General features: G+C 36.5%; 7 protein-coding genes and 1 non-coding gene across 10 annotated transcripts; 6 read left to right on the forward strand and 2 right to left on the reverse strand.

The window, feature by feature from the left end:
* The first annotated feature begins 694 nt into the window (after positions 1-694).
* LOC116718607 (ras-specific guanine nucleotide-releasing factor 1-like) lies at positions 695-29,507 on the forward strand. Its single transcript, XM_032560734.1, has 27 exons — positions 695-1,290; positions 6,045-6,151; positions 8,145-8,292; positions 9,523-9,615; positions 10,905-11,158; positions 11,262-11,341; positions 11,887-12,080; positions 12,610-12,719; positions 13,366-13,484; positions 13,710-13,870; positions 14,120-14,183; positions 14,655-14,797; positions 15,105-15,187; positions 16,093-16,341; positions 18,735-19,108; positions 19,311-19,427; positions 21,346-21,516; positions 22,790-22,896; positions 23,001-23,113; positions 23,492-23,552; positions 23,669-23,775; positions 23,927-24,011; positions 24,707-24,904; positions 25,238-25,317; positions 25,425-25,542; positions 25,652-25,720; positions 26,571-29,507. Exons 1-27 carry the CDS (start codon positions 1,015-1,017, stop codon positions 26,661-26,663), a joined length of 3,774 nt encoding a protein of 1,257 aa, XP_032416625.1. The 5' UTR covers positions 695-1,014; the 3' UTR covers positions 26,664-29,507.
* Positions 29,508-32,364: 2,857 nt separating this feature from the next.
* On the forward strand, positions 32,365-38,842 carry wdr76 (WD repeat domain 76). Its single transcript, XM_032560738.1, has 15 exons — positions 32,365-32,683; positions 32,773-32,889; positions 32,960-33,028; positions 33,140-33,229; positions 33,824-33,879; positions 34,169-34,286; positions 34,382-34,483; positions 34,707-34,744; positions 34,866-35,019; positions 36,072-36,230; positions 36,376-36,491; positions 36,617-36,715; positions 36,816-36,968; positions 37,697-37,750; positions 37,849-38,842. Exons 1-15 carry the CDS (start codon positions 32,645-32,647, stop codon positions 38,114-38,116), a joined length of 1,632 nt encoding a protein of 543 aa, XP_032416629.1. The 5' UTR covers positions 32,365-32,644; the 3' UTR covers positions 38,117-38,842.
* Positions 38,843-39,386: 544 nt separating this feature from the next.
* Positions 39,387-99,028, reverse strand: frmd5b (FERM domain containing 5b). The gene is made up of 14 exons (XM_032560737.1): positions 97,852-99,028; positions 58,509-58,613; positions 56,889-56,931; positions 56,656-56,734; positions 53,611-53,708; positions 52,111-52,234; positions 50,806-50,893; positions 50,580-50,668; positions 50,342-50,405; positions 50,097-50,188; positions 49,411-49,485; positions 49,218-49,286; positions 49,011-49,117; positions 39,387-43,908 (listed from the first exon to the last, which is right to left on the reverse strand). The coding sequence occupies exons 1-14, from the start codon at positions 97,951-97,953 to the stop codon at positions 43,319-43,321; spliced, it is 1,725 nt and encodes a 574-aa protein (XP_032416628.1). The 5' UTR covers positions 97,954-99,028; the 3' UTR covers positions 39,387-43,318.
* Positions 99,029-99,866: 838 nt separating this feature from the next.
* trnah-gug (transfer RNA histidin (anticodon GUG)) lies at positions 99,867-99,938 on the reverse strand. The gene has a single exon. It is a non-coding gene; the product is annotated as a tRNA-His (tRNA).
* A 297-nt stretch (positions 99,939-100,235) lies between these two features.
* Positions 100,236-103,957, forward strand: cry5 (cryptochrome circadian regulator 5). Of its 2 annotated transcripts, XM_032561633.1 has the most exons (12): positions 100,261-100,360; positions 100,671-100,695; positions 100,790-101,012; positions 101,118-101,312; positions 101,407-101,525; positions 101,628-101,782; positions 102,103-102,243; positions 102,324-102,491; positions 102,587-102,727; positions 102,888-103,039; positions 103,122-103,342; positions 103,450-103,957. In XM_032561633.1, exons 3-12 carry the CDS (start codon positions 100,801-100,803, stop codon positions 103,509-103,511), a joined length of 1,566 nt encoding a protein of 521 aa, XP_032417524.1. In that variant the 5' UTR covers positions 100,261-100,360; positions 100,671-100,695; positions 100,790-100,800; the 3' UTR covers positions 103,512-103,957. The 2 variants fall into 2 exon arrangements, with proteins under 2 accessions (XP_032417523.1, XP_032417524.1); XM_032561632.1 differs by lacking the exon at positions 100,671-100,695 and having other exon boundaries at positions 100,236-100,360.
* Positions 103,958-107,572: 3,615 nt separating this feature from the next.
* alpk3b (alpha-kinase 3b) lies at positions 107,573-120,799 on the forward strand. 2 transcript variants are annotated; one of them, XM_032561521.1, is made up of 15 exons: positions 107,573-107,663; positions 108,102-108,214; positions 108,472-108,702; positions 109,740-109,861; positions 109,995-110,112; positions 110,723-111,956; positions 113,676-115,668; positions 117,046-117,193; positions 117,294-117,421; positions 117,513-117,548; positions 117,637-117,911; positions 118,129-118,217; positions 118,325-118,542; positions 119,709-119,757; positions 119,875-120,799. In XM_032561521.1, exons 3-15 carry the CDS (start codon positions 108,575-108,577, stop codon positions 120,194-120,196), a joined length of 4,860 nt encoding a protein of 1,619 aa, XP_032417412.1. In that variant the 5' UTR covers positions 107,573-107,663; positions 108,102-108,214; positions 108,472-108,574; the 3' UTR covers positions 120,197-120,799. The 2 variants fall into 2 exon arrangements, with proteins under 2 accessions (XP_032417412.1, XP_032417413.1); XM_032561522.1 differs by lacking the exon at positions 107,573-107,663 and adding an exon at positions 107,864-107,927.
* Positions 120,800-130,169: 9,370 nt separating this feature from the next.
* sec11a (SEC11 homolog A, signal peptidase complex subunit) lies at positions 130,170-136,913 on the forward strand. The gene is made up of 6 exons (XM_032561273.1): positions 130,170-130,386; positions 130,824-130,933; positions 133,264-133,413; positions 133,572-133,691; positions 136,094-136,151; positions 136,261-136,913. The coding sequence occupies exons 1-6, from the start codon at positions 130,336-130,338 to the stop codon at positions 136,309-136,311; spliced, it is 540 nt and encodes a 179-aa protein (XP_032417164.1). The 5' UTR covers positions 130,170-130,335; the 3' UTR covers positions 136,312-136,913.
* Positions 136,914-139,083: 2,170 nt separating this feature from the next.
* On the forward strand, positions 139,084-139,882 carry nmbb (neuromedin Bb). The gene is made up of 3 exons (XM_032561274.1): positions 139,084-139,340; positions 139,513-139,691; positions 139,798-139,882. Exons 1-3 carry the CDS (start codon positions 139,184-139,186, stop codon positions 139,831-139,833), a joined length of 372 nt encoding a protein of 123 aa, XP_032417165.1. The 5' UTR covers positions 139,084-139,183; the 3' UTR covers positions 139,834-139,882.
* The last annotated feature ends 4,297 nt before the right edge of the window (positions 139,883-144,179 follow it).

Below are 144,179 nucleotides of genomic sequence, written 5' to 3' on the forward strand. Positions count from 1 at the left end.
TTAATAAAAAAATACTTTAAAAGCTATGAAAATGTTAGACAGTAAGTCATAGTGAACCACTGTTTTATTTGAATTTAAAAAATAAACTAACATGTATGTCATATACTAATGCAAAGCAAGCAAATCATACTCATTTTTTATGTATAAATATATAAAATGTGACATAGATTTGTACTCAGCCCCCACGTTTTACTGAACTTGCAGCTAGAAGTGTTTTAGGGCTTGTTTTTACCAGCCTTGCACATTTAGAAATTTAAATTGTAGCTCGAACTCTGTCAGCTTGGATGGAGAATGAAGGTCACTTAAGTTTTGCCACTTAGTCTTGATTAGAGTTCAGCTTGGACTTTGACTGCAAGACCATTTTATAATCATAGCCTCTTCAAGCAGAGCAATGGATCATTGCAAGTGAAACGAATGCTCTTGCAAGACACTGTGCAACCAAAAAAGAAAAAAAAAGCTCCACTAAGTTTTCTGGCGATTCAGTACATCAGTTTTTGCTTTCTGATTTGCATTTCTATATTTTTGCAATGCTCTAAAAACTAATCAATCTTAATCAAGAGAAAAATATTACGGTGGGGCCAAAAATCTGTGCATCTAATTTCTGTCCAAGGTGCTGAAATCTGCTGCCCCGGGCACGGATCACATGACTGCGCTTCCTCCTGCCTTCTGAGGGCAGGATGCTAAGTGTGTGCGCGCGCGCTCTCGTGCACGCGGGCAGCTCAGTGGCTCATCATGAGCGCTCGGCAGGGCTGCGCTGACACGGCGTCGGGTCCTCCGTAGTATGCCCGCAGCGTGGAGAGCTTCGAGCGGTTTGGATGCGCCTCTGTGACCCTGAGCGCGCATCAGTTTCTCTCTTGTTCCCCCTTCAGCGCCACAGTTTTTGGGAAAAGGAGCAATGAGTGGAACTCGGGAGTGGGCTGAAGGTGCCCACAAAGTCTGACTGTGCTTCGGAGGTGCAGAGTCTGAAGAAAGATGTAAGAATCCGCAGGCGAGCCTCACGGATTCCCAGCCAAAATGCAGAAAGGGATGAGACTCAATGATGGCCACATCACCTATTTGGCCCTTTTGGCGAAAAAGGACGGGACGAGGCGAGGCTTCTTGAGTAAGAAAAGCTCAGACAACACAAAATGGCACTCGAAATGGTTCGCCCTGTTGCAGAATATGATGTTTTATTTCGAGAGCGAGTCCAGCTCACGTCCCTCCGGACTGTACCTGTTGGAGGGATGCGTCTGTGACCGGGCTCCGTCACCGAAACCGTCTCTGTCAGCGAAGGAATGCTTAGAGAAGCAGGTAGGAGACTGATCGGAGAAATGAGAGTTTGGGTGGGTTTGTTTTGCTACCTTTAAACTTTTTTTCTTTCAGATAATTTCAGCAATTCCACCGACTAACCCGCAAACACCGTTGTATTTATTATTATACAAACAGTATCACGCAAGCAATTGCAATTTTGGCTCACTTGACGTGGGTCTACGTAATTGCGTCATCCAGACAGATTGTTTGTGTCAATTCTGCACTAAAACAATCTGTCCAAGCAGCAATTTGTTTAAACTTAGCAGCGATGACGCAAACCTCCAAGTTGAATGTCAATTTCAGTTGCATAGTCATCTTTTGCATAACTTGGGTCTTTAAAGCATTCCTAAAAAAATCTTCAGGGAAATCATCTGTTATTGGAAAAGAAAACTTAAGTTGAGTCCAAACTTTGCAGGGCTTAGGGACGAGAACTGCTCCTTTTGCCTGGCGTTTTGACGTATTGATCTAACTCTTCGTCTTGATATTAATAGCATCCTACCTTGGCAACTGTGTCTCCCCGCTTTATAGCGGCGGTCCATTTGATAGCTGCCTCATTATCATGAGGTGCTAACGACAGCACGGGACGACAGACTAACCATGTCGCATTAGGCTCCCTGTTTGCGTCTCAACATGCCCACTTTCAGTTGTCTTTCTTCGAATTTCTTTTTTTTGTTTTGGAAACAAGTTTCGAAAACATTTTTGTTCAATTCAATGGCATCTGACTGTTGATGGAGGAATTAGACACTGGCAACCAATAGAAAAGTGACAAACCTGCTACGAGCTACGTCAGCGGTCACCTGAAACCCAGCTGCGGTCTCTTTAGCTTTCATGTAAAACAGAAGATAAAGACATTAAATTATTTTTTTTTCCCATTTTCATGTTGTTCGAGGGAATAAGTGATATTTTTCCCATTGCAATGATATATTTTTGCTAACCAGATGTACAGTATGTGCGTGCTTATAATTAGCTTAGTCAGTCTGTATTTTTTTTTACATTTCTTACAGAAAACGAGGGCAATACAAAGTGCTTTACTTGAGATAAAAAGAAGACAATGAAAAAAATTTAAAAAAAGAAAACTAATGCACTAAAGAAGGCATTACTTTGTATTTAAATTTAAGTACAAATTTACAGAAATGTGTACTTAAAACTGAAAGACTAAGAAATATATTTGTAGGTGTATTCATGGACAAGAGATAGTTTTGGTGTTCTGTCTGCTCCACTTTCACATCAGCTTCAAGGTTTTCAGGTCTTCTCCACATTTCTTTGAAATGATACCTGTTCAAAAAAAAAAAACTTCCTTGCAATCATTGCTTTGTAGTCAGTCAAAACCTAAAAACAGCAAACTGACTCAAACTGTTTTAGTAAAACAAAGATGGCGGTGTTAAGCAGCCTATTAAAGTTTGCTTTTGTTCTGATTCTCTTGGGGTTGAGGATTAGGTTCATTTTTGTGGAATATTGTGCTCAAAATTTAAATATACATAGGTTTTTACTGGCATTTGCCAATCCTACAATCACTCTATTCTTTACATAAAAAGCTGTGAAAATCCAGATCATTAATAAAAAAAAACACCTCTCCTTAATTGAGCTCAAAATATTGCATATTAATTTGAGAATATATTTCAGCAACTATGCAAAATCATTTCTAGTGCTTGTTTATAGGAGGATTACTGGTAACTGATGAGTTAAAATAACACACTTTGACATTTAAAGGAGCTACAAGTAGAGACAAAATTGCTTCATATGTCTGTGTGTCAAAAGTGATGGCTTAGGGGTATTTGTACAAGTTTCATGTAATGATCCAGATGAGCAGTCAGAAGTTGCTACTAAAGAAATATTAGTAGTATTTTGAGATTATAAATATCTGCAGATAAGCACACGTTAGCTGTTTGTTGAATATTATTTTTGGCCAAGCCTAGCCTGTTGTCATGCATGAAATATGTACCGAGTGACATCTATGACAACAACAGTTCATGCAGCCTGCTGCAGTGAATTAATTTCAGCATTAGATTAACTGATTTGGAAAGCCTTCAGTTAGCATTACGTAGTTCAGCTGGTGTTTCATTGTATGTTATGTTAGGAATAAATGTACTTGTTTTTGTTTTTGGGGTTTTTTTCCGTCATGTTTTCATATTTACCCAAATCCGTACATCTATGACAAATCATCTGATCTTGAAGTCTCTCTGTATATGTACCAGGGTCAATCTATGAAGCCCATCGGTTCCATGGAACAGGTGAAACAAGGACACAAAAAGACTAATCGATATTCCATGTGTGTTTGAGGATACAGATTCCCTTTTCCTTTTCCACCTCTCTGATAAAAACAGAGGGTGACAGCCGAGTCGGTGAGCAGACTGCAGAGGTCATTGGAGGGGAAGCTACTGTACCCCTCCTGACATTAAACCTGTTAAAGATTAAAGCAGGTTTCACTTTTTTTTTTTTTTTTGTAGTGAGCCTTGTATTGTGGGGGTGTGTGTGTGTGTAAGCTGCAGGAGGGATAGCCGGGAGGGTTGCTGGATGTTATCTGTGTGTGTCAGGGAGAGGGACAATGCAGCGGATAGATGCCAAGCCAACTGCCACTTCGCAGGGCTACGCTGCTTTTTATAGCCCAGCACTCCTTATAAAAGGCAAAATGATCTCTCCCTCCCTCCCTTCCAACCCGTCTGTCTCTGCGTTCTCATTGTATTCTTTGGAGTGTTCTACTTTGTCAATGTTCTTATTCCTCATTTAGAAGGCGAGCTACGTTTAAGCCCACAGTTACCATGGCAACCCGTATTTGCATCTGAAAAAGTGCATTTGAAGGGGGCCAACGAAATGTGCAACAATATTCCTTAGCATTGTGCTCCATTAGTGAGCACAGAAAACACTGGCGTATGAAAAATAAGATTCAGGTCACCTTAGTTGCTCAAGTGGTGGGTTATGTTTTTTTTAAACCTAATGAAATGTGTTTACTTTAGATCTTAATGATTATCTTTTTTATTATTTATCCCCACTCTCTACAGTCTAATGAACAAACAATCATTTAAATTTTACTTTGACACTTTTCAGCAAAGAATATGCTCCGAGTTAGAAGTGCTGCTGGTGTTTGTGCCTTGTGAACAAGAATGGCTTTGCGCAAACAAACAAAACAAGCACAATTTATTTCAAAATAGTACAAAAAATAAACAGATATCAGTATTCCAACATGTTTTTCTTTCTTTCTTAGTAAATTCAAACTTTCTATGGGCATTTTCAATAAATACTTCCTTCTTACAACGTTGTCTCATTTTATCACAACAAACAATAATTTAGTGATGTATAGTTAAATTTATCCGCCTAAAAGGTTTGACGCACCAGCTCACAGGAGGCGAGATGGGAAGCACATTATTGATGAGGGCCTGTTCTGCTGCTCATCAGGAAATATGGAACATTACTCCCCTTCACCAATGAGTGCTCTCTCACATTTTAAAGGGAAAGAAAAAAAAACCCAAATCCAATATATTGGATTTGTGGGGGTCTGTTTACAATGCATCACTGTTATATAATTTGACACTTTTTGACTACAGATAGCCTATTTCTAATATTTGTGCTATGACCACCACTTTATCCCATGAGCCTTTTAGAAAACAGTTCAACATAATGTACATTAAAAATAATTGCTGTAACTGAACCTATACAGTTGCAAATTGCAGAGAAGGAGAGTGAGTGTTTATGTCACTGGCAAATCAATAGAACAAACAAAACTAAATGGCTAAAGCCTGGAGGCTGTTAATTCAGAGGTGAGGCTACACAAACAGTACACATATTTTATTGTGAACCTCCTGTGACCTTTTCTACCTTCTGCTCATTCACACACACACCCCCACACACACACCCCCACACACACACACACACACCCACGCCCACACACGCACACACACACCCACAGATGCAGGCAAAGTTGGTTGTCAGTGCTAAAAATTTGTATAAAGTCTTAAAAGAAATTCAGATTTTAAATGCACATTTATTTTATTTTTTTAACTCCAATGGTTAGTTTGAACAACTTTATTTGAAATAAAATGTTAGGGCTTGATAATTTTTAACAAAAGCAGTTGCTGCCCACTTGTTGTTACCCATAACAATCTCTTTGAAACAAATTGGACTGTAGCGTTTTGTTAATTTATGCTTTGTCTTTTAAAATTGGTCAGTATTTTAGGAGCTGTTATTTTATAATCAATGTCTTTCTGATTCCCTGAGGTACAAAAACATCACATAGGCCTAAAGCTTTACTGAACCGAGGCTAGGTGCAAATTGCAAAGGAGATACAAAACATTTAAATAGAATCATGGCATCATCATGTCTCCATAACAACTATTTTATGCGATTTACAGGCCAAACAGTTGTTTCAGAGGCATGTCAGAAAAACAGACACTTTTCTGCCTTACCATCACAAATGTAAATGTGGGAAATTCATTAAATGCTTCAAGAATTTTTCTTGTTTCTCAAAGAGCCTGAGAACATTTTTGGATCACATGAAATTATTAAACCAAGCGTAAAGTTTTATTCAACATCTCATTGTGTCTGAGAGAATTCTGAAAATGAGTCAACATCATTTTAGCAGAATAATTATCCAAACAAATCAGTGAGACAATAATGGAAATGACTTTAAAAACAGAATCAAACCTGTTTGATGTGGGTGTTTTACCCACTTAAATAAATGTATCCATCTTGAAGGTTGACTTTTTTTTCACTTTTGCTAGCTAACTTTTTAGCTTTCTGCCATCCTTTGTATTTTCCAGTTCTACTTCACCGTCACTTTCAGTCATGAGAACCAGAAGCCTTTGGAGTTGCGCACAGAAGATGTCAAAGACTGCGACGAATGGGTGGCTGCCATCACACAAGCCAGGTAAGTTACACACATTACAATCCACCTGAATCAACAACTTTGAATAAATTACAACAAAACTGAACTCATATGTCGGTGTGTGAAGCTGTGGTCCATCACTATTTAGACTCAAAACCGATTGCCAGGAACCTTTCAAGTTCTCACATGTCCAGTTTGGACAAGTTTGCCAGGTAGAAAACCTTTTCACAAACAACTTATGGAATGACTTAAACTTAAAAGATTCTGTACCTGCTATAGATAAGTACAAGTGATGGATGTAAACAGTAACCAAATTAAATTGACTACCTTATGCCCTTGTTCTGTAAATCCTAAACCTAAAGTATATTTACAAATGAACTTGTCCTCTATTTCTCCTCATTTTGGTTTACAATTTAATTTTTTTATTAGGAATCCTGTGGTGTGTGTCAGGTAAACATTAGTTCAGCTGAACTGTGTATATGTTATGAGCATTGTGCTGAAGGAGGAATACTATTGATGAAGCAATATAATGAGAGAAACAGCTTTGATGGGAATTAGGAACAGCGGTGTAATGAAAGCAGTCCTCAAATGTTGACAGGTAGCATTTGCTGACCAAAAGGTCAATGGATTGAACTCAGTCAAGATTATATTGATTAGTGGTCAGTCGATGCAGCAGCAGTGACTGTAAAGGGGCAAGCTGACCTGTAGTAATATAGTAAACAACAGGGAGAGGAACAAGCGTTTAGTGTAAAAATCTATATCTATATAATTATTGCTTCGGTGTATTCTTTAAAAAATTAGTAACTAATTCTGTGAAAATGATTAACAAATTTATGAAGATATAAATGAGTTTTCCCAAATGCAACATCTTCATTTTTCTTTCACATGAAATATTGCATGTAATATATCCTTTTTTTCATTCAAATCAATCTTCCAAAAACTGTGTGCTGGAAGTGATCAAAGCTCTTTAGAAGATTAATCTGAATGTGCTGATAACAATTAATGTATTGGCTAATATAAAATTTTTATGTCTGGAAACAATAAGGGAAAAATAGTTTAGGACAAATATACTACTTTATAATGAAAAAAACCCAAAAACTTTTCAGTCAGATTTTTTGCCAAATTATTTCTCACTAAATTGTTAAATGAGATACATCTTAACATTAATCTAATTAATATATCTTAGTGCTGTGTTTGACACATCTCAGAACATACTATATACTACCTATAGCTCGGGTTATGGAGTACCTCCACATATGCCACCAAAGGTTTGCTGATGCTCTCAACATGACTAAAGTCCCTTAAGGTCAAAAAATAAATAGCATTAAAATATGTAATATTTTAAATTGAAATTCTACCACTAGTTAAGTGTGTTTTCCAGGGACATCAACATGTGGTCAGAAAGAAACTGGGATGGAACCAATCAGCTACTCTTCTCACTGAGTCACAGTCACTCCCAAAAGTGTAAACAATGCATCAAAATTTCATCCCAGCTTAATACAGAGATGACAAAAGTTTGTGGTGTTGTTCTATGCAGGTTTCAACTTGAGTAGTTCATTCACTTACCTTCACTTGAATTTGGGTTTTATTTATGTAGCACTTTTAAAACATGAATGCCACTCACCCAATAAGACACAAAAGTAAACCAGAGTGAAATCAGAGTAAAAATATACTACTAAAATCAATTCCAAATCTGTGATATACAAAAACATTAGGTTCTTTAAATCAGGACTGGAAATGTCACTGTTTACAGCCTCGTACTCGTAAACAACAAATGTTTGTGATGTTGTTCTCTTTTTTTGAAATGTTTCTATTATTTTTGATATGTTTCTTGATGTTGAATGTTATTGTAATGTTATTCCGTAATTTTCCTGTTAATTACTTTGAATCATCTTGTCTTTAATTTGTGCTTTGCAAATAAACTTGTCTTGCCTTCTGACCACATGTTTGCTTTTGTCTTCAGGAGTATTTAAAAATCCAGCGCAAAATGCATTAATGTGGTGCTCACCATGGCTGGATGTGTGTGCTTTTACAGTTACAGAAATCTGGCCACAGAGCATGAGACCCTCATGCAGAAGTATCTTCATCTGCTCCAGATAGTGGAAACAGAGAAAACTGTAGCCAAGCAACTTCGACAACAGATAGAGGACGGGGAAATAGAGATAGAAAGGCTAAAATCTGAGGTAAGCTGCCTCCTAATTTCATTTGTCAAACCTATGCTTGTGTATGTCTGTTTTTGTTTAATTGCATGGTACACAGTGGGCAGAGTGAGAGTAACAATGCGACTAAAAGTAATGAGGCAGAGAGCACAAAGTGTTCACAGGACAAAGGTCCTGACACAGATTTCAAACCATAGTGTTATGAATTCATGATGAGTGGTAGCTCGCAGTGCCCCCTAGAGACTCTATTATACTGTTGAATGTTTTGTATCCTCATTATTCAGCCTAAACTAGATCAAATGTGCCTCTCTTTAAAGTGCTAATGGGGGTTTCAATTGAATCCAGCGTTTTCAATATGCATGAGTCAGCTTTTGTTGTTCATGATACTACAGGGTGCACTACAAAATAAAAATCTCCTTTCTCCCTTTTCATGGCCACAGTCTTCACCAGTAATGGATGTTGTTTATTATGAGTTCTTTATCAAAAGTTTTCATATTCATATTCTGAGTGCTGAAAGAATGAATGTAGCAAGCCTGAATAACGTATGGCAAATGCTGTATTAATTCATTGTTTGCATTCCTTAGGCCTCTAAATTAAATAATAAACCAAAACAAAGTTAATCAAAGTTCAGTCCAGCACAAAAAATGAAAGAATCTTCCCAAATAGTTAGAACATTTTGTATGATTGAAATAAAAACTCACATTTATTGAAAAAAAATAAAATAAAATAAAACGTGCCTGGAAATATTTTATTATTTTGGAATAAATTGTTGTATTAAAACTTTCATTTAATAATTTCTCCTGGCTTTGCTTTTTGACATTCTTAATTTTTTTTTCAGATTATCAAAAGAAATGCAATATCAGACAAATAAAACCTGAATAATAAAAATGTAAATGGTAAAGGGCTTGTTCTTGCTTTGCACTCTATCAAGTCCTGAGGACTTCAGGGCAGTCATTCACCCATTCACACTCATTCATTCATTCTGAGGATCTTAAAAGTTCCAGTTCAACAAAGAAAGCAGTCAGAAGAAATATGTAAAGGCAAAACTACAAAGCAATGTAATTGAGGTTTAGCTTTTTAAATGAAGTCAAGAGGTGCCTGCTGATTTTAAAAAGTTCATTCAGTTGAAGTATTTTTTAAAAAAAGTGTCTTACCCACATTTATATTAATCATGTCAGAAATGTGGAACAAGGCATAAAACACAGAGTTCTTTCCAACCTTTTTAAATGAGTTAATGTCTCCCTTAATTTTTAGATTTCTGGGATTCTGAGGGATAATGAGAAGATCCAGTCAAATCCGGAGGTGCCCCCCAGCGAGGATGACACAGAGATCAAGAAGATCAAGAAGGTAACATGCAGTTGCACCAGTTATACATTTTTTTAAGGCTGAAGAAGATTCATAATTAGTCAGATGGAAAAAATTAGGTAAATTCATACAGACAGGGAAGGAAAAAGATCATCAGTTTAGGCAAATGTGAGTTTTTAAAATTTTCTTGAACTAACAACATTTCCTCCATATTGTACATGCCTAACCTTATTTTAACCAGTGGAGAGAGTTAGACAGTGTGCCAGAAACACTGTAGCTAATACATTAGTAAATGTGTTTTAATTGAAAATAGGCAAATTGAATAACTAGTTGAACATCAAGCAGATGTAAAGCAATGAACTTAAAATCTTTATTATTTTCTAGATGTTTGTGGTTTCAGGTAAGTCTCAAACTTAATATAATGCTACACAATTCTCAATTAACACAGCCAGTGCACATAGAAAAATGATGTTGAAATAGTAAATTTTTAAATACCTATTCACATTTTTACTTTAGTTATAAGTTGAATTAGATTGTATATGTTGCAGCACTTCTGAGGTATATTCTTTAAATCATAATATATACTGTATATACACTGCCTGGCCAAAAAAAACGTCGCCACCAAAAAATGGTCACACTCTCTAATATTTTGCTGGACCGCCTTTAGCTTTGATTACAGCCAGCATTCGCTGTGGCATTGTTTCAATAAGCTTCTGCAGTGTCACAAGATTTATTTCCATCCAGTGTTGCATTAATCTTTCACCAAGATCTTGTATTGATGATGGGAGAGTCTGACCACTGCACAAAGCCTTCTCCAGCACATCCCAAAGATTCTCAATGGGATTAAGGTCTGGACTCTGTGGTGGCCAATCCATGTGTGAAAAAGATGTCTCATGCTCCCTGAACCACTCTTTCACAATGTGAGCCCAATGAATCCTGGCAGTGTCATCTTGGAATATGCCCGTTCCATTTGGGAAGACAAAATCCATTGATGGAATAACCTGGTCATTCAGTATATTCAGGTAGTCAGCTGACCTCATTCTTTGGGCACACAATGTTGCTGAACCTAGACCTGACCAACTGCAGCAACCCCAGATCATAGCACTGCCCCCACAGGCTTGTACAGTAGGCACTAGGCATGATAGGTGCATCACTTCACCTGCCTCTCTTCTTACCCTGATGCGCCCATCATATATATATATATATATATATATATATATATATATATATATATATATATATATATATATATATATATACATATATCATGCTATATCATGTATTTGAAGTTGCATGCCAATCAACCCTTATGCAATACTTTTTCCCCACAGGTGCAAAGTTTCTTGCGAGGTTGGATTTGCCGCAGGAAGTGGAAAACCATCATCCAGGACTACATCCGTTCCCCCCACGCTGAAAGCATGCGGAAGAGAAACCAGGTGGTGTTCAGCATGCTGGAGGCAGAAGCCGAGTACGTCCAGCAGCTCCACATCTTGGTCAACAACTTCCTGCGGCCGCTTCGCATGGCAGCCAGCTCCAAGAAACCCCCCATCACCCACGATGATGTCAGCAGCATCTTCCTCAACAGGTTGCTCTTAATTCTCTTTTAGTTATTTCTTTACCAAGAGAAAGAGAAATTAAAAGTGGTTTACTTAATAAGCATTTACCTGTTTGCCTGCATGTTTTCTTAGTGAGACCATCATGTTCCTCCACCAGATATTCTACCAGGGCTTGAAGGCCAGGATCGCCAGCTGGCCAACACTGGTACTGGGTAAGACACTCAGAGACTCTATGAATCTTTACCTCTATATGGAAAACTAAAAACTAGAAAGAACTGTTTCCACAAAGTGTCCCCGTGGTACGAAGCTGCCTGAGTTGCGGTTCTCTGTTGCTCTTAAAAAGCTTCTAAGCTGCTACTGTAAGTGTTTTTCCTCTTGGTTGCAGTTGCATCATAGTCTTTCCATATTCAATTTCACTGAAGAGTCTTCAGTGAAATTTTCAAAGCTTAGGATATTGTATACTCATCCTAATCCTGCTGTTAATTTTCTGCAACTTTATCTTTGAACTATCTCCTTTGTTCCTAAGTTTTCATAGTGCTCTCTTAGTTAGAGAGCATATTCATATTGAGGATAAATTAAACACAGGAAGAAGTTACTTCTAAGGTAACTTCTGAAGGCAACTGGTTGCACTGGTCTTTATTTATGGGTATCAGAGTGAAGGGAACTAGATAAATAGTGCATGTGTGTGAGATGTGGCAAAAACGTGTTAAAGTTCTATAAATCTTTGGAACTTCTGTTTCCATGTTTTCATTTTCAGCTGACCTGTTTGACATCCTGCTGCCCATGCTGAACATCTATCAAGAGTTTGTGAGGAACCATCAGTACAGTTTGCAGATCCTGGCCCACTGCAAGCAGAACAGAGACTTTGATAAGCTGCTGAAGCAGTATGAGTCCAAGCCTGACTGTGAGGAAAGGACGCTGGAGACATTCCTCACTTACCCGATGTTCCAGGTAAAATTCACAAATTGCAGCATGAGGGGAAAAACGTAAAAGAAAAAAAAAAATCCACACAATTTTAAAAAGACTTCAATTCAATATTAGTGGTAAATTAGGTTAATTTTGAAATTAAACACCCATTGTGTACCTGTTGAAAGACACAAAAATGCAGATTAAGAATTTTTCTTATATTTTGTGCTGTCTATCACAGTTCAAGCAACCAACAGAGCAGTGTTAAAAAAAGCCACATCTTTCCTTCTTAGTCTGTGACTGTATGACAATATGCTAAAAATAAGTGAATAGATGTTTTGTACCAATTCAGCTGACAGCTTCTCCAATTAACTGGCATTAGAGGAGGTTTTCATAGTTCATCACAAGCACATCAATCATTCTGAGATATACTTTTGTATACACTTGATGGCTGCTTACTTTATTTAAAACTGCTTAAACTGAGTCATTGGTACTTGAACTAATAGAATGTTTAAATTCAAGGAACATGCTAAAAGTCAGACTAAACTGAAACATATTTCCTTCGTCTTTTCAGATCCCTCGCTACATCTTGACATTGCATGAGTTACTGGCTCATACTCCTCATGAGCATGTGGAAAGAAACAGTTTAGACTATGCCAAGTCAAAACTGGAAGAATTGTCAAGGTAGAGTTATTTGTTGTCCATCTTCTTTTCAAAGCTTTCAAAGCTCAAATAATAACTGACTCCAGGTGACTCCAGATTCATTGAGACAATTCAAAGATGTACAGAGTGTAGACTAGGTGCCTGTTTTTTCAGTATAGTTATATCTCGCTAAGTCATATTTTTTATGTACTGAGATGCAACTGGTTTGGAGGCCATGCCAACTGTGTCACTAAGGAGGTCCAAGTTACTTAACAAAACTCTTTAATGGAGTTTTTGTCACAATCCCTTCAAAGCTGCAACAACCTACTGTTGCTTGTGTATTTTTTTCATCTCACTTTTTTCTTCCACTGAATGTTCAGCAGTCTGAACTTAAATAAACAATAGCCTGTGAACAACAATATTCTCTAGCAATAACTTTTTGTGGCTAAGCCTCTTTGTGAAGGGTGACAATGAATCTGCTGGACAACTGTCAAGTCAGTTGTTGTTCAAGCCACAATATAGACATCTTATTACAATTAGCATAAATCAATTCCTGTAAAATACCACTCTTTGTGTAATCAATATAATATATGGTGTGAATTTCATTTCTTTTATTTAATTTCTGAAATAAATTAGATTTGAATATTGTAATTCAATGAGATGCATGAGTATTTGTTGTTCCTTTTAGAATCATGCATGATGAGGTGAGTGAAACAGAGAACATCAGGAAGAACCTGGCCATCGAGCGCATGATTGTCGAGGGTTGTGAAGTGTTGCTTGACACCAGCCAAACATTTGTGAGACAAGGTGAGGGACGTTTGATTGCTAGCTTGAAGCACTGGTTCTGATTAATAAATAAATAATCTAAAATAGGAAACATACATACTGCACACAACAACTTGAAACACAGAAAAAACTATTTCTGTGTTTGCTAAATCAAATAATAATGAATGAATCATATATAATGTAGAAAAGGTTAGAATATTTGCATGTTAACGTTGCATAACTTGATGTGTGTGTATGTTTGGACAGGTTCTCTAATTCAGGTGCCAATGAGTGAAAAAGGGAAAATCACAAGAGGCCGCCTGGGTTCTCTGTCTCTGAAGAAGGAAGGAGAGAGACAGTGTTTCCTTTTCTCCAAACATCTCATCATTTGTACCCGAGGATCAGGAGGAAAACTTCACATCACAAAGGTAAAACATGGTTTGCACTTATTAAGGTCTAAAACTAAAGAAACAAAATACAGATTGTTAACTAAGTAAGTCTGGCATTGATTTAAAACAAATTTGAAGGTTATAAAGTGGCTTCCATGTGTTTAGAGCACATAGTACAGACCAAAATCTGTTAATGCTGTCAATAAAATTACTTCTGTACTAATCTTCAGAAAGGGTTTAAAAAAGTATGAAAAAACTTTTACCTGTGACCTGTCAATCCTGTCATAGAATGGAGTGGTGTCTCTCATAGACTCTACCCTAATGGAGGAACCCGAGGGGACAGACGATGAGTGTAAGTTACTATTTCTGGTTTATCCAATCTTATTTTTTTAACAAGGTAATTACAATGAACATACATGGCAAAAACACAGATGCTATAATTTCAGTAAAATCTGTAAATGTTTGGGGCTGCAATGTGACAAAATATTTAAGTTTATTTCTGCAAGAGTTTGCATGCCTATAGTAGAATTGTGCTTATTGCATGCAGCTTTATTCTACATAATGAAAGCTGAGGGTGCATAAGAAACAAACTATTTTGTGAATTTTAGTAGTAGGATATCATGTTCGTCACAACACTTCAGGAGGTTTTTCAAATGTATTGTTCTCTAGCCAAATTCTAATAGAACAAGTGAGTCATAAAGAGTACAGTCAATAATTATCCATTGTTAGGACACTATTAGTTTTCAGATTAAACCTTTTGCAGCAATAGTTGCCATTGCAAGGCTTCTAACATTTTTTGACCTGGTGGTTTGTTGAACTGCAGCCAAAGGGGAGCGAAGTGGCCAGGATGCAGAGCATCTAGACTTTAAAGTTATGGTGGAGCCCAAGGAAGGCCAACCTTACACTGTCATCCTTGTAGCGTCATCACGACAGGAGAAGTCAGCATGGACAAGTGACATAAGTCAGGTAAGTTTCTCCTCAAGGTGCATAAATATTAATCAAACTGGGGGGCTAAACAAGGAGAGAGAAAAGTTTGCCTATTCGTGGGCATGTTTAATCAGCATCATCAAAACTCTTTGTTTATGGAGATTTGAAAGTCAAACACAAGGATGCAATCAGGGAAACAAAGTCCATCATAAATCAAGGACTCTTTTGCATCATTGGTCAAGAGGAACCAAAGAGACCTGCAGCATCAAAAAGTTTCTGTATTTCTGTCCCTCCTGCATCTTCATATTGACAGACTGCAATTTTCTGTTTACTTTCTGTCTTGCAGTGCATCGACAACATCCGCTGCAACGGTTTAATGATGAACGCCTTTGAGGAAAACAGTAAAGTCACAGTGCCACAAATGATTAAGTAAGAGTTGTGCATAATAATGCATACATAAGGTACAAACACAAAGTCAAAGACTGACATTAGGGTTAGATATAAAATTACCAATGCACAAAGAATTTGTTAACTAGGAGTACAAAAACTAATTTGAATCAACAGTTGTAAATCACCATATTTTGAAAATATTCATGTATCTGTTATTTTATGTTTAATATCGTTGAACTTTTCTTGGTCAAAAAAACAAATATGACATAAAACTTGATTGTTTCCCAGTTGAACTTTCTAGTTTTCAAGAGCATACATATATAAATATACAGCAAGTACAATGTTTTTAATTTTTTAAGAGTTTATAATTTTTCAATTAAGAGAATTAGCTGGTTCACTTAGGTTTTTCACCAAAGCAATTATATTTTCTCTACGGCTATAAAAGACCTTGATGATTAAGGTGAATTTCATTCGACATCAGTTAAGACCTAGGTGTGCTTGTCTTGACTATTACAAATTCATCCTATGCTGTCCAATTTTAACTTAAAGCCCTAAAGTCAAGCATTAAATCAAATAAGCATACAACAAGAAAATTAAGCTAAATAAAGCATCTGTGATGTAAAAGATATAATTTGCATTTTCCAAATGCCTTGGATGATTAAGGATGTACTTTTAACCAATTAAAATCTTGTTAATTTCTGGTAGAATAAACAGGTAAAAGATATGTTTTTTTCTAAAACTTTGTAGAAAATGCAGTCTGCTTTTACATTGTATACAGCAGTGAAGTCTCTCTCTCCTTTTGGGGAAATAAACATCTATGAATAAAAATAGAAAATTCCTACATGAATCTAGAAGTTCTCCCAAAAATTGGGTAGCATTAATACAGGGAACGCAAGCCAAGAGAGTAACATTTCCACCCTCTAATAATATCTAATACTCTATAGGTCAGATACCAGCTTGTACTGTGATGATGTCGACATTCGCTTCAGCAAGATGATGAACTCATGCAAGGTACTGCAGATCCGCTACGCCAGTGTGGAGCGCCTGTTGGAGAGGCTGATCGACTTACGCTTTCTCTCCATTGACTTCCTCAATACCTTCCTTCACTCATACCGCGTCTTCACCAGTGCGGACATAGTCCTGGACAAGCTCATCACCATCTACAAGAAACCAATCAGTGCCATCCCTGCACGGTATGCAAGATTACTCCAAAGTACATTTTAGTTACTGGCAAAGATTCTATTATATTTGCCAGATAGTAGAATCTCAGTTCTGTGTGTTCACTGCTCAGTTTTAAAGGTACTTAATACATAAAAATGGGGAGGCATTGCAAAAGAGTGAGTTTGCATTGGTTGTGGGCTTCAGGGAACATCAGTGTCTCTGGTGGCCATTTTATAAACAATTTTTAGCAGGTGGTGACACACAGGAAGTGCAGCTTACACTGTTACTTCACAGAGATTTCTGGGTTGAATCTTTGCTTGGACTTTGAACAGTTTGTTCTGTTGAATTTTCCAGTGATTAATTGTGTGTTTTTCTGTGTTCCTCAGTGTATGCAGAGTCCACAATACACTAAAATATATTGTAGTGATTATTTGTGTTTCATGTAGAAACACTGGTGTGATACTGGTGTTCTTCCATCTTCTAGTAATGTGTATCAATACTTGTTTGGTAGAGGAATGCCCAATTGCACCTTTTATAAAAAGTTTGTAACTGACTTTTAGTGCAGCCTCTTAACAATTTTACATCTTTTAAACAGATTAAAGATTAAATAGATCTATTGAAGACTATTTCCACTTTCCTCACCCAGCCTACTTTAAGACTTGTTTTTTTTTTATATCTAAGAATCTAGATTTGGTAAATACTTCAAATCCTTTGGAAAAGCAAACTTGCCTGATTTGACAAAACAAAAACTGTACTTTTGAATTAAAATAGAACAATTTCATGTTTTCTCCTCAGACTAGTAAAATTTATCCTGGGATTATTTGAGTGAAAGCTACAAGATCAGGGTAATTTATAAAAAGTTTCACAAGGGGTGGCACGTTAAACTGGACGGCAGCAATAAGGAAGGCATAGCCACAGTCAGACCCCACACTACCCCCTACTGTACATCATTATTAACTTCACAAGATGAATTTCTATTTATCTTATAATCAGGGCAAATAAATCAGACTCAAACTTCACTGTGCAGTTTTGCATTGTTTGGATTTTTGCATCAGCTTTATACACATCACCTTTTATTTGGTTGAACTTAGATAAAGTGTACACTTTGGCTACATTGAACTCTTACTTGGTTTATCGCTGCTATTGTTCAACACCGTTTGAGATTCCCTTACTTTTCCACCTGAGGATGCAGTAGCGGTGCTGTAATGCTGCAGTGAAGAGGTGGGACTTCCCCAGTGACTGAATTAGCCTTTGCTCTCACATGGACTGTCTGTGAGAAACCTCATCATGCTACCATGCCCAGTCCGGCTGAGGAGGGACTGAGGAGGAGGCAGTGAGAGGTCACAGCAGCACACCTTCTCTCCGCCATCACAGTTAATTGGATCCTGTGTCTTCCCATCTCTTCCCTCTTCTTTCTCCCATTCCTCGTCTTACCCTTTGCTGTTCTCTTGCTTTTATTTTTCTTTCCGTGAGTCTGACCATCCCTCTCACTGCAGCGCTGTCACCATGGCAACCTTCTACTCTGCTGCAGGACCCCACCCTCTCCCCCTCTCTCCTGTCTTCCCCATCATCTGCAACAGCTACATGGTATTAAATATTGATGTTGGTGTTTTGCACCCTGCTCTCTTCTTCTCCTCCTTCTTCCTTTTTGTCATATTCCCCCTCTTGTTTTCTGGTCAAAAGCATGCAATCTTTGCCTCTTTTTGCACTCTTTTACAGTCTTGACTTTTTAGTTCTATTTCAACTTCTTTTCAGTTCACCTCTCTCTCACCCTTCCTCTACCCCAGTCGGTCTCATCATTTCAAATGCTTTCTCCTCTAAAAAGTGTTTCTTAAATTTCGACACGGAGACACGCTATGACTGCAGCTAGCATCATACAGGGCTGGAGACTTCCCATTCGCCCACTCGCAGCCAGCAACCTGCGCTGTGGTGGAATCCATATCAACTATGTTGCTCCTCTCTGGTGCCCTCCCTCTCTGTATTGCTGTTTTCAGCCTTGCTTGTCTTGTGTTATTACTGAAGCCCAGTCTCTTCCTCTCTCTTTTCCTCTTTGTTTATTTGGCTCCCCTTTCTCTCCGCTTCTCTATCCCCATGTCTCTATGGGCCTCCCCTGGGCTGGTTGCTGTTGGCAGCACCCGTGCCTCCCACACTGTCACTTGACATGCTATTTATAGGCCTTCAAGGGGGTGGCTCTCAGAGCAAGGAGGATGCTGTCTTAAACAAAGAAGCTTAAATAAAAGAGGCAGGAGCTCCCAAGGAGCCTTGCGGTTCCTTGGCTTCTTCTGACACCCAGTGCCACCCCATTATAGCCATTGTTGTTTCACTCTCTTATTGAGATCATCTTGTATTCAAACCGAAGTTAAAAATCTAACAATTTCCCCTTTGTCTTTGGTCACCTGTCTCTGTCTCTCCCCATTTCCTGCAGCTCGTTGGAGCTCTTCTTTGCCAGCAGCCAGAACAACAAACTCCTTTACGGTGAGCCACCCACGTCGCCACGTGCCAGCCGCAAGTTCTCCTCGCCGCCTCCTCTTTCCATCACGAAGAATTCCTCTCCGAACCGCCGACGCAAACTTTCACTCAACATCCCCATCATCACTGGGGGCAAGGCCCTGGACCTTGCAGCACTCAGCTGCTCTCCCAACGGCTATGCAAGCATGCACACAACCATGTCTCCCTTCAGCAAGACCACACTTGACATTAACAAGCTCTACGTGTCCAGCACAATGGCCAGCAAAATCCCTGATGAGGGAGAGTCCAAATCTGAGGGCAAAGCTGAAGAGTCCGCCCCTGGCAAGCAAGGTCAGAATTGCTACCGGATTCATGTTTTGAATGTAGTTTCCCATTGGGCTGCTTAAGTTCAGGGAGGATTGTTTTTCAGTAAATATCAACAGAGTTGTTCAAGGTCATTTTAGTTGTGATTTTATTGTGTTATTTTATTTTCCTCTCTTCACATTTTGTGCTCTTCCTTTTATTTGTACTCCCCTTTGAATTCTGGATCCAGATCGGTCTGTCAGAGAGGAATGTGATGAAGAGCAGAGTCAGAGTGATGAGGCAGAATCAGAAATGTCTCCTCCCAAGTCACCGTCAACACCCAAGAATGTCAAGTCAAAAAACTCAGGTACAGCACAGCTCATCACCATTAAGCTGTTCATATTCTTCAGCTTGCTTGACTTTGAAGTCAACCAGTTCAAAAACCAGTTGAGCAGTTTAAAAAGGAGAAAAAAAAATTGATTTCCAGAAATAATGGAGCTGGGAAATTGCTGACGCTTAGGGATGAGTACGAGTGGCATGCTGCGTTTTACAGTGGTCCTTGTTGACACATGTCTTAAACAACATTCAAGGACATCAGATTAGATTAACTGGGTAGTAAATGCAAATAATGAATGGGTATTTGAAAAAAAAAACACCCCAAAAAACAGTTGGGATTATACCGAAAGGCAACTGAACTACAAATTTCTTGATAGTTTGATAATTACATGCATCTCAACAGAAATTCTTAAATATTTTACAAATAAAAACCTAAACAAACACTGTTGCTTGCAAAACAATCTTTCACTGCAATTGTAGCTGCAACACTGAGATTTGTATATGTATAGAAAATTATTCTTTAGAAGATACCTAAATGTCAGTCAGATTGGAAATATTGCCACAATTTCTCAATTTTATTTAAGTGTGGGCTTTGACTGGACCATTCTAACACACAAATAGGCTTTGATTTACTGTAGAAATACACCAATGTCTCAAGTTCTCTGTAGGCGCTAATAGATTTTCTTCCAGGCTAGCCCTAGCTCAGTCTGTCTTCCAATTAACTTCTCCTGAATAGAATAGCATCCCCACAGCATGATGATGCCACCACCCTGTTTCGCCATGGGATTAGTGTTAAATTGTTCTCTCATTTGATCAGAGCATTTTCTTCCACATGTTTGCAGTATCTCCTGCATGGCTTTTGGCAAACTTTAAATGATACTTGAGTACAAGACTAGAACAGTCTGTTGACGGGAACAGTTTGTCCCGTCTACAGATTGTTACATCTGAGCTGCTGTGGGCCTTTGCTTATCCTCCTGAGTTACCTTGGCCCTTTTTTATGCTTCTTTGGTGAATGCTCATATTTCCCAACTTGATTTTTCTTCCACTTCATCTATCACATAAAAGCAAAAAAAAAACAAAAACATGTTTAAGATTGAGATTGTAATGACATAAAATTTGAAAATGTTCAAGGATATACCAGCTTCCGCAAGATAATTTAACTGCAATGTACAACATTAAAGAGCTGATTTTTTCAAAATCGGACAAAACAAAAGTCGAATCAGATGCAGTTAATGCTTCAAGTTTCAGGGCCTGATTTGATGCACAGTGTAAAGGTCTGATTTTAATGTCATCTAATGCGACAAGACTAAAAAGGCAACACCACTTTTTCTAGCTTCTCAAAGTAAATAAAGATAGCATCAGCAAACTTAGAACAAACTTCTTTTTGTTTTGGAGAAAGAGAAAGACAGGTACAGCCAAATAAGGTCTTGATAAAAACCACCCACGGCATCCTGGCCCTCCCCATGTCATATAGCGAGGGAGCATCCACCCCGTAGGTAGTCAAGCACAATCCATCCCCAGTGTGTTCTCTTCCCACGTTGCTGGATATAAGGGAAGCCAGTGCCTTGTGTGAGTAGGTGGAAGGAAACCTTGTACCTTAGCAACGATGTGCGTGTTCTTCTATACCGCCCCCGGCTGAACGGAGGAAGGCAGAGGGGGGAAGAAGTGAGTAATGGAGGGAGGCAGAGAGGCAGGCACAGTGGAGCATTCACCGTCATTGCCGTGAGATGCAGGACACACTGTTCTACATCGGTTTCAGCTCTTGGTTGCCCTCCAACGGTCAATAGTTTGATTATACAGCCTAATGCTAAGATAGACAAATTAAAGGGGCTAATGTGGAAAAAATTCTCTCCTTAGAGAAAATCTTCTTTGGTGTAGTATATATATATTTTTTGTGTGTGTTTTTTCAATAAATTAAATGTTTGCAATTTTAATGTTCCCATATTTAGAGTTTTCCCTGTTTTCCTTCAACAATGGCATGGTGGTGTCATCTTGCCGGGAGCTTGAGAATAACCGCAGTGCCCTATCCGCTGCCTCGGCCTTTGCCATTGCCACAGCTGGTGCCAATGAAGGAACGCCGACCAAGGAAAAGTACCGCCGTATGTCCCTCGCCAGCACAGGTCAGTAACATACTGTAATTGACTGGCAGAGCTGCTTCTACAACACTGTCTGAAGCATTTGAATACTGAAAATGAACAACCATTGTTTGGTTATAGAACCAGTATCCAAATTATGCATTTTTTTTATTCAGTGACAGTTTGACAGTTTGCCTGTCACACACTTTTTGCAGTTTCGACTTACAGTAATTCCATGTATTTTCTACGGTAATAAAATGTTTTGGATATTACTGTCAGCAACTGTTGATACTTCACCATTTTTTACCGTAAATTTAAGGAGTTTTTTTACAGTGCAAGAACAAAACCCCCTCTTCTTAAATTTAACAAGAAGTACTTTGGGCAGTCCCACTGGAGAAAAGTTGTATGGTGAAACAAGACAAAGATTTTTTAAACACTAAAAATATTGTATCGACTCTCAGGGATGGTGATGGTGGTATGATTGTTGGGTCTTTCTTGTTGTCATGGCAAGTGGTGGATTGCAAAAAGACAGATGAGAGAATAACTTCAACTTCCCCACAAACCAACAACTGCATGGTTGAAACTTGAACATAAGTGGCATCAAAGTAGTGATGCCACTTAATGGAAAAAATAATGGAAAAACAGATATTGAGCAATAATGCACAATAAATGTACTAATTTTACAGAGATGAATACTTTGGTAGAATTATTCCAACAATGTGTAGAATAGCATATCAAAACCTGCTAAAAGACATTTGACCAAATTTAAAAGGGACATATCCTTATATTTGAGCTTGTATATATAATTTTAACCTGTCTGGAAAAGGCTGAGTCCAGTATATCAAAATTTTCCAGCTACTTCTGCTTTTATTTAGAAATAAAACACTACTTTAGAAAATAAATGAGACCCTAAAGTGAATTTTGACACTAAGGTTTATGTTGTGGGGGAATATGTGAATATCAACATCTGAGCACAACAAGGAAATTAATTAAATAAAAACTGCTGGATTGTTTTGTAAACATTTCAAATCTTTATTTATTTCCAACTATGTTACTAATAGGGAAACATTTTCATCTGTTGCATGGTTGTTTTTATTTTCAATTTCTGTGACATTTAAGGTGAATAAATTTATCTGGCTTTATTACATTCTTACATTTTGGGAGGTTCAAAAAGTTTGAACTTAAACAATGTTTATATTGCTTGTCCTATGTTTAAGCAGCAGTTTTTTAGCTGCAGCAGAAGCAAATTAGTGAGGCATTACTGCAGGAGCAGGCTATTTAAGAAAAAGAAATCCAACTGTATTAACCCGGATTCCAGGTTTTCCTACAGATCAGAGGAACGGAGACAAAGAGTTTGTTATTCGCAGAGCTGCTACAAATAGAGTCCTGAATGTGCTGCGTCACTGGGTGTCCAAACACTCACAGGTGAACTTTGACTCCTTTCTTTTCTGTTTTTTTTCTTCTGTTTTTGAAGCAGTACAATAAGACCTGTGTAATAACACTGTGGTCATTCTTGTGTGTTTCCTCAGGACTTTGAGCTGAACACAGAGCTGAAGATGCGGGTTATTGGCTTCCTGGAGGAGGTGATGCATGACCCAGAGCTCCTGACACAGGAAAGAAAAGCAGCTGCCAACATTATCAGGTTGGTTTTCCTTTCTTCATTGCACGATCAGCTACATAGTCGTATGTGACGCACTTCTGTGAAAGAATGGTGTAGAAAAGAAAATTTTTGAAAGAACATAGAAAGCTTTGTTCACATAATGAATAGCCTAATTGGAAATCATGAGTAAAATGTTCCTGGACAGTAACAGCAAAGACACAGAGAGCAGAAAAAAGGTAAACCCCATTCTGAAAAAAGGACAGTGTTAACAAACTAGTGGGGTAGAATCAGTCTTGTTGTTGTGGTGTGACTAAATCTTTTAACATGCAGGAATGCTGAGTAGCTCTTAAGTTGTTGTTTAAAAACTAAACCCTCTATGAAGAAATCGCTGAAACAGGCGTCACTTCTATTTGCATTCAGGACTCTCACTCAGGAGGATCCTGGAGACAGCCAGGCCAGCATTGAGGAGATCACCCAGATGGTAGGCATGAGAAAACTCTTTGAATCTGCCAGACTGTTACTGCTTTAGGATTAATAATGACTTGGTTGTTTGTGTGTGTGTGTGCATGTATGGGGTGTGTGTGTGTGTGTGTTTAGGCTATGGAAGAAAGTAAGACTGAACCATTTGAGAACCATTCTGCCTTGGAGATTGCTGAGCAACTGACAATGCTGGACCACCTGGTCTTTAAAGTTATCCCTTATGAGTGAGTAGCCTACATGCAAACCTTTGAATAGAAACAAGACAAGAACTACTTTTAGTAAAGGGAGATTGAAGAACGCACAGAGTTCACTTGATGCTGAATGAATATTGTGCTTAAATATTATTTTGTGACATATCTATTTCTTTTTCTATAGGGAGTTCTTTGGACAAGGCTGGATGAAGAACGACAAAAATGAGAGAACACCATACATAATGAAAACAACCAAGCATTTTAATGATGTATGTGATAACATCCTTCTTATAGATTTATAAGTGATCTTATTAAATTAGAATATTGTTAAAATATGTATTTATACTAGTAATTTGATTACAAACAATGTAATTATATTATTTAGATTCTGCCACCTACTGCCATGGTTTTAACAAAGCCAAGGTTACTTTAATAGTGGCCTTAGGTTTACCTGCAGTTTTGCATATAGTTTATTTTGTCATTCTCTTAGCAATAATCCCTAAATTCTCTACGGGTTTAGGGCAGGTGAGTTCGCTGGTCATGCAAGCACAATAATACCTTGGTTATTAAAGTAGGCATTAGCACTTTTGGTTGTGTAAGCGGTGCCATGTACTGCTTGAATCTGAAATCAGGCTCTCCAGAAGGCTTGCCAGCAGATTGAGGCAAATATTTCTCTAAAATCTGAACATCAAGTAACTCAGATTCTGTGCCTCTCTGCAGTTTCTTCAGACTCACATTTAGATTTCCATTGACTCTGGCCACAGTCTACAACCTTGTGTGTCTTTTCTTTCACAATCCTGTCTAGGCTGTGTTATCACTGCTAGTCACTGTGGCTTGTGCATTTGTGTTATATACTATTTACAATATTAAATTTTTCACAGACATTGAATTTGGTCATTTCATTACCCATTAACCACAATCAAAAGTATTACGACATGTGTATGTGTGTGTGTTTCTTTTTTAGATCAGTAACAGGATCGCCTCAGAAATCCTTCACTGGGATGATGTCAACATGAGGGTGGCAGTGATAGAGAAGTGGGTGGCTGTGGCGGACATTTGCCGCTGCCTTCACAACTACAACGCCGTTTTGGAGATCACATCCTCGCTCAACCGGAGCTCCATCTTCCGCCTCAAGAGGACGTGGCTAAAAGTGTCTAAGCAGGTACTGTATGTGTGTCTGTTCAGACTCTTTTGCCTTTTCTTAGTTTTTTGGACATGTTCTGATTCATAACTGATTGTTTTCAGGTGTGCTTGCTAACTTTGGCATATGAATTATTCAAACTGAAAAATATTCCTCAACTCAGGGGACAAATTAATTTAGTTTTGATAAAATAGCAGAAAACTTGGCAAGAAAAAAACTTCCAGAAAGAAAACAGATATAGATATACAGATATAGATATGGTATATTAAAAATCATCTCATAAAGTAACATTAAAAATATGAGTTCAAGGAGATTTTACAAGCGGTAACAAGTTAGCTGTGATATTCTTTCTAGACAAAAACTGTGATTGACAAGCTGCAGAAGCTGGTGTCGTCAGAGGGCCGCTTCAAAAACCTAAGGGAGGCTTTGAAAAAGTAAGTATTTGTCTGTTTTCATCACTTTGTAGAACAATTTGTTTTTTGGGGGGTTTTTTGTTTTATTTTACATCTGTTTCTTTCTGTGACCTGCACACTCTTTTCAGCTGTGACCCTCCATGTGTTCCTTACCTGGGAATGTACCTGACTGACTTGGCCTTCATTGAAGAGGGAACACCAAACTACACAGAGGACAACCTCGTCAACTTCTCCAAGATGAGAATGGTAGACAAAATTGTCATATCACAATTGAGGCAGAGCCCTTTAATTTTTACTATAACCGTTTGCTATAAAACGGTTGAATATGACGCGAAACTGTTCCATGTGCCTCCAGATTTCCCACATCATCAGAGAGATCCGACAATTTCAGCAAACTGCTTACAAGATAGATTTTCAGCCTAAGGTGAGAAAACTGATGGCTGTAAGTAAAACATTAAACATAAAAATTATCATTAACATTAAACAAATATTCACCTGATTGACAGTTTAACAGGTCAAGAAGATACTATCAAAATAAATGTGGAGAAAATATGACAAATTATTTCACAACTAAAGTCAAAATGTCAAACTAAAATAGAAGTAATATCCTAAAAAGACAAAATGCTAATGCTTGGGCCAGTGGGTTGGTTTAATACTCAGTGTTTTTTTCTCACCATTGCAACTTCTTCCTTTGCTTACTTTTTTTTGTCTTATCTGTAAACACATTTTGATCTTGATATTTTGACTTAATTCTTAAAAAATGTTTTCAAATATAGTTTTACCTTTTAAACTAAGTTTTAAGTTTACATTTTAACTATTTCTTTAAAAATATATTTGTTCTCTAAAATGGTAATTTTTTCTCCACATATTAATCTTCTTTCTCCTCATCCTTTGACTTTAATCTCAATATGGGACATTAACAAGATTCCAAATTACACAAATGACTCTACTAATACGTTATATAGTTCAATGTACGTTCATTTCTTCACAAGAAAATTTCAAAGAAATGTCTACTTATAAGCATTTGTCATGATAAACATGCAGGTATGCTTTATTTGTCTTCCTAAAGGACTCCTGACACAGATAAGAAAAAGCTAGCCTTTTAATTGAGTTTTAGTTTGTTTGACCTTCTGATGCAACTGTCCAAACAGTTGCAAAGAAAAGTGCTTTCTCAACCACAATTATTCTTTCATCAAATGTCCATTCCAAAGGAAGATCCTAAAAGTTAAAAAAAATTCCTTTCAGTGTACTATGCATGTGCTTTTTTGCTGCAGGTGGCAAAGTACTTGCTGGACAACAGCACAGTGATGGATGAGGAGAGCCTGTATGAAGCATCTCTGAGAATTGAGCCCAAAACTTCATCATGAAGAGAAATTATACTATGATCAGATAGAGACTGCAGAGAAGGTTTCAACGTGTACATTTATCATTATTTGTATTAGACACAATAGGCTGTGCCCTCCTTGTATTTGCTTCCTAATGAATTCTGTGTATTATTGTTATTAGAGATTGAATAGAAGCCCACAGAGGTTTTATTTCTATAGTTATAAAGTATTTATATGTTCTATATCGTCTTAAATGCTAATTTATGACCTGTTTATTTTGCACTAGAGAGCAGATAGAAAGGAGTGTTTACAGACTTGATATTTTAGTATATCTAAATGGGCAACTGGAGTGTAACACAAATTTCTCATTCATGAGAAAACGGCACTTTGTAGGAAGTCAAGAGTCTGCGGGAATTAGACTTCATGAAAGTTCCTGTTACAAAATTATTCAACTTGTCAAAAATCACACAAATGTGATTTTCAAATGACTGTACAATCACAGATTGTACGTGGATTTTTAAGATAGCAGTCTACGTTGAACGTGACTCCGCAAGTAACAACAAAGTAGCAAACTTAGAGGTTACTTTCCCAGAACTTAAAGATTCATTTTCCAAACTTAATAAAGACTTTGTTGGAACTTTGATCAAACGTCATACTGACGTTCCTAAAATTGAGCAGGTGCTTTCTGGGACCTTACTACTTACTAAGCCTGAGCTCAAATGTCACTTTCTGGAAAATACAAGAGGCTTTCCTGGAACTTTGAAGTTACTTCCCTGCAACCTGCTAAGTACTTCTCCTGAAAATACTAGCTACTTTCTCAGAACTTGGCAGTTACTGTCCTTCAGCTTCTTAGAAATTAGAGGCTACTTCCCAGAAATAAGTTTCATATAACGTAGTAGTTACATTCCTGGGACTTACCAGGCACTTTTAATAGGTTTTTATGGAAATTTCTCCAAAGTTACCACATACTTTCTGGACGATAACTCAATAGCAATATATATCGTGATAAACACATGATTAATATCAATAGGTAGTACGTCCAATTCAGTGTTCACTAATTTCACTGCACAGCATTCTGGGGTATAGGCGGAGGAAAGGTTTTAACTGCTTAACATCTCACTTCCAGCTAAGCAAGTTGAGTGGCATCAACTAACACATTCACTCTTTGGTCACCTAGTAGCAACTCACTCACCTTTTGGTTACCTAGCAACTACCTGTTTAATAACTTGTGCAGCAGCAGTTTAAGGTTTCACCAATGTTTAAAACTGCTTAAAAATAACAAAAGTCAGTGGGGAGTAAAAATTATGAATAAAATACAAAAGGTTATGCCACCAGTTAGGGAGTATTTCACATACTTAAAGCAATAACAAAAAAAACCCTTATCAATAATTATCAATATTTACTGATGTGAAACCCTCATATTGTGATACATTTTTCAGCCATATTGTCCAGCCCTACTTTCTGGACATAGACAGGACTTTCCAAATTTTAAATTTTACCTTCCAGAACATACTAGGTACCTTACTGGAGGTTTTTTGGAACTTACTAATTACTTTCCTTTTAGTTTCAAGGTGCTTTCTTGGAACCTTCTTGGAACTTACTGGAACAAAATTCTGGGTACTGTCCAAAAGCTATCAGGTAAATTTTGAGATTTAGACAGTTTTCTTTCTGAAACTTACAAGATTTCTTCCTGGAATGTTCATGGAAATTCCAAATTACTGGATTTTGCCACTTACTTCTTGAAACTTTGGTTACTTTACAAAAGTTCTAGAAAGTTTCTGGTAAGCCTAGGAAAATAATGTTTAGGTACTGGGAAAGGGTTTCTGAGTTCTAGGAAAGTATGTGATGTATTATGTAGTATTAAAACTACTAATGCATGACTGTTACTTTATATTAATTTTGAAATGTTCTAAAGCTGTTGTTTTCAGCTGATTAGAGGGAAAAGTGGGACTAAGGTAGTAGCAAAGGTTGAATCACAATCTGTTTTATGTAACCACTGGCTAATTAACATGTAAAAAAAGATTGCAGAGAAACAGAAAGTTTCTTTATAGTTTTGGATTTTTTTTTTTAATGCTTTGCTTACTTTATTCCCCTGGTGGGCAGCGTCATGTATATACACTATAAGCACCAGGCAATGTATGTAGCAAATGTAACAGATTTTGAGCCACTTACAGAAGTTAAAATTCTCAGCGTCAATATTCAGACACAGAAAGTACAGTCTTTCAGGTAAAATCCTCTTTTGTTAGTGCATTATGATTTTGCCTTAATCATGAAATGGATTATATTCCACAAAAGTATTTAAACTTCTTTGTTCTACAATTTGCCAATAACATAAACTGACTGCATACAGTATAATGTACAGATGGTCTGATGCATTTCCTAACATGCAATGTGTTCAAAGACACATCCCTAGAAATGTGTTATCCTTATGATTGTTAAATGCTATAATTACTCTCCTGTCTACGCCACTGTGAAACAAATGTTTAAGGCAACATTAGTGTACTACATTCTATTCCAACGTGTTAGCAGGAGCTACACAGTAGTATTATTGTGCTTCTTGAAATATTTATATGTATTTTTTACAGGCTTTATATAGAGAGACACCTAAAGCTTAAGTGGCAGGCATGTACCACTTTTATGTTTTCAGATCAAATCTATATATATACAGAATGGTATGTGTACTGTATTTAAACCCTACCTTTGCACCCTTCAATCCGTATCCTCCAACAGGAACACCAGATGTTTGCAGTGAGCAATACACAGTGACATGAGAATTATCTTTCAGTCTATTTCAACAGCTTGAGTAGTATTTCCAGTTTTGTATAAAAGTGTACTCTTTCCTGATTACCTCTTGTTAATAAATCTGTTTTTTCTCAGGGGGCGAAATGTCTCTGGGCTTCTGTTTGTGCTTTTAAGTTTGACCTCGACATTTGAACTGAACAATAATGCTTTGCTTTAGCACACTCAATAGGGAAGTTTGAAAATAGAGTCTATATACTGGAAGCTGGTTTGAGTTTGCATCAGGGTTATTTATCTACAATTAACATAGTTAAAGACACAATTTATTATATTTAAAAATTACTGCAGCAGGGAAATGTGCATACAAAAGTGTTTATTCTACAAACTTTTTATTGTGGCTTTAACAATTTGTCATTTTACACCCATAAACTGTAATGTTTATTGGTATAACATGCAATAGCAGATATAACTAACTTTCTGTCACACAATTAAAAAGCATTAAAAAGAGTATACTAGATGCAAAATTGATCATTCTTTGATAAGTCGACACTTCAGAGGATTTTTAAAATCATGTTTAGTAAACATGGTTTATGGAATGTAAGTTAATTTTGGCAGAGAAAAATCACTGATAAATGCTTACTCAACTGTACCATTGCTAGCTAATTAAGACTGCATTAAGAAATTTAAAAGGACACTGAAACAACAGTATCTCACAGCTGAACAGAACAAACAAAACTGACAGCGAGATTTAGGCCAAGTCTTCTTCACCCTCCTCATCATATTCTCCCTCCTCAGCAGTGAAATCCTGTTGCTGCTGGTCAGACTCCTGATCATTCATTCTCCACTTCAGTGAACTCCATCTCATCCACACCCTCACCAGCGTACCATCGGATGAAAGCTTTGTGCCTGAACATAGCACTGAACGTCTCAGAGACATGCTTGAACAGCTCTTGGAAAACCACACTGTTGCCAATAAACGTGGCAGCCATCTTGAGCACAAAAAGAGGAATGCCACGACTTCAGTCTTGACATTGTCTGGGATTCAAACAAGCAACACAGTCGCTTTAGTTGCTGTTGTCTTTCTCAGTGCCATTCAACACCACCTTCTAAAAGCCCGCTGAACAGTGCACTCACCTCGAAGTTTGGGATGAACTTTGACAGGTTCTGCACCATACTGAAGAACCTTATCAGTGATGCTTTATCCTGTGGGTTTTGGCATTTCTGCAATAGCTATGACCTTTTCTTTGTCTAGCTTTGGGCTTTCTGTGCTGAGAGTGACCAAAATATCGAATTTCAGCTATTCCAATCTTGAATTTGTCTTTGTTAAGCTTGAGGTTGATGCTTCTTATCATAGGAGCGGTTTCATTCTTTTGCCTGTTGTTTTCTGTCTTTTTCTCATTCCAAAATATTGTCCATGATGTTCACAATTCCTTTGAGTTCCTTAAGTCTTTGAGTAATGCATTCTGAAAAAAGTAGTTACTAATGAGATTCCAAAAGGCAATGTTTTGAGTCTGCACTGACCAGTGTTAAATGTGCACAATTCAGAAATCTCTTCATAGTTGAATTTGCCAAAATCCATGGTTTAGCTCGAATACTGAAAAGCTCTTTGAATTTTGCATCGTTGCAAAGATGTCTTTCACTGCTCAAAGTGGGAGGTCTTACCTTTATGTCTTTCAAAGGGAATTGACAGAAATCTCTTTGTTTTTGTCTTTTGTAATGTTACCATACTGTTAGTTCAGTCAGGCTTATTTGTTTTTTAACAGCAAGTGCCTCCATTCTTTACTAGTCAGCTTTGATGTTTTTCTTAATGTCAAATGCTTTCATGGGTGAATGCACTACTGGAGTAACTGGGAGATCAACCTGAATGTGATGTCTTCCCGGTACACAGCCTAATTCCAAAAACACATCTACCTATTCTTGCAGGACATTTGTTTCTCCTTTAAAGTCTACTTTGAATATTCTCTCTATCAGTCCATAAGTATATATGAATTTCCTCCCAATATAGCAGGTAGGTTGGCTTCTATCATCTGAAACGCCAACCCGTGTACTTTGCTGTTGTAGTGACATTTCAACTTTACAATGTGCAATAGCACCATCTTGTGACAAGAACATGTCAGAAACCTAAAGCTAGATAATCTTTTGTTTCTTTTATCAAAATTGTACCAGCCAGAACATTGCAGTCTGTCCTAGTGTGAAGTCTGAAGATTAAACATATTGGGGAAACATACAGGAAGATGTGAAAAAACATAACAGGTGAGATAGCAGATTCCTCTTTACAGTAATGGTCAGTGCAGACAGGTTTTGGAGTGCAGGAGGCACTTCTGAATACCTTTTTTTGATTCGATGGTGGCACTTGTCATATTTTATGATTTAGTAGACTGAAGAAGCAGCCAATCCACAGGTGAGAGGAAAGAGTTAGATAAGCTAATCAGGAAGACTATCTCTGTCATATGATGCTGCCCTGATCTATTGCAGGTGGTGGAAGACTGAAGAGCTCTCGATAAATTACTGAATGTCTTCCACTTCATCCATAAATTTGTTACAGAACGGAGAACTCCATCAGATAGCTTTCAGCATGTTTTTGTTTTTATTCGCTTAATGTAAATAGTCTGTTGTTTTGCACTTTTATGGTACTAATGACTTTGTATGCAGTTTTCTAAATAACTGCACAATATTATTTTTATTGTATATTTGTCCTAACTGCATTTTCTTATTCTTCTTTTGTTTCACTGTTTTGTGAATATGGACGCTCCCACTGACGTTATATTAACTTGCTGCTGTGACACTTGAATTTCCCCACCGTGGGACAATAAAGGATATTCCCATTCCATGCAATCTAATAGTTCCAGAACAAAAAGAACAGAAAAAAGAACAGAAGTAATAAAACGCCCTTTTATTACTTCCTTTTATTACTTTATTTCTGTAGATGTGTGTTATTATAATATTTTTCGAGTTATTTGATGTGAACTACAGTAGATTTCAGAATATAGTGGGGGTTTCTTTTTAGCTTGCTTGCTCTGATTCCTACTCTTAACCGGTAGGTGGTGGTATTGCGTCAACTTGTTGTTTGCCAACCGCCATTGCAAAGCAAGAAGAAGCAGGCTCCTCCTTCGCTTCCCCTCCTCCTCGTCTCCTTGTTGCACAAGAGAAATGGGAGGGATTTGTTACAAAACTTAGACACCGTGTGGCGGCAAACAATTTGTGAATGTTGAAGTCCACAGCTGTGCAGTCAGTTTTAACAGCTGGGATTTATTCACTAACAACAATTTACTGAGTGTAAGGACATGTCTACCAGACAAACAAAACGTGAAGCTACTATGAAGGTACGGTGATCGTCTGTTTCTCTTTCGTTGCGACTCTTTTTATGTGATGAACTTTTGTGTAACAAATTTCTCTGCTTACCGGTGAAAAGTACATGACTCCAGATACCAATGCAACAGTCCGACGGTCATCTCGGACTCGAAGGGCTGTCGCCCCTAAACGGCTCGACTTTTCTCCAGACGTAGCAGATGAAACGGTGGCCAGAAAAGTAAGTTCAGGCAGGGAATGGTTCATGTTGGAAATCTGTTCGGTAATAGGTCCGCATTTTCTCTCGATAGAAAGCAAAAACCCAAAACAAAATGCCAAAGAAGAGGAGAAAGGATGAAGATGAATTGGACCAGACAGATGTAAGTACACCAAACTTTCTACGTTTATGTCAGATGTAATGGTTGATGTAATTCTGTGTGTGAATGCCTGGAGGCTGTATGAATGATGGCAATATGGTGTCTGTATAACAGAATGTTGGAGGGCTGTCTGCATATGAACTGGAGCGCCTTGAGAACATCAGGAAGAACCAGGCTTTTCTGTCCTCCATCCACTTACTCCAGGTAGATCGACTGGTTTGTTGCTGTCTTGTGTAACATTTCCTCTGTTAAAAATCAAAACTTTCACAAGCAAGCTACTGAGTAAGAAAAAGGTAAACTTTGAATTTTAAACCTCAAGGGCGTCTAAGCCAGATGAAACATGATGCATTGCCATTTACCTTTGAATTCATATCAGTAGTAAACATGCATAAAATCAAAAGCATTCTTATAGAAATAAAGACATTTATTGCTGGTAAATATGCAACTCTGGTCCAACATGTCTTTAACATTGGACCCCCGAATCAAGGTGCTTTTTGTCTATTTTTATTGAAGATGTCAACAACTTGCCTGTAGCTTTATTTCAGATTTGTTTCACTGTGACAATTGTAGACTTAGACTTAGACTGATTTTATTATCATTTTGCGTGCACAGGGTGTATACAGAACAAAATTTCGTTGCATACGGCTCAGAACAATGTTTTGAGGTTCCAATGTTATGAGGTTACTCCAGAATAAAATAAAATGCACTATAAAATATAAATATAAGTATAAAATATAGAGATTGTTCCTCATGTTTTTTTTGACTAGAAATAAAACTCGTGTTTTCCTTTTTCATAAGGCCAGAGAGGATTTGCATCAGACCACACGACCAAAGCCATCACAGCGAGGTTTGAGGTATGGTTAGCTAAAACTCCTGACTGCTCATTTCAGAAATCAACTTTAAATTATTTTCTGAAATTTGGGTAAATTTTGGTTATTTTAATCAGCAGTGGTTGGTAAAATGCAAACTTTGTTAAACAGCACAATTTCTCATTTTCATGGCTTTTCAAAGTACTTTTTTTTTTTGTAATGCTGTAGAAATATTCTTTGGCTAGCTTTTGCATTACGTTTGACAAATCCTAGCTTTGTTTTTTTCTTTTCTTTTTACATTTATAATTTAAACATTTATAATCTTTATTTGCAGGCCCCAGTCAGCTGTTAAGGAAGTACTTCCTCCTCGTAAATCCCTACGCCTTCAGAATAAACCAGCAGAGAAGTTGACTCTTCCCAAAGAACCTACTGATTTGCTTCACCCTGATCTGGTATTGTATGATAAATGTGTACTGTCCCTTCAGTAGTTGTGTATTGCATTCTGGATTTTCTCTTACTTATTTTGTTTTTTTTAATTCCACTAAAGACCAGTGTATTAAAGAAGCCCAGTGGCGCTCTGCACATGAATCCCATAAATCAGGATGGGGGTTTCAAGCTGCCACCAGAGCTTCTACAGCTCTCCTCGGAGGTAGGAATTACATGTTTCCTTCTTATTGTCCTAATTTAACAATTTTTGAAATAAAATTATATGTTTTACTCTGAATATTAAAACTTTTCTCTTAATTTTCTTTTAAAACTTAAGAAGCAAATGATTTCAGCTTGATATAAAATCTGTTTTGCATGTAGAAAAGTTATGTCAATGTCTTGGTTTTTGGTTTGAAACAATGGCTGTTTTTCTTTTTTTTAAACGGGACACAAAGGAGGAGAAGAGGAAGCTTGATCTAAAAGAGTGAGATTATGTTTTGTATTTGTTATTTTAATTGTTTAGTACATTTTTGACCACTTCTCAGGTGACAAAGATGTTCTCCTGTTGTGAGGAAGCAATAGATGACTGTAATGTCTGAACACAGGTACATTTCTGCACTGAAAAACCTTAAGATAAGAGAAGACGATGTGGTCAAAGTGGTGAAAGATCGCGTCTTCTCTGCAGCCTTCCATCCTTGCAGCAGCAGCCTGTTGCTCGCTGCTGGAGACAAGTGGGGGAAAGTAGGACTTTGGAATATGGTAAGTTGCACTTTTTCCTTGGTAAGACAAAGATTTGTAAAGGTTTTCTCACCCGTTTTAAAATTTTGTGAACTTAAATTTTTATGTGACATAATTTGCAATAAAAGCTGGACTTCTTACAACTTTCTTTCAACAACAATTTTCTTTTTGCCAATTTCCCACAAAATCCAGACTTACTAATTGCAGGACTAATTTTACTACCTATAGATTCTCCCACCTTAGTGTTTGATCATTGCAGCTCCCTATGATTTACCTTAGGTCCTTTGGCTTCTTGTTTTTTAGCACTTTAAGGGGGATACATACATTTATTTAATTAGCACTTTAAGGTCGATACATTAATTTATTTAATTATTTTAAACCTAAAACTATCATAAGCCACTCCGTCCGTGGATCAACAGATTTTTTTTTAGAAACTGTTCTGCTGCTTTGGGACACATCTCTCAGGCTTAATTTATTAAATATGTGTGAATATTTCAAACTTCCTCTGACCTTGAAATGAGCTATAATTCACTTTCACTGGAAGCATAGCAGAGGGAATGTAATTGCCACATTGTCATTAAATCTTGTTTTAGTATTCTCGTGACGATGTTTTTTTGTTAAAGATATTTAAATTTCTTCATGTAGTTTACATTCACTGAATTAAAAGTTTAGTTTTTTTCTCACTGCTTGATGTATAATCAGATCAAACTGATCTTTGGATCAGTTAGAATTACAACATTTTTATCTATTTGCTAAATGCCACAATAACAAGAGAAGGAAAATGTCAAGGATTTCTGTATTAATGTCTTCAAATTCAGAAGTTTATGTACAATTCTTCAGTGTAGGATTGCCTTTGAACTCTATGACTTGGGTCAAACCTTCTGTGTTTCCTTCTACAAGCAAAATAAAGATGTATGTGTCTTTTTGAGACATTCATGCATCACATACAGTCCCATTGACAAGCATGTTCAGCATAATCCCAACCACACTCTCTATTCTCTTTTCCAGGCCAATATTTTAAACAATTTTCTTCATACATGTTTGATGTAATTATTCATTTTTCTGCGAATCAGGGTGCTGAATGGGGCGATGACGGTGTTCTGCTCTTTGAGCCCCACTCTCGTCCGGTGGGTAGCATGGCGTTCTCCAAGTGTCATCCTAATCAACTGCTGAGCGCCAGCTACGACGGATCCTTGCGCTGCATGGATGTAGAGAAGGCCGTATTTGATGATGTACGTACAGTTATCAACAGTCAAGCACATTTGTTCAAAATATAATGTTGATTCTGAAATTATCCAGACCTCTGGTTACTCTACCCTCCTTCTGTTGCTAAGATATTCAGACCTTATGTGAAAAGTTTTATTCTTTTTGTTCCAGGTGTATGACATTAATGATGGCCTTAAAACATTTGCCTTTATGTCACATGACTGTTCAACACTTCTGGTAGGGACCTGGTTTGGAGAGGTTGCCATCGTCGACAGGCGGACTCCAGGGTAAGGCTTCACTGTTCACAATAAGTGTATATGTTTGTTTATTTGTTCTTATTTACTGTTTTATTCCTGAAAATGTAAATTTTTCTCAGTAAATCATCTTTATAACAACTTCATTGTCCTTGAAGAAACTCCCATGAGTCTCTTCACTCCCTAAACACCAAGGCTGTTCGCTGTGTAGACGTCCATCCTCTCCAGATGCAGTACTTTGTCGCAGCAGAAAGCAGGTAATTATTGCATCATTGATTTCTTCCATTGTTTTGAGTTTACATTTTTCTTTTTCACATTATCAGATTGTTTTCTTTTTAAAACTTTTTTTTTCTACAGGACAGTAAATATTTATGACAGCAGATACTTGAAGAAGACCCAAAGCAAGGCAGTGTCTCACCTGAATGGGCACGCTCTATCCATCACCAGTGCTTATTTCTCACCTTGCACTGGAAACCGAGTGCTCACCTCATGTCTGGACAATCACATAAGGTGAAGCAAACAAGTTGTTAAAGCGCTGAGGGTTTTCACATCTTCTGTTACAACCACATACCTCAATGAATTTTATTGGGTTTTATGTGATAGACCGACACAATTTGGAGCACATTTGTAATGTGGAAGAAAAAAAAAAATCTGCTTTTCAAATGTCCTCATAGTAAAATATCTGGAAAGCTAATGGTTTGTGGAACCACGTTTCACTGCAATTACAGCTTTATGTCTTTTGGGTTGGGCGTTCCATATTTAAAGACTGAGGCTTCTACCTATTGTTTTTTTTTGTTTTTTTTTACCTGATGGCTCAAACTCAGTCATTTATTTTGTGGAGCCTACCCCAGTTTAGTCTTTGCCACTGAGGTGTTTGGTTTATCACTTGGTCTTTATGCTAATTGATCTCAAATGTCTGAGGCCTTCACAGAACAACTGTAAATATACAGAAACAGTTTACCACACTGCTAAACTTTAATAATTCAGGACTTGTCAAGGCAATTGGATACTCTGATTTTCTGGGTTTTATTTCTTTAAAAACTGAAAGCAGCATATAATTTTCTTTCTACTTAACAATTATACATTGTATTTGGTCTGACAGAAAAATCTCTCATACAATAAAATACATTGAGGTTGTGGGTTGTAGCATGGCAGGAAAATGAAGACATTTAAGGGGTATAAATATTTAAAATATTCCAGGAAGTGTCTTTTATATTATGTTCTTATTAAATTCATAGGATATACGACACATCTTCGTTGACTACTGAACCTCCCTTGATTACATCCATCAGGTATGTTCAGAATTTATTTGCATTTTAAGTATTTTCATATGTTTTTTGTTGGGTCCTGATCTAACTATGCAGCATGTTTCTCCCTCTTGGATTTGCAGTCATGACATGCAGACGGGCCGCTGGTTGTCGAAGCTCTCGGCAGTGTGGGACCCCAAGCAGGAGGACTGCTTTGTGGTAGGAAGTATGAAAAGACCCCGGCGGGTGGAGGTGTTCCACGAAAGCGGGCAGCTGCTACACTCCTTCCTGGATGAGAACCTTGGCACGGTGCTGTCCGTCACAGCCTTTCATCCCACAAGAAATGCCCTTCTGGGGGGAAATTCATCAGGACGCATGCACGTCTTTCACAGTTGGAGCGAAGGCCAGTGAGTTTACAACCGTCATCTCTGGGTGAGATGAGTATTGTAGGAAAGAGCTGACTACACAGGTACTGCCAAAAATTAGAAGGGTCATTAAAAAAGGTCGATTTAGCAAATATTCATTAATGAGCTCTCTGTAGTCATCAGAGTCTATAAAAGTCCATTCCAGATGTGTTGCACCTTTTTTTTAAAAATAAGCTTTTGTCTTCTTTTTAGATTGTTGCTCAGAAGACTTTCATAGTCTGACTTCTCAGGGTCTTTTTACCCTTTTGTTCACAGTTTGCTGAGTTGCCAATGCAACTGCCTGTGTCCTGCTTCTATGCACCTCATACATGCATTCCTAGTGTTAATAAATTAATTTCTTTATCGTTCTCTTCAGAATTTCTTTACATTGTATCCTCTATAGAGAAGACAACTCGCTCATTCTTTGAAACCCATCTTATTGATTTAAGGCTTATTTTGGGGGGAGATTTGACCACATGCCTTCTTAGTTTTAAAGAAATGTAACTATTGTGGTTTATTTGTTACTTTGAACAGGACCACCATACAATAAACTTCAGCATATTTAGATATCTTTAGGTTGAGGTTAGTTTTCTGAATAATGTTGAAATATTTGCACCGTTTTTTTTTAATTACGAAAGTTTGAAAATACAGTAAGTCCACTGCATTGTTTTTTTTTAAAATGTTTTTATCTTTGTGACGTTTGCATAAAAACAATAAAGTTATGCAGTGAACATGACTGCTACATAGAATTTTATTCCTAAATTTTGTCACCTCTAAGGTGCAGCAGCTTGACAAATTTTAAACAAAAAACATTTTCTTATGTGGTTGACCTGAATTAATTATTATAAATGGCTAATCAATGTTTTTATTCAGTTGTCCATGTTCTTGAATGTTTTATTTGTAAAATTTAAACTGAATTTAAATCAACTGCGAGATTTAAAGTATGAATATTGTTTATTCACAGATTACACTAGTCTTCAGTCAATAATAGGAAAAAAGCAGTCTTGGTTAGAGGAACTGAATGCAGAACATAATGCTTACAGAGACATTGGCATGTGCTGGACTTTGATACAAGAAGAAAGATTACAGTAGGAACATGTTTGACACCTAAATCCTGTTGACATGTTTTACTGAGAAGAAAGCTAGTAGCTTTATAGCTAAAGTGGTACTCCAGTTAATGTGCCAGCTCAAGTTTGAAACATTCCAGTTATCCAGTTTAACTTCCTGGATAAATCAAACTGCATTGTACAAGTGGGCACAGAATTTTTTTTTCTTCTTTTTTTTTTTACCCTGCTGCAATAAAATATACAAAATTTGTACTAAAGGCAAATGATAATTCAATGGGTTCCCCTTTTGAACTCTTGAAAACAGACTCTCACAAAAACATTTTGCATTTAATCAAATTGCATAAATTAATCTGATTTATAGAGAAGACAAAGAACAACAAAACTGGCTTTTACGTTAAAAGGTTTTTCTAAGAACGGGGACCAAAATCTGTTCCAAACATGCCTCTACAGTATTCTTTGATGCACCGTAAATGTTTAGCAAGCCTTGAAGGCAAAGATTTGCATTTAACTAGTCAGACGTTTTTACCACAGAATCTGAAACATTTTGTTTATATAGGACAGGGGTGTCCAAATTTAGTCTCTAACTTTTAAACGTATTCCTTCTCCAACACACCTGAATCGAATTAATTTGCTTGACTAGAGAACTAGACTTGGGCACCCCTTATTGAGCACATTTTATTACACATAAACACAAATGTAAGCAACAAGCAAATGTTCCTGCTTGATTGGCAATTTCTTTGTTTTTAGAATGCCGTCTGGCACAAACTGAATTAAAGCTTAAATATGAGTAGCCTACTGAAATATGCAGTTGAAACCAGTTGTATACATGGACTGTGTTTTTTTAAAAAGAAAAGAAAAAAAAAGACGACTCTTATTAAATCAGAATAAATCTGTCCTATTTAAGTTAGCTTTGCTGACCTAAAGGCCAGAATGAGATAATTTTCTCACTTTAGCTTTCTTCAAAGTCAGAAGAACTTTAAAATGTGGTTGCATTGCTTTTAAACTAATTGAAAAGTTTTCCACAAGCTGTAAGCAGCTTGCTGGGATTTTGGCCCATTCCTTCTTTTATAATTGGAGCTACTGAGTCGGTCTGTGACGGCCATTCTAAAACATTGGCTTTGTTTTTCCTCCGGTGGGAACAATTGTCATTATGGCCAAACAGTTCAATTTCAGTTTCATCACAGGACTTTTTTATACAAATGTGGATATTTGCAAGATGCAAACTAGCTCTCTAATGTTGCTTTTTGAGTAAGGTCTTTTCCCCTGTGGAGTGGCCTTTCAGTCCATCGTGGTGCATGACTTGTTTCACTGTGGATATTGACACTCATCAGCATCAGAGAAGAGTCTCACAGGAGCTTTAGGTTTTCATCTGGGGTTGATGGGCACATTTTGCACCAAACACACTCCACTCTTAGATCCTGTCTCGTTGCTGTAAAATGTGATGGCATCACAATCTCATGCTGTTGATACTGGCTATAAATGTTTGAACAGGTGAAATGGGAAACTTTAAGACTTCTGAAAATGCATAATTCTCTTCCTCATACATTGGCTGATTTCAGTCATTTTTTTTCTTGAGATACAGAGTAGCAACATGTTTGAGGTGCGCCTCCATTTAACTTCCTTGAATTAACCACTCTGCAAAGCATTGACATATTTCAATGAGTTTTTAAAAACAGTTTAAAGTTGTGTATGATCTTCTGACTGTGAAGAAAGTAATATGGATTTTAGCAAATGACAATAATTTGAAACAGGAAAAGTTAATCTTACTGCATGTTACATCGAGACAAAATGAAAAGTTTTTTTATATATTTAGTGCATGTAAACATGGTTTCAACTGCACAAATATTATTGGAAGTATGTTACTGAAACTCCCTAGAGCTACAAAGTAAAAAGCAGAATTTTTTTATTTTTTACCATGTAAAAGCAATAAAATTCATACCGCTGCCTCTAGAGAGGTTGATTTTTCGTTTGGAAAAAATGCAAATTACACAGTAACCATCAATCCTATTTACCTGTGCATATATATATCTAGAATTTCTCAACCAAACAATAAAATCATATCATGTCTCTTTTTAAAGCATAATGTTCCACATCTGCTAATACACTTCACTGGCGTTTAGCATTTGTTTTTTTTTTTGTTTTTTTTTCATCCTGAGGACACACACTTGACTGTGAACACTGACTTTTGGAGTTTATGTTTTTTTTTTTTTTTTTTTTGGAAAATAAAGACACATTGTAGGTTTGCTTGCAAAAAATCAGAGTAATAAGGCTGAAGACAGTCAGCAGACTAGAAGAGCGTTCATCTGTTGATGCAAACAGGCTGTGAAACAACAGAGGTTTCTTTGGTAGGCGTGGCGATGAACAACGCTGTGTTGGATATAAACAATGATTGCTTTCTATTGAGTGCCTTAAAAACATTTTTGTTGTAAAAACATGTCACAGCCACTGTGAGGAGGCGTCCATAGGTTAAACTGACAGCAATTTGTACAAAAATAAACGCCATTTAAATATACTAAACCTTAAAATAAATGCATGATTTTAGGAACAGCAGGGTAACACAAACGTAAATGACTCACTTCTGTAGGGTTCTGACATAAAACTATCTCTTAACACTGTGGGAAAATAGCACAAAGTTTTCAAATTTTACAAAGTCAAATTTCCTTAGGTAGAAAGTATTTTGGATTTTTAACATTATTGCACATCAAGATGAACTTTCTATAGATTTTGAGAGGAGAACTAACCAAAAACTTGACTACCACTACATTATTAACTCACGTTTTCCCTTCAAACTACAGCAAAGTGGCACCAACTCTTCACACAGAAACTGATTGTGTTATTTGGCTCCTATTTAATAAGCAGTAAACTTATAACTTTGATATATTATATGTATTCTTATGAAAGACTTATTTTGTTTTGTAGACTTTGATGGTCCAGTAGTGTTTGGACTAAACTGATCATGTGAGAACATCTGACGAACACCTGAGCATGGACACAGTTAAACTGACGAACATTGTTCAAACCAGCTGACAGGGTAGCACCTGCATCACTCTGAATCATAAAGTGATGATGAATAACTGTTTGTAGTTGTTTTAACTGAGTATAAACAGATCATCTAGTTCAAAACTTGTTTAATTAATCACTTTGTGATGTTTCTTGGTTCTAATCACCCCTGCATATGTCTTCTAGTGGCAGCCTAAACACCACCTTTCTACGTTTATGCTGACTGTTGGTAAAAATGCATAAAAAGCCCTAAAACAAATCTACCTTTTGTTTAAGTAGCATAATTTCACACTGAATACGTTAGAAAAATTATTTTAATTTGAGGACCTGGAAACTATTGATTATAAATTATAGTTTCCAAACGCTAACCAAAATTTAAAAAATAAATCTAAAAATCTATGCTTCTATTACATTTATATTTTGTAGGGATTATCTGCCTGTGTTTTGATTCATAATTGACAATAAGTTTGGCACGGCTGATTTTGCAAAAAAATAAAAAATAAGTACCTATTATAAATGAATTTGTTTTATACTGCTAAAAAAAGTGAATTAAAAGTCAATTAAATGTCGGGTCATGTATAAAATTATGCTAATGCAATAAAAGATTCAAGGCTTTTTGCACATTTTTATGAAGGGTTACCAATACTTATCGAGGTTGTTGTTTATCATTCAGGTCATTATTGGTTTGATATAACTAATCACCTATTTTGTTCTCTTTTTTTAATCTCTCTTCATAACTTTTCCTTAAGTCTCAGGTCATCCTCTCTCACAGTAATGATATAAAGTATAAATGAATAGAAAAATAAAGGCAACTATCTCTGGCTGAACAAGCGAAGCCTGAATGACTTTCATCAAAGCTTAGATTCACCCTGCATTTGTGACTTTGTGTAAAAATAAAATACCTTAAAATGACCTGGATTTCTAAAATAAAGTGTGATTTTTTTTTTTTTTTTCCTACGTATGTAGTGATAGTCATACATTATAATCACGGCAGTCTGTGGCTTGTGACTGGAACTCCTTCCTGGGAGAAGCAGAGCCAATATAAACAAAGCTGTCGCATTCCTCTTATTTTCTCCTGTACTGCCCCATCTCTGTCCCCGGAGGCCTGTGTTAAGTCATGGACTCTCCTCCATCACTTTACCTCATTTGCTAACAAGAAAACCGCCCATCCATCGTAGCTTACAGGCGAACCAGCGCCGGAGAGGACAGAAATACTCAAAGTGAAACTGCTGGAACTCTGGTGTCTTGCGGATGTCCCTCAGGAAGGCTATGTCCAGGTCGGACTCGGTCAGCATGATGAGCAGCAGCAAAAGGGCGAACAGCAGTCCAATGGTGACCAGGAACAGGCGCAGCACGCTTAAGACGAACTTGTTAAGATCCTCTACATCAGCGCCTTGTGAAGGCCTGCTACGGACCACGCGCGGTGCTTTCCTGCCGGGCCTGAACTCCCCTGCCTGCCCCTCCTTCAGAGCCCTCGCCTCCGACTCCTTCTCCTCGTCGATGCTGCAGGGTGCGCCGTTGAGATGGCGAGCTGAAGGAAGCTCCACGCCATGCTCTGCTACAGGAGTGGGCAGCACACTGTCCGAGGGGCTGTAGGTCTCATCGGAGATCACTCCTGACGTGCTGGCCTCGCTCCTGTCCTCCAGGTGGCCCCGGCTGGACATGAAGGAGTCACCATGGGAGACAGAGCGCACCGGCGTGGAGTGGGCACTGTCTCGAAGAGACTCTAATCCTGAAAACACAGATTCAAAGATTATCTAATTAAACTAGGTTGTTAATCAAGGATGTAAAGCCGAAATTTCAAACCCTCCTACTTGTTTTTAATTCTTTCACTATGTCCATTAAGAGTGGCATAAGCTCTGCCATTACACCACCATTGATGCACCAAATTCTAGCCATGCCATTTACATGATAGCTCAAATTGATATCCATCAGGCAAGCAAAACTTTTCCAAGTTATTGCCTAGTTTAAGTGAATCGGTGTCAAGTGTAGCCTCTGTCCTGTTCTTAGCGGACAGGAGTGGCAGCTGGTGTGGCGTTCAGCTGTCGTCACCCACCTGCTTCAAGGTTGAATCTGTTAGAGATGATATTCTTCATAACCTCATTGTAATCAGTGGTGATTTGGCTACTGTTGCCTTTATATTACATTGAACCAGTCAGCCTCTTTTCCTCTAACCTTTCCCAGCTGTTGACAAATAGTGCTGGTCTGTTTTTGGCTGATTCACTATTTAATAAGAAATTAAACAAATGTGTCACATGTAGTATTCTTATAGTGGTAACTAAAATTAAAAGAAAACACAAAAATAGGGTGATTGTTATATTAGATGATCATTTGTGTGGTAATAATGGACTGGTTCTATTGTTTTGCTGACGTGACCTTTGCATTTGCAAAGGAAGTGTTCTGTTAACACTTTGCTGCAATTAAGAAGTTATCAGCCTGATAATTACAGTGTAGTTAGAAAACAAGGCAAGACAAGGTTGACTTCAATGCTCTAATTTAATACTGTCTGTCTTGTAAGTTAGAGCATTTTAGCCGGCCTACAGAGAAACTAATTGCTCACTATAAAAAGCTGACACGGTTTCCCTTAGGTTCCTTATGAATATGATTACAATTTGTTGCATATTTCTGTGAACATATACAATTGGTATATAAGTGGCGTTCTTCTAAAGCACTAATTTTCATCAACCTTTGTTTAACTTGCGATATCGAATCAAGTGACTTGCTTCAGTGATTGTACTGCAAATGTATTAGAAGGGATTATTACCATTTGATAAAGATCACATTTGTATTAGGTGGTTACATTTCTTCACTGCCCTTAAACTCAACTGCTGCTTTGCACATGGATGATTTCAGCAGATGTTGTCATGACACCAAGTCTAAATCAGATTTGCTTTAGAGCTTTAATTAGGCACTTTTCATACATGTATATATTTGCCATTTAAAAACTTGAATGCTCTTATTGTTGGAATAATTGGTCATTTAAAAGATACCAATCTAAACTCTTCCATTTGGCCTTTTCATTTTCTGTAGGGAGTTATTTCTTTTTGTAGAAACCCGTTTATCCAAGCAATTTAAAGTTTAAAGTAGCCCCATGGTAGCAACTGACTCTGCTGTGTGGCTTTAACACTTTATGGTTACCCTTGACTCTTTTCCCTCCTCTATAATTAATCTTTTTTGTGGGTGCAGTTTTGGCCCAATGCCCTTGCGTGACAGGTTTGTTGTGGTTTCATTTTTCACTTTCTAATGACTTTAATGAAACTCTAGGCATATTTAGTGTTTCATTGTGCTTTATTGTAACATATTTTGTCACATTAACTGTTTGTAGAGCCTCTTGCTCTTTATGTCATGTCTTCCATATTCCTCATTTTGTTTTTTTAGACAGTGTTGGTATTTAAATTCAGACAGTTGAGATAGAGATTAATCTTATACATTTAGATCCAAACAACGTTCAGTCTTTCCATCAGGATGCCACGTCTTAACTTATTTGTCTATTCATTCTTGTAAATGTTCTGCAGATTTATTTGATTTTCTGTCTGAGAAAATCAAATAAATACTGTCTGTCTTGTAAGTTAGAGCATTTGAAATTGCAATACAAAACCATTTATGGTTTCATCACAACGTAACACAATGTCTTACAATGTTTTGAATATTTTAGCTGGACTTCTGTGATTTTCTTTAGAAGAAGATACATCTTTTTAAGCCAACTGCTTAGTTGAGATATATAAATAACAGGAAATATTTGTCACATGTAGAGCCAGTAGTAAACATAAATTTCTGTAGCTTCTAAAGTTCATTTTTTTCCATCCTCCAGGACCAGTTTTAATTTTAGAAACTCCCATTTTCTTTTTAAATGTTACTGTTCTTCTATATATTCTCCAATAATTAATAACTATTTTCACAGTGCAGTTAATTATGTGATTTGTTTTTGTAATCTGTTTCCTGATACATGAAACAGATTTCTTATAATTTTACTGAAAACATTTCACATCAAGTTAGAAAAAAAAAGCAATTTTAAAGGGGATGTACAGTATTTACTTTAAATAACATCACCAGCATCAGCAACAGTTTTGCCTGTTCTTTGTGCATTTGGATTAAGTTCTAAGATCAGTGTGTTCCCTTGGTTTTAGTTTCTTTCTGTCTTTGTCTTTATTATTCAGCTTGCTTCAGGCCGCCTGTTTGCTCTCTACCACTGCTCCTCTCAATCCTCTGATTGGTTCAGCTGCATCCAGTGTCATTCTTCAGCTCTTCCTCCATTTATGAGTTTTTGTTTTAAATGTTTTTCTCTGGATCCCCCCACTCCATGCTGTATGTCCCACTTCTTTTGTGCATATTCTAGACGTTTCTGTTATTATTATAACCTTCATCATGATCATTCCAAACTGTGAAGGTCCAGACAGAAGACAACCTCACTATCATGCATTCATAACGTAAATAACAATGTTAGTTAAATAATGATCTCTAATTATTACAAGTTAAAAGTCATTTGACTCCCATGAAGTCTGTGAAACACTGAGATTTAAAACTGCTATGGACATAGACTTGGATTGCTTGTAATCCGTTTGTAGAATTTTAGAAAATAACTTCTTTTTAATCATTTATATAGCCTAGGAAAAATATTTCCTTTATATGTCTTGGATCTTGAATGGCATACAGATTTCATAAAAAAATTCTTGAGTAGATAAAAAAAAATCACAATAAACAAAATTTTGCATCTTTAAGTGATTGATATCTGTGGCCAGTCAGTTGTTTAAAATTGCCATTTTTTGTCCCCAGTGGAAAAAGTTTGGACACCACTGCATTATGGGAAACTTCTTTTTCCTTCATTTTAAGTTTTTACATGATCAAATTAATCACTGAAATAGTCTTTCAACAGAAAAAACAGAGCCCACAGAAAACGCAACCAGCTGGGTTTTTACCTGCAACGTTGGATTGTGGCTGACTGTAACCATGAAAGGAGGGTGGGACAGCTAGCCTGGATGGAGATTTGGAGTTGTGTCCTGACCCAGAACCAGACCCTGAGGTGGAAGATCCTCCAGGGAGGGCTGGGAAGAGTGGCAGCACCCCCAGAGCTTTTCCCAGGAGCCTGGGTCCCATAGAGAGCACACGCACCTTAACTTCTCGATAACAATGGTTGATCATACGCAGGTGAACGTTCACCTTGGTCTTGATCTGGATAAGACACTTCACCATGATTTTAGTCACAAAAAAACCTTCGGTGCAACTCTTCTGGCCTTCCTTTAACCTTGTCTTTCTTCTTATTGCCTCTGCTGATTTGATCCTCCTGCAGTCAGATTGTACCTCCGAGTGTAGATGGGAAAGTGAGCAGCCTTCCTGTCTCTGGTCGGTTGGTCACACAAATTGCCCAGCAAGCTGGCAGAGATAGACGAATCGTAAAACGGTCAGATAGTGACAGACAAGGCCAAGGAATGCTCCCCACTTGTTCCTCAGTCCCACTTGTTCCCTCCTCCCTGCTGACAGCTGGGACATAGACAGCATGACCCCTGACAGCAGGAGCTATTTTCAAGTTGTGATATTATTACCAGCTGAAATACCAAAGCAACAAAACACAGGCGGTTCATTGTAGGAATATTTAGGTGATTGGTCAAACCCTGCAGTCTCTGCCCATGACAAGAGGAAGGCTTGTTTGAAAAAAGATTAAGCACTGCAAATAGACTTAACTAAAAGTTTATTAACCTGAACAAGCTGATCAACAAACAGAAAACTCTCAGTGGAAGCATTAACCAAAGGTTAATAGCCAGTTGGATGGGAGAAGGGGCAGTAAGTGGCCTTTATAAAGTGACTGCAAGAGTTTCTCATGACAAAAACAATGCTTGAGGGAGCAGGTTGATCAGTGCCATTCGGGGTATTTATATGTTTCAGAATGTATTCACAGAGAAAGAATACACAATATGTGTGTGGTTTAAAAGGTTGTGTTAAAAAGACCCTATGTTTGATGTAGACGTGTATTACCAAAACATGTCAATCTAGAGAATATTGATCACAAAAGAAGCCAAGAGGCCCACAGTAACTATGGAGGAGATGCATAAATTAATGGCTCAGGTGAGAGGTTCTGTCGATATTGCAACTATTAGTTGGGTCAGTCCATAAATGGAAAAGCAGTGGGAGGAATGCCATTGCTAAAAGAAACCCAATCCTATTTAAAGGCTTATTGCAAGCCTTGTGAGGGAAACATGCAGAAGAAGGTGCAATGAGAAGGATGAAATTTGGCCATCATACATTACGCTGCTTGAGAAAACTAACACTTCGCATCATCCTGAACATACCATACCCATGGTGATACATGGTGGAGACACCATCATGTTGTGGTAATGCTTTTCTTCAGCAACAGCAGGGAAGCTGGAAGGTATGCTGAAGATAAATCAAGCTATAAATGCATGCCAGTTCAACATGTCAAGCCCTCATCATCATACAGCCTCAGCTACAACACAATGGGTTCAATCAAAGAATACCTATGTGGTCTAGTCAAAAATCTGTGGCAAGACCTGAAAATTGCTGTGCACAGGTGATCTTCATCCAATGTGAGGTCAAACTGTTTTGTGAAGAATACTAGGGGCTGTGAAAGGTAGTTACAAGTATTAATCAGGCAAACATGAAGTTGAAGATTTTAACACAGTAACCAATATAACTAAACTATCCCTGACCCATTTTACTCCCAGGTTAAATCCTATTATTGTGAAGCTGTCTGAAGTGTCTCTAACTAGTGTATAACCCTTTTAACACTCTAATTAAGTGGTGACTCCTTTTATTGCTTACCACTGCTATGTTTTCCCTCTAGCCTCATGCATGGGTGTGTGTATATGTGTGTGTAATTACCTTCCATGATGGAGATGTGTACAGCTCTCCTTCGGGTTCGGGGCACGCTGGTCAGACGAGGACCGTGAGTGATAGATGGACAGCTCCTGCTGGGAACCATACCAGCCCTGAGGTCAAAAACAAGCAAACAAAACAATAAATACACATACACATAAATATACAAAATCCCATTTACACAAACACAATTAAAGGAAATAAAAATGTAACCTGTGGATCTCTGGGGGGTCCCTCTTGATTCTGGCACTTTGTTCCATCACTTCTTTTGCAACCTTTCCACTACAAAACAGAGATTAAAATATCAGTTTGATATTATCCTCTCCAGACAGTCAAATGTGTGTCTAATAAGTTAATGTAACTGTGCTTTTTATGAGTACTTCATTCATAAATACTGTGTGTTTACCTGTATCTAAAGCGACTACCCTTGAAGAAGAGATTGCTACTGGACACAGTACGAACTTGACTTGACTTCTCCAACCTGTGAGCCAATGGAAAAAGTGAATCCAATATATAGATCTCTGCAAAACTATCCACACCCATTCCACAGTTTTTTCATATCCAGACAAAATATTATTTTTTTCATATCTTGTCTGGTTATAACCAGACCAATACAAAGTGCAACATAATTATGCTAGGGAAAAAGGAATATCTGGTATTTCTTACAAATCATATTGCAATGATTCAATAAGATGTGGGATGCACAACCACCAATTGGTCTGTCGATAAATTCTCTAAACTGAGGTGTTGATGTTTGCAGCTCCTCCAGAGTTACTATCTTTAGTTACTTCTGTCTTGCCTGTTTTGCTAGTTTAAGAGAATAAGTATGTTTGCAGCTATACTTCTTTCCATACTTGTATGGTGGGTTGAACGGTGCTCAGTGAGATGTTGAAAGTTTGAAATATTATTTCGTAACCTAATTAACCTCTTTAATGTCTATCAAGAACATGTGTCTGTAAGGTATCACATTAAGGTTTTTTTGAAAACAATAGACTATTTTACTTTACATTTCATAATCGTGTCCTACTTTGTATTGGACTGTATTATTTAATCTTTCTGCATAATCTTACATATCTATATCTTGTCACTTACTTATAGAAGGCCTGGTTCTCCACTCCACACTTCCACAGATGCTTACAGGCTTCTGGTGTAGGTGCAAAGTATGTAAGTATAATCTTTCTGTCCTGTAGCAAAACAAAATTACAATATTTTCCTTCATATCTGTATTTTTAAAGGAAGCACAAGTGAGAAGGGGTGTTTTTAAAAAAATCTTAACTCATTTGACTTTCAATGTTGCACAGATTGTGTGGATACATTTTCATGGAGAATTTTCATACCTCATTCTGAGTTGCATATATATGGAATGTCTTTGCTTCAAATTTAAGTTTGGTTACCTCCTCCCTGAGGTAGAGACAGAATAAATAAGGAAAAGAAAAGGGTAGAAAAATAAAGGATAACAAATTAAGAAGAGGAGACAAAAGCTGAAATGTCAGAGAATAACAGTAACTGTTAGAAGCAACTTTGAAGCATGCTACTTCTTCACAGAATTTTAAATAGTGGCTCAGCTGTACTCACCATTTCAGAAAATGGACCCTCCTGTTTCCTTGTAGCACAGTGAATCCAAATGGAGTGAAAGCAAGAAAAGCAGGATTCCCAGACACATCCTGAGGGAAAAACAATCCATGGTTTAGTTTAAGCGAGAAAACAGAGTGACCGAACCAGTCTGAAAATAAAGAAGTACAAAATTTTGACAAGGAAGCCTGAATAGTTTCATATTTCGTCTTTTTTCTGTAAAGATTACTTTGCATGGATGAGGGTCTACTCCATACGTCTCAAGAGTCTGGGCTTTTTGCAAGAAGTTGAGCTCTGATGTTTCAGGAGTCTGACCTCTGAGAAAAATAAACCACAAAAAAGGGGAAAAGCATGTATGGATGCAATCATGATACTTTTACTAGGACTGAACCTCATAGTAGATACCAGACTATAACCAGCACAGCTAGCAACAAATCAAATAAACAACCCTAAATATACCAAAACTATATATATTTAAGTTACTAATTAGCTATATTTTTACTGAACAAGTCTGTTTAAATGTTTACAGTAAAGTTTCTGTTTTCCTGATATTCTTCCTCATAGCCATTTTTTTTGCACAAATATGACGCTACAATTCAAATAAATACCCAGAAAGTACCTCATTTGTTTAGTTTAGCAATCATTCCTTTACTATTTTTTACACACTGCATGTATTTTACAACTTATTGTTTTTGTTTTTTTGTGTGCCCATTTTGTGCATATTGACCGTCTCTATTTCATTGCTGCTGGTAGATGCTGAAAGCTTTAACCGATACTAGGCACAAGTAGAATCAACTTGGGTTATATTATAAAAGTAAAAAAAAAAACGCTCAAATGTCACAGCTACTGTATATACTTGAGGAAAAAGAATTAAGGCTTAACCTGCTGCGTTGGAGGTTGCATCTTTGATTTGAGTGTGCTTATTTTGGATCTTGGCAAAATAACACTGAGGAGATTGATGAGACTGTAGGCCATTTTTTTCCATTTTATGTATCGCTTTTGCTTGAATAGTCATCCGTATATGTTTTTTTCACAATTGTGTTTACAAAGGCAACCAAGGGAATATGTATTTTAGTAATAAAGGAAAACTACAACCATAAATGATCAATAGAGGGCAGTGTAGTATTAAAATCCATACCCAGTATTTGCATTTGTCCCCTAGGCTAAGCATACTGCATACACTAGTATGAATACAGGACTGTGCAAAGCTTTGGACAGTTTAATACCATCAGCTGGTGCAGAATGAAACTTATTCCAGAAATATGAACAAATTCAGAATGTTACTTTGGAATGAGGCAATGAGTCCTAAGAGAGTTATATTATAACCGAGTCTCAGACTTTGTACAAAAATCTGCCAGTACTTTCAACCAGAATGTAATTGCAGCATCAAACATTAAAGTAAAGAAATAGTAGATAAGGAATTGATCAGGTGGAAGCTGTGAGCTAGGGGTCTCCATGTGATTTCTCTTTTGTGTTACAGAGAAGAGAAAGGGGGAACCCAGGTGCACAGGGATCTCGCCAGGTGTCACCTTACATCAGCTCAGTCTTGTGAATCTCAGCAATTCGCCGCTCCAGTTTCTCCGAGTGCTTGGGGAAGAACTGGAACTTGGAGCTATAGCCTTCAGGGTGTTTCCCAGGATCGTAATCACCAATTTCAGCTGAAGAAATAAGAAAGGTAATGATAATAACTGTGAGCATTCAGCTAATTTATTTTATTTGAGACACTTAGGTAATATGTTATATCTAACATTATCAACATTAGCTATGTGGTAACTATGTAATTATATTTTGTAAAATCTAACTTGTGTAATATCAGCCAGTTATCATTTCAACTGTGAAAACAAATCTGTATCTCTTCTAAATATTTCCCTTTTTCTAGTGCAACTGTTGTGTTCATAGCTGTTTACAGCCAACTGAAATTTAGTGACACCCTTTGAAAAAATGATGGTGATAATTTGGCTTTTTTTTTTTTTTTACTTTTAGCCAGCTTCAGTTATTAAAAGAGTGCTGAAGCTCTACTGATAATCTATATCTATATCAGGTATGGGCATAAAGGACAGTGAAAGTTGATCCAGATATCAAAACTAAGATTGGAAAACACAGTTAAAATTTTTCATAAGATATTGCACCTTATAAAATATCACTTTGTCGCTGTCCTTTGCCATTGTAATACTGCACATACTGACTTAATATACTGAGGAGCTTTACCCCAGAAGATTCAAAATTCAGACCTGAAATATATGGCAAGTTAAGGAAAAACAACAAAAGACCCAATACAAATACATGTAGGATGTCATTGTAATGGTAAAAGATTCTGAAAATTGTTCTAACATTTAAAATCTTAATTACTTAATTACACCTGGCATCAAATGTCAAATAATTCTGGATTTCAATATTTCCCAGTGGTCTCGTGTGTTAAAAGCAGTACTAAGATTCAGAAACAATAAAACATATATTTAACAATACGTAGAGCAGATTTAATGACCAAAACCAGTTATTTTGTTTTGTCTTTCCCATTTTTTCTCAGCTAAAAGACCTAGTATATAATTATTTGCCTTTGCTACCTAAAATACGTGGGACTACTGGCTGATAACTTCAGCTGCATTGACACATCTTGAGCTAGCTGCTAAATATGGACACAATGAGAGCGTTCGAGTTGGAGAAAGGCTGAGAGATAAAATCCTGATAGGACAGCTAGTTAGTGAGTGACTATTTCTAAATGTATTCTGACTGTCTGCATTTTAATAACTGCAACATCAGCAAAACTAGTCAGTTCTTCCTTTTTTTGTTGAATGAATCTTGGGTTTTTATTATCGTTTTTTTCCAGGAGGATATTAAAAAATAAATTAAAAATTAAAAAATGCTGTTTTTTAAGCAAGTTCACCATAAAACTAACTAACAGCAGAGGAAATTCAATACATTTACATATATTCATTTTATATATGCATGGAACACGGGTGGAAAATTTAGCTCTCCATCAATGTAAGATCTTCAGGTTAAAAATAAACTTGCTTTATCTACCAATTTATCACACCTTGTAATATGTAGGCAGCTAGCAGAGCCGCATCTGATGTCTTGCAAAGTAGGCGGCCATGGTAGAGGTCCCGCTTAACCTGCAGGAAGACTAGATATCTGCGGGGCAAAATGAAAACACACATGACTAGATTTAAAACATGACTAGATGCAAAATCTGCTGCAGACACTAAATGTTTATAACTTCAAATGAAAATATTCTTAGAGAGTTTCAAATGGAAAATTCTGAGGAAAAAACAAAAGTCTCTATAGTGTTTCCTTAACGTTCAAGCAAAGTCAATGGTGATTTAAAATTAGGCTGGGTGATTATCTGTTTTTAGTTTCTATCTGCAACATATTTTAATATTTCTCTTTTTCCTGGCAAAGATTAATTTATACACCTGAGATTCACCATCTCTTAAGGCCAAAGCAATAAAAAGTGGAGCCATGAAAATGTAACTGGAAAGGTGCCAGCGTGCCCTGTGGATTTTAATTCCTGAATATTTATGATGCAACTTGAGGTAATTATCTGCTACACACTAAGGTAATGTGTGTGTATCTCCCAAGGAGCTTACCTCAGCACATACCTGACATGCCAAGTAAGTTATAAATGTCAATATAAAACTGGCCATGGTTGGTATTGCAGATGTCTTTAAAAGCAAACAAAAACAGCTGTAAAATTTAAAGTGGCATTTATCGGCTTCATGATCCTACGTCGTTGAGAGCCTCCAGTCAGAACAGATGGGTGGAGAACAAGAAGGGCTGTTGCCCTTGCCAGCTTTCTGCTTCATCAAGAAGAGCTCAACTGTGAGGGAGAGATTTTATTGCGTGGCAACCAGTCGAGGGATGTGCTTTTGCAGGGATCTGTGCACTCGATATTGCTCTGGCTCACTCCTCACAGCAGTTTGTTTAGCTGTCAGAGATGCCACACGGTGCAGCAGCGAAGAGGAGCTCCATCGCTACACAATGTAAAGACTTAAATCCACTGCACACAGGCTCACTTTGCGGTTTTTAGGATATTCTTAGGATCTAATTTTATACATCTGTAATAAATGTGGGATTTTTTGCACTTTTAACTCACCACTTATTAAATAATAATGTACAAAATTACATCATAATGTAGTCAAAGCCTGCAATTCTGCCCTGGTGTCTAGAAACAATCTGTATGCAAAAAGTCATGCATTATTTACTATTACTCTGCTGACGTGCAGGGCTTTTTGATGTCTAAAGTGGGCAAAAAAGCAACAAATTACCATGCTGCTTATCCCAATGTTCTTGAACAGAGATCCTGACAGCAGATAAAGCAGTAGCTTCAGATATGTTCAACCATGAAACCTTAAGGTGCTCTCTAACACGGGCAATAAAAGCAGGGCAATGTGTGGCAATGCTAACATATTTATAGACTGTGCAGGTTTTTCTTTGTGACAGATCAACACAAAGTAATGAATAATTATCTAAGGAAAATGCATGACTTTCAGTATTTATTCCCAAATTAATTCTGAATAGAGTAACATCAGCTATTTGAACATTCAAATACTTTAATCTAAATCAGTTACATTTTCTGGCCAGAGTTTCTTGCTAAACAGATTTGCAGTTTTCTCTCCATGACTTATGACAAACTAGAAACAGTCATTGTTTCTCCCAACAATGACTTCCTTCTTATCATTTCTTTATGAGCACCAAATTTATAAACTGCTCATCTAATAGCTGTTGTTTCAGCCAATCTTCCCACCTGAGCTGTGAGCGTCTTTACTAGTGTATTGATTAAGGCTCTCCTTACCCAATCCATGTGTGTAGATGGATGACCGAGGGTTGCATGTTTGTGCTTCACTATGCTCTTTCCTTCATCAAATGATGGATTAAACATCATTTGATGAATGAATATTTTTGGAAGAACATTTTTATAACCTAAACCTGCTTTTAATTTATCATCAACTGATTCAAGCAAGCCACACTTTTCAAGTCACACTTTTCAAATAATTTAATGCTTAGTTTCCTTTTAATTCACTTTTGTACTGTAGTCTGTTGGTCCGTCAAATAAAACTGCAATAAAATACATTGAAGTTTGTGGTTGTAATATCACAAAATGTGAAAGATTTTAAGCTATCTGAGCACTTTTGAAAGATACTGTATATTTCTGTTTATATATTAAGAATACCTGCAATGGATCAGTTTTAATACGTCACAATGCCACACCAGTAATGTGAAAAGCTATGTGGACAATCTTTTATATTCAAAACCTTTTTCCACCTTTTATTCCCCCATGTTTGGTGCTCCTTTAAAGTCCAAATGGAGAAGTTTGTGGCGTGGGAGGATATGTGGTCTTTGAAGATGTGTTTTGATCTTTAAGCCTTTCTCTCTCTACTTTTAAAGTTATTAGGCTGCACTCGGCATCAGTCAGGGTCTTAATTTGTGTTGAAGATCTGCCTGTGTCTTCTGGCACCCCACTAGATCCTTCAGCTCTACACGGGCAACATTATTTCTGGTCTTCCACTTGACTTTCATGTTCTAGCGTCTTCAGGATCTTTTAACTAATTTTAAGTGACTGTCTTGATGTGCCCAAACTTAGCAGCGATGAAGAACTCTCAAAATTCCTGCAAAGTTGAAAGACAGAAAGCTTTTTTTTATTTAGCCATCAGAGAGTCCTGAGAGTGTGAATGTTGGAAAGAAAATAACATCAAAGCCAGATGTGTGAGCACATTTTGACGTTTTAAGACCAATGGTCATAAAAATGTGATGAGCAGCGTTTTAAAAATAAATCAATTACAGTCAAGAAAATAATTTTTTATAATTTCCTTAATTTTTGAAATTTGTTACTACATCTTGAATTATTAAGCTCTTACTTTCAATCTGTTAATGAAACAAAAGTGAGAAATGTGATTATTTAAGATTCAAGAATTGCAATTTTGAAAACGAGTGTATTTTTTCTTGCTTCATGATCAAATGCTTCCTCCAGATAGACAAAAACCTTTATAATTGATTTTGTGAATCAATATTTATAAACATCACAGATGAACTAACCTCACTGCCCCCTAATTGTTGCACAGCAAGCCATGCTAGATCCTACCTGGTGATTTCCTCTTTCAGAGCAGCGGGGTCTGGTGGATAAAACTTCACACGCAAACACATGGTGAAAGGTGGCTGGGCTGAAAGAACAAGGAAAAAATAATCTATCATTACCTCAAAATGTGCTTTCTGTATGGATAAATTATAAATTATTACTCTCATCACTCCTTATTCAGTTTTTCCCATGGTGATAGAAATTAAACGTGAGAATACAAACATGAATAAAATACTTACACTTCATTTGTTTGGCAATAGACTTTGTAAACTCCAACCAGTGCTGCAAAGATTGAGAAAAAATAAGAACAGCTGAACTATTTAAACAGTCTTTAACTGCCTAACTTTCTTTCTTTACATTACATTGCTCAGCAGTCGATTGTGATTTTTAAGCCAGCTGGAAGCTACATCAAAATTACTTTTAGTTCCCTGCCTTCTGTTTATGAAGACCTCTTAAAACACCAGTGTGTATGCAGACAGCAGGTCATACAGAGAAACCTTTCTAAAAAGTAATTAGATGAGCAAGTCTTTTCACACTGATGAGCCTAATGAGTCAGTGGGGTATTGCATCGTGGAGTTATTTTCAAAAAACAAACATGCTATACCTTTACTAGCATTCTACTGATTGTCTTTGTTTCTTTAAATCTCTGCTGACTGATGTTTAAACAGGCAAAGAGAAGCCTGAGAGCGCAAATAGTTCAAGCTCTTATGAGCTGTTCACATTTCAACAATAAAGAATAAACTGATAATAAGCAACCCTGCAATTTTACATAAGTCTATTTATTTTTCTGACTGATTTGTCTATCAATCAAATGGAGATGACCTTTCTCTGGCATCCAGAATTAACCTGCAGATCTGCCAACCTGCCCTGCATGTTTATGTGGTGGAAAACTTGTCATTAAGCCACTGAAAGCAAGCTGTTACAGTAATTTATTTATTTATCTTTACAAGGGACCATTTCTACAGCCAAAACAGACACTATGCGGATAGTTCAGAACATAACATTTTGAAGGAATTTCAAATGCAGGGAATAAAAATAAAGGTAAAGAAAAAATAGAAATCGAATTGTCATAGTAGTGTTATTTAAGATAACACACCTCTTAAATTTGAGCCAAAAGGTAAAAAGGCAGAAAAGACACAAATTGTTCAATTTATTTCGACTCCGCATACAAAAGAGTCGATATAAGAGAGTTAAAAAGAAATAATAACTGGGAGGAAAAAAGTAAATGGCCATACTTAGCAACTTAGCAAAATGTTATGTCATTTGCATCGACACAGGCAAAATTATGCAACAATAAAATAATAATAAAAACACACACACATAAACAAAGACCCTGACAGTTATTTCATAAAATAACTGTCAGAAATGAGCAAGGTATGTCTTTTCACTGCATGTGTAGATATGTGATTGAACTGACAACTAGACTGAATCTGTCATCCAAAAATTAAACAGCATTTTTTGTCATTGGGATCCAGTTTTTATTTAAGCTAAAGATTCTGTATCAATCTTTTTCACATTTAGCATCAATAGATGCTTGTAATTTCTTAAAGTAACTTGCATCTCTGCATTGAGACAGATGCAAGTTCAGACAATGCATAGAATGGCACACAGCTAGAGGTCTGCACCAGAGTGCTGACATAGGAGATTAAACAATTTATTTTTTTTAATATAAACAGCTTGCTTCCAATTTGCACACAGAGATAACACTTTTTGATTGACAACAGACTTTGTAGATGAAGATGTTTCCAAATACAGAGAGAAAAAATATGTTTTCTGTTTACATGTTAGCAGGAGACTTTTTAAAAATCTTTTTTAGCCTTTCAATTGAAACAAATTCACAAAAATAGAAAAGTACTTACTCTTTGTTTGTCTGGATCGACATATCTGATGCCAAAGTAATCTTTCTCCAGGAGGTTGAGGTGGTGGCAGATGAGGTCAAACAGGTACTGTCCTTTGGCATCCCGCTGAAAAGAAACATTTAAAGAAATTCATAAACTGTGCTTATAAGAGTGTTGTCAAAGAAGCAAAGGCTGATCAATATTATCGAGCTGTCAAAATTTTAAAAAGTTACATTTTCAGAAACACAAACTCTCTGAGTCACTATTTCAGTTGTTCAAAGTCTTTTTACTCAAACACCAAAATATGGTTACCAGAGTTTTCCCTAAACATAGTGTAACAAAGTGCAGTTCTCTCTTGTTTTGGTAACACTGTTGTAAAACTACATATAGCACCTTGTTGTACTTGTGTTCCTCTATCAAGAGCAAAATGGTAACAAACATCATCTGACTGCCTCATCTTAGCCCCGTCTACGCTAGCAATTTTACACATTCAGAGAAAATTGAAAACGCTTCAAAAACACAAGCAAATTCATTTCAAAATTTTTTCATACCTCAATGTGTTGTCTAATTAGTTTGTTATTTATCTTGAATGCCTGAGAAATCTAAATGGCCACCAGAAAGCACTTTAATATTTCACAGCCCTCAAGGGAGATATATAAGGGCTATCAAATATTCATATCAAGGCTGCAGCCATCTGCGAAGGCTCAAAGAAATTTCTGCTCTAGTAAAGGACCTGGAAAACACTGAGACAAGGTGGAGGCAGGCGGATGAGAAGAGGAAGTGCTTGTCATGCAATGAATGCAGCATAGTCATCTGAACCTTGTGCTATCTGGTTATTATTTGAACTTAAAAACTCCGTGGAAGCAAACATGGATAATAATGATGTCATCCAATTAAAATAAAATCTGAAAGAAAAATAGGCTTTTTTTTCACTAATATTTATTTTGCTAATTTGGACAAAAGCTGCTTTTTAGACATGACCTCAGAAAGTAAACTTTCCTTAATTGAAGGCTATTTCTATTTGAATTATGCTTTCAAATAGAAAATCCAGGCCTTGAGTTTTTGACGTTTAGCCCAGTGTATTTTGGTTCTACGTGGGACAAAGACCCAAAAGCACATCAGATTCTGAATAACTCAAAAAAATAAAAACAAAATGGTGCTGTCATGATGTGTGTTTTGATGGTGGACCCAAATGCAAACTTACAAAAATCACAAGGAGCCAGAGCAGAACAAAAAAACATAAATCCAATGTAAAAGCCAGCAGGGAACATGGGGAAGAAACAGAGAAAATAACATTGCATAAAAGGAGTAACCAGCAAAGAGTCTGAGCAGAAGAAGGGTTTAAATCCTGTGAGGGTGAATTCTGGAACAAAAGGTCTGGGTTGATGAGCTAACAAATTGCAGGCTGAGGAGAGAGAGAGAGAGAAATGGCACACGGGGCGAGGGAGAGAATAGGAAATTGATGTAACACTAAAGAATAACTAGGCTTAAGAAACAATTAAGCTAGGTTAACAAGGAATAACTAGAGTCATGAAATTAAAATAACTAGAAACACTAAGGACTGAGCAAAATTAAAACAGAAACAAGACTGATTTGATCAAAGAATAAGAGTAAGGAACACAGAATAATCTAACCTCAGAAACAACTGAACAAACCAGGACTTAACAGGTGCAGTCTTGCACAGATGTGGATTTAAATCTGTTTGAGCTTGTATGGAATGACCTTAAGCAGGTCATCCATGCTAAAAAACCTTTTACCGTGGCTAGAAGGTTTTTTAAATTAATATTACAAGTAACTTTGTAATATTTACAATTTTTTTGTAAATATATTTCACAAATTTTGAGTGAAATATATTTATAAATGGAGCAGTGACTAGATGAGGCAGGGACTCTAAATGTAATTTTTAAACTATTTTTTGAACAGTTTTATTATATCTTCTGTTTTCCTATTTCAGTTCGTCATTAGGATTTGCCTCATGAGTGCATACACAGTGTTTTCTTTATGTTTGTTTTTTTTGTTTTTTTACGAAGTTGATACGTCTTCAGTTTCAGCAAAGGTAAAGGACATTCAGTAATGTCCCGTTTTGTCCTTTGAAAGAGACAGTGTGTTCTCGTAAGTGAAACTGCACAGTCAGAAAAACTGGAAACCGATATGTGAGAATGAGAAAATTAAAAAGATGGGTGAGAAAAACAACAGTGTAGAACTATTGTGAGACATTGGTCATTATGCTCCATTGCAAAATGGCACAGAACTACATTTAGAAATACTTTTTACTGATGATGCATCTAATAATGAATAATTAAAAACGGCGACAAAATCTGGTTTTACTTCAAGTCAGATCTCAACAGAAATTCTTCTGATGACGAGCTTTAACATTGTCAGGGTAGTTGAGACGTGAGCTACTCCCCCGTCATGCTGACAACATCAAATCGCAGTTATTGATATTCACAGGAGTCTCACAATCAAGAGCTAACACTCTTAAAAGGCAAACGCAGTGGTGTTCAGTAAATCAGAACATTAATTAAAAGTTAATTTAATAGGTGAAAACACATTATATTATATGTCTGAGCCTCTTGGTGGCTTGAGGCACAGATCCTCCTGAACAGATGGACCACCTTATCTATGTAGAACTCTGCTTCAAACTCCACTTTTTCAGTTATTCAACTCTGTTTTTTTTTCTGTTTTTTATTTTTATTTTTTCTGGATGCTTATAAATTGCATTCATGAAGAGTAACTCCAGGACATGCTGGAATCTGTCACACTGGTTGAAATATGCGTAATCCGTTCTTGTTGAATTATGCCACCCTCTTAAACTGTTTTGGTTTACTCTGCAGTCATTTTGCTTCTAATGTTTGCTTCCTTTCAGTCAGTTTTCAGCCTGTCTTTCTCAGAACGTCATAATATCCTCTTTGGCACTGAATTTGCAGTTTACATGACATTCTTGTAAAAAACTATGAAAACAGATAACAGTTCTGGTGCCCTGCAGCTAGGGAACATTTTTAACGACCTTATCTTGTATGGAGTCCTGCTTTTCAAAGCAGACATAAGTTTGATTTGAACAATCTGTCATATTTATGTTCTAAACATTTTAAGCATTCTACGTTGACACCAATATATTGCTATTTTATGATTAGATCATTTTCATTTATCCAAATTAGACAGAACAAGCACACACAGGACACAATTAAAACCAACATCAAGCTTGTTATAGCTATGGCAGTGCGGGGGCACACACGGTATTACCCAAAGTAAAACAAACCTTGAAAAATACATATTTAAAAATGTGTTAACAAATGAATACATATATTACTGCTTATGAATAAAATAAAACAAACATAATTGCAGCACAAAAAAGTCTAGTTATCATACACTCATAAAAATATTACTAAAGTAAATACTAACTGAAACTGGACACAGATGTCTTTAAGTCTTCTAGGTTAATTTGCAGAAAATATCAATGGTCAATTTGCAACTGATCACAATTGAGGTTATTATACTGGAGCAGCTATGGATCACATGCATCAAAGTATCATTCTCACCAGGACACCTCCAGCATGCCATTGCATTATTTATTATATAGCTGGGTAAAACAAAAGTTTGACATCCTATATGGTGCAATTCATCACGGGACATCTGGCCCCACGACGTTGCTGTACATCCTCTATATATCTCTGCATAACACTGATGAATGGGCTGGAGTTCAACCACCACAACCCCTTCTGAACTGATCATGCTTCGTTTTGCCAAGCTGTGCACTGACCAGACTGTTCCCAGGATGCAGTGGGCTGACCCTCTATCTCCTCCGTCAGTGTGTCTATATGTCACTGTCACGACATCCACCCTGACTCACCAGGACGGGCCTGCTGACCAGCCCGGCAGCAGAAATAGACATGCACACGCTGCATTCTCACACTGACTCTCTGTGATACACACATAAAGTAGCTTAGATTCCTCTTTTTTGTCACAAAGGTCAGTGGTACACCTGTGAAACTGACAAGAACCTTGTCATGCTTTGTCTCCTGTTTTCTCTTTGTTTTGCTTCACAAGCATCCCATATTACTCAGTGTTACACAAATTAATGTGTGTGTCTGTACTTTCTGGGGCAAGTCAGGATGAGAATTATTAATGACCCACATCCATGTCAGTTGTTCTCAAACAACAAAGATCCAGGGTGATTTTTCTTCGTTTAGGACTTTAGCAAAAAACTCAGAGGTATGAAATGCATTCGGAAAATCCATTCATGAAGAACAATAAACTTGTGAGCACAGATTTCCTCTCACATAAACACTACGTTAAATGATTTGCAAAGTCACTTTTTGTGATTGATTGAGCAGCACTTATGTGAGATTTGAAAGAAGACTTCAGAACAAGCTTCAGATTTCAGCTCTGCATTTCAACGTTTGTACTAACCTTCTTGCTCTTAGTAATTTAGCCAAAAAGTGAAGGATACTTTGGTGCAGTTTGTAACAAAAGAAATGAATCACGTTTTCTATCTTGACTTAATAGCAATAGGACAAAGCAGCAAGGCACCCTGCTGCTTTGTGTCTTGCATACTAATGAGGCACAGTGAACATCAGTGAGCTGACCAGGCACCACTGGGACACAAAGGCAGGATCAGAAGCAGAAACACTATTGATCTGTGGATAAGTGTTCTTCAACATCCTTATGAACTTTAATCTTATATCCGAGCTGCAATATACCGATGGTTACAGGGAGGAAAACTAAATGCTGCCACTTAAAGCAAAGCTTTGTTATTTTAGAGTAGGTAAACTATAGATCGTCAATGTGATTTGCTGTCATATGAAAACCACAAAATGTCCTGGGTTAATGGAACATTTCGGTGTGGATTGCTTCTTGAACTGTTTTCTCTCTCTTGGGTTTTATTGCTTTTTGGAAATGATTAGTTCTGTGCTGTTTTTGGATAAAAATCCCATTTATTGCCAAAGGATCATAAAAGTCATTTGGCAATAAATGGGACATTAAAACAAATGTCTCCTTTCGAGCATTTAAGTGAAACAATTTGTGTAGCTGGACTACATAAGGCCTTACATTGGCAGCAAATTATTATAACTGCAAAGTTCTACAAAGTCCTGAAGGTCTGCTGGATTTGGTCTTTAAAACATAAATGCTGAGGTAAGTTTTAATCAGCAAACGTACAATAGATCATATAGACTTAGGTATTTGTTTTAGTAAAATGTTTATATGCTGCAAGGCAAAGCTTCAGTAAAATATAATAATGTTCTTATTCACTTCATTCGCTATTTTTCTATTCTGATCAGGATTTTTTCAGGATTAACCAAAAATTATTACACTCCAACAAATATTAAGAAAGATAAAATCAAGTAGTGCAATAACGTAATACATTTATTGTTAATAAACTTATGCAATTAAAATGAAAAACACAAAGAAGCAAAATTCAAATTTACAACCTACTCTTCTCTACTGGTACATATTAAAGGCAACTGAATGTTCAACATTTTCCTATTTAAACTGGAATTTTCAAAGCTCTTAAAGTGTCTAGATTAGCAAAATATAATTCATAAACTAGTATCTGAACAACCTATCAACAGATATTTAGACAAAGATTTTTTAAGCATAATTCTTGAAAAGTTGTATACCTCAAATAAAATCTGGAGACATCAACTGAATGATGTCTCCAGATTTTATCCATTCCTTTAGTGCAACATTTATTCCAGCATTTTGAAGGGATCTGGATGAAAACAGTTCTTTTCAATTAAGGGTCAAATCCAAGATGTTTGGGTAACCTTCAACATTTCTCTGGATTTAATTCACTAAACATATATGGTAGATATGTTCCATTAACATGCCAAAACATACCATCAGCCCATCTGTTGGAAAATATATTGTGCTTTAAATTAAAGAGACAAAGATATATTTTCTAAGCACAAGTAACCGGCTAATACTGGATATGAGCTTGAACCTCGAAGGAACTCAGCAGTACTAGACTGATTACTAAATCCTGGCTTACAGCTGATATGCATTATTGTCTGAGCCAGCTGACTTGATAATGAAACCTACAAACTGCAATCAATTTGTAATTAATAACAACATAATGTCCAGATTTGTACAGTGAAAAGAGCTAATTGCTTCAGATATCCATTGCAAAGGTTTTACCCTGTTGTAAGATGTAAATCAACATACTGCACAGAAAATAACAAGAGCTGCAAAACTTGACTAAAATGTAGAAGATGCCCCCTATTGAATGTCGTTGAACTGTGGCGAAAGGGATAAATGGCGAAAATGAAGCTGAGTTTGTAAAATTTCTCAAGGAAGAAACATCGATTTTCAGCCTGAAATTGTTCTGTGCGCATCTGTTCTGTACAAATGTTCTTTGTAAAATAAAAGTAGTAGTACTGACATTAGCGAGCGTGCGAGGGGCAGCAGCGATATTAGCCACACTGACTCAGGGGTTAATGAGATTATTGTAGGCCTGTCATAGGGAGAGGAATGTATTAAACAAGCAGAGCCCCATAAGTGCTTCATGGAAGCAGGCGCAGTGTTTCATCATGGCTGTAATAAAAGTGATAAACGGGGAGATGGAAATAACCCAGACCTCGACCAAATGATCACTGTGGTCCTTAGCGAAGCGGCAGCACGCCACGCTCTCTCAGCCTTGCCAGGCTTTGCGTTGGATAAATTATTGAGAGGGTTTCCATATCAGCTTGGGAAACACCACATCAATAAATGATGGTGTCATTTTAAGCTAGAGAATGGAAATTGCAACAACTGAGCAAATGCTCTTAAACGGCTACAGGTAGCAAGTCATAACAGTTTTGTTTAATTACATTTTGTTTTTATTATTTAGTTTTGTGATTGCATGTCACGCAGCTTTAGGCATCTGTCTCCATGTAATTTAGTGGAAAAAATATGTTGGTGGGCTTAACATTGAGTTGGTGGAATATCTCAGTGCTCCACTGGATGATCTCTATGCTGATTTTCACCATTCTTAAAGTTGTTGCCTAAAGGCTGCTTGCAGAAAATCCTGAAAATGGTTTACTATAATCTTATGATATGGTAATGTGTCTTTTTCACATTCTGGATACACAAATTGAAAGAGTGAAACATTGATGTTTTTCTCAATGTGTTGCATTTTTGGATTATTAAGTGTATTTGCTAAACAGACTTACCATGGAAGTAAGGGAAGTAATAAAACAAATATATGGTAATTTATGTGATGAAAAAAAATTCTTCATAAAATTTAAGATAGAGAAGCAGTTTGAAGATAATAAAACTGTCTGTGCACAGAAAACATGCTCTTCTGTTCATCATCATAGAACAAATAAGCTGAACATTATATCATGATGTGGTAATTAACTATTTTTAGAGTAACATCCATTATCCAAACAGATTATGAATTTATCTCATAACCCACGAGTGAACTCAATGTGAAAGTCTTGCATTTTTTTATATGAGCATTTTTTTCAGCACCTTCTTCCAAATGCATGAAATTATTTCTTAAGCTATGCAAAAAGAGGGATGTTCCAATGAATGATTACATTGGTTCCTTATTGAAAAAATGTTGAAATTAATGAGACTGAACATCCCTGAAAAACTCTGCATCTGGTCCCTTTTTATGATTTATAGTCAGAAGTTACATTTATAACATCCATATGCTCAAGTGTAACTGCATTGAGTCACGTTAAAAGCAGAACTATGAATGAGTCACAGCAAAACACTTAGTAAACATGTTAAAGTCTCCACTTCTTCATCAAATAGTGCTGCATGAAAACAGAAGGAGCAGGATCTGATCTATTTGTCGAGTGAGCTATACTTGCAGAAGCTGATGAATGTGCTCAGTGATTGAATGGTCTTCTTGTTTATTGATGAGTGATTTGTCATGCTGATAAAATGCAGTTGTAACTTCTGAGGCTAACAAGTTTTCATGCATATGCAAAAAATAATAATAAAATGGATGAGTCTTTCTTTATTGTAATGATGCTTCCTGGCAAGCAGTCAAACAGTTGTAAAGGCTATTTATTTTTACCTTCAATAAATGTTACAAGAAATATAAGGGGAAATCATTTGTGGGTTGAGTTTAGTGTGTGGGCTGCACCCATGAAAAACATTTTGGTTCCTCGCTGTCACTGCCAAAAAGCTTATCCTGCAGTGGAATCTTGCTTTTTTTACATCTATTGGAATGAATGATTGAAGACATAGTGGAAATTTAACAATCGATTCACTTAACAAAAGGATGTTTCAGTATTGTGTGGCAGAACCACAATAGACTGAAAGCTCTTTCAGAGTAGAGATATGGGATTGCTGTTGGTTGCAGTGTCTCTGATTCTGATTTTCTTAAATGATTATAAGTCTTGTTTTTTCTGCTAAAGGAGGTGTCTCCCCACACCATCACACTGCCTCGATAAAAAGCTGTTTGTCATTGACAAAAACGATTTGGAAAGGTTTTAATAAGAACAAACTGAAAACTACATTCTGCTGTTCAACCCACTATCCCTTACGAATGTGGCACCATTAAAGGGGAATAACTGGGCCTTCCATTCATTTTGTTCATGGCCAAGAAGCATTGTTGCAACTAAGAAATAATCAACCTTCTTTTTGCTAATTTTAAAGAGCATTAATGTTACTAACTTTTATTAAGAATTGGAGTGGGAATTGGTTTTGGTTAATGTCTAATGATAAATTACGTCTGTCTCTAGATTTATCATTAGAATTGTGTGACATACAAACCCAGAGTGTAAATAAAGTCATTCCCACAAACAGCATTGAGCTAGTTACTTACTTTATTGCGCTAAGCTGATAAATCATTCTTACATTGAAACAAAGAGGTACATTTTAGGATTGATTTAATATTTTTCACTGACTATGACTGTTTTTAAATTATCATCACAACATGTGAATGATGTTTTAAGTGTTGTCTCTTTCATGAAAATAACCCAGCTTCTAATATTGTCCAGGAGTGTTTATGCATGGCTAATACTACGTTGTTTTAACTTTAAAGCATAACCAGCTTTTCAGACAAAAGCATAGTTTTATTGGTGATGACATTATTTTGACTAAATGCAACACTCTTCCTTTACTGTCTTTTTAGGTCTCCTCATAAAACATACATTTGCTACAAGACAGAAAGAAAGTGAATCTTTTAAGTGCATTTTCATAGTCAGTAGGCCGTCATTTTGCTACCCTTAAGGTGGCCAAGGGGGATTCAGCAATGTTGGGATTATTCTTACAAACTGTGTTTAGTTCTGTAAATCCTCTCTCATTCATGCAGAGTTTCATTCTTTAGGGGTTTCCACAACTGATGCTGCAGTGGACGTGTCCCAAGATCAGGCACCAGCAGAGGTTTTAGTAGCAACTATGAGTGTTTACCATTGCTTAAAACAAAGACAGACAATGAAATGAATAGAAATATGGTTTTTGAAGTATAGGACAAAGCAGTTAAAAGAAACAGAAAGTTCTCCAAACTGAAAGACTTTTCAGATTATCTGTCAGAAAAAGAGCATTAAACTTCTGTCTGAAAGTTTATACTGGCACTAAATCATCCAGGTAAAACCTGCCAGCTGAGCTCCACTTATACAACTAAAGAAAACAATGCCGCCTTATGAGAAAAAAAAAAAAAATTAAACATCATTTGTCTCACATCATATCTAAGCTGAGACTTTTTTTTCAAAACTAAAGGAGAATTCTAAATTAGATGTCTAAAACTGTGACAGATGGGTAACATTGCTCCTCATCGCAGGGGAGTTTCTGCAAATAGAAAAGCAATGTCCTCCACACTTTCATTCATTTAATAAGGTTTTCTAGTTCAGACAGGAACGACTGGGGTCAAACATAGTCGCTGTGTAAAAGAGATTTCTGGTTAAACTTTAGTTCATAGTTCTGTGTTGCGTTACAAGAAGATGATGAAACATAACAAGAACAAAGACTTATTCTCATTTAAACTCATCATTGAATTATGATGAAGATTGCTAAATTCTGTCAACTCTTGTGCAAAACAGTAAGGATTGTCTGAGTAGGGTAATTTTGGATCTGTTGGAATATCAGCAAAAAACAAGCTCATTTTCATCTTGAAACTTGTTCTTTCAGAAATGATCCATGTTTATCTGTAATTGACAGGACAGGGTCAGAATGTAGATGGACCAGTAAACTGAGAGTTTTGCATTCGGGCTCAGCTCTTTTTTCACCGCAGCTGATTGGAGCTGTGGATTACTGCAGAAGAAGAACCACTCTATGTGCTTCAGTTCCAAACAGAAAGGTATAGAACCTAAAAATTAAACCTAGTAACAAAAATGGGGTGAAATATTAGACACAAAAATATTTCCCACAAAAAAGGGAAACATATTATTGTTAAGCACAAAAAATGATAAGGATATTTATTTGGGTTGAGGATTTGCTTGTGCTTTAGCAGTCCATCAGAGCCTCTTGCTCAGTTCAGGTAAAATTTTAGGGGTCTACAATTTAACTTGTTCAGATTGTTCCAGAACCTTTTAAGAATTTTTAAATGACTGTCTTACTGCATCTAATCTCTGCAGTGATGGAAAATGACATGGAAGCCAGATTTCTCCACTGATTATGACTTTTTGAGGCTAATGTCTGAAAGTTTTGATCTAATTGCCAGTTTGAGTTAAATGAGTTTTCAGTAAATTGTCTCTTCAACACACTGAGTTCCTTTAAAAACCCACCTGTTTATAGTTGTCTGATTATTAATAACTGGAACATTAACCAATATATTTGATGATGACTGTTTTTGGTGATTTTGGTGCTGGCATTTGACAAAATGCAACGTTTATTACTGTTTTATGTTTTTAGTCACGTAAAGCACTTTGAACTGCCTTGCAGTTGAAATGTCCTCAGCAAATAAACTTGACTTTCACCAAAACAAAAGTTTTGGCACTTTGAGGCTCTATTTAGAAACTGCTTATGATCCAGCGGCCCAAATTCAGTTTGTATCTCTTTCCCTCCCGTCTTATGATTTTGATCAGGAGTGTTTCCTTTCAAAAGTGAAGCCACTTTCTCAGATATTAGAAGTGACCAAGGAACCACCAGAAGTCAGAACTTGTTTCATCTGATCGGACGTGTCGACTGTTTGGAAGTCTGGTTTATTTCTATCAAACAGAGAATATCCTGTGTGACACTTGTTATGTACCAACTGTGTGAAACCACGAACCTCTGAGAGTAATTTTCAGAGACAGAAAAGCTCTATGTGGAGATACATTTATTTCAGAATAATCGGATTACTAAAATTTTATTTGCAAACAAATAATTCAGTAAACGAACAAGGAATGCACAGTTTTTGATTTGCTCCCCAGAGCAGATAATTTAAGAGTTTATTTTTTGCAAAGTGGCAGGAGTTAAACGTTTGACTAACTAGAGTAAATACCCAGGGGTCACTTTTCCCATCAATTACGATGCTTTTTCAACCCTATCATGGAAGTTTATTTAAGAGGATAGGGAGCATGCAAATATACAGACGTTATTACCTGGATGATTGAGCACCTGACTCAGTGGGAAAATCTAAATTATGAACTTCACAGCATGAGATGGTCGTGTAGTTCTGCACCTAACGGATACATCACTATAACTACTAAACATAAAGCATGCTGGGTATAAACGAGATGAGACATCAGCATATAGCTTTATATTTAGCAATTTTACTCTCCCTGAGAAGACCTTGACTGCTCTGAACAACACACACGCTGGCAGGGCTGTAAGAGAGCGCCTGTGCATTGACACCATGTTTGTTCTTTAGAAAGAACAGAGCTGATACTGTTGCCCTGACTGAGCAGTCAGCAGGTCAAACGTGTTACTGATCATTGCCATGATAGAAGGAGGCGCCCTGAATCTGCTGCGCCTGCATCCGCACAAGGATTCAAGATGACAATGAATGTTTCAGAGCTCACATGCAGCACAAACTTGGGATCAGCTATCCTAATAGCCATACACTGAACATTGTATGAAAATTTTCTATACAAGTAAGAAAATTGATGTAGATGTGCTATGGTTACACTTTTCTTATCAAGATGGTACAAAGGCACAGTGAAGCATCAGTGCATCTTTCCCACTAAAGGCTTTTTCATTATCTTTTCTCACAGCATCTGAAAACACCAACAGCACACTTGTGTTTTGAATGAATTGGTTTATTTCCTTTGGGGACAATACGACCACCAGTGTGCAGCTCTAACACATGCAGGCAGAGCGATTTTGTGAGTGTAAAAGTGAGCAAGAGCAGCAGGAAAACAGCTGCCTTCTGTACTGATTTGTTGACACTGGGCAGCTGAACATCTTTCTATAACAAGCACAAGTTCCTGCAAAACTGAATTAACTCTCATGCACATCATATTTGATAGGAAGACTCAGCATAACATTCAGTATGTGGCTCCTTCATAGAGGTGAACTTGATAGACATATTACCATGCAATAGAAACCAAAGACCATTTTTCTGTTTAATAAGTGAAATAATCACACATGTAATCATCTATCTTTTATTGTGATGTATCAGCTAATATAATAATTGGTTGGCTGCTACTTCTTTTTCTTTTTTGATGAATTGGTTAAATGGTGTGACATCTTCAACACTAATTATTGATTTAATTACTCCATCGGGACTAGATAAAGATGAATGCATTTTCAACTTTGATGTAATTTGAAACAAAAAAAAACTGCACTCCCAATGCAAAGTAGAAATAGCATATTTTCATAGTAGAAATCTTCTTGAGCAATAATCTTGACAGAGTTGTATAGATTCTTTCAGCAGCTCAGAAGCTGAACTTTACCACGGTCTCCCTTCACAGGATGCAATAATTGGTTTGACACATTTTGACTGCCCGCACACACAGCTCCATTCAAGCACTTGGTAAATAACTACATCATGAAGACAAAAAAAATGTTAACAGCTATGTTTACATAAAAAAAGAACAATCTTTTTAAAGAGCTTTAAAAAAACACATTTCCTTAAAGCCAGAACCTAAAGTTTTGTTCATCTGTTTAACGTAATTTGTAGCCAAATGTTAATATGGTGCTTTTCACACACAATCCAAAGGAGAACAACTCACATTTGAGTGAGACTGATAATGAGTAATATTAAGACACTTTTCTGACTACCATGATCTCACTACTTGAATAACTATTCCCAGTGCTTGGCTATTTCTTCACCTACAGTGAAAGTTATTTTAATGAGCTTTTGGATCTTGCTCAGTGTTATGCTTGGCTGATCTAATGTCTGAATGGTTGTAAAGTTTTGCAGATGCTTTGAAACTTTTTTATGTTTCTGTACTCATTAGAACTTCTTAAACATTTTGACAGAAGTACTGCTGCAATATTCTGAACAACACTGCAGAAAACAGGAAAAATGTATGATTAATTCTGACAAAACTATAAATCTTGATTCTACAAGCATATAGCTGTTTGACCAATGAGTTACAATGTTGGAAGAGCTACTGTATATGATGACGTCTTAAAATCCCGATGCATGTTTCTACCTTTTGTTTGCTATGGCGATGAAGACGTAGTAAAACACAAAGTAAAACTTTGTGAGACTAAATGAAATAAATAGTTACCATAACCAAATCAAAGGTTGACTGATCCTCTCTCTGATTCAGTTAAGAAAAACCTGATGTGTTGCATAAAAAAAATATTTTTTCAGTTTGATTTTATTTAGTAAATTGGTCTCTCCAAATTCTCACTAGGTATGAGTGTGTGTGTGCATGGTTGTTTGTCCTGTGTGTCTCTGTGTTGCCCTGCGACAGACTGGTGACCTGTCCAGGGTGTACCCTGCCTCTCGCCCGGAACGTTAGCTGGAGACACCCCTGCCGACACCACTAGGGACAAAGGTGTTAGAAAATGGATGGATGGATGGATTTTATTTAGTAGTTAGACTATGTGCACACAAGAGGGCAGTGTGGTGCCAGAGGCAATAGGGTGTGGTTATCTGGCTGTCAGGTAGGGAGAGGTTTGATTAGTGTCCGCCATGCAGCTGTTTGTTGCTCAATGTTTGGCAACCACAAAAATGTTGTTGGTATGTATGTTTTACTTACGTTTGTAAATTAGCAACAGAAATGTGAATTGTTTTGTTTTACTTTACTATTTTTTTCTTCTTGTATATGATTATGTGCATAGACATTTGTTTCATTAAGATGAATTTAAAAATATGCATAGAATGTTAAGTTAATGTGAGCATTTAATAAATTTCATCAAGGTTAAGTTTGTTGAAGCAAAGACTTGCATTCAGTTCACGTAACTGCTTATTGTTTGAAGGTTATCAACCCATGACTCACCGAGCAACCAGAGAAAATAAAAAAAACAGGCAAAGAGAAAATAATTCAGCAAAACCTTGACTGTCCATGTGAGCTTTGAGGTACAGTAACTCACAATCTATGTGCATGTTTGGTTGATTGTGTGAAAAAACTGAATAACTCTGGAAATTAGGATGATATGCAACAAGATTAAAACCATTTGCTGCAATTATCTAGAGTGAAAACCTGCATCCATTCAATCAAATTTAATGTGACACTGACCATCTAACACTTTTGGAATCAATTACAGCTCTCATCTAGCAGTTTAGAGTTTAGAAAATGGCAGGCATTATGATATATGAATTTGTTTACAGACAGAAAAAGCATTGTTAAGCAACTGGTGTTCGCAAATGTCCACCAGTCACAGGTGAAAGAGCACACAAGGTTATGAAACCCATTTCATAGCAAGAAAATAACTGTTTTACTGCTGGTAACATAAAAAAGCTATGTAAAAGATTTAAAGGAGCACAGATCATTTTTTGCATGAATGAGACAACAACGCAGGTGCTGGCGGTTATAATACTTGACAATTGTGGAGCTGTACACTTTATAGAAGTTGAGCAAAAGCAGGTTTAAAGGGCTAAATAAACTTCTGTTGTTCATCAATAGCAGTTCACAGCTGCAAATTTTACCCCCCAAAAAACAATAATCATTTTTCTATTGCCTTTATGCAATACCAGCTAGTGGTCTTGGTATTCCATTGATAGTAAAATCAATATCCATGATGTCATATGACAATGGATTGCTTTTGTACAGAGGAAAAACTTTATTGTCAACTGTTGTGGAAGCAGCCAGCTGACTGCTTGAGGACACACAGTGTGGTGTGCTTCGAGACAGAAGCAACAGAACAGTTCACTAGACGGGGTTTAGAGCTGATTTGATTGAAACGAAAGTTTCAGCCGGCAGCTAAAAGCCTACAGTGCACATGAAGAAGCAGTCCTTTTCTTGGAAAACCTACTTCGACATGTCAGTGATCTGTTGCTCATCTCAGAGCTAAGACCTAAAGCGATGCTATGGTTGTGAATTTGCTAATGGCTAAACTCATTTAGCTTCTAAATCTCAGTTCAATGCATTCAATCAGTAAATGAACACAAGTTGTAGGTCCTAGAAGGTAAACAATTTCATCTCTCTGCTGCACAATTTTAACCTACCATGTAATAACAGAACAAAGCATAAAATTACTCCTTGATCAAATGTCCTTTTATCCCAGAAGAGTTATTTACTACGAAAATGATATCTAGGATATAACCTAATTAGCAAAAAACTGAGAGGTAATTAGCTAAAGATGCACTATTTTCCGGCCCAGCATTTTTTTTTCTGTTTTTGCTGCAGTTGACCTCCAGCTTTGTCACATTACATCTCTGGAGTTAGAATCAAAAATATCTGATGACAAGACTCATGGCAAACCAACTCAAGTCTGGTTGGATCATGTCAATAGTTTCCAACTGCTATGTTGCATTAGTGGAAGAGTTTTTGAGGAGCACATTCTGTGTCTGATGCAAAAGCAAAAGATATAAACCACAAAGTTAAAGAAAAGGGCTGATTAAACTGGACTGTGCACAGAGTCCATGTGTAAAACAGCTTCAAAAAGATGCTCTTTGCATGCACAGCACACAGCCACAGTGGCTTGTAAATATCAAGAGGTTTGCAAAGAAGTCCTGAAAGTGAATGTTGCGGAGTCATCAGAATACAGCTCAACTGCAGTACAGCAAGTGTGCCAGCGAGAGACAAACACATTCAGAAATATTCAGAAGAGAAGCCAGCTAATTCAGGGCAAAGCAAATGCAAAAACAGCCTGCAATATAATTAGTTACAGTACTTCTGGTATTTTAGCTTTTAGTTTCTGACTATATAAAAAGGCAAATGAATATAAAGTGCTTCTCATTTGCATTGATAAATGGAGTGTTTCATTATTCCAGAACTGATTTTTCAACAATATTTTTAACAGAAAAATATGAAGAAATTGCTGACTGCAGACAATAAGCTCTCTGATGACAAGTTGGTCTCATTGTCTGTCTTCATTCTGAATAAAATCAGACATGAGGCTATTGGGCAATTTTATATAACTGATTGCAAAGGTTTGTTCTATTGTAATCTTAATAAAATAGTTTGAAACTACAAGAGGATCAATATACGTTTGGTGGAAATCTGAAATGGACAACCTCGGACACATATTTTAGCCGTTCGGGTAAAGATGCAGAGGAATGAACGTGAAAAATAATGTAGAGACAAGACTAATAAAATGCAGTAGAACACTTTACACTCATTGTACTAGTTATTTGTCTTATAACAATCGCTTAAATTCCAACATGTTCTCTGTTAATTACAGAGACTAACAGAAGAAATGTTTACCTCTAAGTTGCCCTTGAACCAGCTAGTGATACACTCTGGAAAAGGTAGTTGCTAAAAGAAAAGAAAAAACAGCTGCCTTCCTCCGAGTGCTGTATCCAAGCACAGCAATTGAATATTGAATGAAAAAAATGTTGGAGACTGGTGCACAAACAACTTCAAAACAACAACTTTTCACACTATTTGAAATCAGTATCATCTTTATCGTTTGACTTTACTTTTGCATTTATTATGCTTCTTGCTAATTGTTTGTCCAACTGACATTTTTCCTTTACTTTTATACTTGTGTTGATGCTTAACAGAAAGCCATCAAACTAGCCATCAGCTTTGCAACTGACATTTAATTTAACATTTTTGCCGTAAAGTAATATTAATTCATTAATTAAGGTTGTCCAGCTAAAAACTTCAGCTTTACTGCTGGAGATAAAGAGCAATTATATTCGCAGTGCATGTAGCATATGATGAATATTGACCACCCACATTTCTTATTAAGAGCCTGTTTGTTATTCAGCATTCATCAAGGACTTTTGAGTTCTCAGTGGCCTGATTACTTTTTCTTCCCTGGAGTGCCAGCATTTTAATAAATGATAATGAACCCTACATTTCATGTTTATCTTTATGCCACGAATAAAAATGAACAAAACTTCTCTGTGCTTCAGAGTATTTAGGCTTTAATCGGTTTCTTTTCCTGAGTTCTTTGTGTTGTGTTCTGAGCCACTGGATTAGGAGTGGAAATCCCATCGAGACAACTATTTATTTAGGACAGAGACTTGCAGTGCAACTCTTTCAATTAAAAGCTTCCAGTGCCTCAAATAATTCTGCCACTTTGGCTGCCCACTGAGGAGCAGAGGAAGGCAAGCTGAAACAGCAGCTAACTGCTGAGCTTTGAAAAATTTCACATCGCCAAACCTCTAGCATGACATTTCCTCTCTCCGTATGCACTTACAGAATATGAGCAATACATTTAGACAGATCTTTGTGGCATCAAGTGAACAGTGCTTTCCTATTTTAAGTAACAAAGAACCCTGTGGCCAGCGGAGGCATCCAGAAAACTTGCAGAATCCAGTTTGTGGTGTTTGAAGGAACCCACGGTGCTTTTAGTAATAGTGTTTTCAACAACTTTCTTTTAAAGGAAATGTGTCAAAGAAACCAAGGTTTTGATATGAGGAATGAAATAGGCCAACTGACTGGAAGTCAATCTTTTTAGCATAGATTAATGAAAGGAAAATTGGATTTCGAGGCCATGGAAATAATTATTAGACTCCTTTCTCTGGAAAGAACAGAGCAATTATGGAGCTCCTGAGTTGATAATTGACCTTTAAATTCATTCAAGATTACTTCAATGTGGCATAGTGTGAAGAGAAAAAAAAGGCATAATTGAATGTATCACACACTAAACTAGATTATTTGCTGTGACTTTGATGGGATAAAAATAGGAAAAATCACAGGTTGTTTGTCCATTATCTGTCAAGTTTTCAGAACCCAGAATTTTACAATTGAGTGGTAATGTCTTTTTAAAATTTGACACCTTGTCTGGCTGTTTGGTAGTGGTCACTTCTGTCTCCATGATGGTTTTCAAACATATTCCAAATTAATATTAATATGTGAGGATTCTGTTAAGACAGAACAGTTGAATCTAAGTGAACTAAAATATCACTGAAAGCCAATTTACTGAAATAGTTCAATTCAAAAAGGAAGATCAGATGTAGATTAAATACACAGAGAGTGATGACTTACATAGTTCCATTCAATTTGCTTTTATCTAATAAAAAAATCCAAAATGTAGTTTCTCAGAGGGTTAGAATATAAAATCTGAATATAAGGGCATTGATACATGCTGTATTCAACCATATTAACAGAAAATTGAGGAAGAAAAGGTGTGATATTAAAAAAAGATTTGCAAGCAACAGAGAAAACTGCATCCCATTCAAATGTTTGGGAGAGATTCACAAGGTGTGAACTTTATCTGGGGTGAGAACCACCTCGCACAGATCCATACACAGATACAGTATATCCACACATTGGCTACCGTCAAATCAGGACCAGAAGTACCATTAAATCACTATCAAGTATGATTGGTCACCTTAGAAGCACCGCAATCTGATCCTCATTTTTTTCTGGAGGTCATTATGTCTGTATTAAAAAATGTTGTTCTTACTAGTTTCAAGAAATATTTTTAAAAATATTGGAAATACTGGTTAGCTACAAGTCATATTCATTAACGTTATCAAAATTCATCCAAACGATCAACTCAGAGCTGCACTTTGTGAAAGATTAGCTCAACAGTTTGGATTAAAAAAAAAAAATCACCTTTCTTCCAACAATATTTTAATGTTTACTCTAGTTGTTTTAAAATGCAGAATCTATGACTTATTCTGTTCCCATCTCAGCTTGACTTGAACTGCTTTAGCTGAATTAGATACTCCAGAGTCCATGTTCATGAACACAATACATTTTTCTAACAGCTTTAAATAGTCTGACCTTCTTTCTTTTGACATCCCTGCTTATTTATCTACTTTAAGATAAGTGTCTTTGTAAACTGATGCCAATTAGGTGAAATATTGCTTATTGAATGAAGGCTTCAGCAGCTGTGTGGAAGTGTGAGAAATTTCAAGCCACTTGTAAGAAAACTAAACATGTAATGCAGCTTCTTATCTTCCAAATAAAGGTTAACTTTGGTAAAAAAATATATATATATTATCAGTATATCTTGTAGTCGCCAGAAAGCATCAGAAGTATACATACAAACACATAAATGTAACATGAATGTAACATTATTTTTGGGCTTTTAAGTAACTATTTTGGATTTTCAGGGTAGAATAATTTTGAAACTGCAATTATTTGTTAGTACAAGTTTTAATTCAATATAGCTTTTCCTTAAGCATTAGGTCCATGCATTCACCTTAGTTTTTTCTAAAGATTTTAGAATGACTTTTATCTCAACAAAACCACCAATGACTAAGATTAAGGGCAGCTGGTGGTTTCTCTTTGGTGGAAAAAGGAAAAGTGTTTGTTTGACACCAACTGTTGTATTTATCAATTCTCAAAATAATTAAACAGTCCAGGAGACTCACTGAAAATCTAAAAAAAAGAGAGCTGGAAATTTGTGGACTATGCTTAAAAGCGCTGCACTTAATTAAAGCCCTAGGCATCCAGACTCCTACAAATATTTATGCAAGAGTGGATCTATATCAGAAACTTTATGAATTTCAGAGTGGCACCTGTGCAATAAGACGAGTCAAGAATGAATGCTGCAAGTCACTGACTCAAAGCAATCTGCTGAGTGTCCATAGATAGAAACTATCTACTTTGAATTAAATCCACTTACTGACGAAGATAGTAGAACTAGTTACTATAAATCAGAAAATCCAGATATTAGTTGTTTTTCCTGGAGATCAGAATCTTCTTACATATAACTGTAATTAAAAATATTTTTGTCCATATCAATTGTAATTTTAATTACAATTGATATGGTTTTCTGAGGAGCCGATTTATTTTTTGGCTGATAAAAAGTAAGTCAAATGTCAAAACAAAACATTTAGTGTACAAGATTTAGTGCAAAATCCTGCCCACCATTGCATGCCAAACACTAAATTTATTTCATTTTCTTTATCAAAGTTTTACTTTTGACCAAGGCCTTTTTTTATCCAACATCAGCGTCTGATGTCTCAAATATACTTGTGAAAGAAATTTCATAGAGTAATTTCCCATTAACATATAGGAACTTACATGTTATAAAAATGTGTCTTGTAAATAAACTGAACTGAACTTTCCTTATTTGGTGCACCTGCAGGGACCTACCATATCTCATATTCTGTCATTTTACACCCAGAACACCAAACAGTTTTATTTCTGCCTCTGAGATTTCTGTGCTGATATCCCAATTCCTACATTAGATTTGCAAAGATCAACCTGTGACATCTCAGAACCAAAGAGACAAAGATAAAAGTGAAATGGTTTGAAATTTTTGTTCCTTGATGCACAGACAGGCAGGTGCCTTAGCTTCTCTATTTTGTCTCTTTATTTTCATTGTGTTCACAGCTCACCTCATTACATCTCCCCCTTCCTAACTTCCCTCTTAGCAAGACTCTAGGGCCTGTGGCAAGCAGCACGCATGCTGATGTTCAGCAGCCGAGAGACCAAAGTCAGAATGATGAGAGTCAGTCAGGCAAGAAGGTCGCTCTGACCTCAGCTAAAGCAGGAAGAACACACTTCCTTCTGGGAAATGCTGTCCTGTTTGAGATGGTGTAGGCTTGATGAATGTAAGGGTTTACGTGAATTTATTAAAATCCCTGCATCTTAAAAGCATAATGAAAAAAACTGTGCCAGTTGAAGACATGCAGCTGTAAGAAGTCTGATGCTGTGAACGTTGTTATATCAATCACAACTTCCTGCTCTGAATGTTCATAATACAACCATCTGTAGGTATTTTGGCTGTAATGTGGCCATCTATTACAAACACCCACAGGGAGCAGACTGAGTGAAAACTAGGCTAACACACACAGTTAACCCCATTTAAGTAGCATGAAGGCTTTTTAAGGACTAACCTTCCCCAAAGGCAAAAGGCAAATTGGGGTAAAGACAACCAAAAGCCTCAGAAGCACTGAGCAATATCAGCTCCAGTTTTAGTCATATGTCACTGTGAACATTTCCTTCAAATTCCTTCAACCTGTACACAGATGTGCTTCATAGAAACATTCAGTCAATCATTAAAATTTTTATCATGCTTTACTTTATATCTTGGTCTTAATGTTTTGAGTTTTAGTGGCTGTATTTTTTTATTTTATGTCTTGTTATGTAAGACAAGTGTAATTCTTATCTCTATGAGGCTCAGAAAAACAGATTAATAAATTTATATCAAACGTTTCTCCACCAAATCACTTCCGCTGCTAAACTGGTCCACTACTCTCTTTGTACTGTACGTATGTCTTTTCTATTTCCACCACCAAAAGAAAAAATTGACATATCCTGGTACCAACACATTGCTTCAAGGCAACAGTACTAACAACTGGGCCATAGTATATTCTACTCAATGAATCAAATATGTATGTTACATAAATTACAGTCTCCACTGTTAAATATTAAATAAATGTTGTAACAGAAATAGACTTCCCTGTGAAGCTGCACTCATAACTAAAATATGTCTTTATTTATATATTTCCAGTTCAGTCAGAAAAAATAACACTGCACTGTCATTTCTACAGACTTGTATATCCTGCCTGACGGAACATGTTTAATTTCAGCTCTCTCCATTCACCCATTAGCTAATATGCATCCTTGCAACAATTTTAGCGCGATATGTGGGGAACACCGCTGAACAAGTCACCAGTTTATCGCAGGGCAACAGAGACAGAAAAAAAAAAATTTATCCGACATTGATTAACAAATATAAAGTACTGTAGTTTGAGTTAAAATGACAAAAAGTCTCCTTGCAGTGTGATTCTCTGCGGCTTACAGTAAATTCCAAAACCATTTTCATTCAAAGTTCTTCACTAACAAATTATAGAAGCATGTAAGTGTTTGAAACTTTATCATTTCAGTTTACTCAGTTTTGAGAGGCTGCAGCTACCGTATGTTTATCCCATCACTGACAAAAGTTAGAAAAAAGTGATTCCATAAGGTCAGGTATCTTTCTGCCAACTTGCACTACTTGTGGCGTGTTAGCAAACATAAACAGCCATTCTCAGGGGAATCAAGCAGTGCCACCTTGACATGTTGGAGCATATGGCCTTGCTGCTGTAGCTGGAAGAGTTCAGAGGGAGGATTTTGGCATGCACAGCTCTGTGTGTGTAATGAGTCTGTGGAGTCACCGTCGGGCTACTGCAGAGCTTGGCCAAGCACCAGTTTGACGGCAGCAGCTGGAGAAAAGTGATGTAATAATCCTGTTGCCATGGAGACCCAGTGGTTTCCCCGCATCTCCAAAAATTTCAAGGGCGGTGGAAAGTCACTGGCTGGCTGGGACACAGCAATGCTCTGACGAGATGCGAGCATGGCCAAACAAAACCTTCTCTCATATATAATAAAAGGAATATGTGCCATCTAAAGTTAATGACGGGCTTCACATGCAGCACAGGAGTTAGTGCTAAAATGCATATTAATATGCATTTTAAACAATATTATTTGTGTAAAATATTCTATTATTTCAAAAAGAAGAAAATAAAAAATATATACTTTATTTAAAATCACAAAGACCTTTGAAATATTATTGATTCAGTGTCATAGCAGCTGCGCTGGGATTAGTCAAATCCTCAGAGAAGTCAGTAAGCTTCCAGACCGATGGCTTGCAAATCAGAGGGGGTCGTGGCGTGAAAGAAATGAAAGAACTGCATTTCAATTGACTCTCCACAATATTTTATTTCATAAAAGATTTAACATAGAGAGATAAAAGCAGGACTGAAGAACCGTCTAAGACTGTAAAAGGAAAGAAGATAAAAAAACAACAAAAGGAACAAAGGAAGCAGTTTACTAAAGGAGATCCGTGGTCTGGATTTATCAGCCTTGTGGCTGTTTTAAAGAATATAGATAAGGTAATGTCAAGGTCATGATACCTTGTTTCTGCAACTGAATTCAGCATTTTATTTATACGTTTAGATGTTGATTACAAGACAGTGATATTTCAAGCAGTTTTTGATTATTTTTTTCTTATTTATAAAGTGTAGATATAAATTGATTTGTCCTCAATTAAGTTGGTTTGAGTATAAAACACAATATATAATACATTGGAACAAATTTGAACAAATATTCAGATTCCTGAAACTTTGGGGTTAAAAGGTAGATGCTGATTATTCGATTAAAGACATATTTAAGTGTAGTAACCTGAGCATACTTTAAGATGTTTTCATGAACTGTTTTCTTCCTCACTATTGCACACAATATGCATAAATATGAATTGATGCAAAACTGTTTCCTTATTTGAATTTGAACAAACTGCAACAGGACAGAGGTTTGGCTTCTGCATTGAAGAAGCAAAAGTCGTGCATCCCTTTAGTGAATCAGACTGCAAGTCTCTCAACCCAGCCAGATTTGGTAAAACCCACATTGATCAGAAACTACTTCGAATAAGACGAGTTAAGTTGTCAGTGAAGCACTGCTAAATGAGTGAAGTCATCTCAGTTGCATTTTAATTAAATTTTGCATTGCATTAATACACAATTTAATTTCACATATTAACCCTCTGATGCATGAATTATGATCCTTTGTGTCAGAATTTTTTTTCCATTTTTTAAAATTCTTTTCTTAAGGCATAAAAAAGGTAGGAACATTTTTTTGTAAAAATAATTTTTTTTTTATTTTTTATTTTTATGTGATCAATTGTAATTTTGTCCAAATACAAAGTTGTTATTTGAAAAATACATCAGTAGTATTGTTCCTTAGGGGTTATCTGATGTCACAATATTTTTTTTACCTGCAAGAGTCGTCTACAGTAGAAGGAGGGACCGGGTCGGTTCTCATGCTTTTTTGTCTGTCGGCCATATTGTATTTAACAAAAATAATTTCTTGCATTTGCAGCTGATGGCCAGTAGTTGATGGTATATTTTATGATGCATTAGTGTCCACTTCAGTGGTCTGTGTGCATTTATAACATAAAAATCCACAGGAAGCAGAAGAAAATGGCTTTTAGATAGCTGTCCACTGTAGTGACCACTATGCATGAAAGGGTTAAGCAATAACTTCATCAAAGACATTTTGCATAAATGGACATTATTTAAATAAACGATGCACACATGTACCTCATTGCAGTACATACTACTAGGCAACAGTAGATGTTGCCTAGTCCATATGCATCCCAAATATCACAATAATTTTAGCACAAACCAGCGTTAGAAGCTACATGAGGGAGATCTAACCATTTCTGAGTCATTCTCATGCTGTCCTCCTCTCTGGGAGCCATGAAGACGGAAAAAGAGAAGAAGAAAGCGCTTGAACTGCGCAGGAAGATCTGCTCTGCCTCTTCTGGTTTTAAAAAGGAACATAAACACACCAAGCAAAAGGCAGTACTGCATAACAGCAAAGAATCTTTCCCCGAGATGACATGAGATCACAAAGCCGTCTGTTAGCCCTCTTTTAGTCTGACTACTATGCTCGCCCTTCCAGAGGATGAGAAAGATACCAAGCATTTGCAAAGACACAAAGAGAAGAGACTGATGAAAAGTGGACAAAAGACTGACCCTGTGTTTATGTCTGCAGTGAAATAGTGCAAGACACAAAGGAGGGAGCCAGTAGGAAGCTCTTTGACTGGCACTTGACTACAGTACGCACTATTTCTCAATGTGAGAGAGCCACTGATAACTACGGTTACCCACAGTTATAAAGGGGATGAGCAAGAGCGAGTGATTAGTATTCCACGCACACATAGTTGCTCCACTATAGCAAGAGTTTAAAAATAGACCACAGCAGACTTGGTCTGAGTAGCGTAGCTAAAAAGAGGGGTGCAGTCACAAATGAGAAGGGGGATCCAGACTGGTCTGGAGAACATGACAATGAGAATTTTAATGGCTCTTTATTCTGTAATTATGCTTATTGCCTTTCGTCAAACAAGTATCCCACATTAAAACATTTTAAAAAGCGGCAGTTTCTGGTATTAATGGAGACCTTTAGAAGCTCTGATATGAAAGTACATATGATTCTTACTCTGCTAAACAAGCAGAGATTTTTGCTATATGACGTCAGACAGGAGAACACTGTTCATGGAAGTCATAATGGATGGAGCCCAAAATATCATTTGTCTCTTCAGCGAATACTTGCATATGGCCAATTATGTTAATTAATGAGATCATTTAGCAACTTCTAGTGACTGTTTGACAGTCATTGGCTATTGTCCTTATTGATAAATGAAATTCACTTTGATGAAAGAGATTAGCTTTCTAGCTTAAGTCTGACAAAACTAGACTTTTGCCATTAAAACAACTATATATATATACAGTACAGACCAAAAGTTTGGACACAACTGTGTGTCCAAACTTTTGGTCTGTACTCAATACAGACCAAAAGTTTGGACACACTTTCTCATTGAATTCAATGAGAAGGTGTGTCCAAACTTTTGGTCTGTACTGTATATATATATATATATATATATATGTGTTTAGGAGAGCAGTTGTTTTCTTGTTGCTATTTACTAACTATTTTCTAACTTTGCAGGATCACACATCTGTTATTCTTGAATGGCATGCCAATTTTCAGGAGAAACTAGGGAAATAGGTCTCTGTGCAATGACGGTTAATGAAATGCAGCTAGGTTCTTTGATTAACTCATAAAAGTCATTAAGTTCAAACTTAACATATTTAATATTTATTTTATAGGAATTGTCAGGAGTACCAATGAATTTTCCACTGGTGGGTTTGTCAAAAACAATCCTCTCCTACTGTTTTTGTTTTCTCACAAAATAAATGTATTAAGAAACTGGGTCTCCTTTTTAGTGCAAATTATCATATTGAAAATAAATATTAATTTAGTGTCACATATTTTAACGTGAGGTGCTCTATCTGGTGCTGTTACTGACTTGTCATAACTTCTCCACTGAACCTCACTTCAAAAAATCTGTACTGTTCCTGAAAATGTTGGTATTTTACTTGCCAGTATATGTTTACTGGCAAAATGCTGTTAATTGTTTGGCTCTATAATATACAAAAAGCAATATTTTACTATGCACAGCACACAGTGTGGTTTTGTGGAACAGGATTGTCATCTACAGAGACCATCAATCCTGCAATGACAAGTCCTGGGTTCTACTGGTGAGCAGTTGAGTTATTATCTATTCTATTTTCTTTCTAATTAATATCAAATAAAGTTCAATAACGTCACAAATCTTTAAAAAAAAAAACTATGCATGTTAGTGGGAGTTTAGCCGTCCTATTGCCAGTGAAAGCCATGCCATTCCGCCTGCTCTTGATTCAGTGGAGCAATCCCGTCTGTCAGATGGCAGGAGATAAAAAAATAAACTGTAGTGGTGAGAGCCACGATTCTTGGAGAGGGATTTCTTCTTACATCTCTCCCTCACAATGGTCTCCAGAGAGGCATTTCCTTCTCCAAGATTCTTTCTCCTGTTATTGTCACGTGTTACAGTCATTCCAAGCAGTCTTTCAAAGACATTATTTTTAACATTTATTTATAAATAGATTGATTCCAAGCATGTTCAATGAACAGTTGCACTTATTTTTCCTCCTCTACATATTGACGACCTAGGACAGGATAAAGACCATCACATAATGAGAGTAAAGGTGTGTGTTATGATGGTATATTGAGAGGTGTATAAAACGTAGATACATGAAAGTGGAAAAATTGTCATTGTGTTCTATGCAAAAAAGAAAAGATAATGTAAGTTTTGCAAAGTCCAGCTCAAGGTATAAATGACAAGATATAAAAGGCTTAAAAACAATTGAAGTTTTTCATTTAATATTTAGAAACAGTTGTATGTTTTAGGGTTAAAATCAATACCTAGAAAAACATTAAAAGAATTTGCAGGTAGTATCTTAATGCAAAACAACAAAGGATATCTTCAGAGCTGCCGCAGAGTCCACACCATGGGAGATTAGAGCTGCCAAATTTGCTTCATCATCCTGTACTGTTAAAATGGCTCAGTAATTCAACAAGAATACCAGGCCTTTATTACATGTAACAACATGCAGGGAGGCACTTTCCCTGGGGACAGCAACAACACAACCCCCCCCCCCCGCCCCCCCCCCCCCCACACACACACACACCCACACACACACCCACGCACACACACACCATAGACCACAGCACATAACCTCAGACAGTGGAAGCACTCTTAATTAGTTCATGGTAAACCAGACTCATGAACACCACAAATTCATACACAGTGTTTGAGATTCAATAGTACTCATTATTCTGGAAGTGTAAAATATTATATCACAAAACAAAATGTTTCTTATGCATTTATGCCTATTCATTTGGTCTCTGTGATACAAAGTAATTAGCAGACAGTGTGTTTCCCTTTAGAAAAGTTCTGAAGTTATTACAGCCATCTTTCTGGGGTAAAGCTGGCATTTTTCTGAGCCCAGATCTTTTATTGTGAAGGTCTTGCACAAATGCACACTCACAGAAGCGGGCTTAGACAAAGGACACTGCTGTCTGCAATGTGCAGAGCCAGCAGGCTCTCAACAGGACATCAGCATCTGAGTGTAATTAAAGCTTTTTGCCTTTTCAAAGTATCCTCGTACCTCAGTGGACATAGGATACTGCAGATTTTCTCGATCCAGCAGGAATTCACAAAAACTGTCACAATCACACAAGCACCTACAGCAGTTCTTGTCAAAATGCTAGTTTTTAGTGAATTAAAAAAAGAGACCATGATAAACATTTCAAAAAGTTTTACACATCACGTAACACAGATGATGCACAATAGACAAAATTTGTTAGAAAAGACAGAAATGACATCCTTTAACCTGAAGCCTTACTTTATGCACTTTTGGAGATTTAACATTTATTTTTCATTAGCTTTTATGGATCATTCAAGAACCAATAAAATGGCTGTCCCCATAGTTATACACATTTGGAGAGCTTCTGCAACATAGAGGTATCAAATGTTGTTGACAAGTATACCTACCAACAAGAACTGAATGCAGTTTTTGAATCAAAATGTGCTTTTGTTTTTATTGGTTTCATATTTTACACCTAAAAGAACTACAATTTATTGGGAATTCTTAAAGTTTTAAGAGCTAGTCTAACAGTTTTCTTAGCACTGATACACAAGAATAACATTAAAAAAATACAAACAAAAAGCACAAATCAGGATAATTAAAACTGCCTTGGTGAACTTTATTTGTATGGTGATAAAATGGCAACCAAGAGAGGAAGTGTCCTGAATCGAACATGTGAGCCTTGACTGAATAAAAATCACACCAGTGATTCAGTAAACACAGAATCACTGCCATGCCTCAACTTGTCCTTTCTAGCGACATCCTAGGTGGATCCCTGCCGTTACCCAACAAGCTTTGTCTCCCCTTTAATGTCTGACATGAAAGAGTGCATGAGAAGACTCGAGTGAGAATGAGAGACAGCTCTCTCATTTCTGTAAAGCCGTAAAGATTTCCCAGCAGTGAATCCTGCGCAGGAGTAAGATGGATTTCTCCGCCTGTCTGATATAAACCAGTGTTGCAGCATTAATACACATCCGTTCTGCTAATCTCCAGAGTGTTGCTGCTGCTGAGTGAAGAAGAAGTATACAAAAAAATGTAACACCCTTCTGAAAATAAATGGAGTAGGAACAGTATGCACTATTAGGTGTAAAAAGTAGATAGGAGAAACACAGAAATAGCAAATTACAAACTATGGACCATTCATTAGTAAGACCTGTTCTTTTTGGGCTGTCCTATTCACTGCATAATCCCCAATCTAAAGCTGTTAACATACATCCAGAAGGGCAATTTGGTTTGAGCTGTTAAAGTCTGGCTGTTGCTCAGCTCCTAAAATTGTGCTATAATCTTCTCCGTGTCTCCTGTATATGACAGGGAAATTACATAATTATGTTTCATCTGCAAATTTAAAACGAGCCTACTGGGGACATGTTCACACTGCACACAACGTCCTCAGTACTGATTATAATAATTTATTGCAACACTATATTGCTCGAATGCATGGATGGCTTGAGGTTTCCAATTCTCTAAGACACAAATTGTTCATATGAAAAATAAACTAACGGCTAAGTGAGGTTGCGTTTTAGTATGCAGCCTCTAATGCTAATGTTCACATGGTAACATCTTCATGTGCAGGTGAGATGCTATGCAGAGCAGTGACGTGCAGGCAGGGGAGGCAAGTGAGGCAGAGTCTCACCTGCCATCATGGAAAAATAATATATAATAAAATAATTTATATTGCTATTTTCACCCTGTGGTTTGTACTATAAAGTACCTATTTTTCATTTAGCTTAACCAATTCTGACTAGTTTTTCTTAAAAATTGCTGAATTTTCGCATTTTCCCATTCAAATGCTCGGAAGCGAAGCCGGTGAGGCAGAAGCGAGCTGAGCCTCATCTTTGATTGCGCAACCTCTCGCTAACTGCACTGGCTGCCACTCTATGGGAGCATGTTCCTCCTGTCTATACATCGCTAATAAAATGGTTTAAAAACATTTCAAATATGAACTGATTTTCCATAATTTAGCTTATGTATATAATGTACAGTGTTTTTTTTGTCACCAACTGTGTATGTAACGTGTTTCGTGGGCTGAGGAGCGATCAGAAACGGCAGAGAACAGATTCGAGATGAGGCAGGCAGTTCTCTTGCCTCATGGCAGGGGGCGCTCATGATCCCAGACATTGTGACTCCACAACTGAGTAAGAGACAGTACCAGCGAGCTAGCCATACAGTAAAGTCAAGTGCAGCGATATATTTATAGTTTTCTCCTCTTACCACAGCAATCACTTAATAATCGCAAAATAAACAGTAAGCCTAAAACCATACCACTGCAACAGACTGAATGTTCTGCTCTTTGTGTGGGAAATATTTCAGTGTTTTTTTTTTATTTTGTTTGTTTTTTTAGCGTTGTCAGTTGCTATGGCAACGAGTCTGCGTGTAGCTGTGCTGATACAGAGAGCGAGAAAGAAGTGGTCTTGAGTTGTACTTTAACGGTTTCTCCCTTTGCTGTGAAGCATAGCACGAAATTAATAATACCTACATGTCCAAGTTTGATTGAGTTAACGGAATTATTCTACGGCGGCAGCGCGGCTATGCATCACGTGTAAAAGAATAATCTTTTTGCCCTCCAGCTTTGTCCGCATGCGCGGAATTTCCTCACGTAAACAATAACATGCAGGGGGTCTATATTTGTAAATATGATTATGATTAAGTCAGTGCCTCACCAGCTATAAACCTCACTGCACGTCACTGATGCAGAGGTAAATGTTGTTATTACAGTTTTACATATGATCTCTTTATATCAATGAGAAAATTGAATACATGCACTTTGCAGCAAATTATTTTTGCTTTTCCCTCATTTTCCTTTGAGCAAAAATGCTAAAGAATTGAGGAATGTTTTCAAATGCCGATTTAATGTCCCAATAAAGGAAATGTGTTAAACCTGGAAACAAAGTAACATTTTTGTTCTGTAATTTAAAAATCTGGTTACAATAAAACCAAGCTACCTTTTTCATAGAGTCACATTCCTTAAGTTGTTCTAAGCAAGTTTTACTTACAGTAGGTGGGTTAAAGGCAAAATGGCATCTGGCTCATCACTGAAATAAGAATTGTGATAATATTTGGAATAATATAAATATCATTCATCTTTACATTTGATTCATTTATTGACTCTCCAAGACTAAGTACATACAAGAGATTCTGAAAACATATACATATTATCAAATGTTACATTTTTGACTTGGAACATTCACAGGCGAAACTATATTTTGAGGCATCAAAGAATCGACAAACTCAGACTTTCTGACAAGCGCTATGAACTAAGGATGTGCCTTAGAAGGAGAAGTGGATTCATTGTATTATCAGTACCAACTGCAGCTGTATTGATAAACTAAACCGACTGTGAAAATAAATGAAAATATGATTACAAATATGGTAAATATTAGACTTGGAATCCAGATCTGAAGGCTCCCAACACTTCGGCAAGTCAAGGAATCTCAGTTTATTATGTATCTGCCAGAGTAGTTTGTTTTTTTGGGGGGGGGGTTGGGAAATAATTCGAAAAATGATGTCTGACTTCCTAATAGACCTCACTCTGTACCCATGCAGACAACAATATTTCACCATTTCTACAGTTTCTGTTTAGTTCTTTGAGTTTCAGATACTTTAGTACGGCAATGAGGATCTTTTGCCAGCCAGAGGAAAACTCAGGGTGATGCAGGCAGGTTTGATGTCCGACTGCTATGGGTCTATAACTTAGACATAATCACTAGTCTGCCTCCTAAAACAAAGAAAAGCCTCTACTGGCTGTCTTTTGTTGAAATGTCTTTAGCGTCATTACCAGTGTGACATATTGCATGTCTTCATTGTGTTGTCTGCAGGTGTCAAGCTTACTCAGGCAAAGCTCATTAACTCGCTCAGCCGCAGAGTTGCCAGCTTATAGAAAGTAGATAGTGACTGAGAGGAAAATAAGAGTAATGAAAGTAAAAAATGGAACAAAGACAGATTTTTGGGAGGAATTTGGGGACCAAGAGCATAAAGAAAGAAGACGGCTGGAAGAGACACCAAACAGACGGGTAGAAGAGAGACAGTTAAAAGGCAAATGAATAAAAAGGGAGAATAAACAGAATTTGGTTTACTGTTAAGGAACCTCATTGAGATGGTGCTGAAGCACATTCTTCCACACCCAAGACTTTGAGTGTACTGGAAAGTAGGTTGACTTTATTACTCTATGGTAGTTGCACTGCTGATCATAGTTAGAAGCACTGACCCCCCTGGCATTAATGACAGACATTCGGAAAACAAAAGACGGCATAATCCCAATCTTGAACAAAAGCATTTTCACATATTTTTCATACCTGTCAAAGAAAACATGAAATTCAAGACCAACATCATTGAATTAAGCAAATAAGATGAACAAGACTTATCTGTCTGTCTATCTAGCTATCTATCTACTGTCTGTCCTTTCCCTTTTACTTAAACTGATTAATCCTCCTGAAATCTTGTGTCTGTAAGATAAACTCAACATAAGAATTTTGCAAGACTCTACGCAAAAGTATACAAATGCAACTTTGAACACGTTTCATTCTCAAAAGTAAAATATTTTCTTTCTCTCAGCCTGAAAAGTCTTATTTTTGATGTCTTTGAAACTTCTGAGTCCCAGAACTCGTCTCTTCCAAAGAAAATCACTAATTTGGGATTTTGAACTTAAGGGCTTTGAGTTATAGTATTTTCAGCTTTAAACAGCGGAAGTCTTTAAAATTGATAGTTCATATCAATGAGTGTCAGTATCATCAAAATGAAAACCATGTTTATGTACAAGACAGTCAAATGGTTTTGTCATATTTTCATTATGACAGTTCTCTCATGAAAAATGTCAGATTTTAATGACACTACCTGAAAATGCACAATACAGGACCATACGCTATTTTTTACATCCATTTGAAATCTACAGTTATATTACACATGAGTATTTACAGTTTTCTTGGTTGCTGTCATGCAGCTGTCAACTCAAACTCTACATAGTCAAAACAGTTAACACACAGACAGTCAAGAAAAGCTGTATATAGTCAGCCTTCAGCAATAGTTAATTTTGACAGACATGAAATAAGCAAAATCTAAAGTTATAAAATAACTGGTATGTAAGCAATTGCTGCATGTCCAAAAGAATTTGCAATTCACCTGAAGGAATTAGAAACTGATGCTGTAATGTGCACTATGACTAAATGTTGTGGAGGCTGAACAGTCAGTTACAAGATCTTTAATTCAGATTTTAAAAAATGCACCAAAAAAATTAGAAAAAACTGCAAATAAATTTGTTTTACTTCAGTAAGAATCTGACTGTATTGTTATGTTAACTGAAATAAATTCAAGTTAAATCAGACTCCAATGTTAGATGTATTATACTGACAGCCTTGAGGGCTTACCTCAGCATTTCTACACATTAAAGATTTACATTTCATCTTGCTGGCTCTATCATAAAAAAGACAAGTTACTTTCACATTACAGCAGGACTGCTTATAGCTGGTGGTGATGCAGCACACAGAGCACTTTTACTGTATGTTAATGCGTTATCTCTGAGAGAAAAAAAGTGTGAAAGCGCCATCATTCCCAGTTTGTGATGGTTGCCATTTTTGTCCTTATGAGCTAATAAGACCTCAGGTTGGATTTGGAAAACATTGGCTTCGTTAGTATATGGTAAATGATGTACACTGAAGCCTTACAAAGTAAGGCTGTAAGAAAATGCACACTTTCTCACACTATTAAACGTGTTACGTGTAGCACGACGAACTGTGAACTGCAATCAAGCCTATTAACATTTTCTTTGTTAAGATGCCTAAAATGTAGAGATGCAGAGTTGGTGAGCTTATTTACTGAAAGAAGTAAAGTGAGTTTGAACTAAACGGTGAGTGGTATATCCTGATTTAAGGTTTTGTTAAAACATAGCAAAAATAAAGTCTTGCAAAACCAGTTTGACCAAATGAAATAAATTAAACCAACTATGCATGAGTTTCAGCATGGCTTTGAGGTAAAGAGTAAAAGAACAGGCCCTTGAATGGATGAAAACAAAATATGTTCCAACCTCTGTTCCAATTTTAGCAGAGCACACCAGGAGGAAAACATCATGAGAGCAGAGAGACCACTTTGGAGAAAGGAGCAACCTATTTCAATAATGCATTCACATCACAAATGAGACACTCCGCTTCCAAGTTCTGTGTTTGGCTTCATAAGAACGGCCTTAATTTCATTAGTGAGCTATAAAGAAGCTGAGCTAGTGCCAGGTGACTAAACCACTTACTCACGCTGATGAAGTACCACTCTTTGCGTCAATGGTATTCTGTCATTCATTTTGCTTTCAATCTCTGAAATTCATAATTTGATCCATGATAAGAATATCAATTAAACAAAAAATTCTAAATGATTTCTGTCTGACTCGGGAGGTGGATGTGATGGAGTGTGCTTTAATTGTAAAAACAACACAAAACTCTGAGACTGACTTTCCTTTAGGAAGATATGAAACTGGATGAAATTGTTAATATTATATGGCATTTTGATTGTAAATATGTTTCAGACTAAAAATATCTCAATTCCTAAATCATTAAGACAGTACTATAATTTTGTTACCTTACAAATCAATTTCAGAAAATATACATACTGAGCCTAAAAATAGTACACTAATGATCAACACAATGCATTGTAAAAGAATAATCAACACAATGCATTGTAAAAGAATAATCAACACAATGCATTGTAAAAGTCTACTCCACAAACTTTAATGTATTTTTTAGAGCTTATGTGATAGACCAACAGTTGTGCAGATAAATAACACAACAATGCTTAGTAGTGAGGTGAAAGGAAACTGATATATGGTTATCATATTTATTACAAAGCTCTGAGGAGTGTAGTTCTCCAATTCATATTGTTTTCCACTGTAATTTTGCTTCTGCCACCTAAACACAATTATAATTCCAAGGTTAGAATTAAGACTATGGGTAAATGAAAAGAAATAAAAAAGAATCAATAAAATTATGAGAGACCTTTTAAACGTCCTTGCAAACAGCTATATTTTTTGGTGTCAGGATGACTTCTGGGATTTAAGTTCGGTTTAAGAAGTTAATCATTTAATATGACTAACCCAAAACTGAGAGAAGTGGATTTTAATCCTTTAGCTCCTTCATTTCAGAGCTTCAGTGCCCACACAGCTTCCACTATGTCACCCTTGATTTCTAGCACTATTTTCAGAAACAAATAAGAATCCTTTGCCAGAGGACCTCAAAGACTGTGCAGACCTCTAGAATACAAAGAGATAAGATGTAGCTGAAAGAAAAACCAGCGAGGATCTACAGTGAAATCTTAAAATTAATCCTAAAACACAACAAACTTTGTTGTTACTATTTTTTGTATTTCTTCACCTCTACAGCACAGCTGCATCCTTCTGCTTGCTTCTACATCAATTAATCATCTGCCTAATTTCCTTCCTGCAAAATCATTTGTGTGCATCAGTACTAGGTTGGATCATACCAGTTTGTTGCATAAATGTAAGCGCCTGTGGATGTCCTGAAGGGTAAAGCCATGATGAAAGAACTTGAAAGATCAATGAGCATGAGTTTCCCCATGTTTTTGGGATTATGGAGTAATCAGCAGCAGTGTCATTATTGGCTGAGGGGACCAAGTGTGCTGGTTGCCTGTAATAAATGGATGTTGATGAGAGAATTTGATTAGGCTTGAAACCTGGCATGCTAATTTGCAAACTGAACAGTGTGGTGCCACAGTTTGTATAAAAAGAAACACGTTTCACCTGTCTGTCTGCTTCTGTGCTGCCTGTAGCTTTTCCTTTAAGGAAGGTCATAGCTAGCATCATTCCCACATGATGTGATTTCAGTGTAAAAATGAAAAAGGCTAATTGAGCTAAACGTAGAGTTCGCCCGCTCCTGGGCCTCGTGAGGACCCTTTTTTTCTGGGCCACATCTCTGAGGTCTCCAGGAAAAGACAGGAACCACACGCTCTCATTTTCAATGCACACACACAATGTTATCCTTCACAATAATAACTCGAATGTCCAGACTGAAGGTGAGAAATGAGATCAGCAGTGTTAGCTTGTTTCTACTGACTCTGTAAAACATATTTATCTTAGTTCCCTGAATGTCATTTTCACAAGAAACATTATGGTGGTAAATAAAACACAATTGATTAAGCTGATTATCCCATTTATGTTTCCTTTGATTCTCAATTAGAGGTCCCTAGTGTAAAATAAAAGCGTCTTTTATAATTTCTCATGATGGGAAAAGCGAACAACAAAAGCTAATCCCTCTCACTGGAAGCTGCACAACACAATTAAACATTCTGTCCCTGATGTGTGCTTTCATTTAGAAAAGAGTGGGACCGTCATATCTTGACAGCCGACCACTTTGACTCATGTTGGGGTGATGGAGTTGCTTAGATGGCAAGGGAGAGCGAGCAGGGTCTACTTCAGTGCACACAACTCATTAAAAAATACATCATACATTTTATCTTTCTTCGGCCAGATACTGTGCAAAAATATCCAGTGTTTTGTTTGTGAAGAAATTGAGTTCAAGCTGCTGTCACACTGTTTCCGAGCATTTCATGTGTGCGTATTTTTAAAAATGGTTTTACACAGATCTAAACTTGATCAAATGAAGAGGGTTTTGTAGAACATTAAGTTCTGTCATGTATCCTGTCACAGTGCCTGCATACTGGGATCAGTGGTATGGAATTCAATATTCTGTGGGGAATTACTGAGTACGTTGCTTTTAATGAATTTAATGTGTTAACTTAAGTTCGGGAGTAGACCTCTAACCACATCTCTAATTTTCTAGGCAGCCTATTTATACTCTGCTCACCCACTCATCTCAGTCAACCCCACCCTCTACCTCTTCCATTTCATCCCTCTTCATTAATAACCATGCTTTGCTTCTTTTTGCTGGAGTTTTCGTCTAGGGGGTCCCAGGAGGGCTCAGGAAAAATAAGAGGAACCATTTCCCGAAGACCAAACCCAGAAGTAGAGTCTTCATCTCTCAAGCCCTCCATCATTCTCCCCAGATAAACCAATCATTCAGATCATTCATCCCCTTCATCCCATCATCCCTTCAACTCTTCATGCCTTTATCTCTCATCCCTTCATCCCTTCATGCCTCATCCCTCCATCCCTTCATCAATAAATCGTTAAACCTATATCTTTGTGGCGTGGTCCTTGCTAGTGAACTGTAACATAAATACAGTGCCTGTAAAAAGTATTAATTCTCTAGAATGTTTTATGCTTTTTTGCTTTTACAAATCAATCACAATTAACAAAATTTTGTGTTTTTTCACTAAAAAACTTCAAAGTCAAAGCGTTAACAGAGTACTACAAAAAATAATTATAATTGGACACAAAAATTTAACATAAAATAAGTAATAGCATAAATATTCAGTCACTATAAAGAGATTGAGCTAGTTCAACAGAGGTCCAGCCAGTTGGTGCTCGCAGTCTCAAAATGAGTGGAATGGAGATCACCTAAGTATAGTGTGTTTCTAAAGTGATGATAGTGTAAAGACAGCTGTGGCTGGAAGGTCAGTTCACTGGTTAATCAGTATTCCTGACTACTACTGCAACATGAGAACAAAATAACACTCCAAGCAAATCAGAGAAAAGGTTACTGAGAAGTATAAGTCAAAGTTTTATGGGAGAGGTGCAATGAGAAAACAACTGTTGAAGAAACCTCGTGTGAAGGCTGGACTAGAGTTTGCCAAAAGGGAAAGTGGGAGACTTTATTCTATCCATTCCACGCGCCAAAAATGGTGCATTTTAGTTTTTACAAAAATTGCTAAAACTTAATCTCATTCTCATGATTCTAATATGAATTATAAGATATAAATCGCATCTCATTTGCTGAATGTATTGATGCCTCCTAAGAACTGAGTAATTTCTCCCGCTACACAGAAAACTATTTGTTTAAAAGGAATTTCATGAAAAGCTCACTGAAAAAACATCCACCTTTATCTCCACTTGTTTTCCACTCATCTTCTTAACAAAAAAGAAGAGGGCAAGCAGATGAAGATCTGAAACTGTCATAGAGTCACCTCTTTTTAGTCTCACACACACTCACTTGTTATACATGAGAAACTTGCTTTGCTTTTCCTGTCATTTCCTAGAAATATGCTGGTGTTGATGGCCTTTATGTGCCGTCATCTCTGATTCAGCAGAACTGAAATTCCTTTAGTAAATGAGCATCAAACATGACTGCAGCAGTGATACAGTCACACATCAAATGCAGAGAGCCACTTGTTGTATAAAGCACTGAATATGCATTAATCATAATGTCTCAGACTCGTGCTCTTAAACTTCAGCACTCAAACAAATGGTCTGATGTCATGTCTCGTCTTTGTTCATGTCAATATTGACCTTTAGGACAACCCTAACCTCCTAAAAGGGTTTTGTTTTCACTAAATATTCAAGGCTTTACTAAAACAGAATAAGACTGATGAGTAACAGGACTGATAAGCAGCAAATACACAACCTCAAAAAACTATAAAAACAGGCCTTCAACAAACTCTAACATTATTTATCTTACACAACAACATTGGTCCAAAGGTAATGAAAATGCCTGGTCTAGTAGTTTGTCTATTTTCAGCAGCACATAATTTTTGCAATCAACAGACAATAATATCTATGACAATGCCATTATGTTGCAAAATATATTTCTTTTCTCGTTTTTCATGAATGTGTACAATTTCATTGAAGACATTTTACTTAATATTCATGAAACATAAGTTTGATTTTGTTTTTATTTGAAGGGTCTTGCAGATTTTGTAGGCTTAGATACATTTTGACCCAAAAAGCTCTTCGAATTGTTAAGGTTGCCGATTCCCGGTCTTTGTTTTCTCAAAAATGTACTGTTTGGGACAACTTTTATTTGCATTGTCTGCAATAGAAAAAAAGCCTGATTAAGTTCAAGAATACACACAGCCTTTTTAGTTATAGTCTCTATCCTGTTACATTTATTTTTAATGTAGACATTTATGAACTTTCATTTTAACATGACTGCAAAGCATTTTCAATAATATATGAGCAATAATCTGATTAATTGGTCCGCCTGGTTTATCCCTATACTATGGTTCTGTGGTTGCACACTGAAACCACTCATCCTGCCAGTAGATCCAAAAATCTCCACTAAGCCAACTACTGACTTTGCTCAAAACCAGCTTATCTTGATTTTAAATCCAACGCAATGCAAGCATAAAGCTGCAAAATATAAGAGCTTATGCATAGATGGATTTTTTTTTTTTTGTATGTGCGCATTATGCTACCAGTTCGCGTGTAGTGCTGTCTGATTAATCCTTTAAATTTTCTACGCAGTGCACGCACAACATGCGGTCATGATGATGGCATGTCCTCACAGGTAATTCTCTGACGAAAGCAGCTTCTGCAGCCCTTCTGTCCTGAGAGGCGTCAGAGCACAAAAACGCAGTCACGTCCGTCATGAACCAGCCTCTAAAGAGGATGATGCCTTCTTTCATGTGTTTACAACAAGCAGTAAAAGACATTTAACGGACAAACGCCATTTCACCTGATCACTCCCTCCTCCCTTAATGCCCAAAAAATAAAAAAAAACAGTGAGGTGAATGGAGAAGGAGCAAACGATGGTCCCCACTGACCTGGATCGTGCAGGTGTACTCCGAGTCGTCCAGCAGCCTCACCGTGCAGTTGCATTCCCTGTCCAGACTCCTGACGCTGCTGCTCATCAGTCGGCTCAGCATCTTCTCGATCGTCTGCAAACGGGACCAGAGAGAAGCGCGCGCAGCACATAGATACGGGTCGGCTTTCTGTCAGGTTAACGGCGTCCCTGCTCCTTGCTCCAACACCTGGTCGGTGGCGGCGACTGGTGCATCGTTTTATCATCAGCGTGTGAGTGACTCTTATCAGCAGCGCGTGTCTTCACTCGGACAGGACTGGAGGATACTGCACCTGCACCTGCTGCCCGTGATGATAATGATGGTCCGGTTGGCCCGTCACCCCCTCACCACACCTGCCCAAGCCCTTGCCATGCCGCTCGCAGTGCTGCTGGTTGCTGAATGAGGAGTCTGCCAGCCAGCTGAGCTTTGGCTGAGATGCTGCCTTCGCAGACACAACGACAGGAGGCGAAATTCCGATAGGCTGCGGTACGTCGTGACGGCAGCCACATGGTCGAGCATAATAACACAGCAGGGCCCCCGCTAAACAAGTCAAACTTTAGACAGATTACAGTCTGAGTACATTTTTCAACAACTGAAATATCAAAAGAAAAAACAAAAACAAAACACAAGTTAATCACCTATTATATATTTGATATTTTTAATTTCGGTTTTTCAGTTTCATAAACAGGAATTGCAGTGGCTCTGAAAACGTTCACATGCCTGTTAAAATGTCCATTTCTGTGATTTGATGAGTAATTCCAAAACTTTTATGCCTTTAGTTTACCATGGACTGTGCAATTAAAGTGAAAGCTCGTTTATTTGAGGAAAATCTCAAAGGCTGCAGTAGCCTGGTTGGAAAGATGGGCTGACAAGAAATGTCAGATTTGGAGAATTTCTTCTAGGTGAAGTGACTGTCAAGTCAAGATGTAGCAAGTTCCAACAAGAAGAAGGCTGAATGATGAAATGAAATGAAAACAAAGTTTTATTTAAAGGGTGTAAAAACATGTAAAATTGGTTAAGATTGTTTTTTTTTAAACAAAGTTGCTTTTCTTCTGTTTAATGATATGGGATAATTGTTTAATGTAAGAGAAATCTGATTATTTTCATCACAAATTCCTGACTTTATAAAAAAAACTGCAGAGAGCCATTGTAGGCACCCTGTGGATGAAACTCATTTCAGCTGCTTCTGTCCAGAATCATGCTTTTTCAATCATGATCCATATCTTACTATAATAAATGATGGTTGAATTGCAAATTAAGAGCTTTACTTTTTGACTCAGCTTTTTCTTCTTCTTGATAGGCCAGAGCAGTTCTCACCTTACTGAAGACAAAGACCAGTTTTGTCTATCCTAACATGTCTTCTGAACAAGTCATCAAGATACCTAAACTGGGAAGAGCTCAGATCATGCACTAAAGCAAGACAATTATAGCTGATACAGAAGTCAGTTATTCTTGGCTTGTTTATGAAGTTCAGCTGACCTTTCTGTCAATAAGATGAAAGTGGAATCACATCAAAAATGTATTGAGGCAAAACTTCTTACATCACTAACTAATTGCACTGGTAAGTCTGATTTTCCTAATCTTTGGCTAAAATCTGTTTTTGAGTTTACAGACTAAATGAGAATGGTTGAGTTTTGCATGAGCAATGTCTCCCCCTACTGATAATTTGGAATTGACGGAGACAAACGAACGTGTGCAAAAACTTCCGCCTACAACAGAAATGTGAACTTTGTAAAACAATTTAACTAGGTTATAGTATACTACACTAAAACAGGTGCATGCTTTCAAAATGCTGTCTTCTCAATGCGGTAAACAGCATAATGTAAATGATTCTAAACTTTTGGGGTAGTACATACAACTAAAAATACACACCGCATGAAGTTTCTGTACAGTACAATTATGTATAAATTAGCGTTACAAACATTTTCCAGTCATTTTAGATTTATCAGAAGTGACAAATAAAAAATCAACCCATCTGCCGTGACATTGTATCGCAATGCCGTGACCCGGATTCGAACCGGGGTTGCTGCGGCCACAACGCAGAGTACTGACCACTATACGATCACGGCGAGCTACGATGAGTTGCCGGGAGTATGAGCTGAAACTTTCAAAGTGTTTCCCGCACATAATTTTTTTTTTACTGATTTTATGTTAAAACTTAAGTGATTTGATGAGTTACTCTTTCTTTGTATCAGTTAACTGGAAAGCATACGGATTGCCACTTTATTACTGCTGTTAGTGAGAATAATTAATTGTAAAGATATAACTTTGTTCATTGCACAATACTACCATCTGGTGGTTGATACGACGAGGTGCTGCCGAGTTTTTTTTCCCTTCTATTTTTGATCTCTGTACCGATTGGTTGCGCTTGGATACGTAACCGTCCGTTTCCTGTTTTGTAACGCAACCAACTTGCATATTACAAAAGAGAAAATTGGTCATTATACAACGCTGCAACAAACCGGTGCGTACAGATCCTGGTAGGAGTAAGGTAGGTAAAGCTATTTGTCAGATGTACATTAATCTTCTGTCTTTGTATAACATATTGATATGCATACACTGACGTGGGTCCGTTGTGTTTTTGCAATAGTTCAATTCGGTTTACTATGTAGTGTCAATTCACAACAAATGTCGTCTCGAGAAACTTCACCAAAAAAAAAAAAAATCATTTCAATTCAGTCACCAGTATTGAATATAATAATCATCATCAAAAATGAGATCCATTATTGAGTGCATTGAGCGAAATAATCATTTGCAGAACTAAATGCAACTTATGCTCATTTCACTGTTTGTCGCTGCAGGATCGTTGTTACTGCAGAAGTTTCAACAGTGCAGATTTTATGCTTTTGTTGAGATTTTTTCTTGTGACATTTCCATCTCTCAATTTTTAAAAGGCTTTCTCCCTTGTCTGCATTCACAGATCACCAGGAAATGGCTCACGTGTGTATACACTGGTTCCGTAAGGGACTCCGGTTACATGACAACGCAGCACTGATGGCTGCACTGAAAGACTGTAAAGAGCTTTACCCTGTGTTCATCCTGGACCCTTACCTTCACCACACCCAGGTTGGCATCAACCGCCAGAGGTTCCTCATTGGGGCTCTCAAAGACCTGGACTGCAGCCTCAGGAAACTCAACTCCAGGTAAAAACATGGACACAACTTTCAAAGAAACATCCTTTAAACATTTCTGATTGACATTTACAACTGTTCTTTTATAACGACTATACTGTGTTGTGATTTGGTCAGACTGTTTGTCCTTAGGGGGAAACCAGAAGATGTGTTCCCAAAATTGTTCAACATGTGGAACGTAACAAAGCTTACTTATGAGTATGACACAGAGCCGTACAGTTTACGTCGTGATGAGAAAGTGGCCAGTCTGGCAAAAGAACATGGAGTCGATGTCATCTACAAAATCTCCCACACGCTTTACAATATAGAAAGGTAAATGTCAATTTGAGTATGTCCAGATAGATTTTACCTGGTAATTTTCTGTACAGTAATTTTGTATTCTTTCTGGATTGCTATTCCTCTGAAGAATAATTGAAGAAAACAATGGAAAACCTCCTCTAACTTACAAACGTTTGCAAGCAATAGTGCAAAATCTTGGTCCACCCAAGAAACCAATCCCTGCGCCAACTTTGGAAAACATGAGAGGTATGTAACAAACAGAACCACAGTTTGGAATACTTTGCATTAACAAGGGAATATGTTTTGGGTGTTAAAGTGTGTCATCTTTTCATTGTTTATTTGCTGAAGATGTTAAGACTCCTCACTCAGAGAAGTATGAGGACAAATACAGGATTCCGACTTTAGAGGAGCTTCAACTGGACTCACAGTTTCTGGGAGAGGAGCTGTTTCCTGGAGGAGAACAGGAGGCTCTGAGAAGACTAGATGAACACATGAAAAGAACGGTACAGACCTTTTAGTCACCTACCACTACCTGCAAGACTTTGGGTTAATTCTGCAGACTAAAGCTAATTCATCTTTAGGGAAAAAGATGGAGAAGTTTACCATCTTTGCCCATAGTGTAGTGGTCAAATCAAGTGATCCTCTTTTAATACATCAGGAATGCTTGACTGTCAGAGCCTTGCTAAGTAAATCTGAAAAAATTTCTATTGCCAATGCTTTTCAGAACAACCTTTCACTGAAATGATAGTTGTGGTTGTTATGTGACACAATGTGAAAAAGTAGTGGGAATATGTGTCCGTAAATTTTAATCTGCTTAATTCAGGGATGGGTGTGTAGCTTTGAGAAGCCACAGACCTCTCCAAACTCCCTGAGTCCCAGCACCACAGTCCTGAGTCCTTATGTCACCTTTGGGTGCCTTTCAGCAAGAACGTTCTGGTGGAGGCTCACTGAGGTGTATCGGGGGGTGAGTGTCACATTGTACTTCTGACTAAATAAAAGCAGTGGTGTTAAAACAATTAATTCTTTAACCTAATTTGTACGTAGAGAAAGCATTCGGATCCTCCAGTGTCCCTTCATGGTCAGTTGCTCTGGAGAGAGTTTTTCTACACCTGCAGCGTGGGAATCCCTAATTTTAACAAAATGAATCAGAACCCAGTGTGCACACAGGTGGATTGGGACACAAACCAGCGAAATCTAGCTGCATGGAGAGAGGTACTGTGGTTTGAAAAGTGTTCATATTCTAATTAGGGATCATTTCAATTTCTTTTCTCATTAATTTTATGTCATGATGTTGTGTTTCTCTGAAGGCTCGGACTGGTTTCCCCTTCATTGATGCAATCATGACCCAGCTGAGGCAGGAGGGCTGGATCCACCACCTGGCCCGACATGCTGTCGCTTGTTTTCTCACTAGAGGAGACCTGTGGATCAGCTGGGAAGAAGGACAGAAGGTGTGTTAATTTGCTTTTATGTACAAAGCCAATCCTGGCCTATGGTAATAAGCATTTTGTAATCTGTAAAATGAAAGCTTTGCACAGTATTACTTCTTTGCAGCAGGGTTTCCTGTTGTAGCACAGTTGTGACTGAAATAGCTTGTTGTCTCTTCCTAAGGTCTTTGAGGATCTCTTACTGGATGGTGACTGGGCCCTTAATGCAGGAAACTGGCAGTGGCTGTCAGCAAGTGCTTTCTTCCACCAGTTTTTCAGGGTTTACTCCCCCATTGCGTTCGGTAAAAAGACAGACAAAAACGGAGACTATATTAAGTAAGATCATTTCCCCATTAAACTCAAATAAATTGTGTAATTTTATTGGAATGAAACAACGTTGAATTTAATGTGTATGCAGAAAGTACCTTCCTCTTCTGAAGAAGTTTCCACCACAGTACATCTATGAGCCTTGGAAGGCTCCCCGCAGTGTCCAGCAAGCTGCAGGATGCATTGTGGGAAAAGACTACCCACATCCAATAGTACAACACGAACAGATCAGCAAGAAAAACATTCAGAGAATGAAGGAGGCTTATGCTAAGAGGTCTTCAGACAACAATGAGTCACCTATCAAAAAGCAAGGTATTACAGGAATATATATCTCTGCAGGCCTTTACCTCCTCCACCTTAACTCACAGTTGCAGTAAACCCATCTTCCTGACAACTATTTCTTTTTATGTTTATCATAGGTGTGAAGCGAAAGACTCCATCTGTCATTGACATGCTGCAGAAGAAGATCAGGAAAGAGTAATTGGACACAATGAAGAAAATGTACTAATCACTTAATAATTATCACAAAGCAATCTTCATCATAAGTTACTGAACATATTAAGGTTTTTGGGACCTTGTATAAAAAATGTTCCTTCTGACCTTTTATTATATATATATATATATCATTCTCCTTGACTGTGTTAACTGTTTAAAAGGTAGGTACTGGGTGAAAAAAGTTACATTTAAGTTAAGCTGATAAGCAGCGGAGCAGTTGATGAGTTGCACACAGAAGAATCCGAGCAAAGACGTCTTGCACCTAAAAAATGTTACTTTTTCCTCAAATTAATATTTAGAATAAGATTACTGGGTATCATTAACCCTAAAAGTATTTCTATTGTTTCTTGCTTGTAGCTACAATAAGTGCCTTTTATTTTATATATTGCTGCAAACCTATGTCTGTCTAAATAAAGACAATGCAAAATATAATTGGTGCTAATTATCTTTTGTCTAAGATTCCGGCATTGTTGTTCCAATGTTCATTTCATGTGCTTATACATGGTGAGGTTTTCTTGCTTTTTCCACTAGAGGTCACTCTAGATCTGCAAGTAGACAGGTAGGCTTCAGCTCACAAGAATACAAATGATAAACTCTTCATAAAAAAAGTTTTGAAGAAAATTCAACGCCTTTGGATAAGCTCAATCTAATCTACAATGCTCAAGTATACTTACTTTGCACCTGCTTCTTGATTTATCTAGTTCAGCGACTCACATTCAATATAATTACAAATATGTACTACATGCATGATTGTTAAAGGTCTAATAAAGTATGGAATTGTGCATGTTTACAGTTTTTGTTTCTGGTTGACACAGGGCAGTGTGAGATGGGCAGGACTACATAAAAGCAGTGTGTGTGTGTGTGTGTGTGTGTTTCACACAGCTGTTCATGGTGGTCAAGTCTTCTCATGTTTCTCCTTCCCTGGACGTGACACTGGTGAGAATATCAAGAGGATGATGTCACAGCCTCAGCAGCAGCGCAGACGGTCATACAAAGCTGTGCTCAGTTTCCACAGAGACCAGTTAAACATCAAAACAGTCTTCTGGTCAACGGTGGATCCTCATAGGAGTTAATATTCTGGCGTATTTATGTTCAGTCAGCCATTTTTTAGAAGGAAATAATTTGTGCAATGAGTGAAAACAGAATATCTTTACAATTCTTCAGATAAATTTGATCATTTTCTAGTCAATTTTCTAACCAGCTCAAATAGTTTCATAAATCTGTGAATAACACCCCTTCTGCATCTACCTCTTTCTCGTTACTCTGCTGGCGTGGTCCTGTTCCTGTGCATCCCTGTCATCACTTCACCACTCAAACCATCTTGGAACCGTAAGATCCCACCTGAATTAGAACAGCTTGTCCCCATGCAACTGGGGATCATGTAGCTTTAATTGTAGAAATTTATCTCTAGTATATATTTCCAGCAAGTCCTGACATCAAAGAACTGATTTGAACTCATGACAGTGCCTGTTAGTAAAACGATTCAGTAAACCTAGTATGGACCTTTTAAAGCTGAGACCAGAGGTTTACAAACACTATGAAAAGACACAAACTTTTATGTCTTAATTTATGATTTTAAATCAGATAAAAACTTTTTCTTGTTTAGGCCAGTTAGAGCTACCAAAATTATTTAGATTTGTTTTTTAAATCCCAGAATGAGCAAGGTCAGTTTGACTCAATTTACTTCAAAGTCAGACATTTTATGCAATTCCATGAGATTTAGTGAAATTATCTTTAAATTATATAATTTGGTTGAAATGTGTTGGATATCTTTCTTTGGAATTCTCATAATATAGTTTGCTAGAACTTGGACCCATTCTTCCAGACAGAATTGATGTAACTAAGTCAGGTCATAAGCTACTTCCTCACACACACTTCAGCTCCGCCTTGTATGGGACAGATATCAGGGAATTGTGATGTCCATGAGCCACATGTCTGTACTTGTTTCACTGCGGATAATAACACTCATCAGTTTTGGTCAGCATCTTCACAAGACCCTTTTATTCTAGGGTTGAGACACACATTTTGTTCTGGTACACAGAACCTGTCTCCTGTATAAACAGCATAATGACTGGACACTCCTATGTCCAGTCATTATGCTAGTTTTATTCATTCTATCTCCAACTTCAGTTTTATTAGTTTGCAATAATTATAAACATATTCTAGTCTTCCTACAGTTAAGGACAGGTATGTTTTTTTTTAATCCAAGGATAAGGTTGATTTTTTAAACTTGAATGTCAGAGTGAAAAAATATAAACTTTTTCTCTTAGTTGCACTAATGATAGGAGACACAAAGGACAAGAGGTCTGGAAGTTGTGGTGACGCAACGAAGGGTCACCTTTTATTTCATATGAAAAATAAAATGTCAGTGAAAATGGAGATCTACATTTGGTCAGTCTGCTTCATGCATTTTAGTCAATCCTCGTCTCCACCAGACATCCCACACTCTGAACCGGTTCCTGTCCATTATCACTCAGGTTCTAATGACTGATTCCAACCATTTATATTCCCCCCTCAGGACCTGCATTCTATTTCTAATCGTGGACAATTATGTTTGCAAGAGACAGATAATGGCATAGAGCCAGAGGTATTCATCTCAGAAATCATTCTTCTTAGATGGTCTGGAGAAAGAGATTTTGGGAAGTGTTTTTTGTATAGCAAAAGATGAAACAATAGACATGCAAGGCTGAAAACCTGCACTTGCAGTGACCTTTGGTGATTTCATGTTTGCACATTGATTATTTACTTGGATCAGGATTTGTTCGCCAGAGATCACTTTAATAACAAATCAATCTTCTAGACTTCCAAAATGTTTTATAATTGTGTTTGTTTTGAAGTTTGTTTGTTTGTTTTATTTTTTAGATTTCTTTATATATAGCAGAACAAAATATTCAGCAACCTAAGACGTTCCCCTTTTGCTATATTTTATAAATATGTCTAAGTTTAGTAAAATGAGAAACCCACAATGTTCTGTTAATTCAGTTAGTATTTAATACAGCTGATTACAAATATATTGTTAAAATACAATGATGTGCTTTTTTTTAATTCAGCATATTATGAAACGTTAGCTCTTTGTGTCATGGGAAAACTTAACCCCCTTAATGTTAGAGAAAACTTAGGTTTTTATGACAATGGCTGCCCATCAATTAATCATTTGTAGATCAATAAGATCAATCATGCATTGATAACTTGCATCCATAGGTCACAAAAAGTCCAGTACTGAAAAGCCCCCCTGTTTGGATGCCTGTCCATCTCAAATGCACAAGCATGTGAGGCAATTGTTTTCTCCAACCCCTTACACAGGATGAGGCTCTGCATCTTATGCATGTCTATCATCATGGTATATGTGTGTGTTTGGATGTGGTGAGGCGTGTGTCCTGCGTTGCGTTGCAACTGATATCCATTTTTAGATATCAGTTGCTGTATCCATCTAAACAGTTGAAGTTACAATATGTAGATGCCACATCCAAAAAAGGGGTTTCCTTAATTTGTAAGTTGAAATCCTGCATTTTAGTTAATTTTGCTCATCAAGTTAAGTCTGAATATCAGCTCCCTGGAAAGAAAGGTGGAAAATTTTGGAGCTACAAAAGCGGATGAAGGGTCAATGGAGCAAATCAATTTAAATAGATGAAAGGAGGGCACATACGTATGTGTAACCTGATGAGTGGAATCGGACAGACATCTTTAAACTTGATAGGCAGAGCTCAGGAAGGCGTAAGTCATGGGAGAACCAGTGCCAGTCGGTCAGCAGCTGATGTTGTTGTGGAGTCTGTTTACCGAGTAAGACATAATATAATATAATATAATATAATATAATATAATATAATATAATATAATATAATATAATATAATATAATATAGTATAATATAATATAATGTAATATAATATAATTAATATAATATTTTTTTGTTGTGTGTTGTCACACAGATCTACAAAACTCACGTAACACTCATCAGTGATATGTATATAATTTGGTGTGCGTGTGTGTGTGTGTGTGTGCTTGGTTGCAAAAAGATAAGAGCTCTTAGCTTTTTTGGCGGTGGCATCTGTCTATATAAGGCTGTTCTATTCCTGCTGCCTTTCCTCTGGGAACCCAGTGCAATTGTCAACCACTGGACAATGCAGCTACAAAACATGGTAGGCTCTCTCTATTATGTTCTATTTTTAAAAGAGGTGAACTTGGAAAGATCACTTAAAACTATAGAATCTCTGACTTCAATTTGACATGGGTCAAGTTTTCATTTTAATTGAAAAGCTCTAGTGATTGTTTGTTACCTTTAAAAAGTATTAGCGCATAAGGACTAATCACACGTCTCCCCTTTTCTCTTAGTAAGTTATCCACTACCATCAGAACCAATAAAAAAAAATTTCATGCATTTTCAATCCTTTCTTATTTTTCAGGTAATGAAAAATTAGAGCGTTAAAACATTTGGTACATCATCATGTTTGTGGAAAACCAGATTTTTTTTATCTTGCACTTTCAATACAAGACTTGCTATTTAATTGATGTCATATAGCATTTTTCTGTTGCCTAAGGTTTGACCAAGTGTGTTCTGCATTTGTGCCTATTTGCAGGCCGACTATAAATAGTCCAGAAGGCTACGCATGCTCGTGTTTGATTGGAAATTGCAGCGCCTTAAGTCAGTGTGGTGGAGTATCTGTCATAGGAGGGAATGACACTCAGAATGGTGAGTTACAAAATAATATATAATTATAAAGTCTTTAGTGACAATAGCAAAAGGAGCAAAGTGTAGAGAAAATATGTATGTTTTACTCCACAGAGCATCTTGTGAGAATGATCAGTTTTTAGTAGCAGACAATGGGAAAATCTGATGTTTTAATGTTGTTTCATGTTACAACTTGGAGCAATCTACTTTTTTGGGTTGCGTAGGATAGTACATTCAATGTAGTTTTTATGTTTTTCTTTTCTTTTCTCATTCAAAAGGTTGAGTTGATGTCTTTTGGAAGCTGCAAGGTGAAGAAATAAACTCCAAAACCTATTCTGAAGGACATTTTCTATCTGAACAGCATTTTTTTAAATATAAGTAATGGGTTCACGGAGGACAGCAGCACTTTCCGCTTTTGGGAATGGACGGTCCAGCAATGGGAATAATGTCAGTGGGAGAAGCCGGCCCAGTGGCTGTAGCTACCTCTCCAACGTGAGGCCAGAAAACAGGTACAGATTCTTGACAATCTCTCAATTATGCATCGCTGGTGAACTATTTCTGGTGAGATGAGCTAATGCATCCATAATTCAGGATTTTTCTAAGACGAAGTCAGCACTTTATATTTCACCGTTTGTTGCCATGGTACCTCACAGTTTAAATAAGCTGCAAATTGAGATTGGGATCTCAGTTATGTACCATGGGCCCAATTTCAAGCATTCGCAGAAGCGTAAGCATTGACAGATTTGCTGGTAGCCCCAGTGGAGTTGTACTTTATTTTTGTCAATAGATAAATAGCATGTTTCAGAAAAAAAGTCCTCTCTTTGGATAATACCAAAAACTTTTATCACTATTAGGAGCATTATGTTTGCTGTGCTTAAAGACTCAGATAAATGTTTATCTCTTTTCCTTGACTGACAACTGTTAACATGTTATTTTCAGCTACTTCTAGTCATTTTTTATGTTAAATAAATGCAAACTATTACCAGGATGCATACCTCAATTTGGATCTGTATGAGCTGTGTCTTCCATATATCCACATAGCAATAGTGGCCTATATAGAGCACTTACATTTTATTTTCAGTAGTTTATATCAAATGGACTGCTTAGTTCTTTCACAGAAAACACAGCTGCATACTCACAATTGCACATAATTTCACAAATATGGAATATAGCTAAATATTGATGGTTCTTCTTTTTGTTCCCTGAGAATGAGAATATTTTTCTTCCTTCATCTTTTTCTGCAATTACAGACATGTCACAACAATGACATTTGCACTCCCCTTAGGGATGTTGCAAAAATGTTTTAATCAAATGTCTCTGAGCTGAACTGGTTTTATTGATGAATTTGATGAAACAATATGAATTAATGAGGTCTTGAGATGACACACTTTGTGTTTTAATTTTAGGTTTGTATTCATCTGATATGACGTTAGTGAGTTTGGACAGCTGTGATTTGGTCTAATGGTCTGGGCATTACTTTTAGTTCCTCTGCCTGAAAACAAACATAGAAACATAATTAGTGAGCAATTTCCCATTTCTTGCGCAGGAGCACACTCTGCAGCGTAATGGCACAGTTAGCTGAAGAAGTGCCGCCCTCCTTCTTGACTACTTTGAAATCAAGAGCTGTGTCTGAAAGCTGCAATGTAAAGTTTGCCTGTGTGGTTACAGGTATGACTTCACACAAAGACACAACATAGTAACAGCACGTTTAAAACACAATGAGCTTAAGGTGTCTGAAAAAGTAAATAAGTTCTTATTCAGAAATTATGAAATTTAATGTGCTTTTTGTCTCTTTTCGTAGGACATCCTGTCCCTCAAATTACCTGGTATAAGGATGACAAGCAGATGGATAGATACTGTGGGCTGCCTAAATATGAAATATTCCACAATGGACAAAATCATTCCCTGCACATATACAAGTATTTATATCCAGCACTTATTTAATTAAGATATTATAAAGGTCAGAATTATATTAAGCTTTCACATGAATAAATAAGAACCATAAAGCCTCCGCTATCCAGGTTAATACGGACCACAGGATTTGTTTCATTTAACAAAAGATGCTGAAGCTAAAAAGGTAAAACTGAATGTCAAGAATAAGAGCTATATAAAAGTGAAAAGTGTAAAGAAAAATTAAGCTGAATTAAACTTTATTCAAACTCCATGTAATTCCTTATGCAGGGGCTTAAACAGTTCATTCACATATTTTTATGTAAAGCTTTGCATATATTATTGGTAATAATGGTAGAAGAAATATCACCATGAGCTAGTTTAAGATGTAAATAAATTTTTTAGACATGTTGAAGCAAACTGTTAATGCCCGTCAACAATTTTACGCCATTTGATGCATTCAGTGGTATTTTATTTTGAAGATAATTTATACATATCCTCAGCACTTCTAGTTGTCCTAGTATATTGCATTCTAAAGTTAATTCTGCCTCTGAAAGTGTACCCCTTAAATAAGACGTATGTGTCTGTCTTGATGTTGATAATAATCTACTTGTTCATGTGATCTTAATAAATCCACAGTTGCACTATGGATGATGCAGCTATCTACCAGGCTTCTGCAATCAATAGTAAAGGAATTGTTTCCTGCTCGGGGGTCCTAGAGGTTGGCGAAATGAACGAGTTCAAGATCCACCAGCGGTACTTTGCCAAGCTCAAGCAAAAGGTTGAAAACAAATGCAAGGAAACGCAGGGAAAAGAAAACCTGGAGCCACTGCGAACCATCAGCCCAGACCGAACCCAGAGGAAACGCCGCTCAACAATGGAGGCCTTTGTCAGCACACCAAGCCCCATAGAGGATGAAGGAAGTGAAGAGATCCATCAGGCAGAAGGTCTGGAAACTGAATGTATGTTACAGAAGGGCAATGATGAGGAGGTCTATAAAAATTCAAACCCTGACATAAAGGAAGCTGTGTGTGCTAAGACAACTGGACATATAAACAATGACCCTGGCAATAAGAGTAGAACATACATGTATGATCCTGATCATAAGATTTTTACCTCTCAACAACCAAAATCTCCTTTTGTCATGAAGAAGATTAAAATTTCCGACAGTGCAACACCTGTAAAACCAGAAAGTTTTGGTGAAAGGAAGATGATGGAAGATGATACTTCTTCTGCAGCTCCAATCTGCACAAAGACTGTTCAAGCTGGTAGAAATTCAGAGGAAGTCATGGAAGTAGAAAGCATTGTCAGTTCATCTCTTACAAATACTAACTCAAAAAACATAAAAGGGGAACATGGAATATTAGCAAAAGAAGATGGATTGTTCATTAAGAACCCTTCAAAAGATGGAAATGTGTTTAATAAAAGGAAAGTGCCTTCACAACGAGAAATTATCCCTACATCAGAGTTCTCTATTCCTGCATCTCCAAGCCCTACGGTGTCAGAAATAGAAGGCAAAAAAATAGCCAAGCACACAAATGAAGGGAGTTACAAAGAAACTGAAAAATGTTTGGAGAAACAGAAACAGGTTCCTCACATTGTGCCTGCACAAAACAAGTCAAGTAATAAATCAAGACTTCTAAGCATTGCAAAGGAGGACACTGATAAAACCGGACATGTTGCAACACTGGATACCAACGTAAAGTCAAACACATCACTGGATGGTTCTGGTTTTAGGGAGCTGGTGGACACACCATGTGACACAGGGGCTGTTTCACTTCAATGCCCGTGTGAATGGGCTGAGAGTCTGCTGCCTGAGAAAGAGACAAGCCCCTGCCAAAAAAAGGAGTCTCAACCAGCAGTGCCAAGTGAGGTGAGTTAACATTTTTCACATGAGATCATAGCGGCTTTATGCCGGCAGCACAGACCCCATCAGCAACACAAGCATCCTAGTGATATTAATAGCTTTTACAAGCATGCCCTGTTCTGGGTAATGAGCTTTAAATGACGCACATGTTGAAAGCTGGAGCAGTTGTGTTGATGCAAAACATGGTCTGATGGTTGGCTTTGTGCTCTTATTCTGATAGAAATTTTAGATTTTGTAACCCGTAAAGGGACTGCAGATGCAAATTAGCTTATGCTATAATCTGGTAGAGCTCATGAAATGGTGACATTTATGTTTGAGTTGTACATTGTCCTTTAAATAAAAATTTGTAATAATAATAATAATAATAATAATAATAATGATCATTATTATTATATAATAATAATAATGATCATTATTATTGATCATTATAATGATCATAATAATAATGATAATATTGATCATTATAATGATCATAATAATAATGATCATTATTATTATATAATAATAATAATGATCATTATTATTATTATTGTTATTATTGTTATTTAATATTATTACTATTTTATATTATTATTATTATTATTATTATTATTATTATTATTATTGCTATTGATGTTGTTGTTGTTGTTATTATTAAGATGCTGGCAATAAATTGCATAATCCCAACATTCATACTGAAGGACCGGTGAAAAATACCAAAAAATATTGTAAATATTAAATGTATAATATATGCCTGGACTAAATTTGTCAAAAATATCATTAAAGTATAATTTTTAGATTTAATTATAATATTTTTAAGCTACAGACATGAGACATAACACAATGAGTCTTATAAGGCTCTGTATATTAAAAATAGGTTTTTATTGTCTTTAGTAACATTCAAGTTAGATGTTTTTCCGTAAATGTAGCCAAAGACACATGTTTAGTTTTTCTTTTCCAATTGAAAATGATAAATGTAATCTAAATTAACAAAACACAAAGGTTGTCATTGATTGAGAATGGATTTCTACAGTACACTGCTTATGCAATCGCCTCAACCTCATCTGCATAGTGTGAGCTGAGACAAAGCACCACATGGCAAGAAAGCTACTTAAAATAATTCACATTCCTTTGTGGCCACCATACATTTAAAATAGGAACCTTCCTTTTGAATATGCTTATAGATGTCAGTTTAGTTAGGAGTGGAAAGATAAATGCAAAGGGTAAAAATTTTGATGTGAGTTCAGAGTTCAGATCTTGGACTTTACTATATTTAATCCATTCATGATACACTGAGACACGGAAAAGTCTTTAAAAAAGGAATCTAAGTCTAAAACGTTTATTTTACAAACACACATGTACTTGGCAGGTCAGTATCGTAGGGTAATTTTTAAATAATCTTTATGTATAGTGGTGTGAATATCCTTGTCCTAAAACCTACTTGAAAAATACTAGATAAAAAGCAAAATATGTTGTTACTTTTAAACAGTGAATTATTTTGTTGCAATGCTCTATTAATACTTACACTGTCTGAATCAGTATGTTAAAGGTAAATTTACCAACCTGAATTGGTTTAGAAATTAGTCCAATGTAGCACATTGGACATCAAAATGTTTTCCTTCAAATTTCTTTCCTTCTACGTTGTGGATTGCTGTGTGGCTGTTTTTAAATATGCATGTGTTTATTTATGTCAAGCAAAGCCAGAGATAAAGGAATAAGTATTTACGGCTTGTATTATATCCCAAGGTTACAAAGGCCGACGCAGACATGAACTGGAATGATGCACCTGTCGGCCTTAAGCTACCACTCAACCAGCACAACATATACTCAGAGCTGCCACAAAAGACAGATGACATGCTGACCTCTCCTTTGTCCAGTAGTCCTCAAACAATCACTGATGAAATAGCACAGGATGCATCGGATGCTTCCAGGAAACCAAATGGAAGCTGTTCACCCATTTTTACTCGCTTACAGAAGTCTGCACATGAAATCCCTAGTTGTAGTGAGAGCATCCCGCAGTGTAATGTTGCTGTCACCCAGCAAAGCCAAGTGGATACAGCTATAAAAACCTTTGACGGGACAGAAATACAAGAAGAGAAGTTAAAGGTTGGTGAGGTGGGTAAGTTCAAAGTTCAGACTGTCAGGGGGACTCGAACTGAGAAGATACTGGAAGTGGAGACGAGTAGTCTACATGAAAAAGCTAACTCACAAAAGACCAAAGATGTAGGGAAAAAAGAAAAAGCTGCATATTCTCGTATTGTTGATGCTAAGAAGAGTCAATCCACACATTGTGAGGATTCGAAGGAAGGTCGACTTGAGACTGCTACCCAAAAACAACTTCCTGAAAACACAAATAAACCTAAAGACACAATGACATTCACAAAAATACCCAAAACCGAATCCAAAGTTATTTCTGTTGCTGAACTTTTAAGATCTCAAATAAAGGCTCTCAAGTTGACACAAGACAATCCAGTCTCCAACATGCCTGTCCACTCCAAGTTAACAAAAGATCCTTTGATAAAGGATAAAAAAGTATGTCAGCAAGCAAGAGAGGAATCCAAAAAATGTAAACCAGAGGTGGAGACTATCAAGACTAAAAATGAAACTGAGACAAGCACTGACAGAGTGCCTGAAATGAACCTAAAGGAAACACTCATGAAGGTCTATCAGCAGCTCAATGAAAAGGAACAGGAACATGTTCTGACTTCAAATGAAACTTCAACAACTATTCAAACTTTATACACACCTGTTGTGGTCCCTTCTACCTTTTTCAAGGAAACTCACACAGCAACAGATATAAACATGATCCATGGAAGAGTGGATAAAAGTAATGAAGATGTTATGGACACCAGTCAGGAAACTGTGGTTCCTTTAAAAGATTATTCTATTATTTCTTGGTCTGAGAGTAAAAATGTAAACAGCTGTCCCCTTTCTTTACCTTCAGAGGATGGATTTATTAAAGAAATTCAGTCAATTTCAAATCCACCTGAAACTAGTCTTCAGAAATCTGGGTCTCTAATTACAGCAGCACATATGGAGAATAACATTCAAAAGGAACAGGGTACAGTTCTGGAACACACTAGCGGAGGAACTGTTCAAGTTCCCAATATGGCAACACCAATTTCACAAAAACAGCTCAACGATAAATTAGAAAGAGTTTCTGAGCAATACAAAATGGAGAAACCTATAGCTAATTCTTTTCAGACCTTGCAAGCATATCATCAATCTGAACATGAATTTAGTTTAAATAGGCAAGTAAAGGATATTCTTCCTACAGAGCAGGAGAACTTAGTGGTTAAAGAAGGTGTGAGACCTGACCCGTTTAACATTTTAACTCCAGAGTTCACACCACTGTTAAAGAAGATTGATTTTATTTCACCGATTCCTTCTGCTACTCCACAAGAGCTAGCCTCTGGGGCACGTCGCAAAATCCCAACATCTAATGCAAAAACAGAGGAGGCTCAAGAGTCAACATCACCCACTAATAGCCAAACTCAGAAAAGAGAGATGCCTGGTCATAGCAGCAAGCTCTCAGCAAGCTCTGTGTCTCCAAGCCTGTCACGACGGTCACCGTTACTGCACCCCGCAGAAGAGCAAACATCTGTGGAAGAAAGGCAATCTCCACTTTTGACCAGAAAGAAGATGGCTTCTGAAACTCAAATACAAACCCAACGGTGTACTGAAAAGATCCTCACCGAGGGGAAACCTACAGAGAAGGACAAACATAACCCATTCAAAGGTAAAGTGGAAAATGAAATGACCTAATCTTTTTAAATGCTTCTATAATAGTAGCTGCTCTTACAGAAAAGGGGATGCCATCAAAGGTAGTTTTGTAATACAGATAGATCTGCTAGAGAAATAAGCTCTCACATTTTTGCTTTTGGGAAAAAAATATTACACAGGGATAAATATGTACTAAGAGGATGCAGATAATGGTGCATGAAAAGAGCGCCACTTTTGATCCTAAGCTAGCAGCAGCAACTACAGGTATCACAGATGTTGTCCCATCCCAGTGAACTGGTCAATAAGAGATTTAAGCTCCCTCTGCAAATCAGTTTGTTCAATATATAAACTGAAAGGATTTCGCTGAATTGGTCCACACACAAAAAATTCCAGTAGTCTTTTGCTAGCAAAGACACAAAACTAAAAACACATTTTAATCTATTGAAATCAATGATTAACACTACCAGCCTTATACAACACACACAACTGTCTCATAACAAATCATCTTTTAACTACACAATGTTTGTGTAATTGAGTGAAGGTTGTTATAATGTTTTGTTTTCTATTGACTTTTAATGATGGTACATCACTGTCAGCTTACTACTTTTGCACAAAATCATTTGGAATCCAGAGTCATTGGATTCTATGCAGGCAATAGAGATTAAGGTGCTATTTGGAAATGTTTTTTATTAAGATTTTGGGTTTAGTTGTCATCTTAATCAGCACATTTTAGAAAAATCAATATCTCAATGTATTTTTCTCTATCTAAATTAATTCTTGTCTATTTTTACGGATTACAGTTTTCACACATTTTGTCACAAGATTGTGTCCAAAATGTTTTTTCACACCTGGTTGGCAGAAAGGCTGTAAAACGGATGTAGATCTTCTCTATTTTTTAGCTCTTTTCCATTGTTTATATACAGATAAACAATCATGGGTTGTCATCATTAGGATATGTGTATGCCCCCAGTGTTTTTATATCTCACAGATGCTTGTTACATTAATCATACAAACATTAACTTGGAGCTTTACTTGCTTTAATTAAAGAAGTTGCAACACAGTATATATGGTAGTGCAGAGCTTAACAATAATCCATGAACTCACTGCTGTCTCCTACATAGAGTTTGTATACTATTAACATGGATCTAGGCATTGTTTCAGTGTGCTCAAGTTTCTTCACTGTTCAGAAAAAAAGGATGAAATTGTAACTGGTAATTAAAGGATTTTGGGTGTTTCTGTGTTGGCTGAAAATTGATCCCATCTCTCGCCTAGAGACTTCCATGAGCAAAATTTACTATGAGTTCATCCTTGCAAAAACAAAGATTGCATATTGCAAACATGCCCAACTAAGGGGGGATTTTCACTGTGTGCTCTGTGTCATGGTTCTCTCCAGCTCCTCAGGTTATCCGTAAGATCAGGGCTGAAGCCTTTGCAGATGGCTCAGGACACTTGAGACTGTGGTGCCAGTTCTTTAATGTTCTTAGTGACTCAAACATCAAGTGGTACAAAGATGAAGAGGAGATTGCACAGGTTAAAAAAAAGTAAGTTCATCACAATATGTTAAAAAGAATGTTTTTTTAATTATTATTTTGTTTCAGATGGTTTAGAAACATCATAAAATGTTTGTTGTCTGTTTTCTAGTGCAGGGGATGAGACCCAGGTCAATCTGGCCATTGTTCAGGCATCGTGTAAAGACTCAGGAGTTTACGGATGCTCAATAACCAATGAATATGGTTCTGATACCACAGACTTTCTACTTAGTGCTGATAGTATGTATACTATCAAAAGTAATATTTCTATGATAGATTTATTATTTGCCACAAGACATGTCTAATCAGTCTTCCCCACTTTATTTTTCAGTTTTGGCTGGAATGTCTCTGCGTGAGGACCTTGGTGGTAAGATCAGATTTATGTAGCTTGTTTAAATATTTATTTTTCTGTTTGTTTTTTTTCAATAAACCTCTGTTTATTACTGTTTACACAGTTGGGGAGGAAATTGAAATGACCCCCCTCATGTTCAACAAGGGACTGGCGGATTCAGGCATCTGGGGCAACAAATTCTTTGGACGTATAATAATGACGGAATCACAAATTGGAGATAGCTGTTCCAATAAAATCTGGAGAGCTAAAGTCATTTACGGTCTTGAGCCTGTTTTTGAGTCTGGTAACACATGCATAATTAAAATACGCAGCCCTATCACCTATGCAGGCAAGGAGGAAAGCTTGCTCATAGAAAGGAACCAGCACATCATGAAACAGGTATCTGAAAAAGTGGAATTTTGTGTATTATTCTTACCATCCTAGATTCAAAAACATCACACAGTACACCAGGAGTTTTAACATTAAAGGAAGCCAGGTGTCATGTCTGCCACCCACACAGGATTATTGTGATACTAATCTACTTAATCTTAAATAAAAATTATACAGAAGGTTTTGCTAATCTTTTACTGGCTGTGATGCTATGTTTTCTATACAGGAGTGTAGAAATCAGAACTTGGCACGGGAATACTGCAAAATCTTCAGTGCGGAGGCGAGGGTCATAGAAAACTTTGGACCCCCTCTGGAGTGAGCAACATCAATTTTTAGTCTTGATAATAAACCATCAGATGCTCTTAAAACTTTCCTGAAAGTTGTTCCCACTCTGATCTTATTTATCCTCTCTTCCTATACAGGATAATTCCAGTGTACTTGATGTACAGACCAGCAAACCCAGTCCCCTATGCCACAGTGGAAACTGATCTGATTGGAGTCTATAAGAAATACTCTGTAATGGATAATACGGGGAGAATAGACATCAAGACTGGTTCTGAAGTAGAGCAGAAGTGCTGTGCATTGCAGCACTGGATTTTTCAGTGGACTGCTGGCAATTTGCTTCTCACTCGCCTGGAAGGTGAGCTGACACCCAACTTCAATGGTGCAATGTGGAGTTTTACATACACTCACTGGCCACTTTGTTAGGTATCCCTTCCTGGTACTGGGTTGGCCCCCATTTTGCCTTAATTATTTGTGGATATATTCAGCAAGGCGCCTTTATTAAAAATGGATTCTAGATAATGTTGACATCATAGCATCATGCATTTACTGCAGATTTATTGACTGCACATTAATTGGATTGAGGTCTGATGACTATGGAGGTTATTGTTGTACAGTAGCTCATTCTTTTATTCAACAATTCTGTGACTTGATGCATTTTCCTACATGAAATAACCAGCAGGAGATGGAGACACTGTGATCACAGTGTCTGGATTGATACAACAGCAGATCCATGTTTTCATTTTATTCATGCTAAATTTTGACCCCACCATCTAAATGTTGCAGCTGAAATTGAGTGATCAGATTTTAATGTTGTCCCAATCTGGTATGATCCAATTTTGTGAGATTGAGTGTGGTCTTGGTTTTCTATTCATAGTAGATAGTAAACGCATGTGGTGTGCTCTGCTGCTGCAGCAGTCCATCTGTTTCAGGGTTGTTGAGTGTGATTATATTTGGCATCCCTTCGTTACATTTGTGTTTTTTGTTATGTTCTCCTTTCTATGAACTGGAACCAGTCAGCATTCATCTTTGACCTTTAACTCAAGTCATATTGATCTCCCCAGTTGCTGCTCACTGGATATTTTTCTTCTTTTTCAGACCATTCTCAATAAAATTTGTAATATGTTTGTGGGTGAAAATCCCAGTAAATCACCAGTGTCTAAAGTTCTTACATCACATTTAAAGTTCCATTGATCAGCCATTTCAAACAAAAGCCATGCATGCACAAATTCCTAGTACTATTATGCATCACAAACCATATCAGAATTCTTGCTAAAGTGTTTTTTTAACACAAACAATTGTAAAGCAAAAACTTTAAGAGCAAATTTTCAAACTTGATTTTAGTAATGTTTTTATCCACTCACTGTTGAGAGACATGTGCCCAGTGTTCTATTCAAATGCATTATATTTCACATTTTCCAGTATCATGTTGTGTAGCAATAATTTCCTGAGCATATCTGTTACATCTAAACATGCTTACCAAACAGCAGAAAAATCAAGCTTCTGTTTGGTTTCATTTTGCAGGTGTTGACACCAAGATCACCAATGTCGGTGTTTCAGCCAAATCAACAGGGTAAATATACGTGTGTAATGCTTTTGCAAATTATGCTCTGAGAACCTTGTTTTACAGGTAATTAGCATTTGCACAAATCATCACTGCAGCCTTTCTGTGTTCTGTGTTATGCTGCAGGCACCAGGGTTTATGCGTTGAAGGAAAGCCCAAGGTTTTTGATCAGTTTGTCCTGCAGCACAAGTGCAACTACTTCTGTGGCCTGCTTGGGCTGAGGTCTTTGAAGGTCATGGACTTTTTAAGCACCCCAACAAAGCTAAAAGGCTCTAAGAGCCCATTACTGCAGCGCAAAAAGGCTGTGCCCTCTTCCAGCCCTCAAACCAGCAGAAAAGCTGCTGTTAGCCCCAGGATGCCCAGGAAGGCTGAACTTGAAGGCAGCAAGAGTTCTTCGAATCAAAAAGATTCTGATGCTCCCAACGTAGTGAATGCAGTGCAGACCTGACATCTTGGCAGATCTTGCATTAAAACTAGTACCACTTCAGAAGTCCCCAAAGGAAGTTAGAATAGTTTTCATAATTATTTGTAATAATATTTAATTTTTATCATATACCATTCCTTGCCCTATGATTCTTGCTGTGGACAATATTTTTTTATATGCTGCATTTTATATTTTTAATTCAGTTATTTAATAAGAAGTGTAGTCCTTTATGAATTTGTTGTTTTGTTAGTTAAACACCAGATTGTAGAAGCCTAACTCGGGTCAGTATCTTTACTACAAAAATGTAAAATTAATCAAACTGAAGCTGTTTTACATGTTATACATTTATGACTGTTACTGACAGCTTAAGAAGTAAAAATATATGCAGTATGTATAGCCTACAAAGCATCAGAAAGCATATGAAGCAGACCTGGGGTCAACCATTTTTTGCTTATAAAAATGTAAGCTTATTCAGCTTTAGATGGTACTGTTTTACAGGTGATGTGATTATTGGGTTTTATTTTGCAACCTGAGCTGTTTTCTTGCTACTCTACTTTGCACTTTGTATTTTTAAGAACTGACTCTTGAATGTAACACACTATGCAATAAAATATATAATGAAACCCATTTGCTTAGAGATTGTTTAAAAAAATACATTACATATACATTTCTACATTTTGATGACTTCTGTTATAATTTTATGGATTTCTTTATAAATTAGCAGTACGCAAAGTTAGCTGTGAATAGTATGCAACAGACAAATTTATCAGAGTATTCAAGTCATGCTGAGTTCTGGTAAACTCAGTTCAGTTTGACTTTGTCACCATCAGTTTATCATTAAGTTTAAGAAGCTCATTTAGTGAATGCACAGGTTGGGTAGCATCTGGGAAATAAATGCAACTACCCAGCTAAACTTGACTGCATTGTTTGCTAACGAGGATAAAATTGGAATCCATGTGAGTGACTTTGAATCAGTCTTAATGATGCGATTAATTTAACTTTTTTTCATAAGGCCTTGAGACAAGATTTATTTTGATTTGGTTCTACATAAATAAGCTCGGTTTTATTAATCTGAATTCATTTTTCATATTTTAGATAGGCAATCTTTGTTACCCTAATCTTTTTCCTTAATTGTGCCATAGTTCTTGGTGTGGAAGGACATCTACTAAAACAGGAACAGATTATCATAGGAAAAGTCACTGTTGATAAGATAGTCACCACTCAGATGTACTCCGTACAATCACCAAGTAAACCTGTTAGGTAAGGACACATTAGAAAAAAACAGAATATGTCAGTCTTCAAAATTGAAAAATAGTTTTATGTGAGATATGTACATTTTTTTCTGACGTTAAGAGGTAGAGTTAATTTGGAGAAGTCTGTCTCTCTTGCTAATTCTCATTAAAACTGTTGCTGCAGCATTTTGGCTTTGTGAGAAGTTATTTTGGAGAGGTGGCCAAGATTTTTTGCATTCCAAGAAACAAAAACTATCTCACACATACATATCTGACATTGGTTCTCACTCTTGATCAGAAATAGCCTAGCAGTAAAAACATGTCCAAATGTAACACCTCTTATCTGAGGAAAGTCTTTTTTTTTTGGCATATGGTAAACATGGTCATTTTATTCAGTTAATACTTCCCCCAACTATTTCATCTAAGTGTTTCTAAAGTTTTAACTTTAGTTTGGGCATATAAAAATAGAATGATTAGCTAGTCCACTATTCTATTCTCACTATGGAATAATTTACAACTAATTTACCTCAGTCATCTATGACATTTCTCTTCAAAACAGCTCACAAATAAAGGACACTTTTGCAGATTTACTGCTACTAAACAATATAAGACGAAAATTAAAATGTACAAATTTCGGTGTGAAAACAACTTTCATTGTTGTGAACTAGTCCCTGTGATTTGAGCAAATAAAGGATTAGTAGAATAAAGAGCTTTATAGGGTTTAGTAACACAAAGGGCCAAATCAAATACCTTCACAAATATTAGAGAATGAATTGTCTTGCATGTACATTGTATTTTAAGGGTGACATGAACTTTATCATGTTAATTATATGTGATTTTCAGTCATTAGTGAGTCATCGCTTATGTAACTGGTGGCCACACACACGCACACACAGCACTGGTGCTGGGAAGTAAAATTTATGCAAAGATGGGCTTGTAGAGTCATGCCAGTAGATCGGTGGATTTCTACACATGAGGGAAATCACATTATTTAGGTGCAAAGTAGTTGTTATCAGTGTTACACATATGCTCTATCTTTCATCTTATAGCAACACCTCTTTTCATATTACCATGTTTTTGGTAATATGAAAAACATGCTAGTACAAAAATAGTAGTCAGCTTGTTTTATATTCAGCCTGGCGAGAAATTGAGTGAGCTTCAGAATATGCATTTCACCAAAGTGCGTAATGAAGTGACATGCAATCTTTCTACGTAGCTGAAAGATTTCTGGCGAGAAAATTGAGTGAGCTTCAGAATATGCATTTCACCAAAGTGCGTAATGAAGCGACATGCAATCTTTCTACGTAGCTGTAACTTTTCGTATTAGTAAAATGCACAGAAGATTTACAAGGCCAACATTAAAACTAATAAAACCTTAGAAATAAGACAAAATGTCTAGTTTTTCCCTGATACTTATTTATTCATGTGAATCCCACTGAGACACATTTTCACTTTTAAGAGACTCACTCTACCTGTTTGAAGCTGAAGTGTTGTTACTTCACTTCATTTAAATTCAAAACTGTTTATTACTATTCTTGTTTAGATTTCAGACCTACAACATTTTTACTAGCATGACCTATATTTAATTTACTTAATTACTAAAGTACTTAGGGTTCTAACTTAAGTTTTGTTTGTTTGTTTGTTTACACGCTAAAGTTCAGGCTTTTATAAATAGAATTGAATAGACTAATCCTTTACCTACATTTGGTAAACTTAACCATATCAGCAGCAAAGTGAAAGCACAAAAATAAGCATTAATATTGAAAGTAAAATAAGGATTTTACAGTGAGGTCATATACACAACATAAGAAAAAACTGTGTAGATCTTTAACTGACTTCCACAGCATTTAATTATATTTATTAATGATTTATTAATGGTTGGTGTTACCAGCTGTTGAACTCCTCTTTAAATAAACAGTTTGCCATCACAAATGAGCTAACAGTAGATGATATAATAAGTGTTTTGAAACAAACAAACAATAGCATAGCAGCTTCAGGGTCAGAAAAGAAGAAAAGGCTAAACTAGCTGTGTTTTTGAGATTTTTTATTTCAAACTTGAGATAATTAAATTGAATACCTGTTTAGGGCATTAAAGAAAATGTTTTGAGGTGTGGCAACAGCACTATCATATCCTGACACAACAATTCTGCCACCTACTGTTAGGTCAATGACTCTGCTGTTGAGGGGACAAGACAAGTAAAGTGGACACTTAAAAGCAAACTTCCATGAGATGTGATTAATCCCTCACGCCGAGGCTCAGAGTTCACCTTGGAAATAAACTGAGAAGAACGTTTCAAAATTTTCATAGCTTGAGGAGCAACATCACAAATGAAATACCTTATTCCAGATGTTTCTTGCAAGACATAAAAAATCAAGATTATGAGGAAAGCAGAGAAATTACTGGGAAAAGATGCACAGTCACAGCTCCTCATGAGTAACGACGACTAAATAGATTAAAGAGATCCAGCAGGGTGATCTCAGCATTAATGCTCACGATAAGACGAGGAAAATGAAAGAATTGTTAGTCCTCAATGGCAGGAATCTGACAAGCACATCCAGGCCAAATGAATTCTTATTACATTCAACAAGACTAATAATAATGTTGAGTTTGCGGGATTATCTTGTACTCAGCATGCAAGTTATTATCACATTAAACACATTTTATTGGATTCCAACTCAGATTCTGTCCCATTGTGACGCAGCATGTTTAACCATGCTCAGAAGGTTTCTTGTAGATGTCGCGATGGATAATAAAAGCACTTAAAGGAGAGGATGGATGGTCTGTTTTAACAGTAAATTGTTACTTTTACTATCAAAACCATAAAATCTATAAGATCCAAATATATCAAGTCGGAAAAGCATAAAAACAGAAACACATGAAAGGCTAGCGGTGATTGTGACCTCTCGTTGTTGTGACTAAGTGACCTTAATTACAATCAGCAGGCCAGTGCGGTTGTGACCATTTAGGGAGATTATATGAAAAGGATTATGGGTTCCTAAATGCCACAGACTAGCTGGCATTTGAAAAAAAAATTATCTCCACTGTTCCAAAAGTCGCAAGCTGCCACTGGTCTCGGGCCATCACTAGTTGACCGTCAGTGCCATATTAGCGTGCCGTATCATGGAAAGCTTTTGCTGACTAGGAAATAATGACTTTCTGATACAGATCTTCATAATTTTTTTCTGCCACAGCCAAATATAAAGGCTCAATCTGAATACAATCTGTATGCTGTGTTTTCATGAGGAAAAAGGTGATGATACCACGCTGAATCATCGATGTTAAGCAATATACTGCAACAATCAAAAATGCTAGCTCCTTGGTTTGACAGCAGGCACTCCATGGAGGGCATATCTTATTGTGAATGCATAAGATACAACAAGTACAACGTCACAACTTTTTTATTCGGAGTTTTTTTACAACATTATCCTCAATAAGTGATAAAAGGCTTCTATTTGTTTATGCTTTGCTGTTTTACTTTTTAAATAGGTAGACATATTCAATAATTAGAATGTTATTAAAAGTCCATTTGTTTCACTAACTCAGTTCACAAAGTGAAACACATACAGAAGAGATTATGTCAAGCCTTTATTTGTAAGATATTTTCCCCATACAACCAATAAAAGCACATTTAATTTCTTACAAGATTGGAATATTACATCAGACTGAGTCCAAAAACATTGTGATCATAGAAATATAGGACAGATTGAAATATGCTTAGTATCTATGTTAAGTTTGTTTTTCAATTTGTATTTTTAGTCTGACAAACAAGCCCCATCAGAACACATTCTAAATTCTTCAATGTGATGCAAAAGTTGATAAAAACACAGCAGTTAATTGCAAAGACAGACAATCAATTTTACAATGCTTGACAAATAAACGTTTCAAATTAAATGATATACTCAACAGAATTCATACTGCTGATTTCTTTAAGCGAGCTTGTGAAATAGTTCTGTATGTATCTCAAATTACATTTGAAAGTTCTTATTTGCAATAAGGCTCCATCTTGTTCTTATCACTGTCAAAATGATTGCACACCAGGGACCAATGACGGTGCTGCTGTGTTTTCATGTGTTTGGGATTATTGTCATACAATAAAAGAAAGCTGTTACTGATCAAAATCTGATTGGGCTTTTGTGCATTTTTCTTTCATTTAATTTTTCCAACATCCAGAATACAATCTTTACAGATTTCAACAAAGAAAGAAAATGCATCTAAAGCTGTCATGCATTTTGACAGCTTTAGATGCTCACTGTTTTAAGACACTGTGTGAACTAGCACTGTTTTAAATCCTACTGCTACATAATTCAATAAGTAAGCTATTCTCATATCTTTCACCATTAATTAAACAATGTAATCATTGCATATATATATATATACATATATATAACAAGCCTCATGTATATATATATATATATATATATATATATATATATATATATATATATATATATATATATATATATATATATATATATATATATATATATAGATAGATAGATAGATAGATATATATATATGTATATATTTTAGAATTTCAGAAAAAGTATGTTTAACATTGTCATTTGTAAGACTTGATATTGAAGTTGTTAAGAACATCTTATATAAAACAGTAAGAGAGGTTGTTTCATAGAGATGGGTGTGGGAGACTTTCTAAGCTTCAAAAGATGATTGAGTAAAAAAAATAAGCACACTCACACTCAACCAAAGACAGGTTAATGACTAACTGAACCTTGCGGTTTAAGTAAACTTAGCAGCTGCTGCTTTTTCCGACTCTATGGTTTCCACACAGTTCAATGAGTTTCCACTCATTGCATCAAACTTAGAAGTTTAGTTGCAAGACTGCATGTTCATAGTTTCCAGTAGAAACTAGAAAAAAAAAACAGAACAAAGACCTAAAGCAGTGTTCTGTCACCTAAAATGCTGCTGTAGATGGATAAAAACGTTGTAAAGCAATTCAAATTTCTACAAGGGATGATTAATTATATTGTTATGTCTAAAGTTGCAAACATTAGGTAACGAAGAGTACATAACTTTTGAATTACTTTTTAAAATAATTAAAAGCTCATTTTTATTATGTCATTCATGTCTGTACTGATATACAAGAAAACATGTTTGAATGAAGCCAAAGAAGCAAAATCAGTACATCTTGCAACAACAAAGCCCTTTGAAAGGAAAAGGTCATGGAAATACCTTTCAAAAACTCTAGTAATGCTTCAGACAAATGTGACATATGTGTCACTAATCATCAGCAATAAAGCAAACAGCAGTTGATAGGTTACTGAGTTGTGGCAATCAATCATGGTTTCACTTATTCTGTCCCACAGGCTTCCTCTCTAGAATATTGGATCTAATCTGCCATAAAGCGAGGAGGTAATAAATTACACCCAATGTTTCTTGTGTGGTTTTACAGTGTTGGATAAGAAAGGTGTCAATAAGGCTTATAATGAAAATTAAAGTCACGTGTGTTACTCTACTTATTTGGAGAGTAAACTTGACATCCGTTTGAAAGTGACTATATGTCATAAATTATTAATTTACGCAGTGTTTGTTGGGTTTTGTTGGGTTATGACATTCATAAATTACTCTAAGAATCACTTGAATTGGGTTTTACTTTCATACAGGAAGGAATAAGTGGTCAGCCCTAAAAGTATTTCAAGCTAGCTTCAGAACTGAGAACAACCAGGGGGGGCCCTTTTTATCTGCTCTTTGTGGAAAAAAAACACTTAAGATTTTAAACTTGTGAATTCTTTTATTTGGTAATGTAAGAGTTTTTCTCTGTTCCCCTTGACAGAGCAGAGCTGTCAAGGACACTGAACAATGAGCAAATCTGGGGCAAAATTATAGCTACAGAATTAGTTTCAGAAAGTCAACTCTAAAGCCAAAGCATTCTTTGGTGAGTTTGAATTGTTAGTTGTTGTTTTTTTGTATGTTTGTTTCACTTTACTTTCTAGCTGAGTTCAACTCATCACGAAATGAAAAAAGGTCTGATTAGAATTGTTCAAGTCAGAAAGCCACTGGTATGGGCCAAGCTTCACTAACTGAAATTTAATATATTAGTAAATAAAAGGTGGCTTAACAAAAATGGCTATCAATATTATACTTTAGCAAGAAATGAAGCCAATCTTACATTTTTGTCTTTTGATTATGTACAGCACTTTGTGAGCTTAAGAGCTTTATAAATAAAGGTGGTATGACATGGTAAATAGAAAATAAAATAGACAGAAATGATCAGTCAGAGCATACTTTTCTGCTTCATTATTCTGTGTCCCTTTGCTTTGCCATTGTGGTACAATGTATTGTAGGGGATTCACCTTTCATTTTGTGTCACATTAAGGACATTTAGCTCATTAAACACTCAGGTCTTAGTTCACCGTGCCACAGGATGGTCATGCACTTGTGGATGGGGAAAACTGAACACTAGATAATATGCTGCATTAAGTCATTAGAGGTAACCAGAATGAAAAGGCAGCACTCTCCTTAAGTGGAAAATATTGCACTATAAAACATCAAATAAATTCACTACTCATGCTGCAGCCCTTTGTCTTTGCTTCTTTGTACAAAACACACAGAGGGAACTGAGGACCATGTTAGTGTTTGCTTTTAATAAAACTGAAATTTGGTGGAATCAGAGGAAAAGCTAACAACACATTTGGTTTCTGGAGGGCATGTCTGCCTTGTCAGCTCACCATCAAACACAAATCGCTATGAACAAAAAGGACAGCAAACTTTTTTTCTTGTTGTCTGAAATGAAAGTAAGCTTTTCATATTTTAGGTTTGTTAAGATTACCAAAAATATTTCTCTTTACTAAATGTAAAAATAGCAAAAATATATAAATTTTTTTTTTAGATTTTTGGTATCACTTTCTTTGTAATCAGATGTTTACATATATTAAGATTCCTATGATTTTAAGCATTTTGCAAAAGTCCAGGTAAGAAAAAAACAACAACAATAAACTAACATGATACAAAGTTTGCTATCTTGTTGTTTTAATCCCTACATTTTATCCTGTTCGTAATCAGCATTCATCAAGTCTTGTCATAGATTTTCAATTAGACTGGACTGGTGTTATTATAACACGTGTACATACTTTGTTATGAATATTTCTATAGCTTGGTCTGTCTTGTTGAGGTGAACCTTCCCCCCAATTAAACATCTTTTGCAGCAGTAGTTTTCTTTCAGGAATATGCATGGTTAAATTATCTCCATCTTCCCATTAACTTCCCTGCTAATGAAAAAAATCCCCACATCATGAAACTGTTATCACCACGTGTCACCATTGGAAGTAGTGTGTTCACAACAATGAGAAGTGTCAGTTTTCTCCAAGACCAGTCTGTAAGTGCCACTTAGCTGCAACTTTTAGATTCATCCCACTTCAACACACATGAATCCAATGGCTGAATTATCCCCTCAGCAAGTGATCACGTTCTGTAAAGCCCTGGTAGAAAACCACTGATTTGATTGGGACGTGTTCCATTTTTGTCTCATCTCCTTTTGTGATGAAATGCAAACAATAATTTTTTTTGCTGTTGAACTCTTCAGCTTCTCCAGAATGTTCATGGCTGTGTTTCTGATTAACTTCCTACTTTTTAATCTGCCTGCCAGTTCTGCCATGTTTTGATAGGTCTGCAGTTGTGCCACACTGTTTTAAATTTGAGATGTTGGAGTAAACAAGTGATATGTGTAGAGTTTCATATTAACTAACCTGACCTTTGATTTTATCACTGACCTTTGTGCTATGCTTCTTAGTCTTCATGATTCTGCTTCTTTAGTTCACAAACCACTGAGAACCATCAGGTCAGCTGTATTGATGCAGATATTAACTTAAACACACAGGTGAAATCTTTATTGATAATTCGGTTTCTATTTATCACAGTTGGTTTCATTGGATTTTTTAAGCTATCACAGTAAAAGTTGCTGGATACATTTGAACCTGTTTTATTTGTAATTTTTTAAAAAGTATTTATTATCTACTTTACAAAAATATACATTGTGTGGTGTTAGTCTTGCATAGAAAATCCTGCAAAAGCCATTGAGGTTCGTGATTGTAATGCAATAAATATAAAGAAAATCAACAGATATGGCCACTTTTGCAAAGTACTGTAAATGGAGAGGAAGGAATGAAGGAAATGATGTACCCTCAACTTCTACAGTTCTCAAAAACTAGGCCACACTTTAAGCATAACGCACAGAAGCAGCATACTAACACAATATTTAAGATACATACAATTTTTTAATTTATTTATTTTATTAAATATATGATTAAATCTTTATTTATCCCGATAAAAACCCACTGAGATCAAGATATCTTTCACAAGGAGGATCTTTCAAGAAAGGCAACAGTACAAGTCATATAAAACAAGACAAATAGACACCAGTAACAAAAATAGGCAGTAGTTACAGCAACAATTTAAGGTTTGAAAAAAGTAACAGCTTAAAATAGAAAAAACAAAACACTGTTGAAAGGATTTGCGTTGTTGGTTTCTTAAAATGGAATACAGAGCATTCTGTGAAACAAGTTCTGACAGTTTCACTTCAGACTGCAGAAATACTAAAAGCTTTCTCTCCCTTTTCTGTTCGCACACATGGAACAGAGATGTAAACTGCCATTATAGCTCCAGGCATAACACGATACCAAGTTTGTATACATAACAATAAATAGTGAAAATTGCTTTTAGGAATCATAAATACCCTAACTGTTAGGGATACTTCTGTCTTTTTTTTCTTTTTTTTTAGAAAAGCCCCTCCGTTTTGAACTCTCGTATCCCAAAGCGACACCTCGACACAGCGATCACAAGTGGGCGGGACTTCCGGTGAGCGGACCCGGAAGATTAGGATACAAGTTTCGCTGTTGCTCCCTGCATCCATATGCTCGCTACTTTAAGCGTATTAATGTAATTTAGACGATTTTTATTGTGTAGTATTAGCAACAATGTTATCTTTAGACTTCCTAGACGACGTTCGTCGCATGAATAAGCGGCAGGTATGTATCGCAGCCTTAGTTTCCTGTCATGTAACGTCTGCCTCTTTGTACGATGACATACCTAAGAGCTAACCACAACTAGCCGCTCAGCGCTTCATAATTTCGCTCTAGACTGAGTTTCCGTTATTAACCACCTGCAAAGTTAACTGTTTTATGCATATGTGTGTTTTAAATCATTTATTTGTAACGTTGCATAAAGCAAATTTGCACATCGAGAGTAAATAACACTCTTAACTACACTATAACGGGCGATTTCCTCTAGTTGTGACAAAATACTGTCAATATGGTAGCCAGATGAGGTTCCTAACAAATTTCGTATAAATTAAACTGTCTTTCTGGTACTGCTTTAGTCATTTGATTGTCGATATTGTATATAAAAACTGTCTGCTTAACACTTGTGACTCTTCTGCCCATTGAATGAGATATTTTGCTTCCAGCTGTATTACCAGGTGCTGAACTTTGGTATGATTGTGTCTTCTGCTCTGATGATCTGGAAAGGACTGATGGTTGTAACCGGCAGCGAAAGTCCTATTGTTGTTGTTCTCAGGTAAATTTAGCATCATTATTTAACAATGCTCAAAGTTAGGCTGCATCACAATTTCACTCCCTGCTTTTCAAATTGAACTCCTAACCATCTGTTTCTAAGGGTGGGGCATCCTTATTACAAAACTTAGATCAGGTATGTTATCATCAGTTATTATACACCAATTGTAAGACATGCGATAGTGTTTCTGCCTGCACCATCCCCTCAAAAGCAGAAACTGTCAAAATATCATTTGTTTTCTATTTTGCTGAAGTTATAGTTTCACAAAAATATGCTTTATTTACCAGAAGTTTTTTTTACTAAAAAAAGAAATCGGTAAGAAAATGTTTTCAACTTCATATATTATATCAAAAAGTCACTAAACAAATCCATTGAACATGTTTTTAATTGGCCCACAACGATGTGGTTTCCAGCAAGATTTCAAGTTCTTACCTAAACCAACTGCATTTTAACTGTTTACTTTGAAAGCTGAAGAATATATTCTTTCACTATTTTTAAATATCACACTCTGAAATGACAAACTTTACCTTTTTTGTCTAATGAAAGAACTGTCAAAACCTAATTAAAATTTATTTTAACCACTAAAAACATTTAAACTGACGACAATTAGTGTTGTGCAAAAATAATAATAATAAAAAAAGAATTGTCATTTTAATGTCAGAGTTCTGAGATTTAACTTATTTTCTCAGAATTTTGACTTTAAGTGGCCATATAAAAAAAGCACTTTATTTTGACATGTTCATCCAGACACTTAGTTCTCCTGCACAACTTTTGCAGGTTGCAACAAAATTGAAGAATGTAATTTATCCCAGAATTTCAAGTTTCATTTTAGCTATGTTTATTTTTTACTTAATCTAATTTAGATGGGATTATCTAAAACCAAGGCCTTGACGTCACTTTAAAGATACACTGCTGCTTTTTCAGATGTAATTTTTACTGTGCAACTCTTGAAAATGTTGCTAAAATACCAAACAAATACGTACACCTGCAACTATAGATATTTTCTCAAGTATCATTTTGTCTTAACCCAATCACCAATGCAATGTCTAGTTTGAAGTTTTCTTATAAAATATGTAAGACTTCACAATATCAGGAAGACATGAAATTGCAATATTGTTCAACATTGAGCTGAAAACATCGATTGCAATTAGCTTACATTTTCCTGACCTTGGTCACCAAGATCTATACCGGGTTTGCAGAAAACACAATGACAATCCATCCAACTGTCCAAGTATATCATTGGCAAGCAGAGTTTAAGTATATGCTACATGAAATATTATAAACATCCAAATAGTTCTTATTTATTCTGATATTAAACACATTGGAATTGTGATTTGAAATGTCCTACTCTGTTGTGATATTTGGTGTCACTGTTGGTTATTTTTGCAAACATGAACATTACAAAGATAACGTTTGCTTAGTTTAACACATTTCACTAACATCACAACTATCATATTGTATAGTTTGATGCATGGCAATGCATTTTATTGTTTTCCATCTTTGTCAGCATGATATGTCTGTTCAGAATAAACTGTCGCATAACCTTAAAAACCACTGTAATGTCTGGTGTGATGCATTGTTATACACTAATCTGATGTTTAATAAATGTGGTGGGAATACAGACTGGTCACCGATATAAGTATGGGAAACAACACCTAAAATTTGCTATTTTTCAAGTGTTATATCAATTTGTGCTTTTGCTAGCACGTTGGAAATGCATAATTGAAGACCCACATAATTTCAGATATATTGAAGCACATTTAGTTTTGACTATATTTGACATTTTTATTTTTCCTGAACAAATGTAAAAATGACCTGGGCTAATAAATGTTTACATTTCACATACAGGCATACTAAGTCATGCATGCTAACATAGCTGGAGAGATATCACTTCTCTGTGCAATATTCTAATCACAGCATAGGGGAATGATAACCTTTAGAAATTAGTTTGTCTCATGTGTGAAAACTAAGCTAACATCCGCTCAGTTATAACTCAGTTGGTTTTTTCTCTGTTGTATGTGTACATAGCTAATATTGGAGAAACATTGCTTAATGAAAGTATCATTTACACTTGTAGTTTTATGCATAATGCCAGTTAAAATAAAATGAGATAAAAGATCAATTCCTTGATTTATTCTGGATCAAAAAGCAAACAAACCAAAAGAAAAAAAGCTGGAATTTTTTTTACTTAATACTATATACTTTCATGAAAATATTTTTATTCTAACTAGTATAGATATTTACTTTACTTTGTGGTAAATGTAATTAAAAATAAAAAGTTTGAATGAACTTGTTTTGTTTTTTTTTTTCTTTTTGATCTTCTTTAATTTCAGTGGGAGTATGGAGCCGGCTTTTCACAGAGGGGACCTGTTATTTTTGACAAATCGAGTGGAGGACCCCATCAGAGTTGGAGAGATTGTTGTCTTCAGAATAGAAGGCAGAGAGATCCCAATAGTACACAGAGTGCTAAAGATCCATGAAAAGTATGAATTCATGTTTTGGTATAATAACTTTTTCTTTTACCAGAATTTTCAATTTATTGCAATCAGAATGACTCATTTCGCACCAACAATGAATTGAGGTGGAGAAAAAAAATTTTTGGTTTCTCTTTATGAACATTAAGCTGGTGTTTTGTTCACAGACAAAATGGAGACATAAAGTTCTTGACCAAAGGAGACAACAATGCAGTGGATGATAGAGGGCTGTACAAGCAGGGCCAACATTGGCTGGAGAAAAAAGATGTGGTGGGACGAGCCAGGGGGTAAGTGGTCGTTTTAGAAAAATAACTTGTGATTTACAGTAGGTTTGTTCTTTAAAAATGACCAATTCTGTCAGCTATTGATTTATGATAGAACAATTTATAAATCTGATAATGACTAAATTTTTTAGACCTGCCTTCTTTCTTGTTTTACTTTGATCGCTTGTTCAAAAAAAGGAACCATTACAATAGATGCTTCATGCCCAAATGAGCAGAGACAGAACAGATTGCTAGACTTGAGCCATTGATCATTTTATTAGAAGTGTGTACATTTAGGGCAGGGGTATAAGCAGGGCTGCATAAAGGCTTTCAAGACAAAGTTAAGATGGAAAATTCCAGCCCAAATTATTGGCTGGGCAGTTAAGATTAAGCTGACTGAGCAGCCAACCACCTGGACACACAGATTGGTGATATTGTGTCATGTGTAGTGGGTGCTGAGCAAAAACAAATGTGGTGATTTTGTTTTCAGACTTTTTCTTTTAAATATGTTGATATATTATAAACAAACAGAATTGAGTCTCTCAGTTAAGAGGTGGTGTGCTCCTAAACTGTCCTCTGCAGCAGAGTTTAGAAGCCTGCAATAGCAGTGTGAAAAATGATTGTCCTTCAGCCTTTATCATAAGATTGAATGAAGCAATTGTAAATAAATATACAGGATAACACGGCCATTAACAAGTAAGGTTCACAGTGCAACACAGTATTTTGCTAGTAATGCAGCTCCATGTCAACTCACCCCTCTGTTCATTCCTGCTCAGTGTGTGTTCAAAGTGGAGATGAACGAAATGAGAAAGTCTTGCTTCACTGATAATATTGCTAAATATTTTGATGATAATATTTGTTGCGATAGGTTCTTGTTTTCATTCCTTTCATCTGTGCTTCTTACATTGTGACTTTTGTTGTGTTTTGGTATATTACCAACAAAACAAAGAAGCAACCTTTCAAAAAACAATTTTTATGGATGGCAGTAAAAAAAATTATCCAACATCTCCTTCATTACCTTGCTTATTTTCTACATATTGTCAAAGGAAGGGCTGTCTCACCTTTTATAATTCTGATTATGTTAGGTATATAAACACAACAGTTAGACTTATGGTCATAATGTTCTACACTATAAAATAGATGGGTTAATCTGGGGGTCACACTACATGATTTATTTATTTACTTTTACCTGAATTTTATCTGCGATTAGTTTGAACTTCTTGAGGTGGGTCTGGATGTAATTTGTTACTGTACAACATCAGGGATATAAATGCAAAACAACACTAGGCATAATACAAACCAGATGGTATCCCATTTCTTAACCAGCATTTGTCTCAAGTCAGCCAATGTGATTGTGTTGGTCATACTAGTGCAAACAGATTGCATAAAATGATCCTATAAGTGATCAATGGGGCCGAGGCCAGAACTGCAGGCAAGCCGTTCTATCCTCCTCACCCTCAAATGGTGGAACTAGTTTCTGATAAACATGCTTTGTGGGGCGAGCACTGACATTTTGCAGGATGGAGTTTGGGATTAACACTCCTTCTAGAATCTTATCTCAATATTTCTTTCCATTGAGACTGTGCAATTATGACAACCTTTTTTTTTTTCTTTTTTTTTCTTCCAGTGAGGGACATACTGCCCTAATTCATCACATTCCCTCCAAGAATAACTGTTTGCGATTGACACATAGGATTTGGTAAATGTTTTTGTGGGCACAATACACACACTGACTTGTGCTGTTTAACCCACCAATACATTTTCCTTACATATGTTGCACAAGTCAAGGGGAAGTAAACAAGCTTTCCAATGGTGTAAGGTTTATAACCAAGAAGCATTGCTGCAACAAAAGAGTATTTCACCAAACAAAAATGTTCTTACATTTTGTTCCAAGTATATATTTTCATATGGAAACACAGATGGCAGACCATTATCCCAATTGGCCCTGATATCATGATCATTATTGCTTTCTTTATTTTTAATAAGTTATATCCAAGCCATCTTGTAAAGATTATAACATGAGGAAAAGTTGTTTTATGCTAGAATGAAAATCTAAAAAGATAAATGTCAAATTTAAAGTTTTATGTCATCCCATTTGAAATAATGCTTAGTGCAGTAAATAAATTAAGATGTTTACACGTTGGGGTGACTGTAGATCAGTCAATTGAATGGTGAGCTTGTAGTTAGAAAGTTGTGGGTTTAATTTCAGCTTCTTCTACATGTGGATGTGACCCTGGGCAAGGCACTTAACCCAAAGTTTCCTTCTGATCTGCGTATTGGTTTATGAATATGTTTTTCATTCGGTGAATGTTGGTCTAGAGTAAAAGCCCGTGGAGTGATTGGTATGACCAGAAGAGTGTGATACAAATTCAGTCCATGTTTAAGACACTAGTAAGATTGCCTAACAGCGTTTTTGTCATTTCCAGGTTTGTGCCATATATTGGAATTGTCACCATCCTCATGAACGATTACCCCAAGTTCAAAGTAAGTTCATTGTTCCTTTAAATAAGTTACAGCTAATTTCTTTCTATAGTTTTAATTGTAATTATACAACGCATTGTGTCTGAGAAGTTGCTGTGTTCGTTTCCTACAGTATGCTGTTCTCTTCATGCTGGGTCTTTTTGTCTTGGTCCACCGGGAGTGAGGCGCTGAAGCTTCAGCACAGATGATGGATAAACTGCGTCCAGAAAACCTCAGTCATGCCTTTCAGAATATATTTACTTTTCTTTGTCAAACCCAACTTGATATTTTTTCTTTTTTTGTACCATTTGTTCAAACATTTTGTAGAACTGTGGATAGTGTTTACATTTTCAAAAGTCCAAGCTTTAAAAGTATTTTTGTGAGGGAATTCACTAGGATTAACTTTCAAGTCAATTTAGTATCTGGTGTTCAGAATGTTAAATTGCATTCTTTAAGTTAAATTTAAATTAGCTTTTGTTAATTGCCTCCTTATTTGTTGCTTCTGGAAATATGGAAGTGTTGAAATATATTAAATTGAATATAAAATCTGTTTAGCATTCACTTTGGATTACACAACCTGTCTTATTTTGTCTGGCCCTTCACAAATGGATCATTTTCTATTAATGTAAAGAGTTCATTATTGTGGAAAAAAAAAAAGAATTCACTTCAGTTTGTAGAATTGTAAGAAAATATGTTTAGCCAACCTTTTTACAACCCTATATTGGAAATTAAATTTGTGTCTGTCGTTGTTGAGAGACTTGAATAAAAAGAAACATTTTAAAGCTTTTCGGTAAATTTATAATTGATTATGTATGGTTATAGTTTCCACAATTGTGTCACTCATGAATATAAAAATCTGTAGGATTTCGCATTAAAAACATCTTTCATAAATGATTAAATAAATATTGTTAAACAGCTGTTAAATGTGACAAAATTGTATAAAAGATAACTTGTCAGATTCTGGCAGCAAAACAATTCAATGGCTTACTTGGTAAATTTGTCAAGGTTTATGGAGAGTAAATGTTCATTTATACAGTACTTAGCTGTTGTCCACCTCCTACATCATTCTCTCTCTGAACCAGAGACTGTTGGGAGCACAGTGAGAATTTTTTTTTTTTTTTACGTTGCCATCAACACCATCCTACCACAATCCTTAGAGACAAGCTGAAGTACAGAGAAGTGGCCTGTGTATGGAAAAAATTTTTTAAAAAGCAAGCATCACAGCATTACACAAAAGAAATGGATGTTAAATCACAGATAGCAAAGGTATAAAAGATTTTCATATTTCAAATTGTTCATCAGTTTCTTTGATCAAAAGTAGCTGTAAATCTTTTTTTTCAGTCCTAATGTAAAGGAAGATATACAGTTTCTGCACATCAGAGGTTTTAGAGAATTTTTGTTCCAGAATTGAGGAGTAAAAACAGTACATGCTGCCAGAACCTGCATAGTTCTGGTCCTGGAAAACCTGAGCGGTCTGAATGGTTTGTAATTACCAGACACATCTTTGGGCCCAAGATCATGAAGTGCTTTATAGACCAATATAAGAATTTCAAAATCAATTTTGTCAAGCATCATCCTTACCATGAAACACAGTGGTGCCATGATAATGCTGTGGGGATGCATTTCTGCAGTTGGGACAGGAAAGCTCACCAGGGATAATGGTAAAATTGATGGTTTTGAATAAAGGGCAATCCTGGAATACTACCTGTTAGAGGTTGCAAAACACTTTAAACTTTAAGAGTAGGACAATCTTCACATGTCCACGTTGATATTTTTTCCTTCTTTGTGTTGATCTACCACATATAAGTGAAATTTTTGGTTGCAACAAAAATAATTTAAAAAAAACATTTAGGGGAAGTTTTGCAGTGCTCTGTTTCTGATCATGTTTAGAAATCACCCTTATAAGTAATAAATTATTCATCTTTGAAACAAAAAGTAGACTTTCCAAATTCAGTGTTAATTCAGACTGTTTTGGTGTCTTATTTGTTAACCTAAGCTGTTTTTAGTAGTTATAAATCAATGGTTTTGTATGGAGGGGAGGAGATGAATTGTTATTTTTGGCACTAATGGAGCCCAACAGCTTTGAACTTGGACAGCCACTACCTTAAGGCAAGTATTGCGCCTTGATTCATTTAACTTCTGAGCTTGGGCAGTGTGATGCTGTGATGTTCAGACAGTCTTCTAATTAGACTGACATTCAGCTCTGCAGAATTTACCAAATCTCAATATGCGTGTTAATGTCAAAGGTTGTTAAAAGAGCAAGACAGAAGCTGCTGCTCCTCCACAATACCTCCGACTTTAGCACCCTGAAGTGACGAAGAGGCCATCTGTCTTATCAGCTCTAAATTAGCGGTGAGAATCAGCGGGTTCTCTTGTCCTCGAAGGACTGATGATGAGCGCAGTAGCAAACCTCGACTGGCCAAATGTCACGCGGCTTATTGCAAAAAGGGCCAAACTGGGCCCCTGGATGGGTACGGGATGATGGGATCTGGGCAGTCGTTTTTGTTCCTCCGTGACGCAAAACGGAACATTTAAAGGACTGGAAATGGAGTTAAATTTTGAGTTTTGTGAGAAACCGAATGGGGTTTCATTTGCTGCGCCATAATGATGAAAATGAAGAATATAATATCCGATCCTGGGCACTGAATATAAGTTTTACTTTTGAATTCAGTAACTGAGTAATGAATTAACAATAATGAATACACTTTTTAAAATGTTCACGATATTCAAATTTATTCAAATGCACGTGGAAGTGAGAAAGTTATTATTTCATCAATCTAAAACATTTTTGATGCTTTGTTTTTTGTTTCATAAAATACTTCACGTTAAAACTTCGTTTGATGCTTAAATTACGCACAGGCATCACACTGAGTTGGCTGATGTCATCTTCATTTACGCAGCCGAGTGAATGAAAAGTAAACGCAGCGCATAAGGAGAGCCCACCCCGTCCAGGAGACCCTATAAAAGCAGGATGAGTCTGCAGCGATCCAACACCAACAAAGAGCCACTTGGAAAAAAATTGCGCTCAGGAGGACAGATCCGGAGTTCGGGTTAAAATGAGAGGACTCACGCTGACTAATGTTTGCCACTGTGGCTTCTTCACATATCTCGTTTTTATGTCTTTGAGCGCAGGAGACAGTATCTCTCTGACTGAGAGAGGGAGTAAAGTTCCGAAATTCAAAGTGACTCCAAAAGGCAATCTATGGGCAACAGGTAAGAAACTATTTCTTTTGAATATTGACCTTCCAGTAAAATCCTATAAGTAATATCAGGGTTTTAAACCTTTACGCACAAATATTCTAAAGGGTTTTTTCCTTTCCATTTTTCACTCAAAATTAAATTAAGCAGGTTAAATTAGTTTGTTGTTGTTGTTTTGGTTTCGCAGGGCATTTCATGGGAAAGAAAAGTGTGATGGACACCCCTTTGTTACGCTCGCCCGAGGACCAGGGTGTGAACGCGGTGGAAGTCAGCCTCCCGGCTGAGCAGACCTCGCTTTTCCAAGAGTTTCTGCGGTTGGCGTTGACGGCGCAGATGGACACAGAAGAGAGCCGTTTGAAAGATCAGGTGAGGACAGAGGACTCTGTCTTCGCTACCTTTTTTTTATAATGCACATATTTTTCAGTTTTCTTCATCTTAAATCTAATGTGATGTTTTCCACTGTTGGTTTCAGGAAGCGGAGCTGCTGGCGAAAATCTTACTAAACTGATGCGGAGGTCGGAAGAGTGGCGCGCATGGACCGAAGACCTCAAGGGATTAAAAAAATTAATAACCAGAAACAACCTATAATTTTTCTGCTGATTATGATTAAAATCATCTGCAACATTTCAACAATGTCCCATTTGCAAAAGCTTTATTCTGTTAATATTTATTAATGTTGTATTTATTTAGGCTATTTGTATTAAATAATAAAACATAAAATGAAAATGATGTGTAGCAGGTATTTTATGAAAGACTAAGGTTTTTCCATCTTAACCCTCCAGACAAAACATGTTTTTTTTCTTTTCCACATCAGTCTTTTATTCTTCCTCTGGGCTACAAAAAGAATGTCCTAAAATCACCTTTGGTTAAAAGAGTTTGACTATGCTCTACTTTTAGTTAAGAGGTAAACAGTTTAACAACAGGGTCTGAAGTGAGCAGAATTAATTAAGTAATTATGGGAAGTTTCAGAACATTTCAAAATCTGCTGTTAGATTTTCTTCCACATGGGGTTTAATGTGACCTTCTCTCTTATTTATAGACCCATTACTAACATCTATTTGTTTCATTATTTTATGATTCTTCATTCTTATATAAATACTTACGTAGGCAGCTTACATAAATCACATTGCTTATAGCTCCCTAAGCATTTCAACATGAAATCGATAGCTTTTTTCTTTCCTCTGCATACGAGGATGATCCTTTCTCTCAATCAATAGAAGCAAAGGTAGATGGTTCATGCAACTTCTTTGCCTTGGGCGACAGTCTGTTGGATTAAAAACAGCTGGGCTATTTCAGTGTCCTTCCCACAATGCCCTGTCTGCCTTTCTTTTTGTATATTCAAAGTGTAGAATTTGTGCTTTATCTGAAACTTCCAGAGTTCTAAGTTCAGGAAACACTCAATTGTTTTTAGCTGACACTGCAAAGCCAATCAGGAAACTCTGTTGTGTTCTAAACTGACTCAAACCACTTTGTTGAGCATCTGCAAAACCGTAGTTTCTGACAAATGTCTATTAAACGGTCAGAGCCACTTCTAAACTGTCAGAGCCACATGTGTTCATGGTGCTGATGAGATTTATGACATTAAATTTCAAAAATAGGACAGTGTTAATCTAAATTTAATTTTCTAATGCCATACCTTATGGCTAAAGTATAAATTTTCAAGTTTGCAACACAAACAATTGATTGATTCAGTTTCTTATGACTAAAGTCTGGGTGAGTACCTCTAAGTTACACAAATATTGCTTCCCAAATCAGCACTTTGAGAATCCATCTACAGGTGCAAAACTAGGAGGAAGTAGGTTAGTAGGCCGTAGAAAATGGGATTCGATTTATTTAATGAGAGGACACACAATAGGTAAGAAAAATGTTTTAGCAAAAGGTATCTTTTTTGTATCTTTGGGGTTCAAGATTTTCTGTTAGCAAACCAGAATTTTTCTCTCTGTCAGTAGCAAAATTTCACCCTCAATATAAAATTCAAGGTAATATTTTCTCACTAATCTAAAATGGCAGGCAGTTAGGATTGTTGGAAAATGCAATTAAATGTGTTGATAGAATAATTATGCTTTGGCTATCGGTGTGTTAGAGATGTGTGGAGGGAGGGGGTGTTATAAATGTGTAATTATGTGTCTCATGACTGAAAGTTGCAGAACCAAACATGTTGCAAATTGTTATTTGTTGAGCTGTTGTTTTCACACAATCTAAACACGTGCTTCCTTGCTCCTTTGGGACTGAGAGAAAAACTCTCTAATTCATGATGATTGACTACATATGATCATTTCACATCTATAGCATTGTGAAATATATGTTAATCCTTATTTCTGTCATCTTTTCTTCATAAATAAATACCAAAAATCATTCTTGCCAAGAGACAATCATCTTTGAACTGATGATCTGTCCATCAAGTCATTCTGCTACCTAAGTGGGGAGAAGCTTATGTGAAACATATGAAGCAAATATAAATCAGATAAAGGAAGAGTTTGTTTCTTTGACACAGTTAAGGTGAGGTCAGGGCACAGGTTTCTATCAGAAATCAGTTTTGGCAGCTGTTGATCAGAGAGAGTAGACAAATAAGGGGAACCAGCAGCCACCTGCCTTTCAGGGAGGTTGTCAGTTTGATTTCACCTTTCTTCCTCCACATGTCAGAGGGTGCTTGGCTATGACACTTAAACCCAGATTTTCCCCATCCTGTGCATGAACAGTGATTAGAAAAGCACTCCATGAATGGAGTTTCCATTTGACCAGTTTGCTTATGACTGAAACAGAAATTCAATATTTTAAAAGTCCTATTTATAAACAGACATCCAACAAACTGTTCTGATGAAAGGAGACATTTTCTCGTGTGGTGCAGTTACAAATCTAAGCCTTGTTTTTTTCTGTCTGCTGAGCACATTTAGAGGCTGTTGTTTTTTTCCCCCCATTTTCTTTGCAGAATAGCTCAAGGTCAGTCAGATTGGATGGAGAGTATCGGTAAACAGTAAACTTTAAGATGCAAGCTTGGATGTCTAAGAAGAAAAAAATCAAGAAAATATGTTGATGTTTTTGGTTGCTGTTTTAATGTAAAGAAAGGAAAGTTCATATGTGTTGTCGTCACTCATAGCATGCCATTTCAAACACGGTCGATGGATCTTAAAAGGATAATTTCATGTCCTGTGTCATGCAGAATCTCCAATCCCCATGTGCACTGACAGGCATGTTGCTGCTTGTTAGTGTGATAAATGACCTCCTCTCCTTCACGTTGTAATAAGTAATAAAGTGTAAATTGTATTAGTGTGAGTTTCCTCAACAGTTTTGTTTATGTCTAATCAAACAGATTTTTATTTCACCTGCTTGTGAGAACATGTGTGATAGCCTCGTTTTTAAATAGTGAGCTACGTTTTTACAGGTCTGCCTTTATATTGTTGTGATTGAGTGAACTAAACATAATTTTTCATATATTAACACACAAAACTATGAATTTTACCTTCTGTGGGTGCTTCGGTGATGCTGACTTTCAATTTTAATTGCAAAGAAGTTGTACTTGTTTGTCTTTGCTTGTGGGATTCCTGGGATGCTGTTTTATTTCCTTTTATCTAAGCTTGCCTGCTTTTGCCATTGTTGTTTTAATAATGAATCACATAACAGCCTATGGGTAAATGTCATGCAATGACAATGTTGGCTCTGTCAGCAGATATGCTCAGCTCCTGGTGTTTGTTAGTTTCACTCTTGTTCAGTTTGAACACCAACAGCTGACAGAGACAAATGCGGCAAGTGTTGGCTCAATAAAACCAAGGCTTTGGGCACCAGCTCAAGTCATTATTGACTTGTGGCACAACTCTTTTACTAATGTGTTAGTCTCAGAAGTGGTGACATGGATGTGCCATGAATTTATTCACATCTAAAAGATTTATGCTATTTAAATAAGAATCCCTGACAGGCTTGTTTTCCCAACATTCCAAATCTTCACTATTCAGTTTCAACCCTACAGTAAAACTAATGATAATATACTGCCCCCCTCTGGCATAAAAAAAAAAAACTAGACTGCACTGGTGCTGATTTTCCTTGTTGATTTTTCAGGCTTTATAGCAGTATGGTTTAAAAAATAGAAGAGGAAAACTAATAAAAATAAAGTCATTTATTATTCATTGATGCAAAATGTAGTCTAAACCTGCATTAAATGTCTTGGTTACAAATCAGGTGTCAGATTACAAAAGCGGATAACACTACTTTAAGAAATGTACTCAGCATAAATTTTTGGCATAGTTTTAGGTTGTTCATTATTTATTTATTTATTTATTGGATTTAACAGGAACAAAATAGTTAGACATATTGGACAAGAATACATCGAATGTTCTTCACAACAAGAATATAGCAGTTTGCTCATTTGCAACTCCAATCACCGACAGCAAAACTAAACACCAGTCACAACAATACCATTAGATTAATGCATAAATTTGTTAGAAAATTTATTTAATTGCCCAATTTTCAGCTATCCTGATTGAGCATGGTAAATTAATGTAACTTTTACAAACAGCAACAGTTTATCATTTCTCTGTTGCACACAAGTTGCATCTCAACACTTATTGATGCTCCTCGTAAAGATGTGGCAAGGTGTAAGGATCTGTTTTCAATGGTTTGTTTTGTTTGGTTTTGCAGTTGCATAATCTGACAAGGAGAAGTTTAGAAATAACAAACTTCTAATTATATTACAATTATTGATGGGGGGAAACCCATATAAAGAAAAAATGTCCTTTACAAAACCACTTCTGATACATTATTCATAAAATAAAGAAAAGAGAGCCATTTATCTAGTTTATATTAAACCTTTAAAAGTATGTAGACTGTTAATTCGTTATCCATGACTTCCTGCTCCCCTGT

The sequence above is a fragment of the Xiphophorus hellerii genome, chromosome 4 (assembly GCF_003331165.1).
Source record: "Xiphophorus hellerii strain 12219 chromosome 4, Xiphophorus_hellerii-4.1, whole genome shotgun sequence".
NCBI classification, from domain to species: Eukaryota; Metazoa; Chordata; class Actinopteri; order Cyprinodontiformes; family Poeciliidae; genus Xiphophorus; species Xiphophorus hellerii.

Bases quoted from the DNA above. Each gene is read 5' to 3' on its own strand.
- alpk3b (XM_032561521.1), top strand. From the start codon at position 108,575: ATGGGTTCACGGAGGACAGCAGCACTTTCCGCTTTTGGGAATGGACGG. The intron at 115,669-117,045 runs GTAAAGTGGAAA...GGTTCTCTCCAG, and splicing joins CAAACATAACCCATTCAAAG to CTCCTCAGGTTATCCGTAAG. The intron at 119,758-119,874 runs GTAAATATACGT...GTTATGCTGCAG, and splicing joins GTTTCAGCCAAATCAACAGG to GCACCAGGGTTTATGCGTTG.
- wdr76 (XM_032560738.1), top strand. From the start codon at position 32,645: ATGTCTACCAGACAAACAAAACGTGAAGCTACTATGAAG. The intron at 32,684-32,772 runs GTACGGTGATCG...ACCGGTGAAAAG, and splicing joins AACGTGAAGCTACTATGAAG to TACATGACTCCAGATACCAA. The intron at 34,484-34,706 runs GTAGGAATTACA...TTTTTTAAACGG, and splicing joins TTCTACAGCTCTCCTCGGAG to GACACAAAGGAGGAGAAGAG.
- nmbb (XM_032561274.1), top strand. From the start codon at position 139,184: ATGAGAGGACTCACGCTGACTAATGTTTGCCACTGTGGCTTCTTCACA. The intron at 139,341-139,512 runs GTAAGAAACTAT...TTGGTTTCGCAG, and splicing joins AGGCAATCTATGGGCAACAG to GGCATTTCATGGGAAAGAAA. The intron at 139,692-139,797 runs GTGAGGACAGAG...TGTTGGTTTCAG, and splicing joins AGAGCCGTTTGAAAGATCAG to GAAGCGGAGCTGCTGGCGAA.
- LOC116718607 (XM_032560734.1), top strand. From the start codon at position 1,015: ATGCAGAAAGGGATGAGACTCAATGATGGCCACATCACCTATTTGGCC. The intron at 19,109-19,310 runs GTCAGAATTGCT...TTCTGGATCCAG, and splicing joins GTCCGCCCCTGGCAAGCAAG to ATCGGTCTGTCAGAGAGGAA. The intron at 25,318-25,424 runs GTAAGTATTTGT...CACTCTTTTCAG, and splicing joins CTAAGGGAGGCTTTGAAAAA to CTGTGACCCTCCATGTGTTC.
- cry5 (XM_032561632.1), top strand. From the start codon at position 100,801: ATGGCTCACGTGTGTATACACTGGTTCCGTAAGGGACTCCGGTTACAT. The intron at 101,313-101,406 runs GTAAATGTCAAT...ATTCCTCTGAAG, and splicing joins ACGCTTTACAATATAGAAAG to AATAATTGAAGAAAACAATG. The intron at 103,040-103,121 runs GTAAGATCATTT...ATGTGTATGCAG, and splicing joins AAAAACGGAGACTATATTAA to AAAGTACCTTCCTCTTCTGA.
- sec11a (XM_032561273.1), top strand. From the start codon at position 130,336: ATGTTATCTTTAGACTTCCTAGACGACGTTCGTCGCATGAATAAGCGG. The intron at 130,387-130,823 runs GTATGTATCGCA...TTTTGCTTCCAG, and splicing joins GTCGCATGAATAAGCGGCAG to CTGTATTACCAGGTGCTGAA. The intron at 133,414-133,571 runs GTATGAATTCAT...TTTTGTTCACAG, and splicing joins GTGCTAAAGATCCATGAAAA to ACAAAATGGAGACATAAAGT.
- frmd5b (XM_032560737.1), bottom strand. From the start codon at position 97,953: ATGCTGAGCCGACTGATGAGCAGCAGCGTCAGGAGTCTGGACAGGGAA. The intron at 53,709-56,655 runs GTAGGATCTAGC...TTTGCCCCGCAG, and splicing joins CTGAAAGAGGAAATCACCAG to ATATCTAGTCTTCCTGCAGG. The intron at 50,894-52,110 runs GTAAGGTGACAC...TATTTTTCTCAG, and splicing joins ATTCACAAGACTGAGCTGAT to AGGTCAGACTCCTGAAACAT.